The sequence below is a fragment of the Enhydra lutris genome, unplaced genomic scaffold, assembly GCF_002288905.1.
Source record: "Enhydra lutris kenyoni isolate GAN:26980312 unplaced genomic scaffold, ASM228890v2 scaffoldscaffold21, whole genome shotgun sequence".
Lineage (NCBI taxonomy): Eukaryota > Metazoa > Chordata > Mammalia > Carnivora > Mustelidae > Enhydra > Enhydra lutris.
The window spans coordinates 36,386,438-36,530,616 of record NW_019154105.1 but is presented as its reverse complement, the minus strand read 5'-3'; the positions used below and the strand labels follow the sequence as shown (position 1 = coordinate 36,530,616).

At 39.1% G+C, this 144,179-nt stretch overlaps 2 protein-coding genes across 5 annotated transcripts in view; one reads left to right on the top strand and one right to left on the bottom strand.

Annotated features, from left to right (window-relative positions):
- The window catches only part of LOC111148919 (transmembrane protein 156), a 51,055-nt gene extending 37,830 nt beyond the window's left edge, over window positions 1–13,225 (bottom strand). The window contains exon 1 of the mRNA XM_022505710.1: window positions 12,992–13,225. Within this exon, the coding sequence (XP_022361418.1) occupies window positions 12,992–13,079 (88 nt within the window). The 5' untranslated portion in view covers window positions 13,080–13,225. The remainder of the gene's footprint in view (window positions 1–12,991) is intronic.
- Window positions 13,226–27,334: 14,109 nt separating this feature from the next.
- LOC111149257 (kelch like family member 5) lies at window positions 27,335–127,564 on the top strand. 4 transcript variants are annotated; one of them, XM_022506215.1, is made up of 12 exons: window positions 47,100–47,553; window positions 48,724–48,822; window positions 69,353–69,535; window positions 72,463–72,599; window positions 73,271–73,467; window positions 78,860–79,072; window positions 92,385–92,571; window positions 106,422–106,646; window positions 111,427–111,589; window positions 117,826–118,038; window positions 121,802–121,973; window positions 127,023–127,564. In XM_022506215.1, the coding sequence occupies exons 1-12, from the start codon at window positions 47,174–47,176 to the stop codon at window positions 127,077–127,079; spliced, it is 2,226 nt and encodes a 741-aa protein (XP_022361923.1). In that variant the 5' UTR covers window positions 47,100–47,173; the 3' UTR covers window positions 127,080–127,564. The 4 variants fall into 4 exon arrangements, with proteins under 4 accessions (XP_022361926.1, XP_022361923.1, XP_022361925.1 ...); XM_022506218.1 differs by lacking the exons at window positions 47,100–47,553; window positions 48,724–48,822 and adding an exon at window positions 27,335–27,384; XM_022506217.1 differs by lacking the exon at window positions 48,724–48,822.
- The last annotated feature ends 16,615 nt before the right edge of the window (window positions 127,565–144,179 follow it).

Here is a 144,179-nt window from a genome sequence, read left to right as displayed (position 1 = left end):
AGAAGGGGGGCAGAAAATTTATTGGAGGAAATAATAGCTGAAAACTTCCCTAATTTAGGGAAGGAAACAGACATCCAGATCCAAGGGCACAGAGAACTCCCATCAGAATCAACAAAAGAAAAAAAAAGAGAATCAACAAAAGAGGGGCACCTAGGGGGCTCAGTTGACTAACCATTGTCTTTGACTCGGGCCATAATCTCAGGGTCCTGGAATCGAGCCCCATGAGTCTGCTTTTCCCTCTTTTGCTGGCCCCTTCCCCACCCCAACTCATGCATGCACTCTCTCTCTCTCTCTCAAATAAATAAATAAAATTTTTAAAACTAACAAGAGCAGGCCAACACCAAGACATATTATAATTAAATTTGCAAAATATAGTAATAAAGAAACTATCTTAAAAGCAGCAAGACAGGGCACCTGGGTGGCTCAGTGGGTTAAGCCTCTGCCTTCTGCTCAAGTCATGATCTCAGGGTCCTGGGATCGAGCCCCACATCGGGCTCTCTGCTCAGCAGGGAGTCTACTTTCCCCTCTCTCTCTGCCTGCCTCTCTGCCTACTTGTGATCTCTCTCTCTGTCAAATAAATAAATAAAATCTTAAAAAAAAAAAAAGGCAGCAAGACAGAAGGAGTCCTTAATTTACAAGAGAAGATCCATAAGGCTAGCTGGAGATTTCTCAACATAAACCTGGCAAGCCAGAAGGGAGTGGCACATACTCAAAAGTGCTGAATAGAAAAAACCTGCAGCCAAGAACACTCTAGCCAGCAAAGCTATCCTTCAAACTAAAAAGGAGAGATAGCTTCCCAGATAGGAAAAGCTAAGGGAGTTTGTACCCACTAAACCAGCCCTGCAAGAGACATTGAAGAGGACTCTTGGAGTGCAAAGGAGAGATGAAAAGTGACAAGAAAGGATCAGAGAAAATCTCCAGTATCAACAACAAAACAAGTAATAAAATGGCAATAAATACATATCTATCAATAATTACTTTGAGTGTAAATGGACTAAATGCTCCAGTCAAAAGACAGGCTGTCACGGGGCGCCTGGGTGGCTCAGTGGGTTAAAGCCTCTGCCTTTAGCTCAGGTCATGATCCCAGGGTTCTGGGATCGAGCCCTGCATCGGGCTCTCTGCTGAGCAGGGAGCCTGCTTCCCCCCCCCTCCCCGCCTGCCTCTCTGTCTGCTTGTGATCTCTGTCAAATAAATAAATGAAATCTTTAAAAAAAAAAAAAGACAGGCTGTCAGAATGAATAAACAAACAAAAAGACCCATCTATATGCTGCCCATAAGAGATTCATTTTATTTATTTATTTTATTTATTTATTTAAGAAAGGGAGGGTGAGAAGGAAAAGCAGACTCCCCACTGAACAGGGAGCCCTATGCAGGGCTCGATCTCAGGACCTGGGACCATGACCTAAGCTGAAGGCAGATGTTAACAACTGAACCACCCATGAGAGTTATTTTAGACCTTAGGACACCTACAGATTGAAAGTGAGGGGGATGGAGAAACATTTGTCTTGCAAATAGACGTCAAACACTCCAGTCAAAAGACAGACGGTGTCAGAATGGACTAAAAAAAAAAACCAAGACCCATCTATATGGTGCCTACAAGAGACTCGTTTTAGACCGAAAGACACCTGCAGATGGCAAGTAAGGGAGATGGAGAAACATTTCTTATGCAAATGGATGTCAAAAGAAAGCTGGAGTAGCAATACTTATATTGGACAAACTAGACTTTAAAACAAAGGCTTGTAACAAGAGTAAAGAAGAGCACTATATTGTAATGAAGGGGACTATCCAACAAAAAGATCTAACAATAGTGAATATGCATTCAACATGGGAGTATCCAAATATATAAAACAGTTAATAACAAACTTAAAGGAACAATCAGTAATAATACAGTAATGGTAGTGAATTTTAACGTCCCACTTACATCAATGGACAGATCATCTAAACGGAAAATGGACAAAGAAACAATGGCTTTAAATGACACACTGGGCCAGATGGATTGAACAGATATATTCAGAGCATTCCATCCCCAAAACAAGAGCGTACATTCTTTTCAAGTGCACATGGAACATTCTCCGGAATAGATCACATAGTGGATCACAAAACAGACATCAACAAATACAAAAGGATTGAAATCATACCAGGCCTCTTTTCTGATCACAATGCTATGAAACTAGAAGTCAACCAAAAGAAAAAACTTGGAAAGACCACAAATACATGGAGGTTAAGCAAAATGCTACTAAACAATGAATGGGTCAACCAGGAAATCAAAGAAGAAATCTATTAATGAGCACTGGGTGTTGTATGTAAGTGATGAATCCCTGAATTCTACTCCAGCAACTAATATTGCCCTATGTTAATTAACCAAAATTTAAATTAAAAAAAGAAAACAAAGAATAAATTTTCAAAAGACACAAAAACAAATAAAAATGAAAATTAATGGTCCAAAACCTTTGGGATTCAGCACAAGCAGTCCTAAGAGGGAATTATATAGCAATATGGGCCTACTTCAGGAATCAAGAAAAATCTCGAATAAACAACTTAACCTTACACCTAAAGAAACTAGAAAAAGAACAACAAACAAAGCCTAAGGCCAGGTGGAGGGAAATAGTAAAGATTAGGACAGAGATAAATGATCTAGAAACTAAAAAAACAATGGAACAGATTGTTGTTCTGTTCTTATCCAAGCCAGACTTATCAAAAAGAAAGGAGAAAGGACCCAAATAAAATGTCACAGGTGATGGGTGCCTGGGTGGTTCAGTTGTTAAGCACCTGCCTTTGGCTCAGGTCATGATCCCAGGGTCCTGGGATTGAGCCCTGCACAGGGCTCCTTACTCAGCAGGGAGCCTGCTTCTCCCTCTCCCAATCCCCCTGCTTGTGTTCCTTCTCTTGCTGTGTCTCTCTCTGTCAAATAAATAAATAAAGCCTTTTAAAAATAAAATCACAAATGAGAGAGGAGAAACAACAACCAACACCACAGAAATACAAACAATTATAAGCGAATATTACGAAAAACTATATGCCAACAAATCGGACAACCTAGAAGAAATTAATAAATTCCAGGAAACACATAAATTACCAAAACTGAAACAGGAGGAAATAGAAAAACTTGAACCGATTGATAACGAGTAAAGAAGTTGAATCAGTAATCAAAAAATTCCAACAAATAAAAGTCCAGGGCCAGCTGGCTTCACAGGTGAATTCTACCAAACATTTAAGGAAAAGTTAATACCCATTCTTCTCCAACTATTCCAGAAAATAGAAAAGGAAGGAAAGCTTCTAAATTCATTCTACAAGGCCAGCATTACCCTGATACCCTAACCAGATTAAGACTCCTCTAAAAAAAGACCACTATAAGCCAATATCCCTGATGAATGTGGATGCAAAAATTCTCAATAAAACACTAACAAACTACATTCAATAGTACATTTTTAAAAATCACCATGATCAAGTGGGATTATTCCTGGGTTGCAAGGGTGGTTCAATATTCTCAAATTAATCAATGTGATATATGTCAATAATAAGAGAAAGGATAAGAACCATACGATCATTTCAATAGATGCAGAAAAAGCATCTGACAAAGTACAATACCTATTCATGATAAAAACCCTCCACAAAATGGGTTTGGAGGGAACATACCTCAATATAATAAAGGCATATACAAAAGAACCCACAGCTAACATCATCCTTTATGGAGAAAACCTGAGAGGCTTTCAGGAACCTGAGAAAGATGTCCACTCTCACCAGTTTTATTCAACATATTGCTGAAAGTCCTAACCTCAGCAATCAGACAACAAAAAGAAATAAAAGGCACTCACATTAGTAAAGAAAAAATAAAATTTCCACTATTTGCAGAGGACACAATACTATGTACAAAAAACCTGAAAGACCAAAAAACTGCTGGAACAGTTCAGCAAATTGAGTTGAAATAAAATATCAGCTCAATAAAATTGAGTTGAAATAAAATAAAGTTGCAGGACATACACCAATTAAGCAGCAGAAAGAGAAATTAAGGAATCAACCCCACTTACAATTGCACCAAAAACAGTAAGATACCTAGGGATAAACCTAACCCAAGAGGTGTAAGAGCTGTACTCTGAAAACTGATGAAAGAAATTGAAGATGACACAAAGAAATGACACACAAGACATTTCATGCCCATGAATTAGAAGAACAAATATTGCTAAAATGTCCTATCCAAAGTAATCTACACATGTAATGCAGTCCCTATTAAAATACCAACAGCATTTTTCACAGAATTAGAACAAACAATCCTAAAATTTGTAGACCCCAAAATAAAGACCCCAAATAACCAAAGCAACCTTGAAAAAGGAAAACAAATCTGGGGGCATCACAATTCCAGACTTCAAGTCATATTACAAAACAAGTTGTAGTGATCAAAACAGTATGATACTGGCACAAAAACAGACCCATAGATCCATGGAACAGAATAGAAAACCCAGAAATGAACCCATAACTATACGGTCAGTTTATCTTTGACACAACAGGAAGGAAAATCCAATGGGAAAAAGGCTCTTCAACAAGTGGTGTTGGGAAAACTGGACGGCAACATGCTAAAAGTGAAGATGGACCACTTTTTTATACCATACACAAATGGATTAAAGACCTACGTGTGGGGCATGAGACCATAAAAGTCCTAGAGGCAGTAACCTCTTTGACATCAGTCATACCAGTTTCTTTCTAGATGTGTCTCCTGAGGCAGGGGAAACAAAAGCAAAAAGAAATTGTTGGGACTTCATCCAAATAAAAAGCTTCTGCCAAGTGAAGAAAACATTTAATGAAATTGAAACTCAACACTCCAAAAATGAATAATCCAATAAAAAAAGTAGGCAGAAGGGGTGCCTGGGTGGCTCAGTGGGTTAAGACTGCCTTTGGCGGGATGCCTGGGTGGCTCAGTTGGTTAAGCGGCTGCCTTTGGCTCAGGTCATGATCCCAGCCTCCTGGGATCGAGTCCCACATCGGGCTCCTTGCTCAGCAGGGAGCCTGCTTCTCCCTCTGCCTCTGCTTGCCACTCTATCTGCTTGTGCTCACTCTCTCTGTCAAATAAATAAATAAAATCTTTAAAAAAAAAAAAAAAAAAAAAGACTGCCTTTGGCTCAAGCCATGATCTCAGGGTCTTGGGATTGAGCCCCAAGTCAAGCTCTCTGCTCAGCAGGGAACCTGCTTCTCCTTCTCCCTCTGACTGCCTCTCTGCCTGCTTGTGATCTCTCTCTCTCACTCTTTCTCTCCCTCTCTCTCTCTATCTCCGTGTCAAATAAATAAATAAAATCTTTTTTTAAAAAAGTAAAAAGTCATATGTCAAATTTATCCAAGAAAACAAAAACAAAAATTAATTCTTGGATTGGGCTTATCACATGTCATAGGCCATAAGCATTAATAGCCAAGTTATGACCCAGTTCAAGTCCACAAACTCTCAAGGGCAATTTTTTCCTGGCTCTCTCCAGGGCCTGGATGGAGACAGACAAACTTCCTCACAGCCAGGCAAGTTTTTTCCCCAGATTACTCATTACTTCTTCACAGAGCATGTCACATTTTGTGTCCCAGCCTTAAGCTTCGGCTTCTGTCCCCCAATGTGTGACCCATGAAACAGAGACTCTGGGCCACCAGGAATTGGTAGATGTTCCTCAGGTCACCAACCTGTTCACTCTTGCTTACCCATCTGGATTCATAATTTCTAATCATTTTCCACCTTTGAGGACTTTTCTTACTTTCTTAGTACTTCAACTATGTATTTTGTTGTTGTCTTTAATGTTTTATCTCACATTTTTAGATGTTTCATGCCAAAAGTGTTCTTCAAGATATGACCGCAAGAACAGAAGTTTCAACTCTCTGTTAACCTTCAAAAATAAGGAAGAATTTACAATAAAACCTTCATTGTTTGACAGGCACTAGGTGTTCCAGAAACTATGGTATGTCAGGTCATATTTTCCCAATACCTAGGCTATTTCTCTGTTAATGAGTTGTCAAGGAACTTTGGGAAGAAGCGTGGATTATTTCAGACATTACATATTCTAAGTGTTACTGCTTAAGTATATGAAATGTAAACTGAAGAAAAGAAAATGAGAAATTTTTACCACTAGAAACAACTACTTTGGCAATGCATTTGGTGGTGTCTTATAAAACTAAGCTATTCTACTACATGACAGTTACCAGATAGAAATGAAACCATATTTTCACATGAAGAGTTGTACAAGAATGTTCATAGCAGCATATTTATAATGACCAAAATCTGGAAACAACCCAGTGGCCAAAGGGACAAATGTGACATATTTGTATAAGGGACCATTTAGCGATAAATAGAAAGGAGCTACTGATATACTTCATAACATGGGTGAATCCCAAAAACATTATGCTAAAAAGCTAGACCAAAAATAGACACTGTATGATGAATCCATCCATATAAAAAATAAGAAGGGATAAAACAAAACTATGGTGACATAGGCCACAAAGTTGCCTTGGGGAGAGGAGGAGATTTGACAGAAAAGGGCAAAAGGAATCTTCTGGGAGTAGGAAAATCTGTATTTTATATGGTGCTGTAATTACAGAGGTGTGGACAATTGTCAAAATTTATAAAATTGAACACTTAAGATCTTTGTATTTTATTGTAAGTTGTGCCTTTAAAAAAAATAGCCAAACTAAACATAACACAGCCAATGGTTTCTGTGTATCTTTTATCATTATTGGATATTTTGTATCATAATTCAGCAATTAAAAAAGATTAGCTGCCAGGAGAGAAAAAAGCCTATGGCTTAGGTGCCTAATTTACAGAGATATTTGTTAACATACATTGTTTTCCTTTGGTCAAAGTCTCCTCTTTAGCAACTACCATAGACTCACAAAGTATCAATTTCAATAGCAAAAACAAATAATTTTATTTCTATTTGGGGTTCAGTAATTGAAGGGAAAGGGTAAAAGTATATCATGTTGCAAATGAATGATATATCCATGATGTTAACCAGATAAGAAATAGGGGAGTCTGGACAGGATATGGATTTATTCACAGAACATGTGGGAAAGACCATTTTTTTTTAAAGATTTTGTTTATTTACTTTGCGGGGGGGAGAGAGAGTGAGAGAGAAAGAGAGAGCACGAGTAGGGGAGAGGCAGAGAGATAAGCAGTCTCCCCACTGAGCAAGGAGCTAGAGGCAGGGCTCAATCCCAGGACCCTAAAAATTCTTGGTGTTCAGTAGAAGTTTGTTTCAAAAATATAAGGTGGGGAAGACAATGCCTGGTCAGCCTAAATCAGAAGACGGTTATAAGGGTCAGCTAAGAAGTGCTTCCTTTCAGAGTGTTTCCTTTTTGTTTCCTGTACAATATGACTCAGAAAATTCCCTCAATCAACAAATACTCAGTGAGTGCCTCCTAATGTGACAACTTCTGTTCTAAGCGCTTAAAACATGACCAACATAAACAAAAACCTCATTTTCATTGTGCTTACATTCTACTTGGAGAAATTGGACAACAAAATGTACACACAATAAATAAGCAAGTTATATAGGGTATAAGTTCTATGGAAAAAAGAAGTATATATGGAAAAAGAGAAGTATAGAGGGGTAAGATATATTACCACATTACTGTTTTAAAGAAAGTTGTTTTTTCTATAAAAACAGAAAAGATATACAGAGAGAGCATTTATCTACCAATGCAGTGAGACAAGCTGGTAGAAAGCATCTCAAGCTAGGGTGGGTATAGCACCTAATAGAGAAGAGAAGAAAACCAGTTCAGCCAAAACAGTGGAAAATAGTATCCTCAGCAGTATCTTTTTTTTTTTTTTTTTTTTGCCAGCACCTAATGTATGAAATATATACGTAAACAGACTGTGTTGATTAGTAGCCATTTTCATGTTACAAAGATTCAGAAAATCCCATAAAAAATACAATGTTACAACGAAGTAAATCTATCCATCTAGTTTTATTCCTTCTCTGAATATTTTCTGGAAAGTCTCTCTTGAGAATGATGCTTCACCATGAAGATGTTGACATATTTAATGCACCAAAATGAGTGATATGTCAAAGCACTGGGTATAGTACCTCATATATGTGTAAGTGTTTATTATGTTTTAAAAAAAAATTTTAGGAGCACCTGGGTGGCCCAGTCGGTTAAGTGCCTGATTCTTGATTTTGGCTCAGGTCAGGATCTCGGGGTCATGATATCGAGCCCCGCAGCAGGCTCCACATTCGGCACGGAGTCTGCTTAAGATGCTTTCTCTCTCTGCCTGTATGTGTGCGCGCTCTCTCTCTCCCCACCGCCAAATAAATAAATAAATAAATCTCTTTACAAAATTTTAATACCTGGGGTACCTGGGTGCTCAGTGGGTTAAGCCTCTGCCTTCGGCTCAGGTCATGGTCTCGGGATCCTGGGATCGAGGCCCGAATCGGGCTCTTTGCTATGCAGGGAGCCTGCTTCCCCCTCTCTCTACCTGCCTCTCTGCCTACTTGTGATCTCTGTCTGTCAAATGAATAAATAAAATCTTTAAAAAAAATTTAATACCCATTAGTCTCTTTCCCAGGCCTTATTGGGGATTACTGATTAACTTGCTTTTTTCTTTTTTTTTTCTTTTCTCAATTGGAATCGTTTTTAGTATTTAAATATAAAAAGTGAGCACTTACTTTTTTCTTTTTAAGACAGACACACAGGTCTCTTGTAGCCAAAATGGGCAGCGGGAATGAGCTCCTCTTCTGTCCTCCACAGTCCCCATCCTATGGTTGAAACCGCTGCCTGGCCCTCCCTCCATTCTGGCATAGAAGTTCACAGCAGCTGCTTTACACCCCAGCTGCAACGCATTACTATTTCATATTGTGGGCATGTCCCTTCTCCCCATCAGGTTTAGATAGATCAATATGCCAAAGTTAAAAAAAAAAAAATCCAAATAATTAGTTACAACACTACTGAATTTTCAAACTTGTCCCACTAAGCCCAGTCATAGAGCAGTCACCATCTAGATCTTTCCAGGAAGTGAAGGGAGAGCCCCTGATGTTCCTCCTGAGAGCCCTGGGTTAGGCCCTAGAAGTATCTGCTGCTGTCACAGTTCTTGCTGCTGTTGCCCTTATAGCTTCTCAGTCTCAAAGACAACAGAAGAACCAGGAGCATGAAGGAAGTGGTCCCATTCCACACGGCTGCCCTGGAAAACCTGCACATTTTCTGAGCCACAAAGAGGGAGAGATCCAAAGTGGCTCCAGCCGTGGACGGGACCCTCTCTGGGAACATCTCTGTCAGCCCCCACAGTCTCTCGGACAGGGTCTCGTCTAGTTCCTAGTCCTCCTCCTCCAGCTCCTCCTCAGTCTTCTCAGAATGGCCTTTTGGAAGCCATTGGTCCAGGGACAGGGGCACCCCAGGGCCGCCAGCAGAGGCGGCCATCACTGATGGACTTTCTAATGAGCCAGTCAATAAGAGGGAAATAACGTGCCATTTTTAAGAAGGAGGATAACCCTTTCAGGCAAATGGATTGCAGCAATCCTTGATAAAACTGTTCTTTATCATACAGACGTAAGTTAAGGTGTACAGAGCTTAATATACTTCAGGGTTTATCCTATAGTCCATAAGTCAAGTTCCTTTATCCATTGTTTTCTTAAAGTTCACTGCCCCTCATACTACCATTTCCCTCAGAAAGTGTGCAATGCAACAGGGAAATGAAAGCTGGTAAACACAGTTTATGTTAGTTTGGGTCTTAAATGTAAGGGAGGAAGTCGAACAGCTAGATAAAATTAGGTTTCAGGTGTGTTTATGGCTGCTACCCCTGTCTCGCATTGCCACGGACAGTCAGTAAGACACTTGTATAACTCACTACAGTTTCTGGTTTCAAGATTGTCTGAGATATTGAGATGAGTACGTTTTATCTGAAAATTAGTAATAATCGCTTCTCTTAGAAAGTGCTTCTGCAAGCAGGTTAGGGAGGAATATTAGCTGATGGCTAGAATTCTGAGAGCGATTCCTCTTTGCAACAAAAAAGGGAAGAAACACCCTCCCCAGACAGGCCTGGAAGCAACGTTATGTCCCCATCACACCTCTTTTACATTGCTGTTTTAGTAATGATTTTAATTATTTACCAGCCAGGCATCCCCTTGACTGAAAACTTGAAGGAAGAATTGCCTTTCGTTTTTTGTAGCCCCAGGTTCCTGGCTATTCATTCCCATTTCAGTACACTTGCCGAAGCGAGCACAGGTAGACGTTACTTGTAAGTATAAATAAATAAATAAATAATCCGCGAGAGCCCCCTTTTTTTAAAAAAATTATTTATTTATTTGACACACAGAGAGAGACAGCAAGAGAGGGAACACAAGCAGGCGGAGTGGGAGAGAGAGAAGCAGGCTTCCCTCTGAGCAGGGAGCCCGATGTGGGGCTCGATCCCAGGACCCTAGGATCATGACCTGAGCCAAAGGCAGATGCTTAACCACTGAGCCACCCAGGCACCCCCAGATTTCTATTTGTTAACCAGATCTTGCTCTCTTAACACTGCAAGTCCAAGAAAAGTTTGGTGAGGTCTTTTGTATGGGGTCAATCCAGGCTCCCTTAATTGCAAGGAGCTCTGAATCAAAATATATCCATTCCTTTTTCTAGCTCCATTATCTACATGCAACATAAGTGTATCGATTCATGACACCAACTATTGGCTCTCAGTATAAGCTGCCTTTCAAGTAAACTGAAAGTATTAAAATAGTTTCTCTTGCTGGTACATGTGCTCAATGCAAACTCATTAAAAGTCCAAAACACTGCTGAAGAAGTTCCTCTTCCTCAGTAAAGTTAGACTAGAGAGCTTATACTGTATAATTATGATAATTGAATATTCTGAGTAATGATTATTCAGAGACTCGGATACATTCTTGATGAAAAAGGATCAAACACGGTTCTCTATTTTTAACTTGGGCCTTCAGAGGGTTTATTATTTTGAAATCAAATCTATTAAACTCCGTGAATACATTATTCCTCATTAAGATTCCTTCTGAATTCATTTGATGTCTGAACGACATGGTATCAGTGAATAATTTATAAGTAAAAATCATTTTACAATATTTATCTTAGAAATTAAAGTGAATAGAATATAAGAAAAAATGGGGGAAAAAAACCCACAAGTAACTGATGGGGAGAGTAAAACTATACAGGAGAGTCTCAAGGTTAATTTTAGCACTTCCTGAACACTCTTAGCTTATCATCTAAATAATTTACAAGGTATTTTATGAAATATGTAGTTGACAAGTCATCACGTTTCATGAGGCAACTGTAATTGTGATTAAAAAATTACTGAAAAAAGTGAAGCAATTATGTAACCTTAGTCAATTCTATATTAGACTATACAAAATGAGGCTATATGAACTTGATCCCGGTGACCCACAAGCCATTAAAAAATATAAAGTAGTATTATTGCACTATTGCATGTGTAAAATATTTTGCCCAATAATCAACCTTTCCTTACTGGTAGCTCTGTGCAAAATTCCTCCTACCACAAAATGACATTGGGATTAAGATGATGGTTTTTTTCAAACATTTTTGTTTGTTGGCCCCAGGGAGGGTTCTTTGAAACAAAATTCCCAAATAAATCCACCTCCCTCAAATAGTCCAAGAAAATACCTATGCTGTTCTTGGGCCAGGAAAAGACAAATGGCTATTTTCAGTCTGAGGAGGCAATATAGGGAGTATTGAGAGCTGATGTAATCATCTTGAAAGTAAGAAGATGAAAATCATTGATGGCTGATTACCGTCAAGGCATCTGCTCAAAAAAGAAAAACTTTTAACATGCTCTGGCTTTCACCAGTTCTCATAAAACACTAACCAATAGTTAGCAGTTTAAGAAATCTTTTTTAGGCTGATTACTTGGTTTTCATTAGCTGAACCTACTTTTTTGGAGGTAAAGGTCGATCTTTATGGCCTACATTAGATTAACTATTAAATGAGCTTACTCCTCACTACAAAAAAGCTTAAAAATCAAAATATGTTATCTCCATTCCAATTCTAACTCTTCTCTTTCTATTTTCACTATGTGGAATCAAGAATTAAAACTACATGTTACGGTTGTTTCACCTAAGCAACATAACTCCTGAAAACCAAGACAAATGTGAAAAATTCAATTTTTCACAAAATTGCACTTGGTGTTTATTTAAAAAATATTGTTATCTGGCCACTTAGCGTCACGTATAGGCAACAATAATCATCACAGCCAGCCATCAAACGGAAGCTTTTTGCTGATCTTAAACAAATTCATATAACTTTGATGATAGAATACAGCATTTTCTTTTTTTCTCCTTATTAAATGCTAGGGAGCACATTTACCATCGAAACAGTCACATTAATATATTTCCAAATCTTTTACTGACCTATAAAAACAGCTGAAATTTACATTTATTTATTTCCTTATCCTAGGTTTCAACAAACATACACAAGACCCTGAATTATCCACAGAGTTTATTTTGTTCCTTTTTACTCTAGTAACATCCACAAACACGCACACCTTTTGAAATTTCACCCATCTCATTTTAATTCTATTTTGAATACTCTTATTTTTCAAAAGGCAGCAGTGAGTTACTTGTGTGAAATGGCTGTGATGGATGGAAATCAAGCATTTTTAACATAATAAATATCACTTGTTTTATAAAAATCATTCCAGAAGCTAAAAGCATACTTAGAACTGTCTTGAAGGAAACTACTTCAAAGAGCAAAATCATGTGAGAAGATTAATGTAAACTTGATGTTTAAAATCTAGACTCCAAAAAAAAAAAAAAAATCTAGACTCCAAATATTAAAGACGTCTCTTCATTTTTCATCTCATGACCATGTGCCACAATAATTTAGTGCTGGGAATAAGGTTACTGTGCTCTGTAAGAGTCAATTAACATTACAATCTCATTTGTGTAACTTTTTAGATGTAGACCTTCAGCCCATGCAGCGTGTATCTAAAAAGACCTTTCCTGTGACCATTAGCTATCATGATTTTTATTAAAAAATTAGAAAAAGAAAAAATAAATTATAATGATACACTCACCTTTCGGTGTCTTAAAATATTCGGGCAAAAGTAAAATGAACGCGATCACTATTGCCAAAAGTAATTTAAAGAGGGCTGTTTTTGTCATGTCTCTTCACATGACACGGTGTGTTCCTGTCCAGGACATGGGTGGCATGTCTCTTCCTGCTTTGAGTTTCATCTCTGCAGTACTTTAAGTTTATGCAATTTACTTCATACTCACTTCCTTTTGGGTAAGACTTAAAAAAAAAAAAAAAGAGGGTTTGAACAGAGACGTCTTCATTTTGAGTCACTTTCCATTATGAAAACTACTGTCTAAGAAGTAAGACACTTTCAAACTATCTTCTAAACAAGAAATATTGAAAAAAAAAAAAAAGATCTCAAGAAGCAAAGGGGTCTTGTCCTCATCCAGAATTGAAGCTATTTTCCCACGTTTACCAGTCTGTAGGAGTAAATATAAACCCACAATATACATGCCAAAAACAAACGATGAAGGTCAGTCATGTCCAGTTACTCATTTACTTGTTAAATGATTGTTGGCCCCTTTTAAATGCCAGGCTGAACTGGATTCTGGTGTTCAGGAAAAGAGTGTGTCTATTAGACTGTAAACAGTACAAATGTAAGGATAAATGTAAGGATAAACCAAAATTTCAATTCTACTTTACTACCTTGTATAAAGCAGTGGAATGGGACTCATTATTATTATGCCTATAAACAGTGTGATCATTGTTCCCGAACCCACATTGTCCATTCCTGTTTCAAAAAATGATCTTTCATTATGATAATCCCAGTGAAGTAAACGACTTCATCTTAGAATATAAATGAAGAGTAGGGGAAGTTCGGGGTGAAGAAAGAATATGTGCAAACAAGTACTTTTATTCCATTGTTTTTGTTTTCTAGTTTAAAAAAAAAAAAAAGGTAGGGAATATCTCCAATCATTTTCTACCTGGTCATTCCATCTGGTACCTCCATCACCCCATCTGTTTCCATTCATCCTATCTGTTCCTACTGACCCAACCCTGGGCTTTATGAAACGATGGATGACTGAGGAGTAGGAGGCAGGGAACAAAAGTGCTGCTGTGGCTATGTTGTGAGTACAAATTAACTGTCTTGCCTTAGGATTGGGTGTGGGGATTTGATTGACAGATGGGAATTGTGGGTTAAGAGACCTTAGAAACTGAATCTAAGAACAGTCAAAATGGAACTAGAACTTCAAACATTAGGCTTATTTTATGAACAGCATCAAGGATCATTCCAAGGAAGAGAGGAATTGATGAGAGTCATTGCCTGCACAGCGTATTGGACTGAGACATGTTATGTCATATGTCCAGCAGGGTCTTCAGTAAAGATGCTGGTGGAAAGGGGTAAGAGACCCTGTCTTTTAATTCTTTCCTATCTTGTTGGTGTCACTAAGTGACAGTGGACTTCCTACTCCCCCCTTGACCCTGTTTTGATTCCCCAATTTTTATTTACAAATACAAACATTCCAATCATAATTTTACTAATGGAGAAGAAATTGATCAAGAAAAGATTAACTTGATGTTCCACCACCCAGTTAGTTTAATTCCTTGATCAATTTTCTTTAAAAGAGCAGCTAGGGGTGTCCGGGTGGCTCAGTGGGTTAAGCCTCTGCCTTTGGCTCAGGTCATAATCTCAGGGTCCTGGGATGGAGCCCCGCATCAGGCTTTCTGCTCAGCATGGAGCCTGCCTCTACTTCTCTCTCTGCCTGCTTGTGATCTCTCTCTCTCTCTGTCAAGTAAATAAATAAAATATTAAAAAAATTAAAAAAATAAAAAGGTAGCTAAACCACTTTTTAATTTTTCCGCTTTAATTTGATTTCACTGAAATTAGTTTTGTGAATATCTGTCCTTTTTTATGAACAACAATGCTTTGGTTCATTGATTAATTCTCTTGTTCATCTCAGATTTTATGGGTTTGTGAGTTTTCTTTGTGGTAGTGTTCTTGCAGACCTCCTTCTTCCTTCCCCACCCCTCCCCCATAACATGGCATCAGACGGGTGGTTTTATTCTTGAGCACCTGGAAGACAAACTTCCCTAGTAAACTCCGTGGGCTTCTCTGGAGCTGTGCAAATGGTGGATGTCAAGAGACCAACCAGGGCAGTGCCTCACTGCTCTGAGGATGTGGGGGAGTCAGGATCTCGTATCTGGCCTATAATCCACTTGCTGGACACCAGTGTGTCATGTCTTAACGAGCAAAAAAAATACACCCTGAGATATTTCAGGAATATTCTCCCCTTCCATCAGTGTTCTCCTTCCTTTTGTTCTTCTTTTAATTGTACCATCCCCTTTCAATCAACTGAACATGAAAACTCTGCAGAATAACTTATTTCTAAAGACTTCAGTAGATTTTTAATGGTCCTTAGATAATTCATTTAATGGTACTCCAATTGTGTCCTTTAAAAATATTTGTTTATGTAGCACTACAATGTGAATATTCATTTATATAAATCTTTGTGTGAGTCTGATTTATGGCATGGAATTACAAAGACAAACAGTGCAAAGGTTTTTGGAGTTCTTAATTCATATAAACAACTATCTCCCAGAAGAAGTGAGTCAATATAAACTCAACCAGGAGTGTATGAGAATGCCCATGTCACAAATGTCAACATTGGCCATTTTATTCTCTCAACTTTTGTCCATTTGAAAAGGAAGGGAAAACACTTGTTTTAATATTCATTTCTCTGATTGCTGGCAAGTCTAAACATTTTTCATATTTGCGGGCAATTTGAATTTCTTATAAATTGGCTGTTCATGTCTCTTACTGGAATATTTGTATCCTTGTTGTTGCTTTATAGGCCTTTTTCTCTACTGGGAATATGTATCCCTTGCCACATATGTTGCAAACAATTCCCTCAGGTTGTCATGTTCCATTTCTTTTTGTATAGGGTGGGTTTTTTTCTCCCTATTTGTGACAGAATATAAAATATGGTAGATTATGGACTTAAAAGGTTTATGTTAAGAAACACAATTCTTCCTCATTGTATTTGTAATATTAAATATAAATATAATATTTACAATAATATAATTATAATTATAATATCAAACACAATTCTTCCTCATTGTAGTCATAATAATTTATATCTCACCAAGGAGTTTACTTTTTTTTTAATTAAGATTTTCTTTATCTATTTGACAGAGAGAGAGAGCCAGAGAGAGAGGGAACAGAAGTGGGGGAGTGGGAGAGGAAGAAGCAGGCTTCCTGCTAAGCAGGGAGGCAGATGCAGGGCTCTATCCCTGGGATCATGGTCTGAGCCGAAGGCAGACACTTAACAGATTAAAACCACCGAGGTGCCCCCAAGCAGTTTACTCTTAAATACAAAATTTACTTGCAGCCTGATTTTGGCTGCCTGCAATGCATAATAACAAACTAAGAAGCCTGGTCATCTTTTTAACAATGGAAACATCTGACCTTCTAATAAATTGTTAGAGAGTTAATACTAATGGTAAAGGACCACAGCTCCATAGTTTTGTTTTATAATTTCCAAAGCTTCTTCATAGATATTAGATTATAAAGGGAGAATCTAAGAACATGAGTACAAATCTGCTATTACCCGTGCATTGTGGACTTCTCTCTCCTACCTCAATGAAGAAGAAAGAAATTAATACAACTAAAACACAAAAGGGTGTTATTACATTAGTGTTTAACTTCCCTAAGTCTTATACTTCATATCATAGACTCAGGCTCTCAAAGTACTTTAATGTGACCATACCTCTAATGAAGGCTAAAACCCTAATAATAATTGTACCCTGTGTGCTAGATACAGTTTTTTAACAATTTATTTATTTATTTGAGAGAGAGAGAGAGCAAGGGAGGGAGGAACTGAATCTCACAATCCTGAGATCACGACCTGAGCAGAAACCAAGAGTCAGACACTTAACCAACTGTGCCACCGGGGCGCCCCTAGACCCAAATTTTTTAAATGACAGAATTCTTTATTTCCAGGAGCTTCTTTCTTTACCCAAGTAAGCAAGAAAAACATACTTTTAACAAATAATAAATAACAGCCTTAAAAAGGATGATTCAGATTAACTTCTATGTAGTCATCTACTATTATGTGAAATACATACTTATATATACTTTATGTGAGCAATACATTTTTTATTTCTTTTTTCATTGAAATTACCCTTAATCCTTTCACAATATTGTGTAGAGAGATCTTTTGGAGTCAACAAAAACAATAGCCATGATCAATGACGTTTATTGGACATTTATCGTATGTTCCTGCACAGTACTGAATGTCGTATATGGATTCTTTTATGCACTCCCCCAGCAAATCCCTGAGGGAGTTACTACTGTTATTCTGATTGTACAAGCAAAGACTATTAGGCATTGAAAAGTCAAGAAAGTGGACGCCTGGGTGGCTCAGTTGGTTAAGCATCTGCTTTTGGCTCGGGTCATGATCCTGGAGTCTTTGGATCGAGTCCCACATTGGGCTCCCTGCATATTAAAAAAAAAAGAAAGAAAGAAAAGAAAAGTCAAGAAAGTGCTCTAAATCACATTGTTAACACAAAGTAAAGCTCTGGCTTCAAACCCAGAAAGTATCCCTGCAGACTTAATGCTTTCAACCCCTGTGCTATCCCCCCACCCTCAGACTGTATGAGAACACTTGTCAGGAATTGTCACTTATAAAACAATAATGATAATAACAAAACAAACACAGCCCTTACCATGTGCCCAGATTTCTCACGGGGAGCACTACCGACATTCTGGGCTGGATAAGTCTGTTTGTAGGGGGTGCTGTCCTGTTCTTTGTTGGGCACTTACCAGCAGATGCCAGTAGCAACTCCCTAGCCCAGTTTTGACAACAACAACAACAAATATCTCCAGACCTTACCAGCTGTTTCCGTGGGGACCAATTAGCTTCCACCTGAGAACCATGGCGCCTTAGCTACACTTCCATCAAGTCGTTTCATCCCCCTGACAACCCTATGAAATCATTATTTCCGTTTTACTCACTTCAGATGAGCTCTATTCCAGGTAATCTCATCACCCAGAAAGTGCATTTAAAAGACAATTCATAATCGGGATCAGCCAAATGACTTCTGGTTGTGTTGCTTGCGGATAAACTACTTTGGCAAAACAGGGATGCTGGGATTAACACATTTTGTGGGAGGAGATAATCTCTTATTAATGAAGTCGGCCTCCGTCTGGAGAGGGTTTTGGGAAGTTCCAACGTCCTTGTGCATTTTGCGGTTCATTCTTCAAATATTTACCGAACGTCTCCATGATGTCAGGCAGCGTCCTGAGCCCTGGAGATGAAGTAGCAAATGAAGACAAGGTCTTTGAACTCACATTCTGGTGGGAGTGTACATCCCAGTGACAGACAATAATCAAATAATGACAACAGTTTATTTTCAGATAATGTTAACTGTTATGGAAAAAAAAAAAGGCAAAATATAATGTGCCGACAGAGAGTCCGGCAGGGCATATACTGCTTTAAATAAGAATGTGAAAGATCTTGTACGATCCATTTATATGACACGAGGGAAAAGGCCAAACCACAGCGACAGAAAATACACCAGTGGTTGCCACAAGAGGCTGCAGGTGGAGGGAAGTTTGACTACGAAGGTGCCGGAGAGAATTTCTAGGTGATGGAAATGTTCTATATATGGATTAGAGCTTGACGTGGGTGGTTTACAACTGTATGCATTAGTCAGAGTTCTAGAACTGTACGGTCCCAGGTGTGGATTTTGCTGTATGTAAATTATATCCCAATAAATACTTTCTTTCTCTTTCTCTCCTGATGGGAGTAAAGATGGACTGCCCCAAAATATGCCACTTTGGTATATTGATTATTTTCAATTAAAATTACTTAAGGGCAGGAAGGACACTCTGACCCTCCTTTGCCCCACCAAAGGCACGAAATAAATTCCCCACATGAAGGATACAGTCTTTGCACCTAGAGTGGTAGAAGGCATCGTTATTGCCAGAGATGGGGAGCACAGGGCCAAGAAGGCTGTATAAACAAACCTTGTTATTTATTTATTATTTTGCTACCCCACACCCAGACTCCTTGTCCAATCTTCACAAATAATTGTTTCTTTGTCTAAAAGATATCAAAGCTGCCGGCTTTGGTTTCTTCTTTGAGCCTCATACTTCTATGACCTCCAGTATGTATGAAATTTAATTTGTTTGTCTCCCGTTCATCTGTCTTGTGTCAATTTAAATATTAGGCCAGCCAAAGATCCAGAAGGGAGGAAAGGAATCGTTTTCCTCCCCTCTAGTCCACACAGGTTTTTTTTTCTGTTTTAGAATCGGAGATCATTGAGGAGCCAGGGCCAGAGCTGGAAATTCAGACAAAGCCTCGGTTCAGTCCGGAGAACACCCCAGGCCTGTCCCTGCTTGCTTTCAGTGGCTACATTGAGGCTGTTTCGAAGAACCCCAGGGCATGAGGGTACCCAGGAGGTCACCCTTTCAGCGGCCAGGTTGGAAGTTTCCAGGTTGGCCCTAGGAAGTGTAGCCAGAACCTCAGAGAAGCAGAAGAGGGGCTCAGCATTGCTCAGACTACGGGCTACGGTTTATGGTGCTGCCTTCTCTTTGTTCTCCTCCCCTCTGGCGAGCATCTGGTTTGAGCTGCTACCACTGGGTTCAGAGCCTACCTAAGGCCTCCACAGGCAGACCTCCCCAGAGATGTCCGGCCTTCAGCACCTGGCCCATTCATGGTTGCTTTGCCTCCACTGTCCCCACCACCAGTCACCCGTGGCCAGGAAAACAGAGTCTGTGTTCACTAACAAAACCTACCACATGGAAATATCAGTCTATGTGGGACAGAACCTGGTGGGGCCACTTTCCTTCAAAGGAATATGAGGCAGGTTTGTGTGCCCAGCCAGTACATCCAGAAAGGGGAAGCAAGAAGGGAAAACCAGGGACATCTGGGTGGCTCAGTCACTTAAGCCGCTCACTCTTGGTTTTGGCTCAGGTCATGATCTCAGGGTCCTGATCTCAGGTCCTGAGATGGAGCCCCATGGCGGGCACTGCTTAAGGCTCTCTCCCTCTCCCTCTGCAGCAGCCCCCCCCCCATATGTGCTCTCTCTCTCTCGATTAAATAAATAAATCTTAAAAGAAGAAGAAGAAGAAGGAGGAGGAGGAGGAGGAGGAGGAGGAGGAGGAAGAGGAGGAGGAGGAAGAGAAGAAGAAGATGAGAATGAAACCAGCCTGGAATGGATTCCTAGAACTGAGCAGGAAGAGGAGGGAGAGGAGAAGGGGGAGTGGGAGGGCAGATAGAAGAGAGGGGCAAGAGGGGAGGAGAAGAAAATGAGGATGAAACCAGCCTGGAATTGATCCCTAGAACTGCTGCAGTATTTCAGTCTTTGGGAACAAAGTTTCTGGCAAGTCCTTTGACATTGAATGCAGTCCTTGTTAATTACAAGTATAAAGAGACAAAAAAGCGCAAATCGAAACATTCTTCAGAACGCTAGAATACAACAATCTTTGATTCTCCAGGAAATAGAGTAAAATCAATTGTTCAGAGTCTGAAAGTATCAGGTCCAATAGGTCCAGTCAGAGGGAAAAAGAGCTGATTGTAACAAGAGGGCATTTCAATGTCAAATTATGAATGCATGTCATTTTCTTCCCCTCCATCCACCAAGAAAATCAAGAAATAGTATTACTTAGATTCAGAGGGGCCCTCTTGGTACAGCCAGTTCTTTTTATCTCGGGCTGGACCTATTAGACCTAATACTAATAGAGCAATTACTATGACTCTGTTGTGTGAAGAAGAGTCAAGGTTGTTTTATTGTAACATCATGAAGAATATCTCGATTATGTTCTCTTTTTTTAATGGGGACTCTGTATGCAATGTTATTTCTTGATTTTCTTAAGAGAGGAGAATGAAATGCTTATTTTCTCCCCTCTTTGTGCTGCTTGGGCCGCGGAGTGTCTTCTGATGTGCGTAGCGCATCCCACCATCTTTTCACCCACTCTTTCCAGTCTCGGGTCAGCTGCTTGTTACTCCGCCAGGATCTCTCCCCGAGAATTCTGTGCTAAGTATAGTCACTGAATATAGAATGTAAGTGTGAACATAGAGGCATGTGTGCTTTTAAAAAGATGAACAATGGGGCGCCTGGGTGGCTCAGTGGGTTAAAGCCTCTGCCTTCGGCTCAGGTCATGATCCCGGGGTCCTGGGATCAAGCCCCGCATCGGGCTCTCTGCTCCGCAGGGAGCCTGTTTCCTCCTCTCTCTCTGCCTGCCTCTCTGCCTAGTTGTGATTTCTCTCTGTCAAATAAATAAAATATTAAAAAAATAAATAAATAATAAAAAGCTGAACAAAATGGAGGAGGAAGGGGAAGCATCATGACTGATAAGGACTTTTCAGTTTACTTATCCGTCTGATTCATCTTGGTTTGTTCTTGCCTCTGTAACAAGCAACACAGTATCTCCTACGCTGTGGGCCTCTCCATCGCAGCTGGTGAGTGTTGCTGAATAAATGTTCCATAAGTACGCCATCAGCACAGTGACAAACCTTGTCTAGTGGTTATGAACTTGTGCTCCAAGAACATTACAATGGAAGCCAGATTGAGTGGTTCCTGTCTGTTGGTGAATCAGGAAGTCATATATCAAATATGAAGATACACCCTGGAATAGGTTTTTTAACTCATAAGAAATCGACATCCATTTGTAGCCTTGCAACTGTTATTTTTTTAAAAGTAAAAGCAATAAAACTGTTATTTTCTAAAAGTAAAGTACATTGAAATGCTGAAATAATATTTTTAATGCAAAAAAATATATAAGTACTTTGTGTTCATTCCTTTTCCTTTGAAGTTTATGGAATCCTAAATTAAGGACCTTGTAAATTTTCATGAAACTGGCAAGTCTAATGCTGTAAATTAGAGGAAAGTTCCTGCTTGTGTATGTTATAGTGATCAGAGGAAAAAATGGCCATCTCTAATAAATTGTTACTTTTCAAGGCTTCATAGGCAAGGAGTATTTTTTTTTCGTTCATTCATTCATGCATTCATCCATCCATCCATTTATCCATTCACTAGTAAGGAAGAAAAACAAGTTAGCCAATGTTCACAGTCCATCGAGAAACTGCTACCCAACCCACCAAGTGGCATTAACATCTCTTGTCTTTGGCTGGAGATGGTCTTTAAGGTAGTGGGGGCGATGTGGGGTAGTTACTCAGTTTTCCTGGGTATTTCCCATGCATACAGGAGGTATACATATTAGTTTGTTATTCTCCTACTAATCTTTTATTAAAGGGAGTGTCTCAGCCAAGAACCTTACAAGGGTAGAGGGAAAATTATTTTCCTCCCCTGCAGTATTATGTGAATACAGTGGAGGAACACATTCAACCTGGTGAGATAAGGATAAAGATTGCCAGAGGTGGTGGCCCTTAAGCTGAGTCTTGAAGGACCTAAACAAGTAGGGATTGGAAAGGTAGGATAGTCCAGATGGAAGGAACATATTTAAAAATAATAATTGTGAAAGAAACAACACATACCGGACACAGCCATGGGCACAGGCCTGGGGAGACAGAGAAGAGTTAGATTATGAGGGATCTTACAACCATGCTAAGACATTTGACCTTTACCTTGAAGACAATGAAGAGTCACCAAAGTGTGTTAAGCAGGGTCCTGGTGAATGAACAGAACCAGGTTTGTGATTTTTACAAAGGTCGAGGGGACTGGCAGGAAGTGTTTAAAGTTGTTTTACGAAAACCTTTTTTCCAGTCAGAGAATGTGGCCTGATTAATTGTAGGAGGGCTACTTACGTATGGGTGGATGGAAATATGTGCATGAAAGAATGCACATTCCTTCCCCTTGTGCCCAGCACCAGAGCCATTCTGGGGAATGATGGGCGTGGCCTGACAGTAGGCTGGTATGACCTTTGCCACCTGAGGAAGGAGATCATATATAGTGTCAGCCCCCAAGTCTTATGAATGGACTGGGACCATGCTGTATCCCTGGGAACCACAGGTAGGAATTGAACAGTACAAATGAGGCTTTTAGCTTTGGCTCTGACTGAGACAGGCTTGATGGCCCCCACTGGAAAGATAGAAAAGTTACCTAACATGTGGAGAAAGAAAGGGAGCCAAGAGGGGAGGAAACTAGGGAGAATGACTGCAAATTTGTACCTGCCCTTTGAGGACAGATATTTGTTCCTAGAAGAATAGAAACTGGCAAAAGAGCCACTTAACAATTAAATGGAATTATGTATGTTGCTTCACTTTCCCTAACAATTTCATTTTCCTTCTCCTTTAAATTCTAGGAAAGTTCATAGTAAACATTCTAGATTGGCTTGACTCTGGTAAAGGAAGCTGAGGAGGCTTTTCTTTTTTTCATCCTTTCTCTGTGCGCCCCATCCCACTCCACACCACCCTCCCCATCATTTTTGTGGTTTAAACTACACTAAAAGGGGAATGAATTACCCTGGGGAACCAAGAGAAACCAGAGTGAAAATCTGAGGTAAACTTCAAGGGGATAAAGTTTGAGTTAGGTTTACTTGGCCGCTTGACTCTGTCAACACGGAAATTCTTCTTCCGGGGGTATGATCTGCCCCTGCCTTTTAAAGCTCCATATTTTCATAGGAGGCTGTTTCATGCCACAACATGGACAGCAGCAGTACTTTTAAAGGGATCGGGAGGGAGACAAACCGAAAGAGACTCTTAATCTCACAAAACAAACTGAGCATTGTGGTGGGGGGTGGGGAGTAGGGAGAGGGTGGTTGGGTGATGGACACTGGGGAGGGTATGAGCTATGGTGAGTGCTGTGAAGTGTGTAAGCCTAAGGATTCACAGACCTGTACCCCTGGGCTAATAATACATTATATGTTAATAAAAAAAATTAAAAAAAAGAAATCCTAAATCCTCTAAAAGACATCCCATCCCTGGGATCCAGATTTTGAACACAGACACTGTATTTAATGATACTTAAACCTCTAATCCCCCTCCCACACCCACACTAACTGGTAATCAGGGCAGAATATATAAAGACACTCCATTTCTTTATTAAAGCTGTCTACACATTACGGTTAAATTCTGTTTGCTATCTATCAGAACTGCTGTTTAACCAGATTAAAACATTGTTAACTTCAACAACATGATTATCAATTAAAATTATTAGAGTACTGACCAAGGAACATTAATACCATCTATCAAGTTATCAGTAATCAAATTTAAGTCCAATTATTCCACTTCTGATCCCTGCTACATTGTTTCATCTCAGGGAAAAACATTAAGCCTTTGAAAGGATTTACTGAACCATCATTACTCTCTGATTCCATGGATCCATTTATGGGCCAAGTTGTAAAATGTCAGCATGAATTCTTAGCTGTGAACGCTTTATCAAATTCTGTTCCTTGGTAGAATGCCAGAATAGGAGATTTAAAAAACAGCTATTTCAAATACTAATTTTAAGTAGGGTGAAACGGCTTTATTTTCAACCTTATTAATACATCTAAGGCCTATGACTCAGTTATAAGGTAAATTGCATGAAAGCCCTTTGGCTATTACAAAAAGGAACACACACTATCTTTCCTATGTGAAGCTGTTCATTCATTCATAACTATTTTTTGAGTATCTACTACGTGACAGACGTGAGAAGTAATAGACACAAGATGTGCCACTGAACCAAGGAGACAGGATTCTGTTCTTATGGAGTTCACATTCTAGAGGGAATAGAGACAGAGATATATATAGATATAGATATCTATATCTATATATAGATATGTGTGTGTGTGTGTGTGTGTGTGTGTGTGTGTGTGTGTGTAAGGTGGTGCTATCTGCTGAGAAATGAGTAGCCAGAGAGTGGGGGTTAAGGCACAGTTTGCAGGTTTACATAGGTCAGGAAAGGTGACATGAAGGAAAAGAGAGGCAGTCACGTGATTAGCTGATAGCCTTCCAGACGGAGGAGCAGCAAAAGCTTCACTGGTAAGTGCTTGGAATGTTGGCAGGAGTCAGTGTGGGGAACAGCCTGAGAAAGAGCAAGGTGGGTGCTGAGGTCCCCAGGTCATGGGGAATGTTTTATTCCATTTGCTTTTATAGGGGTGGTAGAGCAAATAAGCTGAAAATACAGATGAGTAAGTGGAAGAGAAGAGATTTTGAGACAAACTAACCATATATTTGACATAAAAAAAAAAAGGGAAGGGTTTATAGGAATTCCTGTCTTAAATTAGGATTCATTTTTTTTTTTACTGTGACTGTAATCTGAACTGAATGCAATGTTTTTCTAATCTTTCTCACTATATAAAGCCCAAAGAGAAAGGCTGAATTAAAATTCCAAAACTGAACAACAAATGAGAGGGGGGACAAAATAACTATGAGCAGAATGTCATTTGCTGTTACTGTGCACAAACGTTAACACTGAAAAAAATCAAATAAGGGCAGAAAAACGGAACCAAATCCCAAAAATTCAGGGCAAGGGTTTACACAACTGTCTTCGTATTTAAAAATCATGGCACTGAAGTAATTTTTGTTTGTGCGTGGAGGTGTGGTGGCAAAGGGGATGGGGTTGGGTGGAAGTTACAACCACTGAGCTTTCTAAAAAATATATCCTGTGCTTTGTGACCTGAGCCCTTGGTGGTAGATTCTGTGATGTGTCTTTTCCTGATTGTAACAGTTCTAAGTAGGCCCATCCGCTTCCCTTTGAGCTGGCAGTCCCTGTCAATGCTTCATTGTTTTATATGTTGCCTTTTGTTAACCACTTCCTCCAGCCGGAGGTTACAAAATAGATCCCTAAAGAGATCTCCCACCCAGCCCAGGCAGGTACCATAATTGGCCCAAGTTGTTCTGTTAATGATTTGATCCATCAGTTTCTGGACCACTTGCTTGTGCTGGACTTTTATTGTGGAGACATACTGAAGATCTAAGCAAATTCTCCTTCATTTTGTGGGGGAGAATGACCACATTCCATGCTCAAGGACAGCATACCGCTAGCTCAAAGTAGCAAACACGGAATCTGCCAATAATGAACACAGGCATTACTCTTGAGAACCTAAAGCAGGTAGACATTTCTTTTACACATCACTGAGACAAACTAAGGAAACTCCTTCCTTCCTTTTTCCACCATGAGCTCCACGGTGGGGAGGGTGGGGACAGGGCAGAGACCTTAGCTGTTTCGCCCAAGACTTATTATATGTAAAGCCCTTTAAATATGTGTTTGGTATAATAAGTGACTCTTAATCTCACAAAACAAACTGGGGGTTGATGGGGGGAGGGGGGTTGGGAGAGGGGGGGTGGGATTATGGACATTGGGGAGGGTATGTGCTATGGTGAGTGCTGTGAAGTGTGTAAACCTGGTGATTCACAGACCTGTACCCCTGGGGATAAAAATATATTATATGTTTATAAAAAATAAAATTAAAAAAAATGTGTTTGGTATATAGACGCTGAGTAAATTCTCGTTATTCTCAGCACCTAGCACACAGTTGTTGCTTAATACACGTTGGCGATTGGAATGAATAGAGAGCCTACTTCTCTTGCGTCCCTATTATCCCACCACTGGAAAACAAGGATTATGGTCCCAGAGTTGAAGATCATAACTGCTTTGGCACAAACCCACTACCTGGTACACAATAATTACCATTCTGTTGAAGGGGAAGAGTTGTAGGAGTTGGAGAAGAAAGGCAACTCTTGGTGAGTTCCCTCAAAGCCTCAAAGCTCTAGGCCGCAGTTCTCTAAGGAATCAAAATCGACAGGCCCGCTGTCTTCCTGCCTGAAGTGGGGCCTCCTCCTAAACTTCCAGCCCCAGGAATTCCCCTCATCCCCGCTGGAAGGGGCGGGAACAACCGGAATTTTTGGCAGGTCCGCCGCGCCCCGCCCCCTGCCCCGGAGCCCCGCCCAGCCTGTCGTCTACCACCCCCTCTCCCACGGAGCTCCCCTCCCCCAGGAGCGCCCCCAGCCGCAGCCCGCGCCTCGCCCTTCCTTCCCATCTCCTGTCCTCCCCACCCCTCCTCCCTCCCTCTCCCTCCGTCTCCCCCCACCTACTCCCTCCCCGGCCCAGGCCGTCCGCCCGCGCCGCGCTTTGGGGGTGGAGAGAAAGCGCCCAGCGAGCCGCCGCGGCGGCGGTCTCCCGGGACACGCGGCCCGGAGCGGAGGGGGCGGGGCATGGCGGGAGGGGGCGGGGCCTGGCGGGAGGGGGCGGGGCAGGCAGCCGCTCGCGCCGCTCCGAGACTGACAGGCGAGCCGGCCCGACCCTCGCCAGCTCGCCCGTCCCCTCCAGGACTGCCCGACGGGTTCGTGGCCCCTCGGCCTGGTGCAGCCTGACGGAGGGGGAGTGGCCGGCTCCGGGCCGGCCGGCGTGCGGGGTGAGGCTGCCGGGGAGGGGTTGGGGACGCCCGTGGGGCCGAGCATCCCTGCCCCCGGCCCGCTGGCCCCCGCCCCCCGCCTGCCCCTCGCCTCACGCCTGGCCGCCCCCACCCGCCGTGACCCCCGGCCGCCTCCGGAGCCCGACGCGGTAAGTGCGCCTTCCTGCTCGGCGTCGGGGAGGGGGCCGCGGCGAGTCGGCCGCGCGACGAGGCCCACTCCCCGCCCCCACGCGACCCTCCCGCGGGGCCTCGACGGCCGGGGTCCGGCGGGGCCCTCCGGGGCGCCTCCGAGCGGAGGGGTGGGCCGGGCGGGAACCTGCCCCAGCCGCGCCCGGGGCTCGAACCCGGGCCCGGCTCCCCGCCGCGCGCCGGGGGTCCCGAGCGGCGTGTGGGCCGCGCTCGGACTTGGGCAAAGTTCTGGACGCGGTGGTGCGGCCGGTCGGCTGAGGCGTGCACTGCGTTGCTTCCTCCCCGCACTCTTCCACTAATAAAACCAACTGGAAACCATTTCGGATTTTTTTTTTCATTGTTATCCTCAGGCTATCACAACTTCAGTTTTTATTTTAAGTAATTGCCTCATCCAAAAGAGTGGAGAATCAGAAAGGGACTTTATTTACATAAAAACTGGCGTGCCTGCTTGAAACTCCGTTGGGCATTTCAGTGCGTATTCAGGGATCCAAAACTGATGAAAAAAGTTTGTGGTGGCAGAGTAAAGCATAACTGCCATCTTTACTATCGTCCCATTTGATTTTTACAAATATTTTGGAATAGTTGATACATTAACAAAATGCAAAAGTTACAAAAGGGAAATATATACAGAGTCTCCCCCGGTCTACCCCTGCTCCCCCAGCCGACTAATAATACCAGTTTCTTCATCTTCCCCCCCCCCAATATTACCAGTTTCCAATTCATCCTTTCAGAAATTGTGTATATGCAAATGCCCTTGCTTCATCCTTCAAAAAGTGGAACTGTTGTATATTAAGTGCCTGGCAGTTAGTGGTACACAATAAATGGTAATTCTCCTTCCGTTCAGAACACAGATTTAACAAGTTGTTTTGGTTATTAGACCATTAAAAGAACAATAATGTCTAATTTTCTGGTTTTAAGCATCTGCGGATTTGGTTATATTGTGAATGTGTATGTTCTATTGGTATCATAATTATACTTTTACAGAAAAGTGAATACACTGATATTTTTGGGTAATGGGGCAGGTAGGGAAAAATGAATATGAAACTAGTAAGAAGATAGGACTAATGCATACAGCATAGAGTTCCAAAACTGATTTGAAGCCATTTAGTGTCCATATGGTACGAAGGGATCAAACAAAACTGAATGATAAAATTGAGGCAGAGCAGGAAAAAAAGGAAACAAAGTCAAGAGATAAGATAACCCCAAGTGCATACTGTAAGATCCTGTACTAAAAGTGAGTCACAGTTTTGGCTCTGGGCTTCACAGCAGCAGGAAAAAGGGGGTAAGGGGATAAAATAAGTTTCAGTGTGTTTTTGCTTAAAATATAAAAACAAACCAGTTCTGCCTAAGGAGGGCATTTTCTGGTGATGAGGCCTGAGAAGAGTATTCTCTAGTGGGCCCTAATAAAAAGGGAGATTAGATTGTATGATGCAGTTGGCAACATCTTTTAAAAAAAATACCTACAGGGGTGCCTGGGTAATTCAGTAGGCGAAGCATCTGCCTTTCCCTCAGGTCATGATCCCAGCATCCCAGGATCTAGCCCCCACTTCGGGCTCCCTGCTGTGCAGGGAGCCTGCTTCTCCCTCTCCCACTCCCGCTGCTTGTGCTTGCTCTCTCACTCTCTTGCTCTCAGTGTCAAATAAATAAAATCTTAAAAAGAAAAAAAAATCCCTACAGAAAATAAAGAATTTTAGACAGTGTTCATTAATGTAGGGCAGGAATAAAACTCTAGAGATAAGTTCCCTGAAGGCTTAACTTGATCCAGTCATAACATTTCAGAATTAACTAGAACAGTATTTCCCAAACTGTTCTAAGAAGTGACAATCAATAGTTTATTTCTTGAAATAAGAGTCTAAACTCATATAACTTTGAAATAGCTGGGTTAGACCAATTTCAGTAGTTTTTTACTCAATTTCTTGACTAATGTGAAAGATGACTCTTTTAAAGGAGGCTATATTCAGTGACCTTTTCCAAATTTATTTGACTGTTGAGAACCACTGAACCTATAGAAATGGATGGACAGGCAATCCTTCACAAGTATTTCTTAAATTGAGGTTTGATAAAAATTGGGAGAGCAAAGAGTTTTAGGTTAGCTGATGTGGTAAGAACCAAAGTGAAGATAATCTAAAAGTCAGAATTTTAAGTAGACTGTATGTCAAAAGAAAAGGCTACCTTCCCCCTGAATTCTTTCCTAGTTCTTCATTGTTCTGCAATATGCCTCTAGGACCAAGTGATCTCTAAGATTTCTTCATGTTCTGTGCTTCAGGGCACTCAGGATTCTGAATTAGACTATGTTCAGCCAAGTAGAATTACTTAAAGAATGACCTTAATTATTCTTGGATGTAAATATGTGATTAGCATGGTTTTTAAAAAAAATCACAACACTATTGATATTATTAATTTAGTATCAAATCCTGGAAATCTGTAGCTGTGAGAGACCTTAGAAAGCATGGTACATAGTGGAAATGGAGAGAGCAAGGGATTTGAAACCCGAAAATCTGGGATTGTGCCGCTAATGTGTAAGGTTCCCAGCAAGTTTATGAACCTCCCTAAATCTTTTTCCTTGTTTGTAAAATTAGAATGATGATAGCACACAGCTCATTCAACAGACATTGAAGGTCTAAGAGGTATTGTAGTAGCAAAACAGCTTTAAGGGAACCAATAAAATAATGATCAAGGATCCTTTAATGTCTAAATTTTTTTTTCACTCCTGAGTTCAGATTGCAAGGGTTTGAAAGGCAAGGAATAGCACCTCCTCCAAATATATTTGGTCCCTGAGTTTCAGATAGCAGGTAGTGGGAATTGAGAGAAGGAGGGATTGGTCCAAAAATGAATCTGACTCCGTTCAGTTGCTGTGTTTGGATTTTGAGAGTCTGGAAGATGAGGTGCACTGCTCTAAGAAAGCATTTCTATAAATGTTGCAGTGCTATACAGAATGTTACTATTCTGAAGGCAAATTAAAGGCCAGAGCTAGTCCTTGTTTTTACTCCATGTATGAGAGAAGTGTTTGCTGAATATGCCAGGTATGGTGAATTAGTCTATTGTAACAGAAGACCTTCACATCTCAGTGGTTTAGAAAAAGGTTTGTTTCTTAGTTACAGGACGTGTGCAGTTAGCGTCAACATGAGAACTCGGTTCCAGGTGGTCATTCGGAGCCCCAGTTTAGCAGAGGCTCGCTCTCAACAAAGGCTTCCACAATTGTTAGGGCTGAGGGGTGGCAGGCGGTGATGAATTGCACCTTGGCTCTTAAAGGCTTCTACGTGGAAGGGACATGTGTAACTTCACTGCCATTTTTAAAAATTTTTTTTATTTTTTTAAAGATTCTATTTATTTATTTGACAGAGAGAGATCACAGGTAGGCAGAGAGGCAGGCAGAGAGAGGGGGGAAAGCAGGCTCCCCACTGAGCAGAGAGCCCGATGCGGGACTCGATCCCAGGACCCTGAGATCATGACCCGAGCCGAAGGCAGCAGCTTAACCTACTGAGCCACCCAGGCGCCCTCCACTGCCATTTTTTTTTTTTTTTTTTTTAAAAGATTTTATTCATTCGACAGAGAGAGATCACAAGTAGGCAGAGAGGCAGACAGAGAGAGAGAGAGAGGAGGAAGCAGGCTCCCCACCAAGGAGAGAGCCCGATGTGGGGCTCGATCCCAGGGCCCCGGGATCATGACCTGAGCCGAAGGCAGAGGCTTTAACCCTCTGAGCCACCCAGGCGCCCCTCCACTGCCATTTTAATGGCCAAAGAAATCATGGCTACATCCAACTTCAAGGAGGTTGAGAAATGCAGTTCTATCCTGTACGCAGAAGGAGGAGAACTGTAAGAGTCTGCTGGTAGTCTTAATGACTACACTTAGCAGGCTTTACAGTCCCATGAGTTAACAAAATCTGAATAAATGAAATCCAAATTATGCTTTTAGTATTTAGAGCACAGAATACAGCATTTTTTGTGTGTATGTATGTGTGTTTAATCATAGAATTATGCTAATGAGAATTGCAAAGAATATTTTTTATTAATTAGAAATGAAATGCTTTCGAAGACTCCATAATTAGGCAAACTATTTTGACCAAATAGATTTCATTCTTTTCTAATTATAGGCTCCTTCAATAAACATTTATTTTTTCATTCTATAAACATTTAAATGTGTTAAATGTGGTGTGTATAAGGCACTATGTTAGATCCTGTGAGAGTAAAAAGATGAATGGGAAATTAACAGCCCCAAATAAAATAACTATAATTGAGTTCTCTCTTTCTCTTTAAAACGACATTAACAGAATCTTTCAATATGATAAAACCTGATTATATATACACTTTGCCCCAATCTCTGTTTCTGGGTTAGGGACTTTTTGGTGACAAATTAAACTAGCTTAACCAAAAAGAGTGTTTTGTTAAAAGAAAGATACAGCTTTATGTCACAGAGTCCAAGAGCAGGGAATACAGCTCAGTCTCAGAACCAACTGACATCAGTAACAGAAAGTTGGGAGCTGAAGGGGCGCCTCGCCTCGTTGGCTCAGTTGGTTAAGGGGCTGCCTTCAGCTCAGGTCATGATCCCAGGGTCCTGGGGTCAAGCCAGACTGGGCTCTGCTCAAGGGGGAGTCTGCTTCTCCCTCTGCCCCATCCCCTCTGTCTCCCCCTCCCCCCTCCCCCTGTGCTGTCTCTCACTTTCTCTCTAATAAATAAATAAAATCTTCAAAAAAAAAAAAAACGAGCTGCTTTCCTTCTCTATATCTCTATGATACCTTGCTAGTGTCTCTCTGCGAGTGTACTTCATTCCTCTTTTTCTCTGTTGACTGATTTTCTTTATTTTGCTTTCAAATGGGTGTTTTAACCTAAGAATTCACACACTTCAAGAAAACCTATTAGAGGGGCACCTGGGTGGCTCAGTGGGTTAAGCCTCTGCCTTCAGCTCAGGTCATGATCTCAGGGTCCTGGGATCGAGCCCCGCATCGGGCTCTCTGCTCAGCAGGGAGCTGCTTCCCCCCCCCTACCCCGCCTGCCTCTCTGCCTACTTGTGATCTCTGTCAAATAAATAAATAAAATCTTAAAAAAAAAAAAAAAAAAACCTACTAGAGCCTTTAGCAAGTCCAGAAGAACTGATGTTTTTGTCTAAGTGCCACATCTTTATTACATCTTAAGTTTACCACAGGCAGAGTTCAGAAATCATGGAGTTGACCCTAACGTATAAAAAGTTAGGGTATTCGGCAACTTTGTAATAAAGGAGGTGGTTCTGATAGTTTGGGATTAAAGAAAGCTGTGATGCCAATGGAAGTTCTATGACACAATTAACATGAGCTTGCAAATTCTACTGGGCAGGCTGATGAGGATAATGGGGTAAGAAGGTAGAGTTGGGGCACTTGTACCAACACTGTCCCTTACCTGAACTGCTGTTAAACCCCATCTCCTTTGTAATCCTTTCCTCCATCTCTTCTCCCTCTCCCAAGGATTACTGAATCATCTAACTCTTACAAGTCACCTGCTTTTGATGCCCATCTGGGTTTCTCCCCATGGCTAATAATGTGGGGAAAAAAGGGAGCATTCGATATACTGCCTTGCTCTGCTCTTTTCTACAATTGGTCTTGATAACTCTATCTGGACATTTTACACTTCAGCATGCTATTGCCATATCTCTCCACCAACTTCAACCTATTTTTTATTCTCAGTAAATTTCCATTCGTTTTCTGTAAGTGTGTACACTTAGCTTCTCTTAGCAAAGTTCCCTTGCATTTTTTACCTACCCAGTATTTCCTTTCTCTCTGGTTGTGAATACCGATAGCTTCATCTCAGCAGATGGCTGAAGGAATGGACTAAAGGGAGGTAGTATATGTTCCCCGAAACACAGGCTCCCCAGAAAAGGAATAATAACAGAGAGAGTGAGTAAAGGCTGTGTATTTGATTTGTCAGGGATATACATTAATCTAAAAGAGCAGACAGAGAGGGAGGAGTTTGGGTACAGATTGTAGAACATCTGGAACGCCGTTTTAAGGCATTCTTTTACTCTTATTGCTATGCAAATGGACGGGTCTTTCTGGGTTCAGCTCAACAGAAAACTACCATAGGCTTGTTTACTTAGAAGGGTAGTAGGCAGGAACCACAGCTTGCCAGGAAGGCAGCATCAGATGTTCCTCCTCAGTGGTTGGGATCCTCACAGCAGTCCGGGGAAGCAGTTCCTAAAGCCATCTGGGAGTCCTCGCTCCGAGGGAGAGCTCGGCTGAAGGAGAGAAAGCTCACACAAGGTAGATGCAGGAGCTCTCTTGGTTTAAAAAAATTTTGTGTCTCCCAGGAGACCATATACCATACAGCTCCCATCGACTTAGCTTCCAGGGGCCCCATAAGGGATATGACAATCACGAGAGCTGTCACACTCAAGGAAGAGAAAGCTGTGGCTTCCTATGAGGTATTTGTAGTTTATTTATAGTTCCTCTGAGTCCAGGTGCAAGTTTACTAATCATTTTTACTATAAGCAATGTTGCCTGGTAACATAGTTGGCCTACCTACTTCTATCAGATCACCAGGGAGCAGGGATAAGAGAGTTAACTGAAGGTTAAATGCAGAAGGGAATGAGATTTAACTCCACTCACACTCATATTATCCGTAGTATCTTCCATAGCCCTTTTCATTTGGGAAGTATTCAGTAATATTCATTTGCTTCCTTTGATGTGGTGTGTTTTAACTCCTTTTATGTGAGAAAAAAAAAAATGTGACATAGGAAGAGAAGTTGAGAGGAAAGCAAGGCCGGAAAGGTAGCAAGAACCCTAGATTGTTAGAAACACTGGTTTCCATCCCACAGATCTCGGCTTTTATTGAGCTTGTCGGTGATTGAAAACAAAAGCTTTAAGTAAAAGTAATATGGTCATGAGTTGGACTTCAGGACTTTCCTTTGGCTATAGTATGAAGAGTGGAGGAGAGATTTAGACTGAGGCTGGTTGGTTCACCTTTTTTTTTTTTTTCTTTAAAGATTTTATTTATTTATTTATTTGTCAGAGAGAAAGAGCTCAAGCAGGCAGAGCTGCAGGCAGAGCGGCAGGCAGAGGCAGAGAGAGAAGCAGGCTCCCCACCCATCAAGGAACCCGATGTGCGACTCCATCCCAGAACCCTGGGATCACAACCCGAGCTGAAGGCAGTGGCTAAACCAACTGAGCCACCCAGGTGTCCCTGGTGGGTTCACTTTTACTTAATATTTGCCTTTCTTTGGGGAGATATTTTATGATAAGCAGAAAGAAGGAACACCCAATGCTTCTGCTCCACAGGAGTTTAGAATCGCTGGACAGATTCGGCATGGTGCTTTGGAGGGGCCTGACCCATTCATCCTAAATTTCTCACATCCCCCCCCCACCCCAGGGATGGGGGATTTGGGAGGCCTGCTCTGACCTGCCTTATAACAATACTGAATTAACACTGAGAAATAAATTTAGCCTCCACTGGTCCACTGATGGCCATTTGACTTACTGACATAACTCATTTTGCTTTTTGCTGGAGTTGAATTATAGAATGAATTGGTGGCTTTTTTTTTTTTTTTTTTTTTTTTTTAATGTCTAGCTGTAGGGCAAGCCAGGGAATTTCTTTATCATGGTTAACTGGTGTAACATTTGTATTGATTAACTGTTTCTAATTATAGGAAGCTGAGAAACAGTGCTTCACATTTTTCTCTATTGCTTACATTGCCCTTGACTACCCTTACCCAAATTTTGCTGTTCCAGATAATACACAACATATAAAATCTGATTGGTTCTGCAGCAGACTCAACTTGATCTGTGATTGGCTCATTATGTATACAGAGAACTCAGCTAATTTTCCTTGATTATATTTGTGTCTAGAGAGTACTGACATTCCTGTATTTCCCTCCATCACCATAAAGCTACACAGAAGATAGAAATACTGGGTTTGGTTCAGGTCAGTAAAAGACAAACCGATGGTTATCCAGATTATTACTTTTTATGGCACATAAGACATTTGGGTGTCACAGCACATGCCAGCCTTAAAGGATCAGTAGGGCTGTGTGGTTTGCCATTATCTCGATGGCATGACAGTCTTCATCCTCGTGCCACAGCAAATATATACCAAAATTCACAAAATCTAAGAGTGGGTGGCAAGAAAATCTTTTTTTTTTTTTTTTTAACCTATCATCAAGTGAAAGGGCTTTTTAAAAAAGTAAACCTTTTGTTATAATTACGCTGTAGTCTTCATAGTATCAACTGTGATAACTGTTACAGATGAGTTCAGGGATAAGAAGGCCATATAATATTAGTTTAACTTATATTTTTTTAAATGTTGCTTGCTTTACTACCAGATATTAGTACCAATAAGCAGTTGAGGAATGAAAAGATACTTTCGATACATATTACTGTGGATCTGCACTTTGCCCTATAAGAATTAGTGACAGAAATTGGGAAGGAGTCAAGTGGGGAGAAATCCGGGAGGCTCTTGTACTTCAGAAATAAAGACCACTTTGGCGTTTAATGGCAATTATGATGAACTTAGTATTTTGCTAAATTAGGAGTGATGTTTTCGTTAAGGACTGTTTTTTCTCTCTCTCTCTCTCTGTGCCTTATTTGCTTTTATTTTGGTCAGATCTTTTTCGTAAAGAATTTAAGTCTGCCCTACTATTCCTTGATATGTAACCTTGAACAAGTCAGCCATATTGGGAATCTGCTTTCCATTTCGGACAGTGGGGATAAATGTGTACTCTACCTTCTCACACGGTAGTTAAGAGTTCCAAATGAGAATATTTTATAAGCATGAAGCCATGTGTTATACTTGAAAGTGTGTGGCCTTTAGAGTCAATCCTGGCTTCACGAACTCTGCTACTCAGCAGATATCTGTAACCTCACTTGACTTCAGTGTCCTCATATGGAAGGGGGGAGAGGAATGACCCGTTTGCCAGAGTGTGTGAGATGACAAAAGACCCATTCAGTATAGAGACTTCATGTATTCTCATGCACATATGCACTTAGGAAATAATAGCTGCTATTAGAAATCCAAATCCTTAATAGTTGCCTGTGCTATTTACTTAATCCCATTTAACCAAAAAGAAAACTGAAGACCCAAGAGGTGATTTGCCCGAATTATACAGCTAGCTGGTGAGTGGCTTAGTACTGACTCCAGCTTTCTGCTCTATCACTTAGGCTACCATTAATAAGTAATAATGTGGGAAAATAACAGCAGAAGTACCCTCAACTGGCTTCCTCTGAACTGATTCATAGCTGTAACCTCGTGCTCTCTCTTCTCTCTGTAAATTGTCCTTACTGATCCCCAGGGCCAACTAAATGCTCACAGCTAAATAGGGTGCCCAATGCTGGGGCACAACTCTCTGTTTACCTAATGATTTGGGTACTCACCGAAAATTGGTTGTGTTTATTTACAAACCCGGTTTTTTTTAATAGTTTCTTTTTTTTTTTTTAAAGATTTTATTTATTTATTTGACAGACAGAGATCACAAGTAGGCAGAGAGGCAGGCAGAGAGAGAAGGGGAAGCAGGCTCCATGCTGAGCAGAGAGCCTGATGCGGGGCTCGATCCCAGGACCCTGGGATCATGACCTGAGCCGAAGGCAGAGGCTTTAACCCACTGAGCCACCCAGGCACCCCTACAAACCCGTTTTTAACAGTTGGCCGCCTTCTAAAAATTATGAAGCATTTGTAAACATGTTAATTAATGAGTATGAAGAAAAGTCATTCTGTGAAAATTAAGCTGAATGCTCCAGGACATCTCAGTATAAAAGAGTTCTTAATAAATTCGCTCTTGAATTTGAGGAAGGCTGGACAACTGTGGACGGGATGGGGGCAGGGTTAGGGGTGGGTGTGTGTTGGAGATCATCAAAGTCCAAAGCAGTGCAAGTTCCTGGGCCAGCTATTAGTCGTTCTCAAGGAAGTGAGCTCACACTGAAATGTAAATTAGCCACATCACGAAGCACACTGTTTTGTTCAGGGGACTTTTTTTTTTTCATGGTAACACTTTGTCCTTGAAAGAAGTGCATTAATTTACATTCTGGCACAAGCTTTTTATGTCATGGTAGACAGACCAGTGATCTAATAACTTCCATAGTCATATTATGTTTGAAGTCCTTTTAAGTTCTCTCTCCATTAATAGAAACTGTAAATGGAAATCATGGATGTTGGGTCATGGTGGGCCTGGCTTCTACAAGAAAGAGGACCCCAACTCAGGAGGGGGCCCACATAAAATGTATGTCATTAGCCCTGTATGAAAAGATTTGTAAATGAATGTATATGTACGTGTTTCAATTAAAATCTTTAAGGATATGGGACTATAATTTTTACAATTACTGACTTATCCATTTAATGGACCAACTATGAGGTTTCATCTGGCAAGGAGCTTTCTAAGAAGTCTGGCTAGACTGGAAATATATGCTTTGACTTTCCATCCTCTATATATAGAGGTAGATAGAATATAAATCTCTATATTCTGTATATCTTTACCGTGCTGTATTGCAATTTTTAAATTGAATGTCAGTTCCTGTATTGTAAGTATCTCAAAAGCCATGGTTCTTTCTATCACCTTCATAGACTTTCCAGTCTAGGGAAGAAGGCAGACATTAAATAAATAATTTCAATGAGATTATTGAGTAAATCTGAGGAAGTAGTTTGGGATGATGTCTGATCATGTGGTAAGGAGACGTGATTGAGTTTAGAGGTTAAAATTTACCTCACTCATTTTTTTTTTCACCTTGATCTTATATATGTCACAGTGCTTTTGGGGGTACACAAAGAAATAAAATTCCTATATTAGATAGCTTTTACCCTGAAACAACTTCAATTTTCAGTGTATGTCAGAGTTCTCAACTGAGCTTTTAATCCATCATGTAGTTTACAAAGCTAAATCTTTGTATGTTACAACTGAATTTAAATTCAATATTTATTTTTAATTTTCACTTATGGATTGAATCAGAGGTGTTTCCCAATTATTTTTAACAAAGTGAAAGATGTAACATTGCGCTAGAATCTTTATTTTGTATTTCAGATTCTATTCTAAGGTATTTTTACTATTATTATTACCAAAGAAATGTTGATGCCATGTGTTGTAACTAGTGGAAAGAATGGAAAGATAATGAGTGTTAAGAGTCCAGAGTCCCGGGACGCCTGGGTGGCTCAGTTGGTTAAGCAGCTGCCTTCGGCTCAGGTCATGATCCTAGCGTCCTGGGATCGAGTCCCACATCGGGCTCCTTGCTCGGCGGGGAGCCTGCTTCTCCCTCTGCCTCTGCCTGCCATTCTGTCTGCCTGTGCTCGCTCACTCTCTCTCCCTCTCTGACAAATAAATAAAATCTAAAAAAAAAAAAAAAAAAAAGAGTCCAGAGTCCATCTAAATTTCTGATTTCTTAAATAGATTGATATTTAACTATGAGGTAGGTAAGACACCAGTCCCTTATTCCTCTATTTAGTTGTTAGATACGTAATTAAAATGAAATTTATTTAGAGCTATACTCAACCCTCGTGCAACTGTAACCTTCTTACTTCCTTCTTTATGTTGATGTTACCATTCTTCCAATCACCCAGGTTTGAAAATGCTGTCGTGTTTGACTGCTTCATGTCCATTTGCCACAAACATTCTATAAGTTCTGTCTCTATTGTATCTTTAATGCTCATCTCCCTTTCAGATCTTGTTGCCTCTAGCTAAGGTTAAACTATACCTCTTACCTTGAAGAGTTTTTTTTTAAGATTTTATTTATTTATTAGACAGAGAGAGAGCACAGGTGTGTGTGGGGAGAGGCAGAGGGAGAGGGGGAAGCAGGCTCCCCACTGAGCGGTGAGCCCCATATGGGACTTCATCCCAGGACCCTGGGATCATGACCTGAGCGAAAGGCAGTTGCTTAACCAACTGAGCTACCCAGGTGCCCACCTTGAAGAGCTTTCTAACTGGCTTCCCTACTAATGGTCTCTTCTTTCACAAATCCATTCTTCACTGTTGCCAGTTTTTAAAAAAATATGTAGATATATATTTTATTTGTCAAGAGTAAATGCCAGATTTTTTTGAAATATACCTCTAAATTGACATAAGAGCCTCATCCTCTCCCAGATAAAGGACCTACTTCCTCCTTGATAATTCATCAAGGGATTCATTCAAAACCCCTCTGTTAGATTTTAAGATCTTTCAAATCAAGATCTGTGTTGTTCATTTATTCATTTATTCTTTGATTTAAATGTGGTAAATATTTGAATGCCGTGCCTAATACGAATTCTTAGGGATATTTTCTGTGGTCCCTGCCCTAATCAGTTTTATTGTCTGTTTTCTCACCTTTAAGTTCTTCCTGCATACAGCACAAAGATGTGTTAAATTTACATAAACAGGATTTTTTGTTTTACGTTTATAACATGTGCTTTTTATGGAGTTGGAGAAGAGGTACAGGCTATCCGATAATATTTCTGAAATGAAAGTTCAAATTTTCCGTCTTTTCTAATCCATGTAAATAACTATTTTCTGCCATCATTTTTAAATGTTACTAGAACTTAAGTGTTACTGGAATTATATTAGTTTCCTAGTGTTTAAGCCAAATTCTGGTAAAAGACTTGTTTTGACTAAGTTTTGAGAGTATCCTGGAACATCACACTTTAAAGGATTCTTTGAAATCATGTGTCATAACTCCTTCTCATAGTCAAGGGAAAACTTAATTCTTGAAGTGTTTTATGTGATCTATATTACACACTTGAAACTACAGGAATAGATTCATTAGAAATGATTACTCCATAAAACAAATACTGTTGTCTTAAAAGCGCTATGTGAAGAGAGGTTTGTAAAATAATGATTACCCATATAACCCCGTTCCTCAGTAGCCTTGATTTTTTATTGTTGAGTGAAGCTGTGCCTTCCAGAGTCACACTGTTGAAGTGAGCTTGTCTGCAGTCTGTCTTCATGACATTTCACTGTTGCTGTTACAATAATGAGCAGACTCATCCTGTAAATTTACAAACGAATATTTCAGCAGATTTGCAGCAGAAATTGCATGTGAACTCCTTAAGTACATTTTGAAAAATGTATTCAGAATTGGAGCTTTCCTATTTTAAATAGTTTTTGAGCTGTATCTCAGGTTTAAGTAAACCCCACTTATTAAAATAGAAGAGAGGAACAGAATATAATTGGATAATCAGTTTGAAGATAATGTTGGTCAGTCTGAAAAGACATCTGCTGTTTAGTCATTAGATTTCAAAGTGACAAAAATTTCATGCCTAAAGAACGAAATAGAAAAAGGAAATTCTGGGGCACCTGGGTGGCTCAGTCAGTTGGGCGTCTGCCTACAGCTTGAGTCATGGTCCCGGGGTCCTGGGATTGAGCCCTGCATAGGGCTCCCCGATCAGTGGGGAGCCTGCTTCTCCCTCTCCCTCTGCCTGCTGCTCTGCCCACTTGTGATCTCTGTCCTTCTCTCTAATAAATAAATAAAATCTTAAAAAAAAAAAAAAAAAAGAAAAAGAAAATTCTTAGAGTAACATATTGTGGTTTTTCTCTTAAGTTGAAAAAATACTGAAAAGGGTTTGTTACCAGAAGTAAATGTTTCCTAATATTTTAAAAATTAGATTGTATTACAATTTCACAGTGTCTATTTTTTATTATTGCTCTTATAATTGTTGGATATATTCATTCATTAGAGAAGTATTTATTGATCACCTACTGTCTGCCAGGTACCATGCTAAGTACTAAGGCAACAGTGATTAACAAAAGCTCTGCCGAAGCTTACTTTGTAGTAAGGATAAAGACTGTAAATAAGGGAATAAACATCTGGTATGCTAGGCGATGGTAAGTGCTATGAAAGAATTTCAAGAGTTGGGGGGATAGGGAACAGGGAGGGATCTAATTTATATAGAATAGTCTGTGTATATCATTTTAATAATTTAACAATGTAATGACTTTTAATATGTCCTGATCTTATAAAAATAATTACTGTAAGGAGTACTTCTTATCAGAACTGGCTTAATTTTTGAGCAAAACAATTTTATATTGTTTGGCAAAGGTAGATGAGACAAGAAAAAATGTTACTTAAATATATGCTGAGGGGCGCCTGGGTAGCTCAGTCAGTTAAGGAACTGACTCTGGATTTCTGCTCAGGTCATGATCTCAGGGTCCTGGGATCAAGCTGTGCGATGGGCTCTGTGCTCGGTGTGGGTCTGCTTATCCTTATCCCTCTGCTCCTCCCCATGTATGCTCTCTCTCTCCCTCATAAATAAATAAAATCTTTTAAAAAATGCTAAATTTCATGAAAGCATTAATTCTTAAGCTTACTACATATTTTTCATAAAGAAAGCATGGCCCAAGAATTGAGTTAAAGCTGGGAAATAATTTTTGTAAAGCTCTTTCTAACATGGGGGCTATAACAGGCTACTGTATCAATAGATAATTTTTGAACTTTTTGGTCAGAATGAAGAATTTTCACCAAAGTACCCATGCTTAGACAAGCTTAACCTTAGGCAAAACTATTAAACAGAGGTCTAGCTGTAAGCGATTTTGAGAAAATTCTGTCTTTGAAAAGACTATTTTCCAACTTCACTTGCCTAAATTCTCTCCATTTGTCAGCATTTTCCCTTACTCAATTTGACATCTAAAATTTTTGTAGCCGTATTAGTCTTTTATTTTTTATTTATTTATTATTATTATTATTATTGTTTTTTAAGATTTTATTTATTTATTTGACAGACAGAGATCACAAGTAGGCAGAGAGGCAGGCAGAGAGAGAGGAAGCAGGCTCCCTGCTGAGCAGAGAGCCCGATGTGGGGCTTGATCCTGGGACCCTAGGATCATGACCTGAGCCGAAGGCAGAGGCTTAACCCACCGAGCCACCCAGGCGCCCCAGTCTTTTATTTTTTAATTATTTTATTTAAATATTCTATTTTATTATAACTGTTATTTTATCCTCTAAGTTCTAATTTATTTTTCCTTTGATTGTATTTACTAGAAGGTAAGAGAATACACTGGCAAATTTTTCAAGAGCTGGATCTTTATTAATTCTGTCATTTTATTTCTTAGTGCTTTAGTTTCTCCTCTGATCTTTATTATTTCATGACTCCTTTTAGAGGGCTGATTTGATTTTCTTCTGGAGTAGACTGCTTAATGTATGCCTTTCCTTTTAAATAATCAATGCATTTAGAAAGTTGTAAATCTTAGAACAGAAGAAGCATCCTGCCTCCTATGACTATCAAAGCCATCCACTGCACCCAGGTGCCATTTCTTCCCTTTTATCAAAGTCTTCACTGTTTTTTGCTTCAATGCTTTCCTGTAGTCATCAATCTCATCTTCCAGCTGGATGATTCTCATCATTCTGGTGTGTTCCATATTTTTAAAAAAATCAACAAATAGTAAGCAAATCCATTGCCTTGGTCCCTCACCTCTTCCATCTATAATCCCATCCAGCCTCTCTGTTCAGATTTTCTGAACAAGTTCTGATCATGTCCTTCCTTACTCCTCTCATACTCCATTAACTCTTAAACCCACCTCAGGCTGGGTTTGTCCCCACCCCTTTACTGAAACAGCTCCTATCTCATTTGGCAAAATCTTTATGTTGACAATTCCTGTGGACATTTTTCCTTGTAGGTGGTAGTCACCCTCTTATTTGACATTGTGGCCATGCCTTCGGCCATGAAACACCTTTATCCTTTGACTTGCCTGACACCAGACCTTGAGGATTTTCCTCTACTTCATTGGTTATTTCTTTCCAGTCTCCTTTGGCGGCTTCTCCACCATTAGACTTCTGTTAGAGTTTTTTGGAGCTTGGATCTGAGTTCCAGGAACATTTATCCCAGCTATCTGACACCTCCACTTAGGCGTCTCAAAGGTACCTATAACTTAATATAATGAGAAATGAGCACCAATGCAAAAACTGTAACTAATGAGGAAGTATAATAAAATGACTGGATACAAGATAAATGTACTCAACGCTTTCATTATAATAGAAATAACCATGGGGAAATGAAACTAGAAAAAAATTACTTTATTTACTACAGTGACAAAAAAAAAGAAAGGAACAGAACTTGATAAAAAAAATTTAGTAAGAAAAGCACCGAACCTATAGTCAAAAGATTTTAAAATTTTATTGGTGAGCATGAGAGCTGAATGAACTAAACAACCTATATACTTAGATGTGAAGCCTTAATATCATAAAATGCCAATCATTTCAATTCATATGTAGATTTAAGGCAATTCCAATTAGAATCTCAATAGGGTCGGGACTTTTTGTTGAGGAGAGGATTGGGTAATACTACTTTAAAGTGTATACAAAGGTTAATATCTAAAATTAACTTTAAAAAGTATTTATTTTTTTTTAAGATTTACTTATTTATTTTAGGTGGGGAGGGGCAGAGGGAGAGGGAAAGAGAAAATCCCAAGTAGACTCCCTGCTGAGCACAGAGCTGACATGGGGCTCAATCCGAGAACCCTGAGATCATGACCTAAGCTGAAATCAAGTCAGAAGCTTAACTGACTGAACCCCCAGGTGCTCCAGCTGTTAAAAAAGGATATATATGGAGATAGGAACCTGCTTAAACAAATATTAAACAATTTATGATAGATTATAATTAAAATACTGTACTATTGGCTTAAAAAGACAAATAGTAGAACAGTAGACAAATAGAATTGGTACCCAGAATTGATCTCTGAATATATGAGATGCTACTTAATACCAAAAACAATACCTCAATACAGTGGGAAAAGGGTGGTTTACATTAAAATTGTATTAATAGAGGACTCCTATTAGAAATAAAAAGGGCTCTAACAAGTCAAAAAGATGTAGATAACTTAATAGAAAAAAAAATGAAGAAAACTAAGCAAAGACCCTTTCACCAAGATATCCAGATGCCCAGTAAACATGAAAAGTTACCCAACAATGTTAATAACCAGAGAAATGTAAAGTAAAAAATCAAATGGGATTCCACTGCGCACCTGTATCAGCGAGACTAAAATTTAAGACTGATAGTACTGGTATTGGCTGCGTATGGAGTACCTGGAATTCTCATACAGTTGTAGGAGTATTAATCAGTGAGAACAGCCAAAGTTGAATATATGCATACCTTATAATCTAGCAGTTTTGTTTCATATATACATATATGTATATACATATATACACACACACACATATATACACATATATACATACGTACACAATAAGAATGCATATACATGTGCATCCGATAATACAGACAAGAGCGTTCTCAGAAGCGTTACTTGCAAAATTCTAAAACAAGAAACAACTGAAGTGAGCAAAAGAATATACTTTGATGGTTGTATATTTATATAGTGGAATACCATATAGCCATAAAAACCAACTGTCAGCTGCTACAGACAACAGCACAGATGAATTTCCAAACACTGGTGAAAGAATCCTTTATGTAAATTTTACATAAAGAATCCTTTATGTAAAATTGAATGACGATGATGACAAGATCCTGATGAATTACCACAGGGACATCTCTCCATGAAGTGGGTCCTTACCATGCACTGTAAGACATTTGTCATTTCTGGGCTCCACCCACTCAATGCCTGTGGCACTCTCTGGTCATCCAGCAACTACAAGTTCATTCCTCCCCCCACCCCCTCGTGACTTCCAGAAGCCATTTTGGGGGGCAGGAGCAGAGGCTCTACCCCTATTGAGAATCACAAGGCTAGAGGAATGGGAAGCGCCTCTCTGCGGGCAGAGGTACCTATGCTGACCTTGAAGGATCAGTAAGATCTTAAACCCAGAGACCTTGGGACACAAATAGCATATAAAAGCTGGAATAACATAATGTAGACTCTATCCCAACTGATGAAGCGGCAGGTCCTTGTTGGAAAATAGAAACAAAGTTGGATAGAGTGGAGTTGGAACTGTTGATAGGAAGGAGTGTGACAGAGGTGAGCAGACAGGGAGAATGTCATTTTCCTCTTGAATGGCTCCTGCAGACCGCTGCCAAATTAATTTTCTAAAACATTGCCCTGTTCAACGGTCCACTTAATATTGCCTGTGAGTCTTTACACCTTTGCTTTATGCCCAAGGCATTTTATCTTATCATATTCATTCCAGTTTATGTCTTACTACTCCTTAAAATTAATTAGGTATGTCTGGCTGGCTGATCAGACTGTTATCCCCCTCCCCACACAACTTTCTTTGTCAATATGCTCACTTCATGCTTTTATTAATATCTTTTTTCCTTTATAAAATATCCTCATTCTTTCTATACAGCTTACTATTACCAGAGACCTTCTTTCTAATGAAACTGGTACATACCACCCCACACCATCCCCATATCTGTTTCCTCTTTCTTACGGTATTTATGGTTTGTTCTACGATATTGGCCACAAAATTTTAGATGGTTTTTCATGCCTCTTCTTCTTTTTTCTCTGAGTAATTTTTATTCTTCTGAAGAGCTGTGTGAACTTAAGATCTATGCTTCTCAATATTTTTATAAGCCTCCAAAGTAGCCTTCTTTTGGTCCGTTGATGAATAGGCACTGTCTTTCGAGCAAAACAGCATTAGACATTGAACACCCTGAAAACTTCAATTCGGTATTTGTAGATCACAGTATATTAATATTGCAACTTTATAATGTGTCTTCTACTTAAATTACCAAGTACTTTTTGTTTCAGTAACTCGATTCAATTCTTTTTGAAGGTAGGAACCGAGATGTTATGTGACTGTGTCTCCCTCGAGGCCTACCTGGGTGTCTGGCTCACAGTGACTACTCAGTATTTTAAATTTTGATTGATTTTTTTTAACTCGCTTTATCAATTTGCCTTAACTGTAACTATGTGCAGACCTTTGTTTTGTTTTGCTAACAATAGAGGGCACCATGAAAATACTTGTACACCCAAGAAATAATCCCGTCCCAGTCCTTGGTAGCTTTCTTGAGCCACACTTTCCTCTTTCTAAACCATGTCATACAAATTCAGAAATTATACTAAATCAAAGCAGCTCAATCCTAACTATAAAGCAATACTGGCTTCCAGTTATTTCTTTGAGAAAAGAGTAAGTACTGTCGTATTTTGATCCTTTGTAGTTTTCAGACTTTTTCTTTCTAATCTTTGCCCAAATGAAATCTTACCCCAGATCTTACTGTATTAATTAAATACATTCCTTTCCTGAAGGAAGAAGATAGAAGCGGAGAGCAACGAACAGGAGCCCCACCTTTGTCTCCCTCCCTCTCCTCCTGCCATCTACAGAGCACAGCTTGAAAGTCACTGTAACTCATCTGACGAAAACATGCTTTAAAAAAAAATGATGATTTTGTGATATCTCCTCTGGGAATTTAGTCTGAAACCAGAAACATTTTCGTTTCCCAGTGATTTTTATGTATAAAGGAAAATGTTCTGGAATAAATTCCTGGTTTCAGCAATGGAAGAGTTAATCCACTAAGCAGCCCCAGACTGAGATATTGCCAGGGGATAGTGCTTTCTGTTTCTGTCATTTGTGGTTTAAGAAAAGAGGGTGGTGTTCTGCATTTGAAAGGACTTTAATGAATGCTGTCAGTGTTTGTGAGAGCTAATGGTCAGTATGGGAAAAGAGAGGGGGGAAAGTGGTTGAGCTGCTTCAGGATAGGTGGATGAGAGTTTGCTCTGATTGAACGGAATGTTCCACTGTGTTGCATCGCTATTCATTCTCCTTTGTTCTTTATCATCTGCTCTCTCGGTATAAAAGTTAATGCAGATATATATGTGAATGTGATTTATTGCCTTTCGATCTATTTGTTGTGTACAGGAGGGCATAGACTTCTCTTGTCTTGGTCGGATGCACAAAATCCGGGTGCAGTGCTTTCTGCCCGTTGCCTAGACGATCACTTGGTTTCTCTGAGGATGTCTGGTTCTCGTAAAGAGTTTGATGTGAAGCAGATTTTGAAAATCAGATGGAGGTGGTTTAGCCATCAAGCATCATCTCATTCTACAGTTGACAGCCAGCAGGGAGAATTTTGGAATCGAGGACAGACTGGCGCAAACGGTGGGAGAAAGTTTTTAGATCCATGTAGCCTCCAGTTGCCTTTGGCTTCAATTGGTTACCGAAGGTCCAGCCAACTGGATTTTCAGAATTCACCTTCTTGGCCAATGGCATCCACCTCTGAAGTCCCTGCGTTTGAGTTCACAGCAGAAGATTGTGGCGGTGCCCATTGGCTGGATAGACCAGAAGTGGATGATGGCACTAGTGAAGAAGAAAATGAATCTGATTCCAGTTCGTGCAGGTTGATTATTTTCTTACTGATAGAAATGGGGTGTGGGGGCATATGCTCTATAGTGTTAATAATTCAGTATATATGTATGTGTGTGTATATATATGTAGACCTCTACATACATACCCACATATAACATCTGGGTATGCATATATGGTACTTTTGCTAGGGTTTTACTAAAATGTTCTAATATTAATTTTAATTCTATAAAATTATGAAGACAGCAAGTTGCAATCATTCTGAAATATCTTGTGTTCCATATATAGATGTGGCTCTGCCTCGAAAACAAGATATAGTAGCAATTTTATGCATCATTGTGCAGTTTGCTTCATTCATTTACCTTCTGGAGTCATAGCAAAACTATAGAAGAGATGACATTTTACTTTGCCACAGATTATGGAGTCATTTTTAATTTTAATGAAAATGAAAGGTTTTACAAGGAGATGCACGTTGTAGTTGTCACTCATTTTTTTTTTTTTTAACACCACTGTACTTAAAATAGTATTTTTTCTTACGGTTATCTCTCTTTGTCCTGTGTGTTGCAGCCCTCCAGACTGACACAGGAAATACAGTAGCATGTCTCTTTCTGAGATGACAGTCACTCATTCCTGTTACCTTCACTTCACTGAAAATTGTGCTATTTAGGGAAGTGAAGGACATTCCTTCAGAATATCTGGGAACCCAGAGGGGCTAGATGTGGTCAGCTGCTAAAAGCAGGGAGAGAAGAAGGGAGAGTGAGTTTGAGGAGAGAACATAAAGAAAAAATTGGTTGATTTCTCAATGACTTTATCCATCTTCCCCCTTGGAACCCGGCTTTATCTTTGAAAGGAATTTTCTTCTCAATCAGTTTAAAACTACTATAGCATATTATGTAACAAGTCACAGCATGAAAATCATCTTTCTGGTTCATCTTCACACAAAGATATTTCTCAATATTTAAAGGCTATTGTTTGTCCAATTTGATGACTGGATTCTTTTTAAAAAATTTCTTGGCAGGTTTTCAGGGGGCGCCTGGGTGGCTCAGTGGGTTAAAAAATTTCTTGGCAGGTTTTGATAACACTTGTAATTTGTATGTCGGTTCTTAATTATAGGCATCATAAGAGATGAAGACAAAATGAGTTCATAGATTCAAGTATCTCTTACTTGGGGATATTTATTGCCTTCTCCTTTTCTAACCTTCAGAACATGGAATTCTGAACTATGGTGTTGGAATAATAATAAATATAGACCAGTCGTCTATAATCATTTGTATAACGGAGAGAGGGGCATATCTTTACATAGGTAACTAACTAGTGTATTTAATTTTAAAGATTTTAAATTAGTTTGTGACTTGGCATTAAGTGAATAAGAACCACAAATAATTTTAATATGGAGATCAGTTGAGTAAACATAAAATATGTTTAATATTTTATATGTTTCATTGCTTTGTATTTTCTTTGGAGACTTGTTGCCATAGAAAATAATAATGTATACAGTAAAAGGGTCAGGGTTTATCATTTTTATGGAAATCCAAAAAGTAATCATCTTCCCATTTGAAAATCAACGCAATATATCAAGACTTATAACAAAATCAGAAAAAAAAAACATTCATTTATCATCATAAGTTATAAAAATCTTAACATGTATCTACTACTTGGAGAGATCAGACATATGTGAGTATAAAATCTATATACAATTATAAAGTTGGAAATGTTATACACACATTGGTTGCTATAATTTACTTCCTATGGCAAAGGTAATATGCATAGCTAATGATTATTGAAATCAAGTTAATGTATTCTTTAGTATACATATCAAAATATCATCTTAGTGGGATAATTATTATGAAAGAAAAAGACTGTCCTTTTCTTTTTTAAGCGAGAGATTGCTGTATGTGTACTTCAAGAACATAAAATTGACATTCTTACTTATAGGAGATATAAAAGTAAAACAATGATCTTTTTTAAAAAATCTAAATGTAGTTGTTTTAAAAATGCTAATCAAAAAGCTTGAGAAAGTAAATAATAAGATGGGAATAAATAGTTTACATCTGCAATGACCAAACTATTCCTAAAATAATATTTCAAAAATGAAATGGACTTTTAAAAAGTCTCTGATTTTTAGATAGAAAAGGGAAAATGTGTCAAGGCAACTTACTATTTGCAAAGGTTTGAAATTTCTATCCTAACATCTTATTGCAAAAAAGCAAAAACAACCATTCTAGATTTAGAAATGTCATTTGTGTGTACCCTTCTACTCCTCTGTTTTTTCCTAGATTAAATATATCTGATTCTCACATCTTCCTTCAGCTGAATATTTGATCTTTGTCATAAGGATACATTTATTTGCCCCTAGCTTTTTTTTTCTTAAAGACTTTATTTATTTATTTGACAGAGAGAGATCACAAGGAGGCAGAGAGGCAGGCAGAGAGAGGGGGGGAAGCAGTCTCCCTGCTGAGTGGAGAGCCCTATGCGGGGCTCTATCCCAGGACTCCAGGATCATGACCACAGCCGAAGGCAGAGGCTCAACCCACTGAGCCACCCAGGCACCCCTGCCCCTAGCTTTTTGATTAAGTGAGCAGTCTCCTTAGGTGGTGGCCCTTCTATTGTAAACAAATCAGAAGCTGTCACTGTTAACATCAAAAGAAGCCACACTGATATTCATCAAATTTTTGTATATGACTTGGGAACAAGTTTTTTTCTTTTTCTTACATAATATTTACAAAAGATAAAATACAGTAAACAATTGAGTATGTTATAGATTGGTATCTTAAAAATATTTAAGATAACAGAAATATACCTGATATATGGAGAATTTCTTGTGTAAGCACTCATAATAGTTAACATAGGTAGATCTCAGAACTTAGACTGAAATTTTGAATTATTAGAAAAAAGGGAAAACAGCGGAGTGGTTTTACCTGCACAAAATCCTAGCACCCACAGTGGGTCTGCACAATTTCAGACAGAAGTTAAAGGCATCGTATGTTGCTTACATGTTTGATTAGTTGCATTCTAACTAGAAGACATGTCAGCTTCAGCCCATGGACTTCTGCTAATTTCTCTTGCCGTGCATCTAAGTGATTTTAAAGTGTTCATCAGGGGCTCCTGGGTGGCTCAGTGGGTTAAAGCCTCTGCCTTCAGCTCAGGTCGTGGTCCCAGAAGCCTGAGATAGAGCCCACATCAGCCTCTCTGCTCTGCAGGGAGCCTGCTACCTCCTCTCTCTCTGCCTGCCTCTCTGCCTACTTGTGATCTCTGTCTGTCAAATAAATAAATAAAATCTTTTAAAAAAATAAAAAATTTAAAAAAAAAAGTGTTCATCATGGTGCGCCTGGGTGGCTCGGTGGGTTAAAGCCTCTGCCTTCAGCTCAGGTCATGATCTCAGGGTTGGGAGATCGAGCCCCACATTGGGTTCTATAATGAGCATGAAGTCTGCTTGGGATTCTCTCTCTCCTCCTTCTGCCCCACCCTGCTCATGCTCTCCCTAAATAAATAAAATCTTTAATAAAAGTTTTCCTATTTTAACTTTGATCTTAGGTCTGTAGCCTAGCCAGCATTTTCTTGATGGGAATCATCTAAGTCATTACCTTGATGTTGAAATACAACCCTTATTTTTCACACTGTGAGGAATTTTGGGCCCTAAGTGAGGGTTGCCAGTGTGCAGTAGTTACTAAGACCATAATTCAGGATGAATTCTTTTTTTTTAAGATTTTATTTATTTGACAGAGACACAGCAAGAGAGGGAACACAAGCAGGGGGAGTGGGAGAGGGAGAAGCAGGCTTCCCACTGAGCAGAGAGCCCGATGCGGGGCTTGATCTCAGGACCCTGGGATCATGACCCAAGCCGCAGAAGGCAGACGCTTGACGAGTGAGCCACCCAGGTGCCCCATTCAGGATGAATTCTTATGAAGGCCAGAGGAGTTTCCATTATGACCCACCATGTGACCATAGATGGTATGAACACAGTTTACATTTCACTAGACTTGGCAACTTTGAAATTTGAAATTATATAATTCTTTTTGTTTTTTTTTTTTAAAGAGTTTATTTATTTGACAGACAGAGATCACAGGTAGGCAGAGAGGCAGGCAGAGAGAGGGGGGGAAGCAGGCTTCCCGCTGAGCGGAGAGCCCCATGTGGGACTAGATCCCAGGACCCTGAGATTATGACCTGAGCCGAAGGCAGAGGCTTTAACCCACTGAGCCACCCAGGCGCCCATTCTTGACCTATTGAGGGAAATTTCATTATTTCAAGTTTTGTTCACAAATTTAGAGTTTAATATTTTATATGTCAGATTTGTATGTCACATTTTAGTCAATATGTGTAAAATATTACTATACTTTATAAATATTCAAAAATGGTAACAGCTAACACTAGCTGGGTGCTTAGTATCTGTTTTAAGCACTTTAGTATGAATTCATTTAGTCTACACAACAAATTTCTGAGATAGCCACTGTTCTTGTTCTAATTTTATAGATGAGCCAATGAGGAACAGAAAGGCTAAGTAATTTACTCAAGGTTAGTAAGTGAATTAACACTGCATTTTAAAAAATAAACTTTGTATTTTTACAACTGTTTTAGATTTATAGGAAAATTGAAAAATAGTATAGTGAATTCCTTTATACCCCAAACCCAGTTTCTCCTCTTTTTAATATATTAGTATGATATATGTGTTACTATTAATAAAACAATATTGATACATTATTATTAACTAAAGTCCATACTTTATTCAGATTTTCTGAATTTCTGCCTAATGTACTTTTTCTTTTTTTCTTAATTTTTTAAAAGATTTTATTAATTTATTTGACAGAGACACAGCAAGAGAGGGAACAGAAGTAGGGGGATTCAGAGAGGGAGAAGCAGGCTTCCCACCATATAGGGAGCCTGATGCGGGCTCAATCCTAGGACCCTGGGATCATGACCTGAGCTAAAGGCAGACGCTTAAGGACTGAGCCACCCAGGTGCCCCTAATGCCCTTTCTCTGTGGTAGGATCCCGTCCAGAACACCATGTTACATTTAGTTATCATGTCTCCTCAGGCTCGTCTGGGTTGTGACAGTTTCTCAGACTTTCCGTGTTTGTGATGACCTTGGCAGTTCCGTGTTTGTGATGACCTTGGCAGTTTGTGATGACCTTGGCAGACCTTGGAGTAGGGTCAGATGTTTTGTAGAATGTCTTACTCAGCTGAGATTCGTCTAATGTTTTCCTCATGATTAGGCTGGGGTTAAGACCACAAAGGTAAAGCGCATTTTCATCACATCGTATCAAGGCTCTGTACTATCAACCTGAATTATCGCAGCCGATACTGACCTTGGTCACTTGGAAGTAGCCTCATTTTGAGCCCAAACAATTAAGATGTAGATTTCGTGCTCACAGCCCAGTCTGCGTGTGACTATTTCAACTGTCCGTGACTCTTTCATCACCAAGTTCAACTTGGGTTAACCTAATAGTTAATGATTCATTCTAACCACTTTTACCTTCTCTCCTCAGCTGATTTTCTTAGCCTGGTTCTTGAAAATGCCAACCCTGGCCAGTTTACAGGTATAGCCTCTTAACAGGGCCACAGTGTTTCACCCACAGTCATCTGTCTGACCCGTGTTAATCGGTTCCTTGTTCCTCTGTTTCAACTACAGATGTGGACACTATTCTTTGACTCCTCTTGAAGGCACTGAGGTCCTCCTCTTCTCCCAACGAGGAGTTATCTTCGCCTTTTCTCAAGTCCTACCTCCTTTCTCTTGCCCCTCGTTACGCTGTCTCTACCTCTCCTGGTTTGAACCAGTATATTAATTCTGGTGCAGTCTGAAATTAAATCCTCAACATTTCCACAAATGCTGTTTTCAGAGATGGCAGAGAAGTTCAACTGTACCGTACTTGCATCTGGGGAGGATCTGTTTCGTCCTCCCTGACACGTATATGCCCAAGTCAGAGCATGAATTCCTTTGACATAAACAATGGAACTTCTTCCCACATGACACTTTGTGCACGCACGTGCAGGTGTGTGCGTGAAAGTGTATGCACATGTGAGTGTTAAGTTTTCTGTACAGAGTTCAAGGAGCTCATGAACCCTCTGTCTGCTGTACCATTCTGCTTTCTGGGCTTTAAGCAAATGAAATTGACTGGCTGACTGAAACAGAATAGGCATGGATGGGAATCCTGTTAGTTCTCAGAACGGCCAGGAAAGCTGCAGGATCAGCCTAGGACAAAGGATAGGCACTTCGGTTGCACAGCTGGCCTTCACAGCTCCAGATTTGCAAGGCAGATGAACCTGCCTTTATCCATTTACTGCTTCTATTTCATTTTCATCCATTTGGAACTAGAATGTGAGGCTTTATATATTTTTTTAAGATTTTATTTATTTGACAGAGAGAGATCACAAGTAGGCAGAGAGGCAGGCAGAGAGAGAGAGAGAGAGGGAAGCAGGCTCCCCCTGAGCAGAGAGCCCGATGCGGGACTCGATCCCAGAACCCTGAGATCATGACCTGAGCCGAAGGCAGCGGCTTAACCCACTGAGCCACCCAGGCGCCCTGAGGCTTTATATTTTTAATATTAGATATATTAGGCATGAAAACAATCAACACACACACCCCCATGTGCACATAGCCATAGAATTTGGTCATTTAACTTTAGGGAGCCGATCAAGTAAGGAGTAGGCTAAGATGATAGAGTAAGAGATTCCGAAATACAGTGGCTCAAATAAAATAGAAGTTTATTTCTCTGTCTCCTAACAGATGGAAGGTGGCTCAGGGCAGTTAGGTAGAGCTGCTTCTCAAGTTCACTCAGTGACCCAGATTTCTTCCATACAGTTTATCCATCCTGCAGGGTATTATGTCTTTTTTTATGTTCAAAGCCAGCTTACTCATCTCCCCCTCTGCATTCTAGTCCACGGGAGGGACCCGCAAAAGAAAAGGGAGGACGTTAAGCCAACAACACAAGTTGCATGTATCATTTCTGCTGATAACACCATTCTGTTGTTGCAGACGGAGACAGATGGCCACAACTAGTTGGAAGGGAGGCTCCAAACTGTTATCTTCTCTGAGTATAGCCGTGTGTCCAGCAAAACTCCTTACTGCCGTAGAAGGAAAGAATGATTTAGGAGTTAAAATCAACAGGTGCAAAGGTGAAGACAGCTCAACAGAATTCTTCAGATCGAATTTTTTAATTAGCTTTTTTCCCCACATTATGTAATATTTTTACCATAGAGACATTGGAAAATAGAGATAAGTAAAAAGAGAAATATAAAAAATCACTAATTATGCTCCCACCCCAAAATAACAGCCAATAACAATTTGGGGAAGTGCCCTTTCAGTATATTTTCTATACATGTGTAAAAAATATGTATTTTGAGAGTGAAAATATGAATCTTCCTGTAGATATTATTTTGTAAACCACCTTTTTTTTTTTTTTTTAAAGATTTTACTTATTTCTTTGACAGAGAGAGACAGTGAGAGAGGGAACTCAAGCCAGGGGAAAGGGAGGAGAAGCAGGCTTCCCGCTGAGGAGGGAGTCCAATGTGGGGCTCCATCCCAGGACCCTGGGATCATGAACCGAGCTGAAGGCAGATGCTTAATGACTGAGCCACCCTGGCATCCTGTAAACCACTTTTTTCCCTAATGTAAATACTAAAATCAAGTCTTATTTTGTCACAAAAGACAGGAGCCCAACTCAAAGTGACTTAAGCAAAAACTAGAGTTTTTTTGGTTTGTATAAATAAATAAAATGCCCAAGGATAGAACTTAGCTCTATCCATGGCTGAAACCAGATACTCAAACACCACCAGAAATTGATCATTCTCCCTATCTAGATTCTGTTTTCCTTTGTGATGGCATTTTCTCAGGCAGGTTCTCAGTGTGGTAGCAAAAGCCACTTAGGTTTACTTTTTATCAGCTTAGCAACCCCAATGGAAAGAGAGTGACTCTTCCAGGAGTGCCAGCCCACATCTTGAAATTGACTCTGACTGGCCTTGTTTGCATCATGGGTTCACTCAAACCAATCAGAATTGCCCAGAGATAGGATAACTTTTATGAGCTTGTTCATTTTTGCCTGGGGGGAAGATTCATCTCTGCCCACACCATGTGGACTGAGCTGGGGAAAGTGTGGTTTCCCAAAGGGTAGAAATGGGTCTGGATAGGCAAAAACAGTGTCCACTAAAACAGTTTTCCATGTCATTAACTGTTCTATCTTTTTAGATGACTGCATCACCCAACCTCCCCCACCCCCCCATGCACAGAAAAACCTGTTTAACCAATGTTCTTTTTCCTTTTGGAATTTAGATTATTTCCAGTATTTTCCTGTTAGAAACAATCTGCAATGTGGTAAGGTCTATATACCACAGATGATTGTTTCCTTTGGATAAAGTCCCAAGGATGTGCGCATTTTTAGGGTGTTTGATTTGTATTCTCAAAGTCGCTTTAGGAACATTACTAGTATTTTAATTCTCAGCACCATTGTATGAAAGTGTCCGCTGGCCCTTCCCATTCATACTGACTATTATTTAATAAAATTTGATTCTTATAAACATTTAATTGTCTTCACTGTAGATATTCTGATCAAGGTGCCAGGAAAAAAGACTTTGAATTCTAAAATCAAAAATCTATGTCTTGAGAAGGGAGGAGGTGAAGGTATTCTCTTTCCTTTCTTCTTGTCATTTCTCCTTATATACCTGACTTGTCCCCCGCTTTAAAGGAGACACCCCGAATCTTCTTCCTCACCCACTTAATTCCAAGGCGCATTTCAGATCTCACCTGCTACTTGTCGCCTTTCCAAACAATAGTTCGTATTGATCTTCCCCTTCTCTGTATTCCAATAGCAATTACTCTCCAGTTGGGGATGTACACAGTGATCAGCTGGAGAGATGGTAAAAATAGAGTTCTATTTACATTTTCTCTTATGCTTTTTTATTGCGAGGTAGTTGGCACGCCATGTTAGTTTCAGGTATACAACTGCGATCATTTACATACATTATGAAGTAATCACCATGATAAATCTTGCTACCATCTGTCACTGAACAAAGTTGTTACCATATTATTGACTATATTCCTTTATCTTATCGTTTCAAGCTCTATTTTTTTCCTATGTTTTAGAATATAAATAATAACTGTACAATGGTGTCTGTATATCCTTTATAAATTAGTAAATATCCATGCATTTGGGCACATGCTTAAAAAGATACCGGAAAGGATATGCATAAAAAAGATTTAGAGACTGCTAGCCTATACCGAGGAATTTGCATTCTTATTTTACATTTGTGGTTTTGAATATTTGTAGAGGATGCCAAAAGATTCATGATCCAGTAACTTGCACTTTTGCAAAAGCATGAATTCTGAAGGCCAGAAGCTCTGAGGCAGGTAGCTGGGAATAAATCACTTACCGAGGGAGCCAGCCACGCAGACCAGTTAGCCTTTCAACGCAGCTTTGTTTTTGCCGCAAATCTACATATAGTGTAATTCTTAGGAAGTGATTTTTAGAACTTATTTTGAAAAATCACTCCATGAAGAAAGCCTAATGCAAATTCTGATGACAAAAGGGAAGAATCCAAGTGGTTTTTACCACTTAGTGGTACCAGTGGTCCTGGAACGTATTTTGTACGTGCATTTGCGAGTGTGCACATGTGTGAAGACTGAGGAATTGCAAGGGCGGGGCAGTGTTGCTATTTAATTTTTTTTTTTTCCAGTTCATGAAACTTGACTCTTTACATTCCTTCCTAGAAGGATCCTCTCTTCCTTTGCGTCCCTCGGTTTTTAACAACTGGGGCAGTACTGCATATTAGGAGTTATTCTGTAAATAGTTGATGACTTGATTCTGTTTGATACTTGCCTCTTTTCTATGTTTAGGCATTTTTCTGAGTTACAAGTTCATTGCCTACTGCCGAGGAACAGTGGGCTAAAAATTAAATGTTTCTTTGTAGCCCAGAAATAGCCAGCCATGCATAGTTCTCTACAGTGAACATCTGTTATGAATGGTTTTAATGATTTACCATCCTAGTTACATCATATAAATAAAATGAAGCAGAGATGTTATAGTTCCTCTGTTATCATGTAAAAGATTGAGTAGGATCTCCGGGAAATATATATTAAATGCTCTGTAAATGGCCTGTTCCCAAATATCTCTGTTATGGGTTTTGAGTCTACCAAGTTTACTAAAGACCATTTTAATTAGGAAATAAGAGATTTAGTTATAAATTGATAATGCTGGGAATTGTTTTTTTAAAAGACAGCCGATCAGCCAGCCAAACAATATTATATAAAGACAAGAGACAGGCCTTTCCATTTGCCATTTAAACCAGAGGTTCTATTAACAGTAGCTTACCTTGATTCTGTACTTCTTCTATGCTAGGGCTATCCATTCATCATTTCATTTAATGGTCTCCCATGAGGGATCCTTTAAAGAAAATACTGTGTATTACTTATTCCTGTTTTGCTATTGAAAAAGTTAATAGAACTTTCTGCACTGACGGAAATGTCCTATATCTATACCATTCTTTTTTTTTTTTTAAGTTTTTTTATTTTAAGATTTTATTTATTTATTTGACGGAGAGAGATACAGTGAGAGTAGGAACACGAGCAGGAGGAGTGGGAGAGGGAAAGCAGGCTTCCCACCAAGCAGGGGGCCCGATGTGGGGCTCTGTCCCAGGACCTGGGATCATGATCTGAGCCCAAGGCAGATGCTTAATGACTGAGCCACCCAGGCGCCCCTGCACCATTCATTTTGGCAACCATTATCCCCCTGAAGTTACTGACTTTTTGAAATATGACCATTCTAACTAAAGAACCGAATTTTTCATTTAATCGTAATTAAACCAGAATAGCACCATGAGGCTATTGCTATTGTATTGGATAGCACAGCTCTAGAATTTTCCTAAAATGGTCTTGATCACTACACTGTACCTCTCCAATTCGACTGTCCAAACCAAAGTACATAATAGGAAAAGAAATAATTAGAAAATATTAGCATTGTAAAGGAGTCATAGTATTAAAAGCATTCCGATTAGCCAGGGATAGAGATGTGATCTCTGTCCCATGGAAACCGAAAAGATTCTTGCTCTCTTACACCCAGCAAAGGGGCAGCCACACAGCAGGAGACATTTGTCTAGAATTTTTTTTTAAAGATTTTATTTATTTATTTGACAGAGATCACAAGTAGGTGGAGGCAGGCAGAGAGAGAGAGAGACAGGGGAGGGGAAGCAGGCTCCCCGCTGAGCAGAGAGCCTGATGTGGGGCTTGATCCCAGAACCCTGGGATCATGACCTGAGCCTAAGGCAGAGGCTTTAACCCACTGAGCCACCTAGGTACCCCTACAATTCTTAATTCTATGATATTTTCTTTCTGTGAAATTACCCTCATTCATATTGTAGCATCCTTCTCCTTTCATACCCTTAGTCCTTGAGCTCACTGATGCCCTGGGGTAAAGGGAGGCAAGAATTTCCATTTCTCTCTGTGAGTGGTTTGGCGAACACTCTGGATGCTTCCTGATCTTGGCTTTGTAACTGGCTGGCTGTGTGTCTCTGATTACTATGTTTGGGCCTTGGATTTTCTCATATCAAAATAAGGGAATTAAATTAAATACATAGGTTGCTCCTAGATGTAAAAATTCCATATATAATTCTTCTAATTGTCAAGATCCTCTAACTGTATGGAGATACAGTAATTTTTTTAGTAAATTCTTGTATTATTAAAATTATGTATGTAAACCCCCAAATTTCTTAAAAACAAAACAAGAAACACTAGAAGGCTGTGCAGCTTTCATGCTCCTTTTGTGAATGGGTGACTTCACTTTTCCATTGGCTACAAATCGGAAACCTGCATTCCTTAAGATCCTTCATTTGTAGCAGTGGGTGGAAGTGATTTCTGTACCCAGCAATCTCAGTAAATTAATTGTCCCATTGAAATAATATGTTTATTTAACATGTGATGGCAGTGGAAGCCTTGAAAGCAAATAACAAAGTTTGAAATGTTAATTTAGAAATATGTTATTGTTTGTTAATATGTATACATACACATATTGATTCTCATTATTTACCTTTGTGCTCATTTTAAAAATAACAAATATTCTATTAAGTTCAGCTAGTTCATTTAAAATATTTTAGGCAAAGAAATTCAGTTGACAAATATTTGAAGTCTCTATCGTGTAAAACTATGTTTTGAACCTGTACGTTCATCACATGCTGATTTGTATAATGTCTCTGTCTCTCCGTGAAGTGCACACCACACTGCTTTTCAGCCCGTGATGTGTGTTCAAAACACCTTTCGAAAAAATGTGAAGTTCAAGTCCTACCTCGGACCTAGTCAATCAGTCTTAGAGAATGAGGCTCTGAATGCAGATGCTGAAAGGCTCCCCAGGCTATTCTTATGCATTCCAGAAGTTAAAGAACCATTCTGAAAATTCCTGAAAAGAAAAGAGATGGCCTTTACCAATATCAAAACTAGCCTTATAATCATATTATAAATTTCTTTTGTTCTTTCAAAAGTTAATGTTGATTATTTGTCACTCAAAAACATTCAACTACCTCACTCTCCTGCCCTTACTAAGAATTTAATATAAGGAATGTGATACGGGGGCTCCTGGGTGGCTCAGTCGCTTAAAGCTTTGCCATTGTCTCAGGTCAGGATCCCAGGGTGCTGGGATCCAGCCCCATAAGCAGGCTCCTTGCTCAGCAGAGATCCTGCTTCTCCCTCTCCCCACTACTTATGCTCTCTCTCTTTCTGTTTCTCAAATAAATAAATAAAATCTTTAAAAGAAAAAAAGAAAGAAAGAAATGTGATACAACATCTAGGAACCCTAAGAAGTACTTAATTTCCTTACTTAATCTTGTTCTTAAAAGAATTTGTGGTTCATGAAAATTAAATGTTCTGATTTTCTTTCCTTCTTAGATCAGTAAAACTCATGATCATTTGTCAGCATTTTGACAATATAAAACTTCATTTTATTAAAATGTTTTAAATCTTCAAATTGTTATGCACTAAAGTTACCGTCATCCGTTATTGCTCATGTTATGTTTTCTCCTAGATTTTAAAATAGTTTTAAATTCTCATTCATTTGCATAAGCAAAATATAATTTACATTACTCAATATATTTTTATGATAATTACCTTAAATGTAAATTTGATTATATTATCCTGGGTTTTCCAAGTCATTACACCAATAATGTTCATAGTGTATGACACATGCATTCTAGATACTATATATTTTGGTTCTATTATTATTATTATTATTATTATTCGTTCTGTTACATTTATCCTCCAAGAACATTTTTTAGGGCCCTTATTTGTATGTGTTAAAAATGCGTCAGGCTGGGAGAGTTTAGGCAGAGACACTGCTACATTCTAAAACTCACAAACCTCCATACAATGTGAGAATTCTTGTAACTGTAGCCTATGAATGTTCTTACCTGAGTGACCTTCCATGTGTGTATTTTATTTTATTTTATTTTATTTATTTTAAAGATAGTATAACTTGAACTCAGGGAAATGCTTTCTTTTAGTCATTCATTGCCACATACATTTTTTTTTATTTTATTTTTTATAAACATATATTTTTATCCCCAGGGGTACAGGTCTGTGAATCACCAGGTTTACACACTTCACAGCACTCACCATAGCACATACCCTCCCCAATGTCCATTACCCCACCCCCCCCCCCCCCCCCCCCCTCCCCCCAGCAACCCTCAGTTTGTTTTGTGAGATTAAGAGTCACTTATGGTTTGTCTCCCTCCCAATCCCATTTGTTTCATTTACTCTTCTCCTACCCCCTTAACCTCCCATGTTGCATCTCCTCTCCCTCATATCAGGGAGATCATGTGATAGTTGTCTTTCTCCGATTGACTTATTTCGCTAAGCATGATACCCTCTAGTTCCATCCACATCGTCGCAAATGGCAAGATTTCATTTCTTTTGATGACTGCATAGTATTCCATTATGTATATATACCACATCTTCTTTATCCATTCGTCTGTTGATGGACATCTAGGTTCTTTCCATAGTTTGGCTATTGTAGACATTGCTGCTATAAACATTCGGGAGCACGTGCCCCTTCGGATCACTACGTTTGTATCTTTAGGGTAAATACCCAGTAGTGCAATTGCTGGGTCATAGGGTAGTTCTATTTTCAACATTTTGAGGAACCTCCATGCTGTTTTCCAGAGGGGTTGCACCAGCTTGCATTCCCACCAACAGTGTAGGAGGGTTGCCCTTTCTCCGCATCCTCGCCTGCATCTGTCATTTCCTGACTTGTTAATTTTAGCCATTCTGACTGGTGTGAGGTGGTATCTCATTGTGGTTTTGATTTGTATTTCCCTGGTGCCGAGTGATATGGAGCACTTTTTCATGTGTCTGTTGGCCATCTGGATGTCTTCTTTGCAGAAATGTCTGTTCATGTCTTCTGCCCATTTCTTGATTGGATTATTTGTTCTTTGGGTGTTGAGTTTGCTAAATTCTTTATAGATTTTGGACACTAGCCCTTTATCTGATATGTCATTTGCAAATATCTTCTCCCATTCTGTCAGTTGTCTTTTGGTTTTGTTAACTGTTTCCTTTGCTGTGCAAAAGCTTTTGATCTTGATAAAATCCCAATAGTTCATTTTTGCCCTTGCTTCCCTTGCCTTTGGCGATGTTCCTAGGAAGATGTTGCTGCGGCTGAGGTCGAAGAGGTTGCTGCCTGTGTTCTCCTCAAGGATTTTGATGGATTCCTTTCTCACATTGAGGTCCTTCATCCATTTTGAGTCTATTTTCATGTGTGATGTAAGGAAATGGTCCAATTTCATTTTTCTGCATGTGGCTATCCAATTTTCCCAACACCATTTATTGAAGAGGCTGTCTTTTTTCCATTGGACATTCTTTCCTGCTTTGTCGAAGATTAGTTGACCATAGAGTTGAGGGTCTATTTCTGGGCTTTCTATTCTGTTCCATTGATCTATATGTCTGTTTTTGTGCCAGTACCATGCTGTCTTGATGATGACAGCTTTGTAATAGAGCTTGAAGTCCGGAATTGTGATGCCACCGACTTTGGCTTTCTTTTTCAATATTCCTTTGGCTATTCGAGGTCTTTCTGGTTCCATATAAATTTTAGGATTATTTGTTCCATTTCTTTGAAAAAAATGGATGGTACTTTGATAGGAATTGCATTAAATATGTAGATTGCTTTAGATAGCATAGACATTTTCACAATATTTATTCTTCCAATCCATGAGCATGGAACATTTTTCCATTTCTTTGTGTCTTCCTCAATTTCTTTCATGAGTACTTTATAGTTTTCTGTGTATAGATTCTTAGTCTCTTTGGTTGGTTTATTCCTAGGTATCTTATAGTTTTGGGTGCAATTGTAAATGGGATTGACTCCTTTAATTCTCTTTCTTCTGTCTTGTTGTTGGTGTAGAGAAATGCAACTGATTTCTGTGCATTGATTTTATATCCTGACACTTTACTGAATTCCTGTACAAGTTCTAGCAGTTTTGGAGTGGAGTCTTTTGGGTTTTCCACATATAGTATCATACCATCTGCGAAGACTGATAATTTGACTTCTTCTTTGCTGATTTGGATGCCTTTAATTTCCTTTTGTTGTCTGATTGCTGAGGCTAGGACTTCTAGTACTATGTTGAATAGCAGTGGTGATAACGGACATCCCTGCCGTGTTCCTGACCTTAGTGGAAAAGCTTTCAGTTTTTCTCCATTGAGAATGATATTTGCAGTGGGTTTTTCATAGATGGCTTTGATAATATTGAGGTATGTGCCCTCTATCCCTACACTTTGAAGAGTTTTGATCAGGAAGGGATGCTGTACTTTGTCAAATGCTTTTTCAGCATCTATGGAGAGTATCATATGGTTCTTGTTCTTTCTTTTATTAATGTGTTGTATCACATTGATTGATTTGCGGATGTTGAACCAACCTTGCAGCCCTGGAATAAATCCCACTTGGTCGTGGTGAATAATCTTTTTAATGTACTGTTGAATCCTATTGGCTAGTATTTTGGTGAGAATTTTTGCATCTGTATTCATCAAGGATGTTGGTCTGTAGTTCTCTTTTTTGATGGGATCCTTGTCTGGTTTTGGGATCAAGGTGATGCTGGCCTCATAAAACGAGTTTGGAAGTTTTCCTTCCATTTCTATTTTTTGGAACAGTTTCAGGAGAATAGGAATTAGTTCTTCTTTAAATGTTTGGTAGAATTCCCCCGGGAAGCCATCTGGCCCTGGGCTTTTGTTTGTTTGGAGATTTTTGATGACTGTTTCAATCTCCTTACTGGTTATGGGTCTGTTCAGGCTTTCGATTTCTTCCTGGTTCAGTTGTGGTAGTTTATATGTCTCTAGGAATGCATCCATTTCTTCCAGATTGTCAAATTTGTTGGCGTAGAGTTGCTCATAGTATGTTCTTATAATTGTCTGTATTTCTTTGGTGTTAGTTGTGATCTCTCCTCTTTCATTCATGATTTTATTTATTTGGGTCCTTTCTCTTTTCTTTTTGATAAGTCTGGCCAGGGGTTTATCAATCTTATTAATTCTTTCAAAGAACCAGCTCCTAGTTTCGTTGATTTGTTCTTTTTTGTTTGTTTGTTTCTATTTCATTGATTTCTGCTCTGATCTTTATGATTTCTCTTCTCCTGCTGGGTTTAGGGTTTCTTTCTTGTTCTTTCTCCAGCTCCTTTAGGTGTAGGCTTAGGTTGTGTACCTGAGACCTTTCTTGTTTCTTGAGAAAGGCTTGTACCGCTATATATTTTCCTCTCAGGACTGCCTTTGCTGTGTCCCACAGATTCTGAACCGTTGTGTTTTCATTATCATTTGTTTCCATGAATTTTTTCAATTCTTCTTTAATTTCCTGGTTGACCCATTCAATCTTTAGAAGGATGCTGTTTAGTCTCCATGTAATTGGGTTCTTTCCAAATTTCCTCTTGTGATTGAGTTCTAGCTTCAGAGCATTGTGGTCTGAAATTATGCAGGGAATGATTCCAATCTTTTGATAACGGTTGAGACCTGATTTAGGACCGAGAATGTGATCTATTCTGGAGAATGTTCCATGTGCACTAGAGAAGAATGTGTATTCTGTTGCTTTGGGATGAAATGTTCTGAATATATCTGTGATGTCCATCTGGTCCAGTGTGTCATTTAAGGCCTTGATTTCCTTGTTGATCTTTTGCTTGGATGATCTGTCCATTTCAGTGAGGGGAGTGTTAAAGTCCCCTACGATTATTGTATTATTGTCGATGTGTTTCTTTGATTTTGTTATTAATTGGTTTATATAGTTGGCTGCTCCCACGTTAGGGGCATAGATATTTGAAATTGTTAGATCTTCTTGTTGGACAGTTCCTTTGAGTATGATATAGTGTCCTTCCTCATCTCTTATTATAGTCTTTGGCTTAAAATCTAATTGATCTGATATAAGGATTGCCACTCCTGCTTTCTTCTGATGTCCATTAGCATGGTAAATTCTTTTCCACCCCCTCACTTTAAATCTGGAGGTGTCTTCGGGTTTAAGATGAGTTTCTTGTAGGCAACATATAGATGGGTTTTGTTTTTTTATCGATTCTGATACCCTTTGTTTTTTGATTGGGGCATTTAGCCCATTAACATTCAGGGTAAGTATTGAGAGATATGAATTTAGTGCCATTGTATTGCCTGTAAGGTGACTGCTGTTGTATATTGTCTCTGTTTCTTTCTGATCTACTACTTTTAGGGTCTCTCTTTGCTTAGAGGACCCCTTTCAATATTTCCTGTAGAGCTGGTTTGGTGTTTGCAAATTCTTTCAGTTTTTGTTTGTCCTGGAAGCTTTTAATCTCTCCTTCTATTTTCAATGATAGCCTAGCTGGATATAGTATTCTTGGCTGCATGTTTTTCTCGTTTAGTACTCTAAATATATCATGCCAGCTCTTTCTGGCTTGCCAGGTCTCTGTGGATAAGTCTGCTGCCAATCTAATATTTTTACCATTGTATGTTACAGACTTCTTTTCCCGGGCTGCTTTCAGGATCTTCTCTTTGTCACTAAGACTGGTAAATTTTACTATTAGGTGATGGGGTGTGGACCTATTCTTACTGATTTTGAGGGGGGTTCTCTGAACCTCCTGGATTTTGATGCTTGTTCCCTTTGCCATATTGGGGAAATTCTCTCCAATAATTCTCTCCAATATACCTTCTGCTCCCCTCTCTGTTTCCTCTTCTTCTGGAATCCCAATTATTCTAATGTTGTTTCGTCTTATGGTGTCACTTATCTCTCGAATTCTCCCCTCATGGTCCAGTAGCTGTTTGTCCCTCTTTTGCTCAGCTTCTTTATTCTCTGTCATTTGGTCTTCCATATCGCTAATTCTTTCTTCTGCCTCATTTATCCTAGCAGTGAGAGCCTCCATTTTTGATTGCACCTCATTAATAGCTTTTTTGATTTCAACTTGTTTAGATTTTAGTTCTTTTATTTCTCCAGAAAGGGCTTTTATATCTCCCGAGAGTGTTTCTCTAATATCTTCCATGCCTTTTTCGAGCCCAGCTAGAACCTTGAGAATCGTCATTCTGAACTCTAGATCTGACATATTACCAATGTCTGTATTGATTAGGTCCCTAGCCTTTGGTACTGCCTCTTGTTCTTTTTTTTTGTGGTGAATTTTTCCGCCTTGTCATTTTGTCCAGATAAGAGTATATGAAGGAGCAAGTAAAATACTAAAAGGGTGGCAACAACCCCAGGAAAATATGCTTTAGCCAAATCAGAAGAGATCCCAAATCGTGAGGGGGGAGAAAGGGGATAAAAAGAGGTTCAGAAAGAAAAAAAAAAAAAGAAAGAAACAATTAAAAGAAGAAAACCAATAAAGAAAAAATATAAAAAGGAAAAAAATATATATATATTAGATAAACTAGTTAAAAAACATTAAAAAAGAAAAGGGTATAAGTTAAAAAAATTTAGCAGAAGAAGGGAAAAAAAAATTGAAAAAGAAAAAAAAATTAAATTAACTGCAAGGCTAAAGAATCATGGGGAGAAAGCCATGAGTTCCGTGCTTTGCTTTCTCCTCCTCTGGAATTCTGCTGCTCTCCTTGGTATTGAAACTGCAGTCCTTGGTAGGTGAACTTGGTCCTGGCTGGGTTTCTTGTTGATCTTCTGGGGGAGGGGCCTGTTGTAGTGATTCTCAAGTGTCTTTGCCCCGGGCGGAGTTGCACCGCCCTTACCCGGGCCGGGCTGAGTAATCCGCTCGGGTTTGCTTTCGGGAGCTTTTGTTCCCTGAGCCTTTTCCGTAGAGTTCCGGAGGGCGGGAATGAAGATGGCAGCCTCCCGGTCTCCGGCCCGGAGGAGCCGAGAGCCCGGGGCCCCACTCCTCAGTGCGCCCCCAGAGAACAGCGCCCAATTACTCCCGTCACCCTGGCCTCTGGCCGCGCTCCGAGCTGACCAAGACTGTGACCGGTTCAAGGTAACCCCGAGCTTAGAGCTTACTCCTCGGCTCTGTCTCTGTAGCCGGCTTCCCCGATCTAATACCTGTAAGCTCTGCGACACTCAGAGACCCCGATCCTTCTGTGACCCTGCGGGACCTGAGGCCACGCTGACCCCGCGTGGGCTTCACCCCAGTTAAGCCTCTGGAGCGATGTCCCTCAGCGGAACAGACTTTGTTAAAAGTCCTGATTTTGTGCTCCGTTGCTCCGCCGCTTGCCGGGAGCCGGCCCCTCCGCCTGCGGTCTATCTTCCCGTCGCTGCTTTGGATTCACTTCTCCGCCAGTCCTACCTTTCAGAAAGTAGTTGATTTTCTGTTTCTAGAATTGCTGTTCTTCTTCTCTTCGATCTCCTGATCTCCCGTTGGATTTGTAGGTGTTTGCAATCTTTAGATAAGCTATCTAGCTGATCTCCGGCTACCTGAAGTAGTCTCAGCCTGCTACTTCTCCGCCATCATGACTCCTCCCGCCACATACATTTTTTTAAAAAAGATTTTATTTATTTATTTGAGAGAGGGAGAGGGTGAGAGAGAGCATGAGGGGGGAGAAGGTCAGAGGGGGAAGCAGACTCCCCATGGAGCTGGGAGCCCAATGTGGGACTCGATCCCGAGACTCCGGAATCATGACCTGAGCGGAAGGCAGTTGTGCAACCAGCTGAGCCATCCAGGCGCCCCCCACGTGTGTATTTTACCTGTTCCTTCCTCTAAACCCTCGGTCCTCTCCATTCAGCTCCTGTAAAGAGAAAGAAAAAATGAGAAAGGAACACCTGCCCTTAGCCATGTTAGCCTAGAGGTGACGTAGTTCATTTTCATCATAAGACCATGCCTGTCTTTGAGAGAGTCTGGAAAATGCAGCCTAGTTATACTCTCTGAAGAAAAATAGAAAGGGTCTTAAAAGTGGTCTCTGTGACATACCTGTCTCTGTCAAGCACAAGCTGTAGGACTCTCGACAGGCACCTCCTTTCTTTGGCTTCAGTTCTCTTGACTCTAAAAGATGCAGTGACTTTTTCTTTTGGGGGGAAGTTTATTAGCTGTTTATATTAAAAATATATCTTAAGGGATGCCTGGGTGGCTCAGTGGGTTAAGGCACTGCCTTCGGCTCAGGTCATGACCCCAGGGTCCTGGGATCAAGTCCCGCATCCGGCTCCTTGTTCAGCGGGGAGCCTGCTTCTCTCGCTGCCTCTGCCTGCCTCTCTGCCTGCTTGTGTGTACTCTTTCTCTCTCTCTCTGGCAAATAAATAAAATATTAAAAAAAATATATATATATATCTATATCTTAAGATGCAGTGAGGATTGAGTCAACAAAGCCTTTGTCAGAATGAAAATATCCCTAAAAGTAATTGTGACCAGAACTGAGAACCAAGTTATGACCTTTTTGGTAGTTTATTGCATACCCAATGGATGTTGATTATGCTATTCAGGTGATCTTGGTGGAACTTAGGACTTAGTTCCTAGTAGTAACCTTTTTACTTTTTCACAATTTCCATCAGTAAATTATATGAAAATATAGAACTCATACCTTTCAAATTCTGATTTGGAAATTTCAAATAATTTCTAGATACCTAGGTTAGGCCATCACATTTCTTTTACCTATAATATAAGTTATAGGTTAACTGGGCTTTTCAAGACTGACTAGAGAATCAAATGAATTATTTATAACATTGTTTTTATGTCGGTGTACAATTGACCCTTGAACAATGCAGGCATTAGGGATACCAGACCCTACACAGCCCAAAACCCACATATTATTTTTGACTCCCCACAAACTTAACTAGTAATAGCCTGCCCTTGACTGGAAAGCTTACAAATAACATGTACAGTCAATGAATACATTTTGTATGTTTTATGTATTATATACTATATTCTTAAAGTAAGCTAGAATAAGGAAAATGTTGTAAAGACTAATATGAGGAAGAAAAAAAATCCATGTATAAGTGGGCCCCCACAATTCAAGCCCATGTTGGTCAAAGGTCAACTGTGTTTAATATCCTAAACCATTACCCTGTACATGAACTGTGGACTATCACCCATTTTTAAGTAAAGGATGGCTTGGATTTATGTCACTAAAACAGTTTAGTTGCCTTCCTGCTTTCAAAGAATGATCTCTTATACCCTTAAATATAATGTTAAAGGAGATACGCCGTCGTTATGAATATAGCTTGGCTCTTTTTTTAACAGGGAAGATATGTTGACCAACGAAAAGATCTCAAAAACAGACACCTCAAAGAGTATTTATGGTTATTAACTACCAGATGTCACATTCACTCACAGTGTGAGTGACACACGTATGATTTGAGCCATCATCGAATTTAAAAGACAAAAGATGATGATTACACATTACTATTGACTGGTAGCATTGATGACTTCTATTACACTTAAAGGTTTTTAAAGAACTTGATAGAGAAGATCTCTTCAGTGTCATAGTAACATTTCAAAAGGTGTGTTCTCTTTCTTTTCAGGACTTCCAACAGTAGTCAGACGTTATCATCCTGCCATACTATGGAGCCATGTTCATCAGATGAATTTTTCCAAGCCCTTAATCATGCTGAGCAAACATTTAAAAAGATGGAAAACTATTTGAGACATAAACAGTTGTGTGATGTAATTCTAATTGCAGGTGATCGCAGAATTCCAGCTCATAGGTAATTGTTTTCTAAATCTCTGTATGTGAGAAATATTTCCTTACTAATTTAGTTATGCATGTTGAGATCATTTGTTCCAACTAACTTTTGGGAAGGGGCATCTCTCATGGGATTTCTGCAAAGAAAACAGTGCATGTGAAATTATTATTTTTTTTAAGATTTTATTTATTCATCTGACAGAGATCACAAGTAGGCAGAGAGGCAGGCAGCAAGAGAAGAAGGGAAGCAGGCTCCCTGCTGAGCAGAGAGCCCGATGGGCTCTATCCCAGGATGCTGGGATCATGACCTGAGCCAAAGGCAGAGGTTTTAACCCACTGAGCCACCCATTAAGTGACCCTCAGGGGTCACTTTGCTTCTGCAAAAACACAGAAACAAAACACACTAGCCTTAGATCGGTCAGTATTGTTCAACAAAGATTTCAGCTCCTATGAGCAGCTTTTCTCCTAAATTCTACCTATTAGATAAGTAAACTCAACAGAAATTAAAGCTCTGAGTATTTAGAAGCAAAAAAGCCAGTGGAATGAAATAGCAAAAACAGAAGAGTCTTAAAATAGCAGCATCTATCCCAACTTCTGTTTGCTGACCTCCAAGAAATATGAAAAGCAGTGATGTTAGGGAACAAAAACCTTTGACACAAATGAAGTTCTATTTTTGAAATAAGAAAAGAGAGATGTTTAATAAAGAACAATTCATTATGTTTCCTTTGATAATCCCATGTTCAGTTGTTCCATGTTAATCACTGTTATGACTTTTCTTAATGCTTTTAAAAGCTAATTAACACTCTGTCTCAAAGGTTTTCTTAAGCCTTCCAAAGTGGAAGTGAAATCATTAGGAAAAATGGGCTTGGTTTCAGTTTCCAATGATTCAATGGGCATATGTTTATTGAGATGCTACTAGATACTGTAACAAAAAGTCTGTGTTATGAGCATGGGTTTACTAGAAAAGATATTTCAACCTGTGCACCACAGAGATAGCTAAAATTCCATTTTCCAAAACAGAGCTCATTAGCTTCCCTTCCACGCATGTGTAAACTCTCAGCGTCTCAGTCAGTGCCAGAAACTGCCAACCGGTCTCTCTGCTTTCACTCTTTCCCCTACATTCTGTTTGCTGCACAGCTACCTGAGGGATCCTTTGAAATGAAACTCAGATCCAGTCACTCCTGTGATCTAACTTTTCAGTGACTCCTCATATCACTGTGAAAGACAAAAGATGATGATAAAGCAGTTTGTCAGTGGGCCATGTGGTGGCCATTGCCTTCTGACATTGTGTTTTTGTGTACTTTACTTGAGCCGCACAGCCCCCATGATCCTTGTATGTGCCAGGCCTGCTGCTCCTGCCTTTGGGTTTTTGCACTGGCTGTTCCTTCTGCCCAAATGCTGTTCCCACATACCTGTATGACTAATTCTTTGCCCAAATGCCGCTTTCCAGTCAGACCACTTATTTAAATCCCTTGCCTACTCCCCATTTGCCCTTATCCTACTTTTTTCTCTTAGCAGTCCCCACTCTTTAATGTACTCTAGAATTTACTTCTGCTGTTAATTGTTTATCTCCCTTCCCTCCAGAATGTAAGACTCCCTGAGAGAAGGGATCTTTTATCTCTTATTTATACCAGTGACTCAAGTGCCTGGTCCTTATTAGGTGTGAATGTCTTTAGTGAGTGAATAAATGGGCAATTCTCAGAAGAAACCTGAATGGCCAATAACCGTTTGAAAAGATCTTCAGTCTCACTAGCAATCAAGGGAATGAAAATTAAAACAACAACAAGATCCCATTTAACACCTTGCTGATGGCCAGAAATTTTAACATCTGACGCTGTTGTGGGAAAATGTTCTCTCATACGGTGCCGGTGGGGGTCTAACTTGGCACAGCACTTTGGAGGGCTGTCTGGCAAACCTAGGACACGGCAGTGCACTCCTGGAGGGGAGAGGAGAATGAAAGCAGAGAAGAACACGGAGGAAGCTTCAGTGATGATCTGTTTCTATTTCTTAAAATTAAAAAAAGAAATAAAGTGAATCAATATAAATGTGCTGACATGGGTAGATCTCCAAGATGTCAAATTTAAAAAAAAGCACATTTCAAAATACATATTTATAACCTATTTTTGTTCATATCTGGCTATCAAAAATCTGATCAGAGATGAACCTAATATATAATAATGTACTATTACAAAAATAGTTTGTAGGGGCGCCTGGGTGGCTCAGTGGGTTAAGCCGCTGCCTTCGGCTCAGGTCATGATCTCAGGGTCCTGGGATCAAGCCCCGCATCGGGCTCTCTGCTCAGCAGGGAGCTTGCTTCCTCCTCTCTCTCTGCCTGCCTCTCTGCCTACTTGTGATCTCTGTCTGTCAAATAAATAAATAAATAAAAATCTTTAAAAAAAAATAGTTTGTAGTTTTATAACAAAATATTATCATTTGATAATAAAATGTGAGCATTACAATAATAATAATAAATCACTAAAGTTATAAAAACAACATGCTGAAACCATCCTCAGATTTCTCCCATATATCTGTTACTTCTACAATTAAATTTAAAAAGAAAAGCACTTAGGTTATTTCCAAAAGTGATAAACAGAAAGTAACCTTTATATTTTTTTCTTTTTTTTTTTTTTATATAGTCAGTTTCATGCTGCGTCCTTTAGCTTTTTGTCTGAATGTTATGAAGTGATATTTGAGTAATGAATGGGTAAATCATTTACCTCAGCAGAAATGTTCAATAATGGTAATTTATTATTCCAAGGAAAGAACTAGAGCATAAAGCAATTTGTCAAATTTAAAAGGCATTTCCCGGTACCGCGTACTTTCTGTGGGTAACAAATTAAAAAAAAAAAAAAGAAAGAAAGAAAGAGAGAGAGAAAGCAGAAACATTTATTAATGACCATCAACTTTAATGTGGTCACTGATTTTTTTTTTCTTCTGGTATGTTCTCAGATTGGTGCTCTCCTCTGTCTCAGATTATTTTGCTGCCATGTTTACTAATGATGTCAGGGAAGCAAGACAAGAAGAAATAAAAATGGAAGGTGTTGAACCGAATTCACTATGGTCCTTGATTCAGTATGCATATACAGGTAATAAAACTGAAAATGTAAATCTAAAATTATAATAATCTTAAAATTATGTTGCACTATGAGATTTCAGATTTCTGCTTTTAGGAAAGCCTGGCAAAGCTAACAGTGAATCCTGCTGTTCGAATCACCACTGCTGATGATACCTTTATAAAATGTTAAAAATCTCTATATTAGAATCTTTAAAATGGTGGTTATAATTAAGCCTGTGATTGGTATTTTTAATTGTTAGTATATGTGTAATAGTGAGCGCTGTGAAATGTGTAAGCCTGATGATTCACAGACCTGTACCTCTGGGGCAAATAATACATTATATGTTAAAAAAAATTATTTGTTTTAACAAGGAAAGTATAATAATTAGATGAATAATGTAATGTTTTTAAGTTATTGCATTTAAAATTTGAGCATTATATTTAATAGGTATGCCACTTAATTAAAGCATCATTTAAAAATTCTGAAAAGAAGCCATTTGTTTTTTTACTTTAATAGAAGTCACAAGGAGCTAAAGGGTTTTTTCATAGTTAGTACTTTTCTTTTTTCTCTTTGGACTATCTAAAACCATTTAGAATTCATTTACAGAGCTCTTGTTTAGAATTATTACTGTTAATACTGATTGTTTTATAAATTAAAGTTAATATAGTTCTATGGTAATGGAATTTCTCTTTATCATTTAGGCCGCCTTGAATTAAAAGAAGATAATATTGAGTGCCTGCTGTCCACAGCTTGCCTCCTTCAGCTTTCACAGGTTGTGGAAGCTTGTTGTAAGTTTTTAATGAAGCAGCTTCACCCATCCAACTGTCTTGGAATCCGTTCTTTTGCCGATGCCCAGGGTTGTACAGATTTACATAAAGTGGCTCACAATTACACCATGGTATGTATTTCCTGAGACGCAGAAAGGCATGTGCTCTTTACCTCATCGCTTCTTGTTGCAGACTTACCTACATGGTGCTGTTTTCCCCTGGCTATGCCACACGTCCTGAGATTCAGGTTCACGGTCTACTGCGTGATACTGTCATTGAGTTACAAGGGGAAACACCAGGTCCTGTTTCTCCTGGATATGTGAGTCAAGCCTGAAGTTATTACAGTCTCTAAGAAGCAGAGCAGTGGCCTAGGACTGTTCTAATCAAGATTTTCAGATCTGCTGCACTTTAAAGCAGGATTTCTCCGACATTTTCCTCTGTAGCAGTTGGATGAATTTCAGAATTGCCCACGTACTCACAGATGGAAATTGGTAACCGCAATGGGGTGGGGGGTAATTGGTGCAGTACAGATGATGGTACAGATGGCTTTTTATTAAAGGTAGATCTGATTATATATAAGAAGCATTTTTAGCTGTGTAGAAAAATGTGGGTATGAATTGTAGCAAATTGTGTGCTCAAAATAAATTACAGAGGAGGTTCTTGTTTAGACACTGGAGGATAATGGATACAGACTGATCTAGGACAGCAAGAAAGGAAGGGCATGTTGAGGGTATATTGTTAGGACCAGGCCCCACAGTCTTCACAGTACAGGGATTTGGGGAAGGGAGGATATTTGGATTTTTAAGGAATGACCATCTTGTCCCACCGTGGCGTTAAGCCTTCATAGCTGGGCCAAGACTGAGAACTGTTGCTTTGTCTCCTGAAATTAGGCCAGTACACCTCCTAAGAGAAGAAAGAATATGCACACACTAGTTATCCATGTTACTGATTTTTATCAATCTGGAGATGTTTTTATCTACCTTCTCCATCCTTCCATGAAGTTGGCTTGTCTGTGAAGGGATTGACAAATACTTTAGGAATCTTTCACTACAGAAATAGAGATTTTGGAACAATTCTAAGAACAGAGGTTTACGACTATTGGGAAGAATAATTCTACCTACTTCATAAGCTCAATGTGAGGATTAAATGAGTTCATGGGAGTGTAGCACTTAAAATAGTGATTGACCCATAGCATATCCAATCAATAAATGATATCCTTAGCATTGTCCCATCACCGCACGGATTTACTCTGTTCAACACAACAGGGATTGATGGGAGTGAACAAAAGCACTCATACCGCAGGGCGACCTTTACGATTCATACTCCCCCCTGCGGTATCGTCACTCCTCAGGAATGTTTCTTGTTTATTTTTATTTTTAAGATTTTTATTTATTTATTTGACAGAGATCGCAGGTAGGCAGAGAGGCAGGCAGAGACAGAGGGGGGAAGCAGGCTCCCTGCTAAGCAGAGAGCCCGATGTGGGGTTCAATCCCAGAACCCTGAGATTATGACCTGAGCTGAAGGCAGAGGCTTAACCACTGAGCCACCCAGGCGCCCAGTGTTTCTTGTTTATAACAGTCAGAGATTGTGTGACAAGGCAATGCTATACAGACCTTGCATTTTCTAAATGAAGTCCCATGGAAAATTTTTTCCCCACCTCCGTCTTTTATCGTTTCCTTGCAAATTTCTCATTTTAACCTTAAACCTTGGGTTCAAATAATTTGGGAAGTAAGATGACTATAAATAAAATTGGGTTCCTTTTCTTTCATAATCGTTTCATCATTTAAATAATATGTCTTTCCTAGGAAGGAGTTTGATTCACATGAAAACATTTCTATGCATTTAGGTCAGCCCGTTGTTTATACTAGAGGCACAGTGGCTGCTTAGACATAAATTAAATTTAAATTAGCTCTTTTTTTTTTTTTCTTAATTAAAGCTGGCATGCAGTGTTATTTTAGTTTCAGGTGTACAACGTAGTGACTCGACAATTCTATACATTATGCAGTGCCTACCATGATAAGTGCAGTTACTTTCTGTAACCATACAGAGTTATTTTACAATATTATCGATTCAGCTCAATGTTTTTAAAGCTATTTTCATAGCCAATTAGTTGGGTAGTTTTGTTTTTTTTTCCCCCCCTCAGGGCTATTATTTGACATTCAGTTTCAACAGAGAGGTGAAATTTAATTCTAATAACAGTAAGTCATTTAGAGGCAGACTGTCTGATTTCAATTGTTGCTATGGGAACTCAATGAAAATGTATAGCAAAATTCAATCTTCAATTTAAATAAATCCCTCAGTAATTTCATTTGCTTGAAAGCTAATTCCAAATGGAGAAAGGATGTTTGCTAGCAAGTGTTTGGTAAGGTATAGCTATTTATATCACAAAATAGATTTTGTTTAAGTTTTTATTTTAATGCTAGTTAGTAATACAGTGTTATATTAGTTTCAGGTGTACAATATAGTGACACAACAGTTCCGTACGTTACCCTGTGCTCATCACAACGACACAGAATAGATTTAAAATCCGAAGTAAGGGGTGCCTGGGTGGCTCAGTGGGTTAAGCCTCTGCCTTCGGCTCAGGTCATGATCTCAGGGTCCTGGAATTGAGCCCCACATTGGGCTCTCTGCTCAGCGGGGAGCCTGCTTCCCTCTCTCTCTCTCTCTCTGCCTGCCTCTCTGCCTACTTGTGATCTCTCCCTGTCAAATAAATAAATAAAATCTTTAAAAAAAATCTGAAGTAAGCATCATGCCACATAGTGAATTCAGTTGTCACAATCAGTAAAAGGTACACATGCTTGGAATGTCCACTCCACTTCTAGGAACACAGGTAGGACAGGATGAGGAGTTCTTCCTTGTAATAATCCCAAAATCTGGAAACTTGTTCTCACTCTGACTGCCACTGAATGTGACCTGGCATGAGTCCTTTAACCTCTACCAAAACCCAACACTGGGTGTGTCATTACAAGTATCTAATGGCAATATGGATTTGTGACATAAATAGAGGCATTTAATTTTAAATTTTTGAATTTTGTTTCTCGACCTAGAAAAAACACTGAACTTTGCTAAAATACCTGCTATAAAACCAAATAATACTTTTGAAAAGCACTTTGTGTTTAACCTTGAGGTCAGTAGTCTTTCTGTAAGTTGTTGAGCCTCGATTTTTCACTTAAAGTGAATTGTACTAAAATGGAAGGGGCATGGTTCTGAAATAGAAAATCAACAAATAAATAATAATATATAGGGGCGCCTGGGTGGCTCAGTGGGTTAAAGCCTCTGCCTTCGGCTCAGGTCATGATCCCAGGGTTCTGGGATCGAGCCCCTGCTGAGCAGAGAGCCTGCTTCCTCCTCTCTCTCTCTCTGCCTGCTTCTCTGCCTACTTGTGATCTCTGTCTGTCAAATAAATAAATAAATAAAATCTTTAAAAAAAAATGTTTAAATAATAATATACATAATAGTCCTTTTCTCCTTGATGAACTAATACCATGGCATTGGTAATTCCATTAATACCATTTGAAAGCAAAGCAAAAGTTCTGTCAGTATGCCTTAAATGTCGATCCTCCTATACTCTACCTTTGAGCAATTAGAAATGTGTATTACTTTGATTTCTTGAGAATCTTACCTAATGTTATGTAATAAATCTATTTCCATGTATCTATGTGATCTTTGTTTTTGAAATTTTTAATGCCTGCTTAATAGCCCATTGAATTACAGCCCCCTATAGCTGGACCTTTAGGCTAATTCCCATTTTGTACTATTATAAATAATAATACAGAGAAACATCATTAGAGAAGCATCAGCTTTCTTTTTCCTCTTGTGAATTATTTATTAAGGATTAAACTGCTAGTAGGATAACTGGGTTGAGAACTTCAACATTTTTATAGCTCTTACAGTGTGTTACAGCTCGTTTTATAATGTCAGTATACGATTGAGTAGAACGGTTTACATGAAGCCAACATCGAGGTTTTATTAAAATATATTTCTAAAAATGATAATCCGTCATTTAAAATAGATACATTTGGGCATCTTTAACAAATCATGATGAATTGAAGCAATTGAATTTAGTTAATTATTCATGCATGGTTTCCTGTTAAGAATTGCTAAGAAAGGAATGTCAACCCAAGATAGATTTTAGATCAGTACCTAATTTGGGTTACTGCAAGTTATATGGAACCTATAATTCTCATTTTAATATAGAAGATGGTTGCTGGTAATCCTTATCTCTAGATCTAATTTCAATGGCCCTACCTATTTCACTAAAACCATGTTTGCTGAGACAGCCCCAGCACACTAGGAAGTGTAAGAAAAACATTAAGGGACAATATGTGTAGCATTTGCATTTATATTATAGCTAAGTAAACAGTCCATGCCTTAAGACTTGTAACTTTGCACACCAGATAGTAAGTTTCCCATCTCTTCAGACTGTTCAGCATAATATCCTAGTAAAGGTCATTATCTCCCAGCTGAAGTCATTTCTGTTTCCCATTTCAAATTAAAAGGAGCCTGATTCTAGTATGTAGTTGCAACTGAATTATCTTCAGTCCACGGTTCTGGAGTCCCATTGCCTTCGATGTCAACACTTCTGCTTTGGCTCTTTTTCTCTGAGACCAAAAGGACGTTATACATAAATCAGATTTGTAGTTTTAAAAATAGACCTAAAATCCTGGGTGGTCTCAAGAATTACATTAAAACATTCTTGAAGGCCAATCAGAGCCAGAATAGCCCTAAGGATATGTAGTCTTCCCTGGGCAGTATGAGAAGGCTTCTGTGGTCCAGGTCGGTCTTGGGAAACCCAGCCACCTGGCAGCCATTTCTGGATAAGAGAAAGAACTTCCCAGCTCACCCAGGGATCTGGCTGGACATAAGCCAAATTCTTCTTCAACCACAAATGTAACCTAACTTGGATGTTAGACTGTCCTGCATCTCAGAGTCTCATTCATTTTTTTCTACTCTCTACCTCTCGAAAGACTTACCAGAACTATTCCCTATCTCGAGTAAAGCAAAGCCTAGGAATCCCAGGTCCACAGAATAGATTTAAAATCCGAAGTAAGGGGTGCCTGGGTGGCTCAGTGGGTTAAGCCTCTGCCTTCGGCTCAGGTCATGATCTCAGGGTCCTGGGATCGAGCCCCACATCAGGCTCTCTGCTCGATGGGGAGCCTGCTTCCTCCTCTCTCTCTGCCTGTCTCCTCTGCCTACTTGTGATCTCTGTCTGTCAAATAAATAAATAAAAATCTTTTAAAAAAATATTTAAAATAAATAAATAAATCTTTTTTAAAAATAAAATGTACCAAATGATAAAATTTAATTCTACTGATATGGAGACTTACAGTGTAACAACATAATAGCAGCTTAAATGTTATTTTATACTGTGCTTCTTTCCTGGTAAACAGTAATGCTATTGTAGGGAAGCTTTCAAGTATAAACTGTGTTTTGGCATCTAATCCAAAAATGTTTATTTTCTCTTAAACAAACTGATGGACAGAAGGAGCAATATTGTTGAAATGTGCAATTTTTCCCCTCTAGGAACATTTCATGGAAGTAATTCGAAACCAGGAATTTGTATTATTACCAGCCAGTGAAATCGCAAAGCTCTTGGCGAGTGATGACATGAACATTCCTAACGAGGAGACAATACTGAATGCTCTTCTTACTTGGGTCCGTCATGATTTGGAACAGAGACGGAAAGATCTCAGTAAACTTCTGGCTTATATTAGGCTACCTCTTCTCGCACCGCAGGTAAACTGCTTTTTGATTATTTAAAATCAGTATCCTCATTTCACAAACAACGTTTGTGTATTGATTTTATACTAATCATGTTAATATTACATGTCTATAGGTTTTTTCCCTTTTTTTCCCTTTGGGTCTTCTACCAGATAAGATTCTTTTATATATCCTATGAAGTGTGTAAGTGAAAAGATACTTAACTAGAAAAATTTTTCTGCTTGTGTTTTTGACCCAGAAGTTCTGGCTGCCTAAATTGCATTATAACGTGATCACTTAGGGGTTCGTAATTTTATTTGATTCAGTTTACAAACCTATCCTAGCAATTGAAGAATTAGTAAAGCCATGGGTGAAAGTAGCAGTGGACAGAAAAGTTAAATTAATTTAGATTAATTCATTTGCTACATGTTTATTAAGTACCCACTGAATGCTGGATTCTGGTGATTTATAAACTGAGGCATGGTAAGTGTTCCAGCTCTGACATCTTAAAACTCTGTGTCTTGACATATTCATAAACCCCAGGCTCTTCATCTGTCAGGTGGAGATAACATCCTCTTTCACCATCTCACAGGATTATTATGAAGATGAGAAAAGTGCTCTGTACCATCAAATGTGCTACAAATAATCATGGTAGGATTATCAGCATTGTTTTAGAATTGAAAGCTGCCTGGTTAGTGCATTCAAGCAGTCAGTCTGAACACATTTGCATGCATAATTTCCCCTTTATACAGTTCTAACTGGGCTGTACAGCAGTCCCCCCTTCTCAGCAGTTTTGCCTTCCATGGTGTCAGCCAAGGTCAGGGAGCCAGTGGTCCTCCTGACCTCTATTCAGGAGGTCAGTAGGATCCTTCCATACATCACAGGCCTATGTCACTCGCCTCACTTTATCTCATCCCATAGGCGTCTTACCGTCTCAGGTCATCCCAAGAGGAAGGAAAGCGCGTACCGTACCATTAGATATTTAGAGAGACTGCATTCTCATAACTTCCATTAGTTTCACTCTCCTGTTATTATTTGCTGTTCTCTTACTGTGCCTGACTTTTAACTTAAACTTGATCGTAGAGACATATGTAGAGGGAACAAAAACATGGTCTATAATGGGGTTCAGTGCTATTTATGGTTTCAGGCATCCATGGAGGGTCAGGAAACATATCCCCGTGGTTCAGGGAGACTACTGATCGATAATTAACTCTGCTGCTTAGCTCAAAGGCTTGAATAGAGCAAGAGGCCTTGAAAGTGAAGAAAGAATGAACTGCGACTGCTCGGGGCAGATGTCCGTTGTTCAAGTGCCATAAATTTTATCTGCTTTGTATTTATCTTGAGGATTATGTATTATTTCCAGCGGTTGTTAGCAGAAGCTACTGTGCATTCTCTACCTTACAGAGCCAAAGAGTAGTGCTGATGCTTTAGAAGAAAGACATCCTCTTCAGAGGTCGAATGTTACGTGAATTCATAGAAGTGAAACTGCATGACCTGATGGCAATTCAGGAAGAATAACGCTGTAAAACGTTTCCCTTGAAATCAGATTTAAAGAAGAAGGTTACGTTTTACGGGTACTTGGCAGAAGTTTCTTTCCTATCCTTTTCTAGGTTAAAGCAAATAAAATCTGAAAAATCCTAGTAGACGTTGAAAAGAATCTGTGCGATTAAGTAACGTGATGACTGACTTCAGTCCTGCAGTTTCCTATGTTTATGATACTGTATTTGCATGGTTCCGAGAGATCTTCAGCATTTCTGTTATCCAGGATACAGCGGATGATCACAGCCATAAGATCTTAGAGTTGAAAGGTGATCATTTAGCCTAATACCTGTTGTACAAAGGAAGTAACAGACCAAAAAAGTAAAACCATATATTGAAGATCCAAAAGCAATTGTCTAAATTTCCGCCCTTCTGCACTGTAGTTTTATTTGCCTTTGTTTCTTGGCTAACCTCGGAGAGCTAGTAAGAGACAGAGGGAGAACTTGAACCCAAGTTAAGTTCTGTGCCTTTTTCACTGAACCAGTCAGCCTCCTGAACATACTCCGTGTAAAATTGCTGGGTCAGGGGAGGTATATCAAGTGGAGGAAGAAATAGATTAAAAAATAAATTTGTGATGACAAAATAATGTGAGGAAGGCTGTGATAGGTATATGAACATGACATTATGAAAGTAACTGGAGTAGCCAGCCCGGGCTCATGGTGGGAAAGCTGGGAGAACTTTCTCAAGTGTTCCTTGGTCTCCATCCTGAGTAGCGACCCAGCAGAGGGGCCATGAGAGCCCAGGAGAGACGGGAGCTTGTGTCTGGTTATGGAGTCTTGAGCAAATACGTCCTACTCTGGAATTCGAAGAGAGCTCACCTGGGTCAAGTGCAGACATACATGGGCAGTGTGGAGAGACAAAGAATTTCTAGTGATGCCAGGAGTTTGCATTTTATCCCAAAAGCAGTGAGGAAGCACTAAAGGATTTTAAGCAGGGATTTTAAGCATAATTATCCTTTTATTTAGGAAGATTCTCTGCGTTGCGGAGACTGGATTGGAGCGGTCCAGGTAGAAATCCATTAGGAAGACTGTTGGATTCAGACAAGTGAATTAGGTGCTCTTGGGCAGTGAGAAATTGCCAGGCTCAAGAGCTATTTAGGAAGTAGAAGTAATGCACCGTCATGACCGATTGGAAGGTGTGGGGTACCAAAAAAAGAGGGATCCTGAATGATTCTGATGTGTGCTGTCAAATAAGGCAAAGAATACAGGAGGAAGAGCTCTGTTTCAAGTGGGGAAGAAAATGGAAGAATCATGTTCCCAGAGCTTCTTGGTACCTTTAATCCTCTCGGAGCCTAGAAGTGTTTGAAAATTTCTTGTTTAGGTTGTCACAGCCAAAAAGAAGAGAATGACATGGCCCAAAGAGAACACAAGGGCACCACGGGTAGTAGTAATTAGTGGTAGTTAACCCTGCCTAAATAACTTGGTGCTCTTAAAAAAAGATTCCACGTTCAAGGAGGAGGAAATTCTAACAGCAACAGATATGACAGAGGAGACAGTTAAGGATGGAAGATCCCCTGGATTAGCCCATTTATTCTCAAAGTGTGGTCCCCAACTCTAGGATTTGCACCACCTGGAAAGTTATTTAATATACAGATTCTATAGCTATAGGATCCGAGCCTCTGGTGGTGGGGCCTAGCAGATTGGGCTTTAATATGCCTGCAAGTGCAGTGAACTTGAACACTGAAAAAAGGAACTGAAATTTAAAAAAAAATAATGTGCCTGTAAGTGGATTTGAAGCACACTCACGTTTGAGTAGTGGGGACCGATGTCGTGTGACTGATGTCACATTCCCTGTATGATTCAAATAAGTCACTTAACCTCTCTGAGCCATGTTTTTCTTTTCTGCAAAGATAATAACATGTTGCACTATTGTGACGCTTAGAGATACTAGTAGGACTGGTTTTTTTTTTTCTTTCCTTGTTTTTTTTTTTCTTTCCTTGCTAAAAGTGAAAGGCAAGTTTGCAAAATGATAGTTATCAAGTGATGAAGTGTTGAAGTAGACCCAAATCATCAAGAAAACATTGGATTGTGTTCTGGACATTTTTATTGTAAAAGGTAGGAAAATGTGACACTTATTTAAATTGTCCAGTGGGTATCAAATAATAAGTGACTAATACGAACTGGCCATCAGGTCCAGTTACCTAAAGAACTTATATTTATAAATAGGTGAAGGGGATTAGGAATACACTTATTATCACGATGAGCACTGACTACTGTATAGAATTGTCAAATCACTATATTGTACACCTGGAACTAACATAACGCTGAATGTTAAAATTCTTAAACATGATAAATAAAAATTTTAAAAAGAATCCACTTTTGTGAAATAGTTCCTTCCTCGGTGAACTTTTACTCTTCTCTGTTAATATGAAACACCATTCAGTCAAGCTATAAAGGATGCAACTTAAATATATAGTAAATCTATTATAGTGTCTCCCACAGTAGATCCTTGAAAAGGCCTGAGAAATAATATATGTAATTATCATCCTCTGCCAACTGATCATTTAGTGTGGTTGGTTGTGGTGGCTTTTTTTTTTTTTAACTCTGAATAATCCAGAAGATACATGTTTGTGGCTTTTTGTTTTACCTTTGAATGCATTACAGGCTTTTCTATTTGATCGAATGTTAAATGTGGATAGGACAGATGTACATTACTTAAAATATTTTGCCACCTAAATTCTTTTTTTTTAATAAAGATTTTATTTATTTGACAGAGATCTCAAGTAGGCAGAGAGGCAGGCAGAGAGAGAGGGAAGCAGGATCCCTGCTGAGCGGAGAGCCCGATTCGGGGCTCGATCCCAGGACCCTGGGACCATGACCTGAGCCGAAAGCAGAGGCTTTAACCCACTGAGTCACCCAGGTGCCCCGCCACCTAAATTCTTAAAGGTCCCAGTGGTTAGCTTGTATTTTAAGTATCTTGGTCTTCACTATTCTGTGCTCAATTCCCATTACTGTTTTCTACTGAAAGTAAAAAATATAAAATGAGCCAGGATTTACCTTTACTGTTCTTTAATGTGCATGTTTTTGATACCAAAACATTTTTTTTTTTTTAAGATTTTATTTATTTATTTGACAGAGATCACAAGCAGGCAGAGAGGCAGGCAGAGAGAGGAGGAAGCAGGCTCCCCGCCGAGCAGAGAGCCCGATGCGGGGCTCGATCCCAGGACTCTGAGATCATGACCCGAGCCGAAGGCAGCGGCTCAACCCACTGAGCCACCCAGGCGCCCCGATACCAAAACATTTTTAAAGCCTACAGAATTCAGAAATTATTCACATTCTATCTTTAAGTAGTATTGGAGGGGGCAGTTTTAGAGAAATAGTCATATGGAGATTAAGTATGTGAGTGAAGATAAAAATATACACATTGAAAATGTTTCTTCTTTTTTCTAAATGCCTTCATGTAAGTAATTTGTCATTATCTAAGGGCAGAGAAGTTATACCGTGTTCATCTAAAAGGCAGAGTATCCAAGAGTCTATAATTTTTAGTTCTCTTTCATTGCCTTCTGAATGATTTTCTGAATTATTTCTGGTACTTTCTATTTGATTAATCTGATATGGATTAATGGCTTTATATTCCCTTCTATTCTCATCTCTCTACTTAAATATGATTAATCTCATTTATTCATAATGTATAGAGACTGTTAACATGTTTAAGAATATCCTTTACTTCAGGGCGCCTAGGTGGCTCAGTCAGTTAAGTGTCTGCCTTCGGCTCAGGTCATGATCCCGGGGTCCTGGGATCGGGTCCTCCATCAGGCTCCGGCTCACCGGGGAGTCTGTTTCTCCTTCTGCTCCTCCTCCCACTCATTCTCTTAATCTCTCAATCTCTCTCTCAAATAAATAAATAAATTTTTTTTAAAAAAGAATCTGTTTTGGGACGCCTGGGTGGCTCAGTTGGTTAGGCGGCTGCCTTCGGCTCGGGTCATGATCCCAGAGTCCTGGGATCGAGTCCCATATCGGGCTCCTTGCTCGGCAGGGAGCCTGCTTCTCCCTCTGCCTCTGCCTGCCTCTCTGCCTACTTGTGATATCTGTCTGTCAAATAAATGAATAAAATCTTTAAAAAAAAAAAGAAAAAAAAAAGAATCTGTTTTACTTCAAATTGCAATAACTATTAAGTCTCCCAAGACTTTAGTTTCTGTAATTTTTCACATTTATTTTTATTTAGAAAGAACTAAAGTAATTATATATAATGGAAGTAATATAAACATTAAGATCAATCGTAATGAGCCAACTCAGTGCATTATTCAGTTGCGGTTTCTGTAACAAGTATAACTATACTTTGTGTGCATAGAAAAAATATGGAATAATTAATATCATAATTTATACTCTGGCATAGGTCCTGAGACTTATGTCTTAATTTGGCTTTTTTGCTGTTAACATGCTGCTCTAGTTTCCAAATGCCACAAACCCTTTTTTATAGTGACTTTTGTTTAGACACTCTTCCATTGTCAAAATGTGAACATATTCTCAAAATTATTACTCATTTGCATTTGCCAAGTAAAACTGCATTCCCCACCCATTCAAATGGCTAAAATAGAAGGAGATCATAACAATTGTTCGTGAGAATGTGGGGGAACAGGAACACTCATATGTTGCCGGTGGGAACATTAAATGATGCAGCTACTTGGGAAACAGTTTGGCAGTTGCTTAAAAAGTTAACATGTATTTACCATATGACCCAGCAATTCTATTTCTAGGTATCTACTCAAGAGAAGTGAAAACATTTATCGACATAAAGACTTGCACGCAAATGTTCTTAGCAGCTTTATTTGTAACAGCCAAAACCTGGAAATAATCTGTGTCCATCAACTGTGAACAGATAGACCAAATGTGGTATATCCATAAATAGAATATTATTTAGCAATAAAAAGAAATGAATTTGTAAGGAACCCTTGTGCACTGCTGGTGGGAATATAACTTGGCGTAGCCGCTGTGGGAAATAGTATGGAGGTTCTTCAAAACGTTAAAAATAGAAGTACTGTATGATCCAATAATTCCACTACTGGGTATTTACCCAAAGAAAACCAACACTGATTCAAAAAGATACATACACCCGTTTTTCTTGCAGCATTATTTACAATAACTAAGATAAGGATGCAGCCCGTGTGTCCATCAGTAATGAGTAGATAAAGAATATGTGGTGTACACACACACACACACACACAGGGATATTATTCAGCCATAAAAATGGATGAGATCTTGCCATTTGTGCCAACATAGATAGTCCTAGAAGGTATTATGCTAAGTGAAAGAAGTCAGAGAAAGACAAATACTGTTGATTTAACTTACATATTGAGTCTAAAAACAAAACAAAAAGAAACAGCCATAAACACAGAGAACAAACTGGTGGTTGCCAGAGCAGTGGGATGAGGGATGGGCAAAATGGATGAAGGGGAATGGGAGAGACAGGCTTCCGGAATGGGATAAATAAATGTGGGTGTAGAAGCATATATGACAGCGTAGGGAATATAGTCAGTGTTGTTGTAATAGTGTTATACAGTGACAAATAGTGTGCGTACACTTGTGGCGAGCATGGCATAACCTGTAGTTGTCGAATCACTATCTTGTACATCTGAAACTAATGGAATCTTGTGTGCCAACTACAACAAAAAAATTTTTTTATAAGAGAAATGAAGTCCTGATACATGCTACACATGGATGAACCTCATAAAACACACTAAGGGAAAAAAGCAAGGTACAAAAGACCACATGTTGTATGACTTTATAGAAAACATAAAAAAAAAAGGCTAATGAATCTGTAGAGACAGATAAGCCCATGGGACAGGAGATGGGAACAGAGATCAAACAGCAAACTGCATGTGAGATCTAGGTGGGGTGACGAAAGTGTCCCAAAGCTCTTTATGGTAATGGTTGCACAACCTGGCGAATTTGCTAAAAACCAATAAATTCTGAATGGCGAATTGGATGATCTGTAAGATATACCTTATATTATCACATAGGATCCTGCAGTGTATCAAAAAGAATGGCCCACTATGACCAGGAACCTTTTTTTTCCAGGAAGAATGATTATCAAGAAATCTGTCAAGATAATTATTATATCAGTAACTTAAAGGAGAAAAAGCCATATGATCATATCACGAGGTGTATAAAAGGCATTTGGGAAAAATGTGTTTTTCACCATTCTTAGTTTTACTCTGAAGTAAAAGAGGGAGAAAAGAGCCCAAATATAATAAAGATGGGTTATTAAATGCTCTAGCAGCTTTCATCCTATTCGAACACTAAAACCATGTCAATTCAAACCAGAAACAGGTACTCTGTGTCATCCTAGTTATTTACCATCGCTTTGAATGTTACAGCAATTGTAATAATAAAATAAAGATGAAGCAATTGACATAAACGTTAGAAAGAGATGTCCACTGTCCCTGTTTTGTTGTGATTAAGATTGTATGCCTAATAACTATAGTTTTATAAGGGAATATAGTAAAATAGTAGATTATAAGTATACAATAATCAAAAGATTTTTCTCTCCAGTAAAATATATGCAAAATGAAAATAAAGATCCATTTCCAACAGCAACAAAAATAATAAAATGTATAAGATCTGTATTAAATGTGTATATTTAATTTTTAAAAAAGGCATATCACCTATATGAAAAAGATATACAATAAATAGAAAGGCTGCCTGAAAAAACTTAATATCATAAAATGTAAATTCTTACAATAATGCAGTTCATATTAATATTCCAATAGGATCAAGTTGGTGAAGGGGAATTAGATAAATTTATCTTTATTTTGTAGGGGAATTAAAGATTCAAAAATAGCCAAGAAATCCATGAAAATGAACAGTAAGGGTAGATTTCTATCAAAAAATCAGAATATGCTGGGATGCCTCGGTGGCTCAATTGGTTAAGCATCTGCCTTCAGGTCAGGTCATGGTACTGAGATTCTGGGATCGAGTCTTACACTGGGCTCCTTGCTCAACGGGGAGTCTGCTTCTCACTCTGCCTGCTGCTCTCCCTGCTTATGCTCGCTCTCTCACTCTCTCTGACAAATCTTTTTTAAAACCAGAATATGCTATCAAGACACTAAAAAAATGTGGTATTAGAATAAGAATAGACAAAAAGATCAATAGAAGAGTCAGAAAACAGGTCTCATATATCCTGAGATGTATTTATGAGAATAATATAACCAAGGTTTGATTCACTTGGAAATGGCAGAGATTGTTTAATAAATGGTGCTGGTACAGAATTGGCCATCTACCTTGAAGGAAATTAAAATATTCCTCAGCTCAGGTGCCTGGGTAGCTCCGTCGGTTGAGTATCTGCCTTGGGCTCAGGTCATGATATCCGGATCCTGGGACTGAGCCCTGCATAGGGCTCCCTTCTGAGCAGGAAGCCTGCTTCTCCCTCTCCCCTGCTTGTGCTCTCTCTCTCTCTCTCTCTTGCTCACTCTCTAGTAAATAAATAAAATCTTTAAAAAGATAAAATATTCCTCAGCTCATACTCTATTTAAAAATTAAGTTCACATAGATCAATAGGCTGAATAAAAGAAATACAGCAAAAAGAGGTAGGGAGGGGGATGGAGAAACAAGCACAAAAGGAAAAGAAATTCATTTTTTAATTTTTTTGCTATTTTTAATTTAAAGTCAGTTAATTAACATAACATATTATTAGTTTCAGAGCTAGAGTTCAGTGATTCATCAGTCTTATTAATACCCAGTGTTTATTACATCATACGCCCTCCTTAATGTCCATCACCCAGTTACCCCATCCCGCCACTCCCTTCCCCTCCAGGAACCCTAGGTTTGTTTCCTATCATTAAGAGTTGCTTATGGTTTGTCTCCCTCTCTGGGAGGGAGTGCAGGGCCAGCGAGGGACTTTTCTTGCAGCATATGCAGCCATCCAGAGATTCACAGCTCCATTGCTGAATTGTTAATTCACATACATACTTGGTTTCTCTGTATCTGTCCACAAGCAACAAATACTTAAATGTGTGATCTTGCAGGGAAATTTTTTGTTTATTTGTTTAAAAAAGTATTGAGAATCAGATTAAGACAATCGGCATCAGAGAACCAGAGGTTTAGGTTTAAGAAATATTTATAAAACTTTACAGGCCAGGTAGGACACATACTGGAATTGGCGCACTGAATGACAGGAGAGACGTCTCTCCTGTCATGCAGTGCCTGGAATCCTCACCAGTCAAATCTAAGATCAGGATTGGGAGTTATAAAACACAGTGTTTCTGACCTAAAACAGTTCTTCATGCAGATGAATGTGATTTCAACTCAGGACCTGTCCAAATGAGGAATTTTAAAATGTTCGGGTTTTTTTCTATTTTTAGACATCTAATTCTATAGATTCTATAGAATTCTATTTTTCCCTCTCTTCTCCTATGATCCTCTGTTTTGTTTCTTAAATTCCTCATATGAAGTAGATCATATAATAATAGTCTTTTTCTGATTGACTTATTTCTCTTAGCATAACACCCTCTAGTTCCATCTGCATCATTGCAGAAGAGAAGAATTCATTTTTTTTATTTTTTTATTTAATTTATTTTATTTTTATTTTTTATAAACATGTAATATATTTTTATCCCCAGGGGTACAGGTCTGTGAATCGCCAGGTTTACACACTTCACAGCACTCACCGTAGCACATATCCTCCCCAATGTCCATAACCCCACCCCCCTTCTCCCAACCCCCCTCGCCCCAGCAACCCTCAGTTTGTTTTGTGAGATTAAGAGTCACTATGGTTTGTCTCCTTCCCAATCCCATTTGTTTCATTTATTCTTCTCCTACCCCCTTAACCCCCCATGTTGCATCTCCACTTCCTCATATCAGGGAGATCATATGACAGTTGTCTTACTCCGACTGACTTATTTCGCTAAGCATGATACCTTCTAGTTCCACCCAAGTCGTCGCTAATGGCAAGATTTCATTTCTTTTGATGGCTGCATAGTATTCCATTGTGTATATATACCACCTCTTCTTTATCCATTCATCTGTTGATGGACATCTAGGTTCTTTCCATAGTTTGGCTATTGTAGACATTGCTGCTATAAACATTCGGGAGCACGTGCCCCTTCGGATCACTACGTTTGTATCTTTAGGGTAAATACCCAGTAGTGCAATTGCTGGGTCATAGGGTAGTTCTATTTTCAACATTTTGAGGAACCTCCATGCTGTTTTCCAGAGGGGTTGCACCAGCTTGCATTCCCACCAACAGTGTAGGAGGGTTGCCCTTTCTCCGCATCCTCGCCTGCATCTGTCATTTCCTGACTTGTTAATTTTAGCCATTCTGACTGGTGTGAGGTGGTATCTCATTGTGGTTTTGATTTGTATTTTCCTGATGCCCAGTGATATGGAACACTTTTTCATGTGTCTGTTGGCCATCTGGATGTCTTCTTTGCAGAAATGTCTGTTCATATCTTCTGCCTATTTCTTGATTGGATTATTTGTTCTTTGGGTGTTGAGTTTGCTAAGTTCTTTATAGATTTTGGACACTAGCCCTTTATCTATTATGTCGTTTGCAAATATCTTCTCCCATTCTGTCAGTTGTCTTTTGGTTTTGTTAACTGTTTCCTTTGCTGTGCAAAAGCTTTTGATCTTGATGAAGTCCCAATAGTTCATTTTTGCCCTTGCTTCCCTTGCCTTTGGCGATGTTCCTAGGAAGATGTTGCTGCGGCTGAGGTCGAAGAGGTTGCTGCCTGTGTTCTCCTCAAGGATTTTGATGGATTCCTTTCTCACATTAAGGTCCTTCATCCATTTTGAGTCTATTTTCATGTGTGATGTAAGGAAATGGTCCAATTTCATTTTTCTGCATGTGGCTATCCAATTTTCCCAACACCATTTATTGAAGAGGCTGTCTTTTTTCCATTGGACATTCTTTCCTGCTTTGTCGAAGTTGACCATAGAGTTGAGGGTCTATTTCTGGGCTCTCTATCCTGTTCCATTGATATATGTGTCTGTTTTTGTGCCAGTACCATGCTGTCTTGATGATGACAGCTTTGTAATAGAGCTTGAAGTCCGGAATTGTGATGCCACCAACTTCCAAAACTCCTAGAACTTGTACAGGAATTCAGTAAAGTGTCAGGATATAAAATCAATGCACAGAAACCAGTTGCATTTCTCTACACCAACAACAAGACAGAAGAAAGAGAAATTAAGGAGTCAATCCCATTTACAATTGCACCCAAAACTATAAGATACCTAGGAATAAACCTAACCAAAGAGGCTAAGAATCTATACACAGAAAACTATAAAGTACTCGTGAAAGACTTCATTTTTTTTGATGGCTGAGTAGTATTCCATTGTATATATATACCACCTCTTCTTTATGTATTCATTTGTTGATGGACATCTGGGCTCTTTCCATTGTTTGGCTATTGTGGACATTGTTGCTATAAACATTGGGGTGCAGGTTCCCCTTCAGATCACTACATTTGTAGAGGTAAATATCTAGTAGTGCAATTGCGGGGTCAGAGGGTAGCTCTATTTTCAAATTTTGAGGAACCTCCATACTGTTTTCCTGAGTGACTGCACCAACTTGCATTCCTACCAACCACGTAGGAGGGTTCCCCTTTCTCAGCATCCTCACCAACATCTGTCATTTCCTGACTTGTTAATTTTAGCCATTTTGACCAGTGTGTGAGGTGGTATCTTATTGTGGTTTTGCTTTATATTTCCCTGATACGAGTGATGTTGAGCATTTTTTCATGTGTCTGTTGGCCATTTGTGTGTCTTCTTTGGAGAAATGTCTGTTTATGTCTTCTGCCCATTTCTTATTTTTTGTATACATATAAGTTTTTCTTTCTTTAAAATTTTGGGATACGGTTTCTTCTAACAGACCAAAATATACCCTAAATCTAATGTATGGTTTGTTCTAGTCTCCAGCCTAATCACATTCTCTCCTTTTTTTTTTTCAACCAACTTCTTACTAGATTCCTTTTCTGCCCATTTCTTGATTAGATTATTTGTTCTTTGATGTTGAGTTTGTGAAGTTCTCTATAGATTTTGGATACCAGCCCTTTATCTGATAAGACAAGAAAATCATCTTTTAAAAAGGGTGGAACCGTATCTATTCATTTGCATAAAATTATATAAATTTTTAAAAAGGGATTCAGTGAAGCACAAGGTATGTAAGTTATCATAGGATTATCACCATTTAGAGTTCTTTGCTCCTTGAGAAACTGGGAAGTTGTTTTTGCTGGTTTCGGGTTTTGTTTTGTTTTGTTTTGTTATGTTTTGTTTTGTTTTTAGATGTGGGAAGGGCCAGGGGAGAGGGAGAGAGAGAACCTCAAGCAGACTCCCTACCCAGCGCAGAGCCCATCTCAGGGCTCGATCTCATGACTCTGAGATCATGACCTGAGCCAAAATTAAGAGTTGGATGCTTAACCACTGGGTCACCCAGGTGCCCCTGCTATTGTTCTTTGAGCCCCATTTAGAGAGGTCAGGTAAATGCAGTCTAATTAGTCAACTTCTACTTACAGTTACTCTTCTTCAGTTAAAATCATTTCTAATTTATAAGGTTAAAATGACTTATTTTAGAAAACCTAGACAATATAGAAAAGCAGTAAAAAGATTATTTAAGAAGCACCATTTCTCCACTATCCAGAGATAAACACTACTCAGGTTTCAGAGCATACCACTTATCCTCTTCAGTTTATATTTTTCAATGAAATTTAAAATGTAAATCTTGTACATTGTAAATATTGCATATTTTAGTTAAAAATAGGTGTCCAGTCTTGGATTTTTTTTTTCCTAAATGAGATCCTTTCCATTTGTGAACTATATATTCTTTTAATTACTATTTTCTTGCTCATTCAGCACACATACTCATTATTCTTTTCTAGTTCCTGGCAGACATGGAAAATAATGCACTTTTTCGGGATGATATAGAATGTCAGAAACTTATTATGGAAGCGATGAAATACCATTTATTACCAGAGAGACGACCCATGTTACAAAGCCCTCGGACAAAACCTAGAAAGTCAACAGTTGGAACGTTATTTGCAGTTGGAGGAATGGATTCAACAAAAGGTATTAAATAATCTTTTTCGGGAGGGAACGTGGGGGTTGGTGGGAGGAATTTTAATTAGTAACACACATGGCTAAAAAGCTCTTTAGAGAAATGGCTGGTTCCAGGACTGGAAAAATACAAGGTAGATCCAGAACATCTTGTAGTGCCACAAAGTAAGGGAGCGCTCAAAGAATAATGGAGACAGTTCAAGGGACAGAAGAGGCCATTTGTAGAGGCCCCTACTGTCCAAATCTGGGATAATTTCAACACCAAAATAGATAATGATGATAAAAGATGATCATTTATTAAAACAGGAAGTATTCATGAGTCCACACTGATACAAATAAAGACAGGGCAATGCATCATCTTGAATTTCTTCTGCTATAAGGGATATAATTGGAACAAATGATAAGATCCAAAATAAAGCCTGTAGATTAGATAACAGCACTGTATAAATGTTAGCTTCCAGATTTTGATGACTTTAGTGTGGTTTCGTAACAGGGTTTCTTGTTTTGAGAACGCTACGCTGAAGTATTTAGGGTACAAGGGCATGGCGGTGGGTTCGGGGAAGTATACATACCATATACATTGAAAGCAAATGTAAAATATCCACATTTGGAAAATATTGGCCATGGGTCCCTGGGAATTCTTTGTACTGTTCTTGCAACAGTTGTTACTAATGGCAACAATAATAGTAATAAACATTATATATAGTTCCTACTCAGTGCCAGGCAGTGTGTTAGAAGCTTTCTGTACGTTATCTGTTAGAGTACATTGATCTCCCTTCCCTCTGAATTCCTAGTACTAATAGCCTTCCATCCCCTGACAGCACCTCTCTGAGTTGGGACTATAGCTCTGAGCTCAACTCATTCTACTTCTCCCCTCACCCTTTCTGTTCTAGCCCCACTGGCCTCCTTGTTCATGTAACAAGCCAAACATTATCCCACATTGGGGATATTACATTAGCTGTTCCTTCTCGCTGGAATGCTCTGTGCCCTAATGTTGGAGTGCCTAGCAGAACTTATTCACTGGGATCTCCAAACATCAGTCTAACCAAAAAGGCTTCCATTGGCCAGTCATGAGCTGTCCATCACTTTCTAGTCTTGTGCATACCTCTTTGTATCTCATTCCTCTGCTTCATGGTAACAAAGGGATAGCTGTCGATATTATCCCATATAACATAGTATGGTACTAAATATTTATAGTAATTTGAGTTCTAAATATAGGCTTGATCACTGAATGGTAGAGAAATATGTAAAGTTAAATAGCTGGTGAGAGTTATAGTATAAATATTTGAAATGTCTGGAGAGCCCCACAGTCCAGGTAATCAATACTTACTAAGTATTTCCTCTATGCCTTGAACTGGAGCTCAGCTTTGTAATCCTTACCAGCATTTCTTCCTCTCCTTCTTTCCCTCTCTTTTTTAAGGCTGTAATTGTTATTTTTGTATTGCTTGTACTCTCGTGTTGCTTTTATTTTCATATTTTCAGCTTGCATGAAAGATCTAGTCGTTGTTCAGCTTTCATCTCAAACTCTGTGTGTTCAAGTCTTCTCTGAACATGTCTCCCAGACTCGGGGGTTGGAACTGAAATTCATCATTTTTCGGTGGCATCAGTGGACACCAACCCTGGCTCATTTAGGCCGAGAAGGAAGGCCATGGAGAAATGGGCAGGAACTATGTCCACTACACCTTCTTTATAAAGCCTGCCTTGGATTTTAAGTCCTAGATTCAAGTACTTATTTTACTAGCTGCAGGCCCATCCTGGGCCCAAAACTTCCAAGGAGAGTGAGGATGAGTATCTGTCTTCAGCTTTATGGGAGATGGGGTTCCTGCCTCTCAACAAAGCTCTTTGGTTCCGTGGGAAGTTCCCCATGCATGAGAAGGGGTACCCGAAGTAAATAATACATTTTCTTTCAAATCTTATCTTCTGACAATCACCCAGTCTTCTTTCAAATGGGTCTTTTTTTTTTTTTTTAAGATTTTATTTATTTATTTGACAGAGAGAGGGAGATCACAAGTAGGCAGAGAGACAGGAGGAAGCAGGCTCCCCGCTGAGCAGAAGCCCTATGCGGGGCTCAATCCCAGGACCCTGAGATCATGATCTGAGCCAAAAGCAGAGGCTTAACCCACTGAGCCACCCAGGCACCCCTCAAATGGGTCTTATTCTTCTAAATTTCCATTGCTACTTTCCAGTTCCTGGTAGCCTTCTATCAGCCTACATCTTTTGATCATGTCCATTGAGTGTGAATAGCATTCCTTTTGTTGTTACTCTGGGCCAGGCATGACTTTAAGCCCTTCCCCTATCATTTTTAATCTCATGTTCATAATATCTCTAAGAGCTGAATGTTATTGCCCTAGGATACCTGTGCTTAGAAGAGTTCACGGTCTTCCCCAGGAGTACACAATTAATTAGTGATGGAATCAGGATTCAAAGCAGGCATTCACTCAGGAGACTACACCCTCTGCTTTATTACCTCTTCTTCAACATGCACTACTCTGCTCAAAAGGGATAGCGTTCTTCAGTTCTTACCACCTAAGATGCCAGTTCCTTTTTCTAGTTCCCAAGACTTTCTGTGATCTGGCCATTGTTACTTGACCAACTTTATTTCTGAGCCTTTCCTAGATGCCAGTTCCTCTCGCCTGTCTGATTCAAGCTATCTTCCCTGGCCTAAACTTACTTTGTACCCAAAGTCTTTGTAATGAAGAGCAATTTGCATTCATTGGATGGCAGTCTGATCACTGGGTTCTTGGTCCCTCCATATGTCTTAGTAGAGGGCACAAAAAAAGAGCTGCAAATGTTTCTTAATAGCCATGAAGGAAAAGAATATATTTCTGCTTACTTTTTTAAAGGTTAATTGTTTAGTATAAGTCAGGGAAGTTCTAACCTTTTATATAGAATTTTATAATTATCAGGAATTTGTTATTTGAGGATATATATATATATATATATATTTAAGATTTTATTTATTTATTTGACAGACAGAGATCACAAGTAGGCAGAGAGGCAGGCAAAGAGAGGAGGAAGCAGGCTCCCTGCTGAGCAGAGAGCCCAACGCGGGGCTCGATCCCAGGACCCTGGGACCATGACCTGAGCCGAAGGCAGAGGCTTTAACCCACTGAGCCACCAGACACCCCACTCTAGGGATATATATATATTTTTTAAGAATTATGTTTGATGGGATGCCTGAGTGGCTCAAGCATTTAAGTATCTCTCTTCGGCTCAGGTCATGATGCCAGGGTCCTGGGATCAAGTCCTGCATCGGGCTCCTTGCTCAGCTGACACCCTCCTTCTCCCTCTGCCTGTGCTCCCCCTGCTTGTGTACCCCCCCCACTTTTTCTGACAAATAAATACATAAAATCCTTAAAAAAAAAAAAGAATTATGTTTGGTCACACCAACATACTTTTCTATAACTTGTTTCCATCTTAACTAATTACATCTACAAAACCCCATTTTCAAAATAGTTTACATTCTGAGGTTTTGAGTAAACATGGATTTGGAGGGGCATTATTCAACAGCCTTGATAACAATATTACTTCCTTTAAAGTTAAATATTATAGGGATGCCTGATTAGCTCAGTCTGTTAAGTGTCTGACTATTCATTTTGGCTCAGGTCATGATCTCAGGGTTGTGAGATCAAGCCCTGAGTGGGGCTCAACTGGGAGTCTGCTTGGGATTCTCTCTCTCCTTCTTCCTCTGCCCCCCTGAAAATAAATAAATAAATCTTTTTACAAATTAAAATTAAATTAAACACTATATAAAGTACCCCATAAAAATACCAGTTTTTTTTTGCAAAAATGTCACAAGAGATTATGCTTTGACTTGTTCAGTAATATCATTGTGTTACAGTTATTTATACTGTGTCTATTGTTTAACTATTTAAATTATCTTTCTAGTAATATATTTGCATTCTCATGCAAATATTCAATGGTTATGAATAAAATTTGAAAAGTGAGTGTTTAAAAAGTAAATTTATGTTTGGTGTTGGCTAAGGAAGTTTTACTCACCAATTCATAGAACTATGATACTGCTCAGTGAACTGGAAGTAAAATAACTTGGAATGAAAAAAATATATTCCTTAAACTCATTAGTGAAGAAAGATGATTACCATTGGCTTTTATTTAACAGAATGAAGACATTTTTAAAGATCAAATTTAGAGTGATGAATAAAGAATACTATTACATAAAATAATCTGAGTGTATGAATAAAATCTCATTATACCTAAAAATTATAAAGAAAGATTATTCAAGCTCAAAAAAAACTTTCGAACAGCCAAGGAACTCTATTTGTGGCTGTGAAGAATACAGAGATGGTGGGGTGGGGTGCCTGGCTGGCTTGGTCTGTGGAGAGTCTGGCCCTTGATGTCAGGGCTGTGAGTTCAAGCCCCATGATGGGTGTAGAGATGACTTAAAAATAAAATCTTAAAAAAAAAAAGAACACAGAGATGGAAAAAGACTTGGAATCTACCCCACATAACCAAATAATTTTGTAGGGTAAATTAAAAAAATAAAAACTGTAACATATGAGAAAAAAATATATATGTATATACATATATATATCACAAAACTTTCTGAATTTTAGGAGATTATTAATAGTATTAGTGCTCTGATGAACTAATTATAACAAATGCTTTAGAATAAATACTTGTCCTGATTTTAATTCTATAACGATATCTCTGATTACATGTTGTGTTAGAAATGTAGAATGAGAGACATAAAATAGATTCTGATCGAACACTTCATAAATGGAGGTTGGGTTCTTTTAGAGGGGTGGGACTTTTACACTTCTTTTTCACTTCAAAAAACAAGAGAGTTCCTGGAATCCTTTAATCCTTTTTTTTTTTTTTTTTTTAAGATTTTCTTTCTTTATTTGAAAGAGAGAGTGAGAGGGAGAGAGAATCTGAAGTAGACTCCATACTGAGTGCAGAGCACAATGTGGTGCTGGATCCCATGATTGTGAGATTGTGACCTGACCTGAAACCGAGAGTTGGGCGTTTAACTGACTGAGCCACCTGGGCACCCCTGGAGTCTCCTAATTCTTAAAAAAATGTAGGCAGGACCAGATAGTTACTCCCAAACTTCCCACACTCATAGTTTCCAAAGTTCATGATCTGCACTTATGCTCTTGTCCTTCCAGGTTGCAGTAGATGTGTACCCCCTCCCTCCTCCTAGGAAAGCCAGCCCCACACCTGTGTTCTGACACTGCTCTTTCCTCCCTCCTCAGGAACCTCGCCATTAAGTAGAACCCCTTTAGCTTCTTTCCTCACAACTAGATCCTCCCCATTAGCATGTGAGCAAACTCAAGTTTCCCCAGTTTTTTTTTTAAGATTTTATTTATTTATTTGACAGACAGAGATCACAAGTAGGTACAGAGGTAGGCAGAGGGGGGGCGGGGGAAGCAGGCTCCCCGCTGATCAAAGAGCCCAGGACCCTGAGATCATGACCTGAGCTGAAGGCAGGTGCTTAACCAACTGAGCACCCAGGCGCCCCTTTATCCAGTTTTAAAGCAAAAAAAGCAAAACCTCTCTCAACCCACTTAGTATCTGCTCTCTCCTCCCTTTTATAGCCAAACTTTCATAGAATCATCTTTGCTCATTGTCTCTTATCTCCTCACCTCTCCATCATGCCTTAACCACTCAGACAAGGGACTCTCCACAAAGTTATTAATGACTTCCGTGATGATAAATCTAGTAATATTTTGTGGTCTTCATCTTACTTGGTCCTCTTGGTAGCATTTGATACTGTTAGTAGTTTTACTTGCTACAAAATTTTCTTTACCTTTTTATTTAAAAAAATTTTTTTCCCTCTATACAGTTAATTTTCTTAAAGATCTAATTTATTTATTTGGAAGACAGAGAGAGCAAGAGAGAGCACAAGCGAGGTGGAGGGAACAGGGAGAGGGGAGGAGCAGGCTCCCTGCTGATGTGGGATGATCCCAGGACCCCAGGATCATGACCTGAGTTAAGTTTTTATTTTAATCACCTGGTGCTCATCATGACAAGTGCACTCCTTAATCCCCATCCCCTATTTCGCCCATCCCCCACCCACCTCCCCTCTGGTAACCATCCATTTGTTCTCTCTCGTTAAGAGTCTGCTTCTTGGTTCTCCTCTCTTTTCTTTTCCCTCATTATGTTCATTTGTTTTGTTTTTATTAAATTCCGCATATGAGTGAAATCATATGGTATTTGTCTTTCTCTGACTTATTTCACTTAGCATTATACTCTCTAGTTCTGTCCATGTCATTGCAATGTCGAGATTTCATTCTTTTTCATGGCTGAGCAGTATTTCATTGTGTATATATACACCACAGCTTCTTTATCCATTCATCAATCCATGGACATTTGGGTTGCTTCCATATCTTGGCTATCATAAATAATGCTGCTAAAAACATAGGTGTGCATGTATCCCTTTGACCTAGTTCCTTTTTTTGAAAAGTAGGCTTCATGCCCAGCATGGAGCCCAATATGGGGCTTGCACTCGTGACCTCAAGATCAAAACCTGAGCTGAGATCAGGAGTCTGTCGCTTAACTAACTGAGCCACCCAGGCACCCCTGAATTAGTGCTTTTGTGTTCTTTGGTTAAATACCCAATACTGCAATTTTTGGATCATAAGGTAGTTCTATTTTTAACCTTCTGAGGAACCTTCATACTGTTTTCCAGAGTGGCTCCATTTGCATTCCCACCAAGAGTGCCATAGGGTTCTCCTTTCTCTACATCCTCCCCAACACCTGTTAATTTCTTCTGTTGTTGACTTCAGCCATTCTGACAGGTGTGAGGTGATACCTCATAGTTTGATTTGCATTTCCCTGATGATAAGTGATGATAAGCATCTTCTCATGTGTCAGTTGGCCATCTGCATGTCTTCTTTGGAGAAATGTCTGTTCATCTTTTCTGACCGTTTTTTAATTGGGGTGTTGGGGTGTTGAGTTATATAAATTCTTTATATTTTGGATACTCACCCTTTATCAGATATGTCCTTTATAGATATCTTCTTCCACTCCATAGGCTACCTTTTAGTTTTGTTCATTGTTTCCTTTGCTGGGCAGAAGCTTTTTATTTTGATGTAGCCCCAGTAGTTTATTTCTGTTTTTGTTTCCCTTGCTTCAGAGAACCTATCTAGAAAAAAAGTTGCTATGGCCAATGCCAGAGAAATTACCACCTGTGTTCTCTTCTAGGATTTTTATGGTTTCAGGTCTCACATTGAGGTCTTTCATCCATTTTGAATTTATTTTTGTATGTGGTGTAAGAAAGTGGCCCAGTTTCATTCTCTTCCATTTTGCTGTCCAGCTTTCCCCACACCATTTGTTGAAGACACTGCTTATTTCCCATTGGATATTCTTGTCTGCTTTGTCAAGATTAATTCACCATGTAACTGTGAGGTTCTTTCTGGGTTTTCTGTTCTGTTCCATGGACCTATATGTCTGTTTTCCTGCAAGTACCATATTGTTTTGATCACTATAGCTTGTTTTGTAATATAACTTGAAGTCTGCAATTGTGATGCCTCCAGCTTTGCTTTTCTTTTTCAAGGTTGCTTTGGCTCGTTGGAGTCTCCTGTGGATTCATACAAATTTTAGGATTGTTTGTTCTACTTCTGTGAAAAATGCTGTTGGTATTTTGAGAGGAATGCAGTAAGTGTATACATTGCTGGGGTGCCTGGCTGGTTCAGATAGTAGAGCATGTGACTCTTGATCCTGGGGTTGTGAGTTCAAGCCCCATATTGGACATAGAACTTACTTTAAAATAGCTAGCTAGATAGGGGCACCTCCATGTCTCAGTTAAGTGTCCAACTCTTGCTCTGAGCTCAAGTCTTGATCTCAGGGTCATGAGTTCAAGTTGGGCTCCACACTGGGTGTGAAGCCTACTTAAAAAGCGAAAAAAAAAAAAAAACCAGATAGATTAGATAGATAGATAGATGTGTAGCTTTCTTCAGGTAGTGTGGACATTTTACAATATTTGGTCTTCCGATCCATAAGCATGGAATGTCTCCATTTCTTTGTGTCATCTTCAGTTTCTATCAGCAGTGTTTCAGTTTTCAGAGTATGGGTCTTTTACCTCTTTAGTTAGGATTATTCCTAGGTATCTTAGTATTTTTGGTGTAATCGTAATAGGATTGTTTTCTTAATTTCTCTTTCTGTGCTTCATTATTGTGTCTAGAAATGCAATAGATTTCTGTACATTAATTTTATATCCTGTTACTGAATATGTTTATCACTTCTAGCAGTTTTTTTGGTGCAATCTTTTGGGTTTTCTATATATAGTACCATGTCATTTGCAAATAGTTGAACATTTGCTTCTTCTCTACCAGTTTGGATCCCTTTTATTTCTTTTTGTTGTCTGATAGCTGTGGCTAAGACTTGCAGCTTTATGTTGAATAAAAGTGGTAAGAGTGGACATCCTTGTATTTTCCCTGACCTTTGGACAAAGGCTCTCAGTTTTTCTCCATGAAGAATGATGCTAGCCTTGGTCTTTATTATGTTGCAGTATATTCCCTCTAAATCTACTCTATTGAGTGTTTTTTTTTTTTAAGATTTTATTTATTTATTTGACAGACAGAGACCACAAATAGGCAGAGAGGCAGGCAGAGAGGGGGGCTGGGAAACAGGCTCTCCGCTGAGCAGAGACCCTGATGCGGGGCTCGATCCCGGGACCCCAGGATCATGACCTGAGCCGAAGGCAGAGGCTTTAACCCACTGAGCCACCCAGGCGCCCCTACTCTGTCGAGTGTTTTTATCATGAATGAATGTTGTACTTTGTTGTACTTTTTCTATGTCAGTTGAGTCTTCTTCAGTTTCTTTCATGAGTTCTGTAGTTCCTTGCGTACAGATCCTTTACCTCTTTGGCTAGGTTTATTTCCAGGTATCTTATGGTTCTTGGTGCTATCGTAAATGGAATCGATACTCTATGTCAGTTGAAGTGATCATGGGCCATCTGGGTGGCTCAGTCAGTTAAGTGTCTGACTCTTGATTTGGCTCAGGTCATGGTCTCATTGAGCTGTACATCAGGCTGCACTCTGTACATGAAGCCTACTTGAGATTCTCTCCCTCCCTCTCTCTCCCTCGTCCCCTACTCACTCATGCACATGATCTCTCTCTCTCTCTAAAAAAGAAAGAAAGAAAAGAAAAGAAATGAGCATATGGTTCTTATCCTTTCTCTTACTGATGCAGTGTATCGTGTTGGTTGATCTGAGACTACTGAACTGCCCTTACAACCCAGGAATAGATCCCACTTGATCATGGTGAATGATTTTTTTAATGTATTGTTGGATTCAATTTGCTAGTATTTTGTTGAGAATTTTTGCATCTATCTTCATCAGGGATATTGATGATTTTTTTTTGTGTATGTGCGGTGGTGGTGGCTTTTATCTGCTTTTGGTATCAGGAGAATGCTGGCCTCATAGAATAGATTTGGAAGTTTTCCTTGTTTTTCTATTTCTTTGAATAGTTTGAGAAAATAGGTATTAACTCTGCTTTAAATGTTTGGTAGAATTCTCCCATGAAGCCATCTGGTCCAGGACTTTCATTTGTTAGGAGTTCTTTGCTGATTCAGTTTCTCTGCTGGTTATCAGTCTGTTCAAATTTTCTATTTCTTCCTGTTACAGTTTTGGTGGTTTATATGTTTCTAGGAATTTATCCATTTCTTCTAGGTTGTCCAATTTTTTTCCTATATAGTTTTTCATAATATTCTCTTAAAATTGCTTATATTTCTGTGGTGTTGGTTGCTATTTCAACATTTTTTTAAAAGATTTTATTTATTTATTTGACAGACAGAGATCACAAGTAGGCAGAGAAGCAGGCAGAGAGAGAGGAAGGGAAGCAGGCTCCCCGCTGAGCAGAGAGCCCGATGCAGGACTTGATCCCAGGACCCTGAGATCATGACCTGAGCCTAAGGCAGCGGCTTAACCCACTGAGCCACCCAGGCGCCCTATTTCAACATTCTTATTTGTGACTTTACTTATTTGGGTCCTCTCTCTTTTCTATTTGGTAAGTCTAGCTAGAGAGTTGTCAATTTTATTTTATTTTTTTTCTCCAAAGAACAAGCTCCTGGTTTTATTGATTTCTTCTTCTTCTTCTTTTTTTTTTTTAGTTTCTATATCATTTATTTCTGTGCTAATCTTTATTATTTCCTTCCTTCTGCTGATTTTAGGTTTTCTTTGTTGTTCTTTTCCTAGCTTCTTTCAGTGTAAGGTTAGGTGTTTATTTGAGATTTTTCTTATAGGCTTACATTGCTCTACACTACCCTCTTAGAATCACTTTTGCTGTGTCCCAGAGTTTTAAATCATTGTGTTTTCATTTTCGTTTGTTTCCATGTTTTTTAAATTTCTTCTTTTATTTCCTAGTTGACCCATTCATTGTTTAGTTAGCATGATATTTAACCTCCATGTATTTTTGGTCTTTCCAGATTTTTTCTCTTGTGATTGACTTCTAGTTTCAAAGTATTGTGGTCAGAAAAGATTTATGGTATGACTTCAATCTTTTTAAATTTTTGAGACTTGTTTTATGGCCTAACATGTGATCTATTCTGGAGACTGTTCCATGTGCACTTGAAAAGAATATATATTCTATTGTTTTAGGATGAAATGTTCCAAGTATAACTGTTAAATCCATTTAGTCCAGTATGTCATCCAAAGCCATTGTTTCCTTGTTCATTTTCTGTTCAGATGATCTGTCCATTGATATAAGTGAGGTATCAAAGTTCCCTCTATTATTGTATTATTATCAGTTAGGTCTTTTATGTTTGTTATTAATTGTTTGATATATTTAGGTACTCCCAAGTTGTGTGCATAAATATTTACAATTGTTATATTTTTTTGTTGGATTGTCCCCTTTATTGTTATATAGTGTCATTCTTTGTCTCTTCTTATAATCTTTGTTTTAAAGTCTGTTTTTTCTGATATAAGTATTGCTGCTCCAGCTTTATTAGACATCCATTTGCATGATAAATGTTTCCCCATCCCCTCACTTTTAATCTGCAGGTGTCTTTAGGTCAAAAGTGAGTCTCTGGTAGGCAGCATACAGATGGATCTATTTTTTTTTATCCATTCTGTCATACTATGTCTTTTGATTGTCTTTTGATTTAGTCCATTTACATTCAAAGTAATAATTGATAGATATGTATTTACTGCTATTTTAATACTTGTTTTATGATCATTTCTAAAGATTTTCTATGAACACTTCTTGTCTTTTTCTCTTTCATGATTTACTGGTTTTCTTTAGTGATATATTTGGATTTCTTTCTCTTTATTTTTTGCATATTTATTCATGTTTTTTTGTTTTGATTTGTTTTGTTTTGGTTACCATTAGGTTTATATATAACCTTTTCTGGATACAGCAGTCTGTATTAAGCTAATGGTCATTTAAGTTTGAACCCATTGTTTTCTTCTCTCCTCCCCACATTTTAGGCATATGGTGTCCTATTTTACATCCTTTTATTTTGTGAGTTCCTTGACTGACTTTTTATAGAAATATTCTTTTTCCCGCTTTTGTGTTTCCTACCTTCATATTGTGTTTTGGTCATTCTTTTCTACCAAATACTCTCCTTTAAAGACTTCTCACAGGGCTGAGTTTAATGGTCATGAACTACTTTAGGTTTTTTTTGTCTAGGAAACTCTTTATCTCTCTTTCTATTCTGTATGATAGCCTTGCTGGATAGAGTATTGTTGGTTGCAGATTTTTCCCCATTCGGCACTTTGAATATGTCATGCCACTCCTTTCTGGTGGTGTAAGTTTCTACTGAAAAATCTGCTGCTATCCTTATGGTGTTTCTTTGTATGTAACCGTTTTTTGTCTTTCTACTTTTAATATCTTTTCTTTATCACTATGTTTTGCCATTTTTTAAAGATTTTATTTTTGTATTTGACAGAGAGCACAAACAGGGGGAGCGGCAGGCAGAGGAAGAGGGAGAAGCAGTCTCCCCGCAGAGCAGGGAGCCCAATGTGGGGCTCAATCCCAGGACCCTGGGGTCATGACCTGAGCTGAAAGTAGATGCCAAACCTACTAAGCCACCCAGGTGCCCCTATTCTGCCATTTTAATTACAGTATGTTTTAGTGTGGATCTGCTTTGATTGCTTTTGTTGGGGGGTCTCTATGTTTCTGGATCTGGATATCTGTTTCTTTCCCCAGATTAGGGAGGTTTTCAGCTATTATTTCTTCAAATAAGTTATCTGCCACCTTTCTGTCCCTTCTTCTGGGACTTCTATAATACAAATGTTAATTATGTTTGATGGAATTACTGTGTTCCCTTAAGTTTATTCCCAGTCTCACTGATGTCCTCCACACCTTTCTCAAGAGTATCCTTTCCAGTGAGAATCCTTATGATCATTGCTTTAAATTCTCCATTAGGCATGTTATTTATATCTGTTTTGCTTAGATTCTCCAGCTGTGGCCTTGTCCTGTTCTTTCTTTTGGGTCATATTCCTCTGTCTTCTCATTTTGTTTAAGTCTCTATGTTTTGTCTAAGTCTCCCTGTTTTTCTATGTTAGAAAAACCAGCTATATCTCCTGTAATGACTTGAGGGTAATGACTCTATGAAGAAGAGGTCTTATGGTGCCCTGCATAGTGTAGTGGCCCCTATTCCCTCGGGCCTGGTGCTTCCAGGAGTGTCTCCAGTGTGTGCTGTGTGTGCTCTGCTATTGTGACCTGACCACTTTATCCTTCAGACCAGTTGTCTGCAGGGGCTGTCTTTGCTTGTTGTGGGCAGTGTTTGGTCCCTGGCCTGAATGTGGTGCATTTTTAACTAGATGTACTCTGGTCTCCTTGTGAAATGAGACCTGCCACCACCACCATGGGAACTGAGACCTCACAAAACTCCTCATCTGGCAGGGGTTTGGGCTGGTCTTCTGGGAAAGGGGCCTGCTGTCCTGGGACTAAGGCAAGTGTGACTGGGAAGGACAGTTCCACTGGAGTTTGGGGGAACAGGGCTTGGTGTAAGCAAGGTAGGTGGTGAGTGTTAGCACTGCACTGGTTCCTACAGCTGGTCTTGTGCTTGTGCCGAGGAGCAGGAGGAAGGAAATGATACCTGTCAGTTCCTTTGTTCCCAGAGGGGTTTCCATGAATGCTGCCTCCCTGGGACATGCTCTGATAGCAACTAACCTCCTCACTGTGTGCCTAGATGCTCTTCAGATTACTGTTTCCATGCTGTGTGTCCACAGTTATCTTCAGGAGCAGCTGCAGTGTCCTCCAAGCTCTCCAAGAGCAAAGCATGCTGATTTTTAAAACTCCAGACTTTAAGCCCCACTGGTTGCAAGAACTCAGGAAATGCAGACCCTCTCGCTTGCCAAGCCAATTGCTAAGGGAATTCATTTTCCCCACGCACTCTCCTGTGTGCTAGTTTGTCTCCTGCCCTTCTCTGAGACCATGGTTCCCTCCTCACTGCATTGGCCATGATCTGTTTCTCTCCCAAGCTGTGTTTCTAGACTTCTTACATCTTCAGTGTGGCCTCTTCCCTACCTTTAGTTGTGGAGTTTGTTCTCCCAGTCTTCAGATTCATTCCTGGGGGATTTAGGATTTTATAATTATCTAGTTGTATTTGTGGGACGGCCACCAACTTGTTTTTTAAAGCTACCTACTAAATTTTTTTTTTATTTTGGCTTCCAAGACACTAATCTACCCTGCTTTTCCTCCCATTTCTGTCTGTTACAAATAATCCTTTCTCACTTGACCTTTTAATATAGAGCCTTATGTATGCCCTAGAGAATAGTAGGAGATGATGTCAGAGATAGAACCAGGGGCCTGGCCATGCAGGAGCTCACTGAAGTATAATGAAAGGATTATTGTCAGTGCTAATAAAATTATACTTTTATATGTATAAATTCATAAAATACTCAAACACAGTAAAGTTTTTATTTACATAACTTCTATGCATTACTGTTAAGGAGCAACAAGCATCGAGAAGTATGATCTTCGTACAAATATGTGGACTCCTGTAGCAAATATGAATGGGAGGAGGCTACAGTTTGGTGTCGCTGTGTTAGATGACAAACTGTACGTGGTTGGAGGAAGAGATGGACTGAAGACTTTGAACACTGTAGAATGTTACAATCCCAAAACAAAAACGTGGAGTGTAATGCCTCCTATGTCCACCCACAGACATGGCCTTGGTGAGTATAACTATACAGGTTTGTTCATGATACCATACATTAAGCTTCCACAGCATGTTTACATTCTGTACCAGGCAGAAGACTACTGGATAGCAGCTGAGTCAGGAGCAGTCAGTCACCAACCATTCCTTCACATGCTCCTTAACCTGAAAGCAGCATCTGGACAAACAAGCATATACATAAATGTAACAGCAACCAGCATAAGTAAAAACATGGATATTTCAGGATTTTATCGTAGCATGAGGGAGTGATAAGCCACCTTTTTAAATATGTGTTCTGGGTTGACAATCAGTGTTAATCTAACCTGAATGAAATGCTTCTTTAAAAATCTTTAGCATTATTGTTTTTCATCAATAGCCCCTGGTTTTTAAGTAGAAGTGGGTAAAAACCCAGAGAAATCCTGAGGTGGCACAGAGAATGTAATGATAGAGATTTTTCATTCTTTCATTCAATAATTCACTGAACTGACATTGATTAGCATATACTCTGTGCCGTGCTCTTTGCTCTGTGGGTCTACAAAGACATAGAAGACACTGTCTTTATCTGAAGGAACTGATGTCTCACTCTGAGATGACAAGATAATTTAGGGTCCTATATCACAGGACCTATCTTTTTTGATAGGAGAAAAAAATAGGTGAAGTAGAATTATTCGATGAGCGTGAAGCAGCTGGAAATAGAATGAGATGGGGCTTGACATGTATCTGTTTCACCCTAGCTTTTGCTGCGTAACAAATACTCTGAAATTCAGAGATTTAAAACAACCACCATTCATTCGGCCCAAGGATCTGTGGGTCCGCTGAACCATTCTTCTGGTCCAGGCTGCCTTGGATGATTTCTGCTGGGTTTTCTCATGGATCTCCAGTGGGCTGGCAGGTCAGCTAGGTGATCTCGTATGGCCTCATTCACATGTGTAGTGGTGGGCAGGTTGTTGGCCTGGGCAACAGAGACAGTTGGGCCACATGCCTCTCATCATTCAGCCGGCTAGGCAGGCTTCTTCACATGGGGGCAGTCACAGGGTTTCAAAAGCAGCAAGAGACGGCAAGCCACAGGGCACAGACTTTTCAAGCTTCTGCTTGCATCGTGTTTGCTAATGTTGCATTGGTCACGACAAGTCCCATGGGCAAGCCCAGGTTCAAAGAGGAGAGAAAAAGATTATTCTTCTTACCTATATATATATATATGCATGTATGTATTTATGTTTATATTCATGTGTATATTTAAGTCTAGTTGGTGCACAATGTTACATTGGTTTCAGGTGTACATCTTAGTGATTTGACAAGTTTATACATTATGCTATATTTACCACAAGTATAATTACCATCTGTCCTGTTGTACATCCCTATTTCATTATAATTGACTATATTCAAGGCTCTGCCTCTTCTTCCCATGACCTGCTCATTAGCTAGAAGCCTGTATCTCCCTCTCCACTCATTTTGTCCAGCCCTCCATCTCTCTCCCCTCTGGCAACCATCTGTTTATTCTCTGTATCTGTAGTTCTGATTCTGTTCTTTATTTATTTTTTCATTTTTATTTTATTTTTTAAAAGATTTCTATTTATTTGAGATAGAGAGAGAGTGAGAGAACACAAGCAGGAGGCAGGGGGAGAAGCAGGCTCCTTGCCAAGCAGGGAACCCAACACAGAGCTCGATTCCAGGACCCTGGCATCATGACCTGAGCTGAAGGCAGACGTTTAACCGACTGAGCCACCCAGGAACCCGTGTTTATTCATTTCTTAGATGCCATCTATGAATGGAATCATATGGCATTTGTCTTTCTCAGTCTGCCTTATTTTACTTAGCATAATATCCTCTAGATCCATTCATGTTGTCTCAAATGGCATGATGTCATCATTTTTACAATGTAATATTCCTGTGTGTGTGTGTGTGTGTGTGTGTGTGTGTGTGTGTGTGTGAAAGATATCATCTTTTTTATCCATTCGTCTATTGATGGACAACTCTTCTTGGTGGGAGGAGCTGCAGAGTCACATTGAAAACAGGCATGCATTCAGCGAGAAGAATTTGTGGCCATATTGTCAATGTATCACCATTTGGAAAAGGTTTAAATTAGTAGCAATAAAGAATTTGATAGGTCATCATAAAAGATGAATTCAAAGATGGATGAGTAGCAATGAAGTCATAGTTCAGTTTCAATAGCATAGCCTTGTACTCCATTCAATTTATTAATGCTGAGCACCAGAGTAGAGCTGCCAAAAAAAGTCAATAGCCAGTAATGAAAATTATCTAGGCATGAAGATTGGTCTGATAGTGGGAACAGCAAAAAAATCAGAGAAACAAGTGATTCTACTATTTGCAATTAGGTTTCAGTTCAAGGTGATCTTAAGTTTCAAGCTTGGTAAGGAAGTAAAACCAGAAGGTTAGGGGTAAAGTACTAAGAAGGGGAGCTTAAAATTAACTATATGAGATCTAACAAAACTATAGGATAATAATCTTGAGTCCGTAAAGTCAACTTATTACTTAGGCACAGAATGGGAATATATCTTAAAAGCAGCATGAATGAGACTTAAAAACAGGTTGACCATAAAATCCAGGGTCAATAGTGTGATTCACCTGCATACTTTCCCCCACCGTGGAGAAAAGAAATTTAATTTTAACTTAAGGTAAATTCTTATGGTATGTAGAATAAGAATGCCCATAATCCTGTTATGTTTTGTGCAGATCAGATTGTACATAGAATACTGTCATTACTTCTAGTTACCATACAAAATGCTTTATTGAAGCAAATTCAAAGGGGAATGATCATGTAGTTCTTTTTTCCAGATTGTTCTGTCATTCTTATTTACTTATTTACCAGATAATAAATCAATGTTAAAATTTGAACTTAAAAACCTAACTAAAGTTAAAAAAGAAACTCTTACATAGGAAACACTCCTTTTTTTTTGTATTTATTTTTTATATATATATATATTTAATTTTATTTCTATTCAGCGTAACAATATTCATTGTTTTTGCACCACACCCAGTGCTCCATGCAATCCGTGCCCTCTCCAATACCCACCAGCTGGTTCCCCCAACCTCCCACCCCCCGCCCCTTCAAAACCCTCAGATTGTTTTTCAGGAAACACTCCTTTTATCTCTTTTAAAAATGTGAGAATTAAATAAATTTTAAATAATTAAGTAAAGATTTCATAATTAAATAGATTTCATTTTGTAGAAGTGGTTCTACTGCTAAAATTTTTTTTTCAGAGATATTGTTTAAGGAGTTGAATTAGATGCATCCATTAATTTTTCTTCCAGCTCTTTAATTAATTCCATGCACATATACACAGATAATTGGGTATATTTTTTATATATTTGGAACTATATACGTGGGTGTATATGTGTGGTTTGTACATACTATCCCCTTTATCTCACCTTCTCTTCTCTCAGATATCTCCATGTCTGACTTCATCCACATTTTTGTTCAAATGTCATTTTGTCCAAATGTCACTTTGTCCAAGAGGTCTCCCCTGACCCTTCCTACCCTTCTACTCAGTTCCATTTTTCTTATTAGCATTTATCAATACCTGAAATATATTTTGCCTGTTTCCTGACTAAAATATTAGGCCCATGATGGTAGAGCCCTTATTTGTTATCTTTTATTAAACATTTGGTACTTAATAAACACTACATAGATGTTTGTTGAATAAGGAAATAAATGAATCTGGCTTGGTTCCCTGGTGATGAATCACACCAATAGACTGTGGTATAAAGTCTAACTACAGTGAAAGAAATAAACATGATTTCTCAAAATTACTGAAAAAGCTTTTTATTATGGCAATGTGTACATATTATATGGTTTTAAATAACTTTCCACTGTTGGACCTCAAGATACTGCCTTTAAAACTTACTAGACCAGAGCTGTAGAGCTACTTAGCCCCCTCACTCCCCCCCAACCTACCAAGCAAGAAGAGCTAGAAAGAAATCAGGTATCTTTACCATAAATATTTCCTTAATTAAATTTGCATGTTTAAGATTCATTGTATTACCCAAAGCAATCTACCGATTCAGTACATTCCCTGTCAAAATTCCAGTGACATTTTTCAAAGAAAAAGAACAAATAATTCTAAAATTTGAATGAGGCCACAAAAAAAATGAATAAATAAAAACAAAACAAAATAGCAAAGCAAACTTGAGAAAGAAGGACAAGGCTAGAGGCATCAAACTCCCTGATTTCAAACTATACTACGTAACACATTATGGTAGTTGGCTTAAAAACAGACACATAGATGGATGGAACAAAATAGAGAGTCCAGAAATAAACCCATGCATATGTGGTCAACTAATTTACAACAGAGGAGCCAGGAACATACAATGGGGAAAGGACTGTCTTCAATAAATGGTGTTGGGAAAACTGGACAGTCACAGGCAAAAGAATGAAAGTGGACTTTTATCCTACAGCAAACACAAAAATAAACTCAAAATGGGTTAAAGTATTGAACATAAGACCTTGAACCATAAAACCATAGATAAAAATGTAGGTGGTAAACTGTATATTGAGATTTAAATTAAAATGCGATCTTTAAGATGTAGCAGCAAATCTGAAGTCGTTGCTTCTTTTTTTCTTTTTTAAAAGATTTTATATATTTATTTGACAGAGAGAGAGCAAGAGAAGGAACACAAGCAGGGGGAGTGGGAGAGGGAGAAAAAGGCTTCCTGCTGGAAGCCTGATGTAGGGCTGATCCCAGGACCCTGTGATCATGACCTGAGCCAAAGGCAGACGCCTAACAACTGAGCCACCCAAGTGCCCCTGAAGTCATTGTTTCTTTCCTGTCTCCTTACAGGTGTGGCTGTATTGGAAGGTCCCATGTATGCTGTAGGCGGACATGATGGCTGGAGCTATCTGAACACAGTAGAAAGATGGGACCCTCAGGCTCGCCAGTGGAATTTTGTTGCCACTATGTCCACCCCCAGGAGCACAGTAGGTGTGGCAGTACTAAGTGGAAAGTAAGGAAATATTTAAAATTCCATTTAAAACACAATAAGCCAAATTTATTGAGATATACATCTAAGTTAAAAATATACATTAAAAAATACACAAAATCACGTAAGGGGAAAACTTTTAAGAGTGATGGAAACTTTAAAAATAGTCTCTTTTTATTGTAATTGTAAATATAAATAACTCACCATGTTAGGTTTTCATTCTAATATACTGATTTTATATATACATATATATATCTACATATATATATAAAATATTACTGGTTATATATACATATATATAATTCTATATATAATAATATATTATTATAAATTTCAAGTTATTTTATATGGAGAAATTTTATATAAATATGCAATAGAGTACAAGTCTGGAGGTTTATAAAGCTTTAAAAGCATATAGTGTTTTAAATGTAGTAGATGCCCTCTAAGTGTTTTCCTAAATAATTCCTTCCATCTCATCTACTGACTTATCTTTACTTTTACTTCTTTCTTATCTTGGTAAACTGCTGAAAACTGAAATGCACTTAGAAAGGTGCTCTCTTGACTCTTGTCTTCTCTAACTGGAGTTAACGGATTTGGACAGAACCATCACCAATAGCTCTTGGTAACTCAGAGTTTAAATGCATATCAAAGGCCTTTCTTCCATAAAATGAAGCCCTATATGGTTATTAAATAAATGTTGTTGGTTACATACCTTTACTCACTCAAAAGGCTTTATCATCATTTACAGAAAAGAGAAGGAATCAAAAGAAACTTAAAATCATTTGTAGAATTATATTGATTGATTGGTAAAAGAAAAAAATGAGAAAATATTAGTAAAATTTTTATGAAAATTTATAAAAATTTTTATGACCTAAGGTCTTGGTTCCTCAGGACCTATTAGTTATGTCCTACGTTTTCTTAGTTTTTAGCAGTATTACAAGTGATAAGATAGAGAAATAGAAACCCACTTTTTGAAATGTACCTGATCTCCACACCCCTCCCTTCATGTGTTTTAACTGAAGAAAGAACTTCAAAATTAGCAGAGTCAGCCACCAAAGAATCTAGTAAATGAGAAAAAAGAGAGAAAATGAACAGTATCTTTTCCATTTTAACCCTTCAGTTAAAATTTTTGGGAGTAGTTCATTGATCTAATTCTTGCTCACCGGCATATTTCCTAGCTTAGAAATAAACGTTTCTCAGAGCACAAAAAGGATAACTGCCTTCTGTAAAATCTAATTTCTAGACCTACCGCAGCTTTAACTTCGAGGCATGGAAATAATTTACTTTCTCACTTTCTCTCTCTTGCTCTCTCTTTTTTTTTTTTTTTAAGATTTTATTTATTTATCTGACAGAAATCACAAGTAGGCAGAGAGGCAGTCAGAGAGAGGAGGAAGCAGGCTCCCTGCCAAGCAGAGAGCCCGATGCGGGGCTCGATCCCAGGACCCCGGGACCATGACCCGAGCTGAAGGCAGAGGCTTTAACCCACTGAGCCACCCAGACGCCCCTTTCTCTTGCTCTCTTATGAGAAATAAATATTTCAGTCTTTAGTTCATCTAAGGTACAATTTATTCGATATTGACACTGAGACCATCAAAGAATCAGATCAGAAGCTGAAGATCTCTCATCTACTAGCTATTAAGACATTGATTTTGAAATTTCAGGAGCTTACAGGACTAAGCCTTCTTTATGGTCTCACCTCTGTCCACATATCTCCACTCCTCCCCTCCTCCCCTCCACTCCCCTGTGCATATCACACTCCAGCAGAACTAGCCTATTTGTGGGGCACCTGGGTGGCTCAGTTGGTTAAGTGTCCGCTTTCACCACAGGTCATGATCCCAGGGTCCTGGGATCGAGCCCCACGTTGGGCTCCCTGCTCAGCGGGAAGTCTGTTTTTCCCTCTCCCCCTCCCTCTCCCCCTGCTCATGTGCTCTCTCTCTCTCTCAAATAAATGAATAAAATGTTTTATTTAAAAAACCTAACCTGGGGGCACCTGGGTGGCTCAGTGGGTTAAAGCCTCTGCCTTCGGCTCAGGTCATGGTCTCAGGGTCCTGGGATCGAGCCCCGCATCGGGCTCTCCGCTCAGCGGTGAGCCTGCTTCCTCCTCTCTCTCTCTGCCTGCCTCTCTGACTACTTGTGATCTCTGTCTGTCAAATAAATAAATAAAATATTTAAAAAAAAAAAAACTAACTTATTTGTGGAAAATACATTTTGACTCCCATAATGTTTTAACTCATTGCCTCTGTCTTCGAGTGTTATTTCCCCATTTTTGTGCCTGGAAAATTCAGCATCCTTAAAACTCACTCAGAAGTCTCTGGAACACTTTTCCATTTCCATTCCCATCTCCTCAATGCCCCCTACACTAACTGTCCCTTCCACCCTCAACATTTTCACTGTGCATAATTTGTATATGATTGTGTTAAAACAGGAACCACTCTATTGTTGTTGCTATTTACTAGTCCATGTAGATCAGGGTCTTGAGTGACCTGGTCTTTTCGTTCTTATACGTAGTATGGTATCTGGAACATAATCTGAAGTGTACAATCTTACTGAAGAATGTTCCAGTACCATTAAATGCACTGGTGCTTGTAATCACCCCCAAGAAGAGGATGTGTTAACGTATCAACTAACACTTTTCTAAGCTTGCTTTTTTTTTTTTTTTTTTAAGATTTATTTATTTGTCAGTGAGAGAGGGAGAGAGCACAAGCAGGTGGAGCAGCAGGCAGAGGGAGAAGTAGGCTCCCTGAGGCACAGGGAGCCCAAATATAGGACTCAATCCCAGGACCCCAGGATCATGACCTGAGCCAAAGGCAGATGCTTAACTGACTGAGCCACCCAGGCACCCCTCTAAGTGTGCTTTAAAACAAAGTAGCAATATTTTAAAATATTTTGTTTTTATCCATTTTGAGGTACATATCCAGAATATGAAAAAATAGAAATCATGTTCTTTTTAAATATGCAGTTGATTGAAAAAAAATAACTATGCATCTTTTCTACTCCTTTATGATTTAGAATAAATCATTTCCCTGTGCCTGAGTTTTTTAATCTATAAAATGAAAAGCCTAGATTAACTATTGTTTTTGTTATTTTAACTTATTTTATAATGCTTCCTAATGCAAAATATAATTGTTTCCTTAGAGAAAAACTGTTTGAATGTTTTATGAGTTACATCTTGTATCTTGAAAATTTCAAAGTGTTAAAATTTTTCTTTCTACCATGTTTGAGAGAAACTTTAGAATTCCAATTGCTTGGGCTACTTTTAAGGCCCTGGCTGGCAAATATTTTTCACAGTAGAATCTCTCTCTCAAATGCAACCTTACAAAAACCCTGATACTTAAGACAAATGGAAACTCAAGATTATTATAGACTTATCTTAAATTTAAGCTCAAATTTGTAGCATGTATTTATTATAAAAAATTGAGATAGAAGAACAAGTCTGTTTTAAAGAACACTAGATTATTTCTATGTTTTGTTTTTGTTGTTCAGTATAAAGAAAAATCCTGATTCACAAATAAGTAGCTGAGAAGATAACAGTTATTTTAACTACTAGAGCAATTTAATTGGACTCTCAGGAAACTTTTCAGTTAAATTGTTGATGTAGTTTGAGAGTATTAGAAATTTTTTTTTTCCTAAGTTAAATCTCAATATCCACCAATCCCTTGCATTCTTGATCATAATTTTAAATGTCAGGCATGAGGAAGTCTTATTTTAAAGTCTATAGTACAGTGCAATTTGACACAATCACAATTTGACATAATGTTTCTCTTTTTATTTGTAATAGCTACTGTCATGGGGGAAAGAGATGAGTTCTGAATCTTGTATGGCATTTAATTGAGCCAGATATTTTGAAAATTATTAAAACTTGGATTTCAGGGTCACCTGGGTGGCTCAGTCAGTTGGGTTTTGGCCTCTTGATTTCTGTTTGAGTTGTGGTCTCAGGGTGGTGGGTGGGGGCCCTGCATGGGACTCACACTGGGTGTAGAGCCTGCTCAAGATCCTCTCTCTCCCTCTGCCTGCCCCCCGCTCCGCCACCCCACTTGCACAGGAGAGCAAACGCACGTGCACACTCTCTCTCTCTAAAAACAAAACAAAACTTGAATTTCAAATGCACCATTTTGGGGATCTCCTCAAGTACTCCACAGAATCCTATTCTTAGAAAACAATTTGAAAACCATTGCTTGAGATAATGTTTCTTTAGGAAGTGTTATTGGTACACGTTAGCCCTTAACATTAGCTCAGTGTTAATGTTGTTTGTACGCTTAAGACCTAAAATTGACATTTTCTAGAAGAATATAGAGACAGAATTCATTTTTCCCCCGAAAAAATAGAGACAGAATTCATTCTTTCCCCCGAAACACTTAGACCATGTTTACCCTGTGTAAGGCACTGTTCAAAGTATTTTACATTTGGTCATCAATAATCCTACGAGGCAGGGCTTAAAAGATGTTTTGAATGATGACATTCAGGCAGGTGGAGGTTAAATAACTTGTCCACAGTCAGAGCTTGTAAGTGTGAGAACCACAGTTCAAATCCAGAGCCCAGCTCCATAGTTCACCTCTTAATCCCTGTACTGCACCACTTTTCACAGTCAAGACCCATGAGTTCACTCTGAAGAGGGGACAGTGCCTTGAATTTGTGTGTGCGCACGCATGCGTGCGTACATAACGCACGCATGCATGTGTACATAACGCACGCATGCGTGTACGTGTTTTTTAAATTATGGGTGTTTTCTAATTCTTGATGTCTCCTGATAGTCTGTGATCCATATTCAAACAATTATTCTACCAAGTATTAGTTAAAAATGAGAACAGTTTAAGAACAATAACACAAGAAAATAGTTTTTGACAAATAAAAATTTTAACAAAGTTTCAAATGAATTTCAGTTTCCATACTATTAATACAAAGTTTAAAACAAGATATTGCCACACCGATATGTTGCTGTCTAAGATATGGTCATCTTCTCACTAAAGAACCACTTTGAGTGGTAGAGTGAACTTTACATTATGAATTAAAATGAATAAATGTCTTTAAAATATATATATTTACCCAAATAGAAATACAAATAAAATATAAATATAAATAAAAAATATAAATATAAATAAATATAAATAAATTTTCAAGATACAAGATGTAACTCTAAAACATTCAAACAGTTCTTCTCTAAAACAATTACATTTTGCATTAGGAAGCATTATAAAATAAGTTAAAATAACAAAAAGTTTTAATTGGCAGATTTTTGGCATAGCTCAAATATTATTTCCTGAGCTAAAAAATTAGTTAAATATTAACTAAGGCATCTGTAAATTCAAAATGTGGGAACTTCTGTATAAGCAATGATCTGAATTTATTACTCTTGAAAAAACTATTATAAAAATATATTTTATATATATTTTAAGGTCAGAGTAAAAGACTTTAAGATTAATGCAGTATATTGACGGGTAATGAATTAAAATTTATCTGCTAGGCAACATTTAGGACATTAACATACCGTATTCATTTTAGATAACTTACAGTATCCTTCTCTGCAGTAATTTAAATTAGTAGAGGATCACGGTTCATATGTAATAAATATTAATTTATACATCACTGTTTCAAGCAATCCTTTTATTCTCCTATTTCACTGCTGCAAGAACATCCCAGGTGACTGCTCACAGTACAGCTGCTCATTACTCTGTGTCCTGGTTCTGCTTCTGACCCTGTATAAGCCTCTTAATCTCCATGAGCCTGTTTCTTCACCCATGAAACAGGAATATAAATGGTTTCCCGTAGCATTATTGAGATGATTAAGTTAATACAGGTAAAATATCTAGCCTGTGGTAGGGACAGAAAAGGTTCATTTCTTTCCTTTATAATGTAGTCCTGTCTTAGCTATTTAAGAAAGAAGTCATGGTATATTTATATACTGCATTTTATCTATTCTAAGACACATCTTATGCCTCTAAAATTGTGATGTGTCTTATAATCCGTGTTGACTTATCAGAAATAGTTGTCATTGCTTTCAGGTGAGTTTGTTCTTTTTTTTTTATGTATATACAGAGTAATAGCTGGTATATATACATAAACACATTTACATATGACATATACATATATGTAATTTACATATGATATATACATATGTCATATAATTGGTAGCATATCTTCTTGCTTGATGGCACATAAACTGAGAGTGTGTCTTAAAATCTATGGCACCGTAATTTCAATGAAATACCATGAGAATAATCTCTTTGCCTTCATCTTTTTTATTATTCTATTTGTTCTTACAGACTTTATGCAGTTGGTGGTCGTGATGGAAGTTCTTGCCTCAAATCAGTAGAATGTTTTGATCCTCACACTAATAAATGGACACTCTGTGCACAAATGTCAAAAAGGAGAGGGGGAGTAGGAGTAACTACCTGGAATGGATTGCTGTATGCGATTGGAGGACACGATGCCCCTGCATCCAACTTGACTTCCAGACTCTCAGACTGTGTGGAGAGGTAATTTCCTGTGAAGGAAAACTTTGTCTGACACTTCCAGACAAATCATTGACTCCTTATTGAACATCTAGCACATGCAAGGCGGTTTCTTCCCAGCTTTGTGAACACTGGGTCGTCTGCTCTGGCTGTCTCCTGGTCTCTTTCCCAACAGCTTTTCTCGGATTCTTCTCTCCCCATATTACTGCCTACTTAAGATTTACCTTAGAATTGATTACATAATTTATTAATTGAGTCATATGACACTTATTGTGTACATATTTCATATTGGATACTCTACCTGACAAGAAAAGGAAAAGAGCTTGATGAATTTCAGAGAGAAGTAGTAGGGACTGGAGGCTAAGGAAGAAGTGAAAAGGAGAGGAGCCTTTCTAACACATTTTGATATAAGGAAATACCATGAAATAATAAAATTTTTAAAAAACTAGTATGGCTTAAAAGTTACACAAGTCGTCCAAACTGGCCTCATGAAACTCACGTATAGGGCCAGGTAAAGAACCTAATTACATCAGTGGACAGTTTGGACAACAGTTCAGGCTTCCATCTGTTATTTTTAGTCTGGTTCAAGGAATGGAGAGGATTGAGTGGATTTAGGAGGTAGAGTCCATGGAGCATGTATGAACATTCCAAAGCAGAAGGGGATACGATTCATTCAGAAAACTGAAAGGAGGCCACTCTTTCTGGGGGAAAAGAGAGGGAGGGAGACAGTGGCAGGAAAGGAGGCAGACTAGGGTGGAGACGGCGGCAGATCACATAGAATCTTAAGGATTCTGGATTTTAAAGAGCAATGGGAAGTTGATAAGTAAGTGTGTGTGTGTGTGTGTGTGTGTGTTATTTAATCATACATGATTGGAAGAAAGTTAAAAAGTGAAATGTGAGCTTGATGACAATGAGTGCTTTCTGTGAAATAATAAGGTTTGGTTTGTTGTCTTTTGAGAAAGCAGGAAAGTCTTTTGCCCTGTGTTAGGGAGAAAGTGATTCAGACTACGCTTCCTGTGTGTTACACTCCAAGAAAGGAATATGGAAGTCTTTGTATACTTTACCCCATAAGTTATAGGCTCACCGCAGTACTGCACCCAGTGAAAAATTGTTCATTGTGCAAGAGGTATTAGCATTTTAGCATGATGTATCTGCTCTTAGACAGACAACTCTGGGCTGTTCTAATTAATATATTTCATGAAAAGAACAAGAAGGCTCCAAAGTGGACAGCTTTCATGATTGTGTCTGTCAGTCATCTCACCTAGCCCTTCATGTATTGATTTCCTCAGATTTTCAGTAGATAATCGAAAATCTTACAGCAGTTTTCAGTATTTACTTTAGCTCTTTTGGATCATTAAGTGTTATGGATTTACCAAATGAATCTGTAATATTGTAAATTAAAAGTTTTCAGGAAAATACTGATTTTTTTTCTAAAATATGTTCAAATGTACTTTAAATAGCAGTGATAAGATAAAGGGTAGGCTTAGAGAACTAAAACATTTTTATTTTCTTGAAAGAAAAATGTTAACGTTTTACATGGAAAGAAAAATTAAATTGAATAAAAATCATGTTCTGAAATAGGCATCTCAAGCCCTAAGAATAAAAAGTGAAATATTTAGAAGATCAAATACAAACCAAACTGTTAATAGGGGTTACCACTTGACTCTGTAATTAAAGTTGGAAGGAAATGAGGCTAGTTATTGCATATTTTATATATTTTTGTAATCTTTGAATTTTTGTTACAAGAATGTATTCCTCACTAATAGGAAAAGTTGTAACAAATGAACCAACTTATCTTTAAGGTAACATTTATCAAATGCTTACTGTGCATTTTCATTTAACCCTCAATGCTACCTGGGAGCAATATTTTCACCAATAAAGAGACTAAGATGTAAAGATTTTAAGTAACTTTACAATACCATAGAACCAGTGATTGGAAGGATAAGGACTCGAGATTCTTCAGCCCAAATCCAAAGCCCATTCTCTAACCACTTTGCTATACACCTCTCCCAGGTGTTTCTGGATGTGTTGATATTCTTTTATTGAGGTGTAATCGACATACAACTCTCAGGTATATAACATAATGATTTGACATTTGTAAACATTGAGAAATGATCACAGTAAGTCTAGTTAACATCCATCACCATATATACTTACAATTTTTTTCTTATGATGAGAACCTTAAAGATCTACTCTCTTAGCAACTTCCAAATATACAGTACAGTATCATTAACTACATCGCCATGCTGTACGTGACATCCCCATAACTCATGTATTTTATAACTAGAAATTTGTCCCTTTTGACCCTCTTCCTCCATTTGACCCACCCCCTCCATGCCCCATCTCTGGCAACCACCAATCTATGAACTTAGTTTTTGTTCTGTTTTAGAATCCACATATAAGTGAGACCATAGTTTTTGTTTTCTCTGGCTTATTTCACTTGGCATCATGCCTGCAAGGTCCATCCATGTTGTCAAAATGGCAAGATTTCATTTCTTTTTATGGCCAAATAATGTTCAGTGTGTGCATGCATATGTGTGTAGTCTACATGTACCACATTTTCTTTATCCGTTCAGCCATTGATGAACACTTAGGTTGTTTCCATGCCTTGGCTACTGTACATAATTCTGCAGTGAACATGGGTGGTACATATGTCTTTTCAAATTAGTGTTCTCATTTCCTTTGGATAAATACCCAGAAGTAGAATTACTAGATCATATGGTAGTTCCCTTATTAATTTTGGGGGGGAATCCATATAGTTTTCTGTAGCAGTGGCACTAATTCACATTCCCATCAACAGTACACAAGGGTTCCCTTTTCTCCATATCCTCACCAACACTTGTTATTATCTTTTCAGCAGGCATTGTGGTTTTGATTTACATTTCCCTGATGATTAGTGACGTTAAGCACCTTTTTGTGTACCTATTAGCCATCTATATGTCTTCTTTAGAAAATGTCTATTGAGACCCTCTGCCCATTTTTAAGTGGTTTATTTGTTGGGTTTTTTTTTTTGTTTTGTTTTGTTTTTAATATTTTATTTATTTGACAGAGAGATCACAAGTAGGCAGAGAGGCAGGCAGAGAGAGAGAGAGGGAAGCAGGCTCCCTGCCAAGCAGAGAGCCCAATGTGGGGCTCGATCCCAGGATCCTGGGATCATGACCTGAGCCGAAGGCAGAGGCTTTAACCCACTGAGCCACCCAGGTGCCCCGGGTTTTTTTTTTTTTTTTTTACATTCTTTTTATCTCCTAGATATTAACCCCTTATCAGATATATGATTTGGAAACATTTTTCCCATTCCATAGGTTGCCTTTTCATTTTGTTGATGGTTTCCTTTACTATGCAGAGGTTTTTAGTTTGATGTGCTCCCATTTGTTTATTTTTACCTTTGTTGCCTTTGCTTTTTGGTGTCAAATCCAAAAAAATCATTGCCAAGACCAGTGTCAAGGAGCTTACCCCCTATGTTTTCTTCTAGAAGGTCTATGGTATCAGGTCCAACATGCTAGTCTTTCATCCATAAACTGTTTTTACATAAAAATATTCTGAGAACGGGGTGCCTGGGTGGCTTAGTGATTGGGCATCTGCCTTCTGCTCAGGTCATGATCCCAGGGTCCTGGGATTGAGCCCCACATCGGGCTCCCTGCTCAGCAGGGAGACTGCTTCTCCCTCTCCCACTCCCTCTGCTTGTTTTCCCCCTCTCGCTGTGTCTCTTTATCAAATAAATAAATAAAATATTTTTTAAAAATATTGTGAGAACAATGTCAGCTCCAGTTCTAAAATTTTCTTTCAGATATGATCCCAAAACAGATATGTGGACTGCAGTGGCATCTATGAGCATCAGCAGAGACGCAGTGGGAGTCTGTTTACTTGGTGATAAATTATATGCTGTTGGAGGGTATGATGGACAGACTTATCTTAATACAGTGGAGGCTTATGATCCCCAGACAAATGAGTGGACCCAGGTATGGCATTTCATTTTTTTTTTTTTTTTAAAGATTTTATTTATTTATTTGACAGAGAGATCACAAGGAGGGAGAGAGGCAGGCAGAGAGAGAGGAGGAAGCAGGCTCCCTGCCGAGCAGAGAGCCCGATGCGGGGCTCGATCCCAGGACTCTGAGATCATGACCCGAGCCGAAGGCAGCGGCTTAACCCACTGAGCCACCCAGGCGCCCCGGCATTTCATTTTTCATTATTACACTTCTCTGTTTTTATTAAAACAATTCATTTAATAAAAATGATCTCCATTTGTCAATACCAAAATATATAGCATAACATGATAAAGTCATCTCTTTGATTAAATATATGAAAACAAGAAGGAATGTTTAATTTTATGATATAATTAAAATCCAAAATTATTTTTAAAGAATAAATTAATACTCAGAGAAATTACTAATAGTTTTGATCTGCCACCATTTGCTTACTGGGAACTGATGAGATGTTCTAGTATTGATAGGCCAGTTAGAACCACAAGAGAGCTGTGGCAGAGGGAGGGGAGATGGTGGAAAATAAGAAACAAAGATAGAAATCAGAAAAATGTGAACCACTTAGGCAGACATAAGGTATAATTTTTAAATATTCAAGCCACTGATATTTGGGAGCAAATGAAATGTCTGGTCATCACCTAATAAAGATGGCAACCTTAAATTACATTAACAAGTAAGAAACTTGACCTGGCAAGCTTATTAACAAAAGGAATTCCAGCCATGTCTATTTCTGGAGGGGCTAGTACTTCTAAGAATGATCTTTTGAGATCTTTGTTTCCATCATTACCAAGAACAGAATTAGGAATTTTGTGCCCCAGTTCAGAATCTGGTACCTGAAAGACCCTCAGATGTTTAATTGACCCAAGGTTTTTCTACATACAAGGAGCAATGGTAAGTACTGTCAAGAAAACAAAACTTAAAAGAATCCCCACTGCCATAGAACTTAAAGACTTAAGTAGGTATAATCTGGGGGTGTAAGGGGAGAACCCGCAATGTAGAATAGTTGGTAGCAGGTGTCCCATGGTGTAGGCATTGAGTGGTGTAGGAAATCAAAGAGAAAAAATAAATTGGTTGTTGAGAATGCTTTAGAAGTTGGAGAAGTTGGAAGTTGTTGAGAAGAAGTTGGACTTAAGCTAAGCTTTCAATTGATCCAATGCAAAATGTAGAAAGAAATGGGAAATTGTATGAGAAAACATGAAAGAAATGTCAGTGAAGAAGAAATACACAAGATATACTGAGAAAGCGTGGCTGGTTCTAAGGATCCATGCTTAGTAAGAGTAGGACGTCTTTCCCCCCCACCTTTTTAATTTCATTTCAATTAATTAACATATAATGTATTATTTGTTTTGGAGGCACAGGTCTGTTACTCATCACTCTTATATAATACCCAGTGCTCATTACAACACATACCCTCCCCAGTGTCCATCACCCAGTTACCCCATCCCTCCACCCCTCTCCACTCCAGCAACCCTCAGTTTGTTTCCTGTGATTAAGAGTCTCTCATGGTTTGTCTCCCTCTCTGGTTTCATCTTACTTCATTTTTTTCCTCTTGTCCCCTATGATCCTCTGCCTTGTTTCTTAAATTCCACATATCTGTGGTGATATGAATGATATGGAGATGTGATAATTGTCTTTCTCTGATTGACTTATTTCACTTAGCATAATACCCTTTAGTTCCATCCACGTTGTTGCAAATGGCAAGATTTCATTTTTGATGGCTCTATAATATTCCATTGTATACATATACATCTTCTCTATCCATTCATCTGTTGATGGACATCTAGGCTCTTTCTGTAGTTTGGCTGTTGTGAACATTCTTATTGGAGGGCAAGGTTGGGGTCAGGATAGAAGTTGGCAAAGGCCATGCTTCAAGAGTTTGGTAGTGGGAAGCTGGTGGAGACTTAACCAGGAGAGTGATACAGTAACAGAAATTTCATGTGGTGGTTGGGGACAGGATAAGTTGGGTTAGGGGCAAGGGAAGCAAAGGCTGAATAAAAATAAAACATATAGAAGGTTGCTTCACTTTAAGGCTTGAGGTGTCAACTCTAGAAATGGATTCAAGAGATATTACCAAGTCCTATCTGTTCTTTCTTTCTACACTTGCAGGGTTGAATTAAAGATTCAACTTCTCAAGAAAAATAGCAAATGAATGACCAGAGGGTGTCTTAGATAAGATAATGAGGTAGAGCATTAGAGAGAGGAGACAGGCTTTCAACAAGATAAGGATGAATGAAGATAATTTATCATTCGTGAAGTTGTAAGAACCTTTGAGAATGTGATAGAAGCAAAAGATACTCACAGTGTAAAAAGTAGAGAGAAAAATAAGTAAATGCAGGAGCTAGAGGAGCATACAGTTTTCAAATGATGATAATAGAAAGTTAACATTTATTGAACACATTTTATGTACCAGGCTCTATTGGATGAGGAATCTGAGACAGAGAGAGGTTAAATAGTTGACCCAAGCCACACAGTAAATCAATGGCAGTTAGAATTTGAGCCATAGGTCTTTTTCACAATAAAGGTAAAAATAAGAGAGTAGAGATTCCAGATGCTAGAAGGAGCAACATTGAAGGGCAAGAAAGAAGGGCAAGATACAGAATTGAAAGCAAAGACTGGTCCTCTGCAGACTGGAGGAAAGATCTCTTCCAAGGCTGGGAAAGAAGATGAGAATATGATTGTAGAAAGGGGCAGGGAATTTTTAAATGAAGAGGATAGACTATAAAAAAGGGACTTGACCTTGATCTTGTTTCTTCAATTTAAGTGTGGTCACTGGGTGAAGAGAAGTATAGATAATTTGAGAGCTTGAATCAGTACTGCAGAATTTCACTAGAAATTATGTGATTTGGGCGCCTAGGTAGCTCAATGGATTAAGCATCCAACTCTTGATTTGAGCTCTGGTCATGATCTCTGGGTCATGAGAATGAGCCCCACGTCAGAGTCCATGATCGGCCGGAAGTCTGCTTGAGATTTTTTCTCTCTCTTCATCTCCCTCTGCATCCCCTTCTCTAAAATAAATTAATTAAAAAAAAGAAATTATGTGATTATCTACCATTAGCCTCTCACTGTGGCAACATGAATGATAAACAAGGAGCACAGAAAGAGATGTAAGAATCTCTTTTTCTAAGGTGTATTTTATTTATAAACTTAGGCCTAGTTATAAGAAATTTTTTGGCCAGTATTCGAAACTTGTTATTACAGGTAATTAATGCTTTATGCTGAATTACTATCAAAATTAATTACCTGTGACCACATAGATATTTTGTTTGCATGTCCCCTCTATTACTATTTTTAAGCACCTGAATTTGAACTTACAACTTTGGAATATGAAAAATAAATGTTTTCCATTCAGTGTTCCAACAAATGGGCAAGAGGACATTTGTCCAGGGAATGAAATGAGGTTATAAAGTCTGAAGCCATCACCCACCCTGCTGTCCACCTTGATCCAAAGCAGGAGTGAGCCCATTGTATTTAGTAAATACTCTAAGCTGAACTTTCTAGCTGGTTGTTAGGGAACATCAACTCTTTACAGTGTAAAGACTTCAGGTCTTCAGTGTTTGGAGAAAGGCTGCTCATTACAAATAGTCATTTTGATTGAAATGACTTAGAGTTTACTCCTAGAACACTCTAAGTAGAGATGGTTTTAAAGTGGGTGATTTGATTGTTCAAGGAGATAGAATAGGGATCAAAACACCTGATTCAGATAGAGAACGACTGAGAAGTCTCAGTTGAAGTCTGGTATATTTTTAAGATCCGGTCACTGGTCTGGAAAGGTTGGGAGAGAGGCCAACCTGACCAAGGAGTCATTTTGATATCATGTATTTGACAATAACACTGTATTACATACCCCCGCATACACACGTACAAATTTTCTCAGTACTTTGTATTAGTCACCCCTTCTCTAAATACTGTCATTTTAAGTCTTAGGGCTTACTCTGCTTAAATTAATCCTTTAAAAGCTATCCTTGTCCACACTTGTAGTTTTGCACTCTGAATTGCTTGGTGTCTAGAGTGCTCAAAAAGAAAGGGAGAGAGGGAGAGAGAGGGGGGAAGGAGGGAGGAAGGAAAGAGGGGAGGGGGAGGAAGGAAGGAGAAGGGAAGGAAGAAAGGGAGGGAGGGAAGGAAGAAAGGGAGGGGAGGAAGGAAGAAAGAGAGGGAGGAAGGAGAAGGAAAGGAAAGAAGGAAGAAAGGGAGGAAGGAAGGAAGGAGAAGGAAAGGAAGGGTGGGGGGAAGGAAAGAGAAGGAAAGGAAGAAAGGGAGGGAGGGAGGGAGGAAAGGAGGAAGGAAGGGGAGGGAGGGAAGGAGGGAGGAAGGGTAAGTGAAAGATTTAGGAATTACTCCTTATCCCTAAACTAAGATTCTGTTTCTTTCCCTAGCACCCGTCCTTATACCTCATTGTCATAGAGTTTATTCACCAGGTTTGTTTCTACTCCTAGGGTGGAGTTGGAGGAGGTATATTTATTATTTATTTACTGTGCTAGGAAGTAGGAGAGTGGGTTTAGATTGTCCAGCCATGCACAGAGAAGTTAGTCAGTGAATGTGCAATGACTGGTGCCCTGGGAAAAAGCAGCCAGGCACACAGCGACTCTGGTGTGCTCTGAAACAGCATAGCTATTACACGCCTTCTCTGGATAATACGCGGTATTTTCGCCACTTGGGTCCTGGAGTGTTGGGCGTTTCCTCATTATCCATATCCCACATCCTGTTGGCCAAATAAATTGTTTCAGATAGAGTAAGTCCCAAACGATCTTTTCTTTTTTTGGAGGTACCTTTAAAAAGAAGTACTGCTTAGTACTGTGCCCTAAACAGTTGAGTCTGTGACACTTGGACTTCTACAGGGGGCTTGGAGGATGGGCCGGCCCTACAGTAAGGCTGGGGCGGCAGAGTTGGGAGCTGCTCTTTGATGAGTACAGCCTGTTTCAATATTTTACCAACTACGTGGTTTTATCAACAGTTGTACCTACACACCCAACAAATATGTCTTTTTGTTTTTGTGTTTGTGTTTGTTATTGTTTTTGTTTTTGTTTTTAGGTTGCTCCACTATGCCTAGGAAGAGCTGGGGCTTGCGTCGTAACTGTCAAACTATAATACAGTGCTTTGTTTTCTAAATGAAGATATCGTCTTCCTCACGAATTTACTAAAATTATTCTCCTACCAAGGGATACATTTTTAGCCAATTTGCAATGCCGCATTCCTGGGCACGGAGTGCCCAATCTCAAAGCGAAGACAGTCAAACAAGGCAGCAACGAGGGGAAGACCAGGGATTAAATCCTGCATTTCTCCATTAAGTCATTTCTCAGTAAATCAAAACTACAGCTGGGGGACTGACACCACGTGTGAGGACAAATTCACCGCTCTAAAAACAGAAGCCTATGCTGGCTGGGGATGTCATTTATTAATAATCAATCACATTTTACTAACATTACCCAGATTTCTTTTACTACAGTGCACATACACCAGAGAACACTTTGAACATTTGCTTTATAACTTTATCATACGTTGGTTGCAGTAATTTTTATCCGTTTAACCACAACTGCTGCTTTCATGACATACTAAACACTATGCTAATCTTCAGGTTTTTTTTTTTTTTTTTTTTTTTTTTTTTTTTTCAGAAACAGCTGCATTATATAGGCTTTGACTTGTGGACTTTTACTTCCCAATTGGCTTAGTCTCATGAATAAAGAAAAACGAGAGTCAAAACAATGACCAAATGCAAACAAAATGATCTTTGGGTTATTTTAAAATGGTCTTCCTGGTATTGTTAGATTCACTAACAATACAGGCTATGATATCCTCAAATTGGAACTGAAAGATGGTGTTTTGCAGTAAATTGAAGAGAGGCACATTTATGTTGAGGAAAGAAATGTCATATACCCTAACATGTTCTTTCATCTAAGTAATAATTATATGGATTTGTTTTTATTATGAAAGATGTTTTGATTCTTGTCTTTTGATATTGACAAAACTGTTTGGATATTCTTACGTCCTCAAGTCTGGATTTGCCTCCTTTGCTTTGTTTCTCAGATTTTGCTGCAGTTAGTAACCCTTCGTGTTTCTTCGTAATCAAACAGTTTGAGGGGAATGGGCTTATTGAATGTCTGAAAAATAAGTTTAAAGTGTTTATTACCTGAAGTTTTGTACATTTGTAAACTCCAATTACACATGTGAATGTTAATACTCTCAGCGAATTGTTTATTGTCTGAAAAATGCACTGGGAAGCAACATTTTATGATAAATCCTTTAAGATATAAAAGTCATTAACTTATGTCTTAATATAAAAATGAGTATAAACCATCTTTTAAAATACAATGCCGTGGTTAATGTGCTTTTACATTTTATATCAAGGTAGACTTCATTCTAATTGCTTTCTTTTAAAAATTAAACCAAGCTCTTTTTTTTTTTTTTTTACTGAGGCGGGGCAGGGTGGGGAGGGAGGGAGCCAATTTTGAATGCTCTTGAAATGTTTCTTTGGAAACCAAGAAACTGAATGCTTCCATTCCCAAAAAAAATCTTATGGTCATCTTATTGGTGTGGCCACAAACTAAATACTGGTAATCATGAAAAATACATTAAAGTTTTCTATATTCATTATATTATGGATATAAATTCAATTCTTTTCATGACAAAGAGGGATCAGCCTTAGGGTATATTTATGTATTTAGGGGAAGAGAGGGGAAAAGAAGAAAGTTTTAAGAAGCAAAACAAAACGAAAATCAAAAGCAGAAACGTGTTAGCACATATCACCTTCTCGGGGAGGCTTAGGCCTGCGATTTGAAAGGAATCTATGCTTGTAGAAGCACAAGGATTTATACTTGCGATTATTCCTTTGAACGCTCACCACCCACTCTCTGACTTCTTATGGCCCACAGTGGAGGCCAGACTCATGTCAGAGTAAAAGACCTGATTCTCCTCTCTGAGGACCTTCCTTTTCTTTATGGGATTCATAAAGAGTGCCTTTGATTTTCTACCCTGAGAGAGGCTGTTTTTTATGCAGTTTAGTACAGTTGGTATTTGAACAACACAGGGTTTCGGGATGCCAACTCTCTGCACAGCAAAAATCTGCATATAACTTTTAACCCCTTCAGAACGCAACCACTGATAGCCTCCTGTTGACCAGAAGCCTTACCAGTAATGTAAACAGTTGATTAACGCGTATTTTATATATTGTATGTATTAGGTACTGTATTCCTAGATTAAAGTAAGCTACAGAAAAGAAAATGTTATTTAAAAAAATCACAAGAAAAAGAAAATATATGTACAGTATTGTACTATAGCGAAAAAAAATCCTCATATAAGCGGACTTATACTGTTCAAACCCGTGTTGTTCAAAGGTCAGCTGTGGTCCAGAGGATCAGCTTTCCTGAATAGGAATAAAGAGAACCAATTCTTTCTAGTGACAGAATGCTCACCAAAATACTCTTTCCTCTGCTCCTCTGGGGTCTTCTGACTCTGGAGGAAAATATGACTCTTAGTATCCATCATCCAGCAGTAGCTGCCTTGACTTTTATTTGCTGGTTCATTGATGATGATGTCTATGTGCTCTTTATTTTAACCTCGATTAGTGATGCCTTGCAAAAATATTTGTTAATAATTATTGAATGCTTATTATGAATTAAGAATCAGTTTTTCTGCATGCATTAATGCATTTAATCCTCACAATAACCTCATGAGGTAGGTTCCGTTATTCTCATTTTTACAGTGAGCAGACGGGGGCACAGAGAAGTTAAGCCCAAGATCATCTATAGCAAGTAAGTGGTAGGACAAGAAATTTGAATGCACATACTCTGCACTTGAGAGTCCATACTCTTATTTCTTTCTCTAGGTAGAAAGAGAGAGGTTTCATTTTAATAAATGAGAAATCATTTATTTTAATAAAAAGAAAATGAAGGATTATGATTTTTAGAATCACAATTTATACCAGTCATACCCCTCACTAGGGAAATTTTGTTTAAATCTCTTATGGAATTTTACATATAAATTTGCTTTATTTAGAAAAGTACATGCAAGAAAACACGATATATACTCCACATTTTATAAATAATAGATAAATTACATGGTATTTTGGATGACTGAACCATAAACAGATTTATTGGTCAAAAGGCTTTATTGCCAAAAAAAAATAGATGATATAGATGAAATGGACAAATTCCTAGAAACACACAAATTACCAAAATGGACTCAAGAAGACATAAAAAATCTGAACAGACCTATATCAAGTAAAGAGATTGAATCAGTGGTGAAGAACTCCCAACAAAGAAAGTACAGCAGCAAATGGGTTTACCAGTGAATTCTACCAAACATTTAAAGAGACATTAACACCAATTCTTCTTAACATGGCATCAGAAGTTCTAGCAAGAACAATTAGGCATGAAAAAGATAAAAAAGGAATCCCAATTACAAAGGAAGAAGTAAGACGACGATATTTGCAGCTGACGTGGTCCCGTATCTTAAAAATTCTAACAAATACACACACACACACACACACACACACACACCCCAAAACTTGAGAGCATATAAATTCAGAAGTGTTGCAGGATACAAGATCAATACACAAATTGGCAAAAAAAAACAAGAAGGAAATTTTAAAAACAATTCTATAGTAGTCACAGAGAATTAAATACTTGGCAATAAACTTAACCAAGGAAGTTCATGGCTTGCACACTGAAGAATACTAAACACTGATGAAATAACGCTCTAAATAAATGGAAAGACATCCCACATTCATGGATTAAAAGACTTATTGTTAAGATGGCAATAGTCTCCAAATTAGTCTGCAGATTCAATGTAATCCCTATCAAACCCCCAATGGCCATTTATTGCAGAAATGGAAAAGGTGATCCTAAAATTCCTATGGGATTGTAAGTCAAAACAATCTTTTAAAAAGAACAAAGCTAAAGGACTCACATTTCCTGATTTCAAAATCTAGCATGAAATAGAAAGTCCAGAAATAAACTATGGTCAACTGATTTTCAGCAAGTGTGCCAAGACCGTTCAATAGAGAAAGAATAGTCTCTTCACCAAATGGTGCTGAAACAATATTCATGTGGAAAAGAATGAAATAGGACACAATAAGTATTAACATAAGTTGAAGACCTTAAATATAAGGCTAAAACCATAAAACTCTAAGAAGAAAACATAGGCATAAATCTTCATGACCTTGGATTTGGCAATGGTTTCATATATATGACATCAAAAGCACAAGGCAACAAAAGATAAATTGGATTTCATCAAAATTAAAAGCTTCTGTGCATCACAGGACACTATCAAGAAAGTGAAAAGACAGCCCACAGAATGTGAGAAAATGTTAGCAAATCATATAAGGTTCTATCCAGGATATATAAGGAACTCCTACAGTCAACAACAAAAAGATAGGCAACCTATTTTAAAATGGGCAAAGGACTTGAATAGACATTTCTCCAATGTAGGTCTGAATCACATGAAGAGATGCTCAACATCATTAGTCTTTAGGGAAGGATAATAAAAACCATAATTAGACACCATTTCAAATCCATTAGGTTGACTATAATTTTAAAAACAGAAAATAAGTATTGGAGAGGATGTGGGGAAATTGGAACCTTCATACATTGTTGGTGGGATGGTTAAATGGTATAGATATAGTGGAAAAGAGTTTGGTGGTTCCTCAATAAATTAAACAATTACCATGTGACCAAGCAATTCTGCCCCTGGGTATATATCCACCCCCCAACCAAAATAAGAAACCCTGAGAACAGGTGTTTAAACGAAAATTTGCACATAAATATTCATAGCAACATTCATAGTAGCCAAAAGGTAAAAACAACCCAAATGTCCATCAGCAATGAACCGATAAATTTTGGTACATAATATAATAGAATACTTTTCAGTCTTAAATGAAGTACAGATACATACTGCAACATGGATGAACCTTGAAAACATTATGTTAAGTAAGATAAGCCAGACACAAAGACCACATATTGTATGATTCCATTTATATGAAATATACAAGATAGGCAAAATTGTGGAGGGTACCAGAGTCTGAGAGGAAGAGGGAGTGGGGAATGACTGCTTAATGAGTAAGGAGTTTCCTTTCAGGGTGATAAAAATGTTCTGGAACTAATTAGTGGTGGTTACACAACAGGGTGAAGGTACTAAATGTCACTTATGACAAATTTTATGTATATTTTACAACAATAAAAAGCTTAGTAGGTACATTACAAATTGTTATTTAAATGTCATAACAACAGACATTCTCTCTATATTGCTAGGATTAAAACTCTGCATTTATATTCATCCCAAAGAGATTATTTCTAAATGCAATCTGCAAGTAAACAGATTTTTAAGAGTCTGACAATATCTCTTTAGAATGTAATTCTAATCTAAGAGTGAGAAACAATGACAGGAAATTTTGATTGGAAGCTCTTTTCCAATGCCTACTACCCAAAAGCATCCCATAAATGTTAAAAGTCAAAGTATCTTTTCATAAAATAATGCTTAAAATTGTTGTAATTTCTTAACTGTTATTGAATAAATATTCAGTGAAATGACATTTTACTGTGACTGGATTATAAATTCCCATGTAATATTTTCATTCTATTTCATTTTTTAGTTGGAGTAAAAAAATCAAATGCCATGAAAAATTAAAACCTACTTTTGGCATTTTCATCCTTCTCAATCTCAGATACCTTCCATGATTTATAAAAATGGACCAACTCCCCCATCAGAGACTCTGTCCTTACTCCCAAGAAAATACCATGTTGGGGTGCCTGGGTGGCTCAGTGGGTTGATCCTCTGCCTTCGGCTCAGGTCATGATCTTAGGGTCCTGGGATCGAGCCCCGCATCGGGCTCTCTGCTCAGCGGGGGTCCTGCTTCCCTCTCTCTCTCTGCCTGCTGCTCTGCCTACTTGTGATCTCTGTCTCTCTGTCTCTCTCGCTCTCTCTCTCTCTCTCTCGTGTCAAATAAATAAATAAATAATCTTTAAAAAAAGAAAAGAAAAGACCATGTTTACTTTGTATCTTCTCCTGGGCGTGAGCAACTCTGGCATCTTGTGAATCTCTTGAAGAAATACAATATTGATTGATGTAGGTGTTAACATCATATCTGGCGTTTACTCCCACCCTATTTCCCCCTTCCCTGGGTAATTATTTCATTTAGCTAATGAGATGCCTCCAAAGAGTGAAGCCAAGGAAGCTTGGAAACCATGTTCAGTGTCCTCCATCTTTCCCCAAGTCAATGTTGGTTCCATTTGGTGACATTTCTTTGTGGATAATAAACACATATTTAATTGAGATATCTGTAAATACATCAGCATACAGATATATTATTGAATGAATACTACTTGTATAATATGTGCTTAGAAGATAACTAATAGAAGTTGGGAAGGCAAACAATGACTCGGTGACCCTTTTGTCACACCGGGAGTGGTGGCATGCTCAAGGTATTAAAATTATCATAGCTACACTAGTTTCAAAACTAGTCACATTGCTTATTTATATTTTTCTGAGCGAATTCTACCCAGAAAGTCTGTTGTCACTTTTTACGAGAGCACAGACACACTACTTGAAATTGAGAAGGAGAATGCACACTACATTTTAAAAATTGCTTTCTTTGAAGTTCGCATCTTTGCATGATAAGCTGAGCAGTTCCAAAGAAACCCAGATGGAGAAAAATTTTGTGGAAGGAAGGAGGTCTTGGCATCATGGTGGCCGGAGCAATGAGGTTAGAGAGAAGCTGTCATTCAAAGATCTGCCTGTCAGTGACAAGATTAGCTGGGCTGTGTGAGGACTTCAGAGAAAGAAAAAGCCAGGTAGTAAGTCTGGCAAAAGCTGACCTACTTACCTGACTGATTCTGTATCACAAACTCAACAGCGGAGCTGCAGAGAAGGACTGGGAGTGGGGGCGGGGGAAGTTAATCCAATTGAGAATCATTTATCTCAGAAACTTTCTGATCAATAAGGCACTGAGCAAAGCCGTAAGGAAACTAAAATCTTACACAATCGCTGATCATGACACAAAGAAGGGGAAAGAAGGCTAATTCCTTAAGGGCACGTACCGGGGTATCTTTTTGTACCCACGACAGCACTTAGCATTTTCCCCACTGTTACACCTTCACCCAATAGGCTCTTGCTAATTACCGGTTGACGTAAATATGGGGTCAACTTGGTCTTTGAGGTCAGTCCCTGCAGATATATTGAAATGCAGGTCGATAGTAACACAGATTCTGAAAGAACAAAAAGTATTTAGGAGATTTCCTTATTCACATTTTGGAAGAGGGTTATGACATGAGGAGAGGGGTAGAAAGCATGAACACGGGAGTGAGGAAACTAGAATATGTTCAGGAAGGAAGGGGCAGCCCAGGCTGACTGCCCATTCATCGGATACATGCAGGGCAATGGAAGGAAACATTGGCTCAATTACTGTTTTACTCAAGAAGGACAGTCATCGTTTTTATCTGCACATGACTCCAAAATACTATGCAGAAGCTCTAGAAGGATATAAAAAACACCAGGGATGCAGTCTACGGGTAGGTCCCCATTATGCTCTGTCTACCTGCTCTTCCCCTCTGACCTCATTTAAGTAGCCATATGGACCATGTGCAGCTACAATATATCAACTAAATTGTCTGTTTTCTCTTCTCCCAGCAATATTACAACAATAACGATTTTCAAGTGTCATGACCATTGAACTCAATATTTGGGCGGTTGGGAAAATCTGTATTGTCCATTACTTAAACCTTTCACAGTAAGAACTAGTCTTTGCAAAGATTGTCCTAGATGACTACTCAGGTCCCTTCCAGCTCCAGTACTCAGTAAAGTAGGTTTACTATCATCTGAGTATCTGTGGGCATTGATATCCACCAGCCATGACAGCTGGGGCTACCATCCCCACCAGAACCCAGAATGCTACAGAGTTATCACCGCATTGCAGGCATCGCCAGGGATTCCAAGCCATGGCATCCCATCAGGATTACTTGACAGATTTTAAAAAGACCCCATATAAGGGGTCTACCCCTTATATGCCATCGCAGGATGTCAGTCCCAGCCAGAACCCAGGTGATTCAAATGTGCAGCCACAGCAGAGAACCATTAATCCCGGCCAGTGTTACACAGTGTGGCTTCCGCTCCCCTCAGACTACGTCACCGCTTGCCAACTTCTTCAAATCAAGGCCCTCTATGCTTGGTGTAGTCTGAGTGTTTGTGTCCCCCCAAAAGTCATGTGTTAAGATCCTCTTCCCCACAAGTTATGGTATTAGTAGGCGAAGACTTTGGAAAGTGCTTCTAAGTCATGAGGGAAGAAACCCTCTTGGATGGGATTCGTGTCTTCATAAAAGAGGCTCCACAGAGATCCTTAGATCCTTCTGCCTTGAGAGAATATCCGGGAAGTCTGCAACCAGAAAAGGGCCCTCACTCAATCACGTGGCACCCTGATTTTGGACTTCTAGCCTCCAGACCTGTAAGCAATAAATTTCTACTGTTGATAAACCATCTGGTCAGTGACTTTTTTTTTTTTTATATATAGCAGCCGGACAGACTACCACAGTGTTACACCAAGAGGGAACTTTCTAACCGTTTTAGGAGAGCCATTTAGTCACATAATTATGAGCTTGCAAATCAGTCTTATCTGCTCAAGTTCCCCCAAGGACCACTATGAGATGATATCTTGCTAGCTTTACTTAGCATGTGCAAAGTATACAATTTATTTTAAAAATTACATACCATTGAGAGGTTTTCGCAATTTAGATGAGCTTTTCCCAAATTATACCAAATCAGGGAGCCTGTATAGTATTTTTGTAGAAGAAATGGAGTATTTTTAACAAACTCATTTAACAAAGATATTGTGATGGTCTAAAATGAAAAGCAGCTTTGAAAAACATGAACAACTCAGAGCAGACTTCCTTCGTTTCTGGGAATGTGGTTGTGTAGAGCATTTAGATGAATCATCCTGCTTAAAACAACCAAAAATTCTAAATAAAAAGCATTTTCTTCAAAACACTGAAAAACAAATGAAATATTAATGATTATGAAGACAAAAAGCTAAGTGAAAGTAAAGACCCAGAAAGATGAGCTGAGAGCACTAAACCTCTTTTGCCCCAGGGCATTCCCCAAACTGAGGAGCTTTTCTCTGGTTTTGTTGGCCTCCTACTGTGTGGGCTAGAAAAGTTAAATCCCAAGATGTGCCCGAAGGGGAAGATTACCTCTATAAAGCTGAGATCTCAAAGTGCTACAGCCCAAGGGAAATGGCAAACCAAAATAATACCTACTTCATTCTCCATTATCAGGAGACTGAAAAAGAAAGAAAAAGGAAAAAAGAAAAAGGGAAGGGAGGGAGGGAGGGAGGGAAGAAGGAAGGAAAAGAGGAAAGAAAATGCCTTAGGATCTCTTCAGAACAGGTGATCGCAAGCCCACACACACACACACACACACACACACACACACACACACACACACACACACACCCCTGCCATAAAGTTGCCCCAGATTTACATCACAGGAGACATAGGGAATCTGAATAGTCCTATAATCATTTAAAGAAAATCTTCTCACAGAGAAAACTCCAGGCCCAGATATTTTCAGACAATTTCTACCAGTCAAGGAAGACTATCTTTCTAAAAAGTATTTAAACAGAATAATATGTGCTCAGGTAATTAATTTCAGAAAAATGATGTCAAAGAAATGCCCTATCTACACAATTTCAATAAAATATTTCATTCATATGACCTTCAACAATGCTAAAATTTGTTCATTAAACTAATTCTATAATTATTCAAAATATGGTGAAGATGTTACTTCTCTAATTCAATCTAGTCTTCTGTGTTGTTCACTGCAACAATAGCCATTAGTATAAGCATGTTATATAATGTTTGAGCATTCAGAAAGAGTTGCAAAAACCTACAAAATATCAACTGACAGTTTAGTTAAGAGAACCAAAATCCCAGTACATCCATGACTGCATAATAGTAAGTTCTTTGACCATAATAAAACAATGACTTAATTAATATTAAACATTTTTTTAAGATTTTATTTACTTATTTGATAGAGAGGGTGAGTATGAAAGAGGTTATTCAAGCAGTAGGAGTGGGAGAGGGAAAAGCAGGCTTCCTGCCAAGCAGGGAGCCCAGTGGGGGGCTCAATCCCAAAACCCTGGGATCATGACCTGAGCCGAAGGCAGACACTTAACGACTGAGCCACCCAGGTGCCCCAATATTAAACATTTTAACAGTCATTATTTTGAAATTACTCTCTCGTTGATAATAAAAATTATTCAGTTCCATTTTTCTTTGTCTTTCGCAGTCAACATTTTAGACTATGGTCTTTCTAATATTACATCAAAGTGTAAAAATTATGCTGATTGATTAATCTGGGTTGTTCATTGATACTGTATAGTTAATGCTATTCAGCACATTGCCATTTTTTTCAGTAATTACATAGTGCTTTAAGATTAGAGCTAAAGGTATTTTTGTATCTAATCATCTACATACATATAATAAATAGCCTATGACTATAGAATCTCAGGAAGCCAGATAGAACCATTCAATGAAGGCCCGTGATAAAATATAATAAGTACTACTGGAATAGAGAATATGTTTAAAATGAAGATTTTACCTGTGGCGAGGCAAAGTTCCACAAATGAGTTCCTCTTTTGAAGACCAAACACAGAGGAAGATGGCCAACTCAAAATTATACTTCAGTTCTCTAGGTCCAAAGACTAAATAGAAGCAGAGAAACTAGAGGTCAGAGGTCAACAAACCATAGCCCACAGGGCAAATCTGTCTGCCATTTGTTTGTGTCCGTAAAGTTTTATTGGAACACAGATGTGCCTATTTGTTTACATACGGCCTTTGGCTACTTTGGTGCGTGACCACAAAGTTGAGTTGTGACAGAAACCGTATCTTTTTCTTGACATTTACAGCAAAACTTTGCCAATCTGTACAGGGAGGATCATTCTTCCATCACCTAGGAGATGAGGCCTCTGACAGGGTGGAAATGAGGAAAATACAGAGCAAAAAAAATGGTAAACCAAGAGGGAGCTTTCAACAGCAAGAAAGTGATTGGAAGAAGAGAGAGAAGGAAAGTTCGAGGAATGAGATTGTGAACTCAGTTTGCCTCCCCACTGAGTCTCGGAGAAGTCTTCTCCAGGCCGGAAGACACTTAGAGATTCTCTTAGCTGTTGAGGTAGCCAAATGAAGTTGGGTTAAAAGCTCATGTTTTTATTAAATTGCCTCAGACTTGGCTGTTCGTTTACTGAAATGCAGAGTTTGAGTCAACTTGATTATGTGGCCGATACTGTGCTAAGCATGTTAATTTTTAAGATCTTTACAAGAGCCCTATGAAGTAGATACGATCATTCCCACTTCATGGTGTGGAAACCAGCTAGTAAATGGCAGAGCCAAATTTAAAAACCAACCAGATCTGTAGGACCTCAGAGCCTTCTTCAAAAACCTAGGCAAGATTGCCACATGGAGGTGAGCTTTAGCTCAAAGGATGATACATATTTGATGCCAAGGTCAGTTGTTATGATAGTGTCCTCATCACATCTGTGCCACATTGTAAATGTTCACTTTTAATGAGTAGGAACAGGCTACGTAATTCTACCTATTACGCGCATGAGTGCGCTTGTGCGCGCACACAAACAGGCCCTTAATAAGAGCCGCTGTATTGGGAGAGGACAAAAGAAGGGCATTTTAGTGAGGGTGGCATATTTAATGTCCTGGGTACAGAGCGCTGTTGCTGTCAATAGAGCAAAGGGAGGGGTGCTGGGTGGAGCAGTAACAAATGGAAATGAGACGATGAGCTGTTAGTAGCAAGTCGTCAATCCATTGTTCAACATTTAATTATAATTTCAAAGAGACAAGGGCTTCCAAATTCTGAGGTTGTGAGGAGGAGGATTCTGTAGCTGTGTTGGATCGATCAAGGTCCAAGCAGGAGCCGGCACCCACAGCATACCTGGAACAGAGGTTTGGTATAAGGAATTACGCGCTATTACAGAACGTGAGACTCGTACAGGGCTGGCTGGCTGTCCTGGTGTGGGATTGGATTGCCCTACTTGCAGGCTAATAAATCCGCCTGTTATTGTTTCATGGGTGCTGGCAGAGAACACTAAACTGGGGCAGAGACAAAGAACTTTATTACCCAAAGTACAAAAAATGAGTGTGGCTATCACAGTTTGGGTTAACTCCCCTGGCCCCCAAGTCCCACAGGAGCAGGTGGGGAATCCACCGAGCTTAGGGAATTCACTGATTTTCTGGTAAATGGTAACCAAGCCAGCTCTTTGTCCTCAAGGTTTCTACATACACACACCACCCTGAGATATGGCCCAGGGTTAAGAGTAATAAAGAGGGACACCGAGGGACTGCCATAGATGGCCTTCCCCTTCCTCTTGCCATGTCTCCAGCATTTAGCATTTGCCAGCTGGAAAAGGAGGAAAAGGCCCATTTCTGTTTTCACAGGGCACGTAATGAAGACTGGAGATGAGAAGGCATAAATTAAAGACTAGCGTATATGACTATCGGTAGTACAAGACACAGCGCATCAAGATATAGTGTGAAAACATAGAAGGAAGAGGGTAATTCAATCCATTTTAACGTGTGTGTGTGTGTGTGTGTGTGTGTGTGTGTGTGTGTGTGTGTGATCTCCACTGAGTGCTGAGAGCTGCAGAAACCAAAAGACATAGTCCCTAACCCTTCAGCAGTCTTAAGGAGCTCACAAGCTGGGGGGCACAGACAGCTGAATTAAATAAATAAATGTGTAGTGTCTACTTCTCTTCTTCCATAATCTGATACCCTTGCCCATCCCCAGTGAAACTTCAGATTTAGAAATTCAACATGGGCATGGAGGTAAATCTCATGTTCCAACCAGAGGTCAACTGGAAAGGGAAGAGAGATGTTCTCTTCCTTTTCTGCCTGAACTAACAATCAACAAAACCTAATCTGGCAGTCTCAGACTGTGTGGTACCAACCTATGGACCCTTCTCTGGAAAGATGGGGGAAAAAATGAGCTCACTAAATAATGGAAGAAAAGAAAAAGAAATTAAGATGGCAGAAGAAAAAAGTTTACAGGGGACAACACGAAGCTGAACAGAAAAGGGGAAAATAAAGAGTAGAGAACAAAATACCAAGCTCTAGGGGTTCCTGAGTGGCTCAGTGGGTTAAAGCCTCTGTCTTCAGCTCAGGTCGTGATCCCAGGGTCCTGGGATGGAGCCCCGCATCGGGCTCTCTGCTCAGCGGGGAGCCTGCTTCCTCCTCTCTCTCTGCCTGCCTCTCTGCCTACTTGTAGATCTCTGTCTGTCAAATAAATAAATAAAATCTTAAAAAAAAAAAACCAAGCTCTATACAGCTTCTAAAAGTAAAAACAACAGCCCTTGAAAAATGTCCGTTGCTCACCAGTAATGCCAGCCCAAAGTACCATCTGATTTTCGTGCTGAGCCGATTTAAAACTAGGTAAGAGAAACAGAATGACTGGAGAAATAGGCCTATTCAAATAAAAACATAGATCGTATTTAAGTAGTTTAAAGTGTTTTTTTAAGATTTTTTTTTTTTTTTTTTTTGACAGAGAGAGAGAGAGACCACAAGTAGGCAGAGAGGCAGGCAGAGAGAAGGAGAATCAGGCTCCCCGCTGAGCAGAAACCCAACTCGGGGCTGGATTCCAGGACCCTGAGATCATGACCTGAGCCGAAGGCAGAGGCTTAACCCACTGAACCACCCAGGTGCCCCTAAAATTTATTTTTAAGAAAGCATTTTCCTTCCCTAAAAATGCAATCTAAAGCCATTAGGAGGAACATGGCAAGGACAACATGGGCAGTGGTATTGAGGGAAGACATGGTGGCCCAGTGTAGGGGGCTGGAGTCCAAGCAGGGTAGGGAGGGTAACCACACCGTGGGGCAGCTCCCATTGGCAAGTCGGAGACTGAGCCAGAGTGAGTAAGTGTCCAAGGGGGACAACCTGGAAGGGGGAGTCAGAGCCCAGGGGGGAGCGGTGGGTATCTGGACATGAAGAGAGTGGGGACAGGGACTGGGAAGTGTGTGCATACAAAGGTGCGATATTGTAATTTATACGAAATACATATTTTATGTCTCCCACAGAGCTCCTAAGACACTTGTAACTTCCCAGGTGGGGAGAGCAATGAAGGTGTCTTTGGTTATGTTAATGAGGTGACTTTTGGAAAGCCCCTGCTAGGGGAACCAACCAGGTGAATTATTGGCTGGAACTCTCAGTCCCACCCCTGACCTGGATTGAGTTCAATCACCAGTGGCCAATGATTTAATCAATCATGCCTAAGAAATGAACCCTCCCTAACAAAACTAGAAGGGATGGCGTTTGGAGAGTTTCTGGGTTGATGCATATATGGAGAACTGAGGAAACTGGCAGTTGGGAGGGGGGCAGAGAAGCTCCACATCTTTAAGGTAAGCTACCCTACCCTATGCATCTTCTCCACTGGGCTCTCCTTTTGAGTTGTATCTTTTTAATAACAGATTGTTAAGTAAAATGTTTCTGCGAGCCTTTCTGCCATATTAATCAAACCCAAGGAGGGGGTTGTTGGAAACTCTAATCCACAGTCAGTTGGTGAGATGCACAGGTGGCAAACTGGACTTGTGATTAGTGTCTGAACTGAGGGAATGGGGGTTGCAGTCTTGTGGGATGGAACCCTTAACCTATGGGATCTGACACGATCTCCAGGTAGTGTCAGCATGGAGTGGAGGGACGCCTGGGTGGCTCAGTCGGTTAAGCATCTGTCTTCAGCTCAGGTTATGATCCCAGCGTCCTGAGATCGAGTCCCCCAGTGGGCTTTTGCGAAGTGGGAAGCCTGCTCCCTCTGCATGCTGCTCCCCCTGCTCGTGCTCTCTCTCTTGCTCTTTCTCTCTCTCAGACAAATAAATAAGTAAAACTTTAAAAAAAAAATAATTGAGTTGAATTTTAAGACACGGATTACTTGATGGTGTGGAAAAAACCCACAGACATTGGGTTTGGTCCCAGAACGGTTAAAGGGGATTCATCGGATTAGTAATTATTAAGGATAATGAAACACAAGATTCTCACCGTTGGAGAAGGGAGTTATAAATACAGAATAGTAAAAACTAGAATGAATCCTGGTATTGAATTAGGATTGGATGCATCTGTGTGAACTCACAGTTCAGGATAGTTTAGACAGACAAATGGACAAATATTCCTTAGCGCTCTCTCTCCACAGAGACAATCTTGGAATAGCAGTGATCACACCTTGTGCCCAGATCTTGACTTCTGAATACCATTTTCTAACAGGAAGCAGAGATTTTTGGAGAAATGCCTGGTTCCAGATTTGGGGCAGGAAAAATACAAGGACAGCCTAAAACATCTTACCGTGACAGCAAACAACATTGTGCTCAAAAAAATGTGGAGGACATGGCAAAAGGACATGGAAGCCAGCTTGGAGGGGCTTCCCCTAAACAAACTGGAGCCTATTTAAGCTTAAAAATAAAGGACAGGGGCGCCTGGGTGGCTCAGTGGGTTAAAGCCTCTGCCTTCAGCTCAGGTCATGATCCCAGAGTCCTGGGATCCAGCCCACATCGGGCTCTCTGCTCAGCGGGGAGCCTGCTTCCCCCTCTCTCTCTGCCTGCCTCTCTGCTTACTTGTGATCTCTCTGTCAAATAAATAAGATCTTTAAAAAAAAAAAAAAAGACAATGATGAACTGTAAGTTTTTGAATAAAACATGAACCCATCAGATATCAAAACACATACACTAAGAGTTTGATGAAGAACAAGACATTTACATAGTTTTAAAGTATCTCCCTCCAAAATATTCATTTATTACAAAGGACAAAGAGTCCTTTTAAATTGAGAAGCCTGGCAGTCTCCACTTTAATCAAGTAATCAAAGTGATCAGGGGCGCCTGGGTGGCTCAGTTGGTTAATCTGAGGTCAGGTCACGATCGGCTCGTGATCCCTGAGTTATGGGATCGAGTCCCGCATCGGGCTCCCTTTGCCCGTTCTGCCTCTCATGAAAAAATAATTTTAAAAAATCTTAAAAAAAAAAAAAGTAATCAAAGTGATCATCAGTAATGGGACAAAGCAAAATCTTATGCCACATGAGAGGATGGGATGAGAACACAGCATCACTTTTGTGATTTCATATTCCTGCGAACGATGCAAAACCTGAATCTAATCATGGGAAATTATCAGACAAACTAAAATGGAGGGTCATTCTACAAAATCACTACTCTGGAATTTTCAAACGTGTTGAGGCTTGAGAGTTAAGGAAAGATCGAGCAGCTGTACCAGACTGAAGACCAAAGAAACAGGATAATCCAATTGTTGGGTCCCCCCAAAATTGGGTACCCCCAATAATGGGTCCGTGATTAAAGGAGCGAGACTGATACAAAGCGAAGGTGAAGCAAAGCTTTATTTCTTGCCAAGCATCAGGAATCAAACTGGCCAGCAAGGGCCACACCTCTTACAGAGAGGGCGATCCCTCGCTGCTTTCCAGACTAACTTTTATAGAGCAAAGGCCATGTGGTTGGGCCCGGCCACACACAGGTGGCCAGTAAGATTGTAACACACACAGGAAACTCCACAGTGATGCTAGGCGACCAGCTGAATTACAATTTACCCTAGTAGACATTTGAACCAGCCTATCACACCTTGGTTAGAATTGGCGCCAAAAGACTCCCAAAGGGTGGGGGCCCATACTCCTTGGTAGCTAGGAGACAATATGCGCCCCCACTGATTGAATACCTCCACCTGGCCTGACCCACCCTTGTACTTGGACTTTGTTACCTGGGACTGGTTTCCTGGAATTGCTTTTTAAATAAGTTCCCCGGGGCGGGGCAAGGTCAATTTAAGCTTTACAGCAAAATGGCAGTTCAACCGGGGTGGGGCTGCTCTGGCTGAATAGGCCCTTACACAATGTAATGCATGATCCTGGGTTGAATTCTTTCACTATCAAAGACATTATAGAGACAACCAGGTGATAGTAATGTATTGTGTGAACTTGCTAATTTTTTTATGGTTGTGTTGTGGTTTTGTACAGAAGTGTGTTTGTAGGAAATACAAAATATTCTGGGATGATGGACCGTTAAACTCGCAATGTTCTCACGAACCCTTCAGAAAAAAATTATGTTTCTGTAACTCTCCAGTTGTTTCAAAATTTGGTAAAATATTAAAAAAAAAAAAAGACTCAGTTTTCAGCTTGACACATGTTCTCCATGTTCTAGGCCTCCTTCCAGTTTTCCACAAAGTAAAT

Bases quoted from the DNA above. Each gene is read 5' to 3' on its own strand.
- LOC111149257 (XM_022506215.1), top strand. From the start codon at position 47,174: ATGTCTGGTTCTCGTAAAGAGTTTGATGTGAAGCAGATTTTGAAAATC. The intron at 48,823-69,352 runs GTAACTAACTAG...CTTTCTTTTCAG, and splicing joins AGGGGCATATCTTTACATAG to GACTTCCAACAGTAGTCAGA. The intron at 73,468-78,859 runs GTATGTATTTCC...TTTCCCCTCTAG, and splicing joins TGGCTCACAATTACACCATG to GAACATTTCATGGAAGTAAT.